Source organism: Ovis aries, chromosome 17 (genome assembly GCF_016772045.2).
Source record: "Ovis aries strain OAR_USU_Benz2616 breed Rambouillet chromosome 17, ARS-UI_Ramb_v3.0, whole genome shotgun sequence".
Taxonomy (NCBI): domain Eukaryota; kingdom Metazoa; phylum Chordata; class Mammalia; order Artiodactyla; family Bovidae; genus Ovis; species Ovis aries.
This window is the reverse complement of record NC_056070.1, coordinates 49,374,032-49,518,210: the sequence shown is the minus strand read 5'-3', so window position 1 is coordinate 49,518,210 and position 144,179 is coordinate 49,374,032. Positions and strand designations below refer to the sequence as shown.

At 44.0% G+C, this 144,179-nt stretch overlaps 1 long non-coding RNA gene and 1 other non-coding gene across 6 annotated transcripts; one reads left to right on the top strand and one right to left on the bottom strand.

The window, feature by feature from the left end:
* The first annotated feature begins 59,962 nt into the window (after positions 1 to 59,962).
* LOC105602850 (uncharacterized) lies at positions 59,963 to 118,613 on the top strand. 5 transcript variants are annotated; one of them, XR_009596858.1, is made up of 5 exons: positions 59,963 to 60,182; positions 86,417 to 86,629; positions 88,075 to 88,424; positions 106,386 to 115,800; positions 116,004 to 118,613. It is a non-coding gene; the product is annotated as an uncharacterized LOC105602850 (long non-coding RNA). The 5 variants fall into 5 exon arrangements; XR_009596859.1 differs by having other exon boundaries at positions 106,386 to 106,860; positions 115,699 to 116,633; XR_009596856.1 differs by having other exon boundaries at positions 106,386 to 106,860; positions 113,067 to 116,633.
* Positions 114,436 to 114,508, bottom strand: TRNAG-CCC (transfer RNA glycine (anticodon CCC)). The gene has a single exon. It is a non-coding gene; the product is annotated as a tRNA-Gly (tRNA).
* Positions 118,614 to 144,179: the final 25,566 nt, after the last annotated feature.

The following is a 144,179-nucleotide window of genomic DNA, read 5'->3' as shown; positions in this document are numbered from 1 at the left end:
GCATCCCTGGGTCAGAGCCACGGAGCTGCGGTTTCATGTCCTGTGGCTGGAACTCTGGTCCACTCTGAAGAAGCTCCATACAGAGCTGGGGTGATTAGGATGTGCCAATGTATGTCCATCAACAGTACAAAGGCACCAAAATAGAAAGAAAGAAGCTTCACAGAGTTGATGAGTGTGTGCATGTGTGTGCACTCACTCACTCATTCCCGACTCTTTGCAACTGCCTGCACTGCAGCCCAGGCTCCTCCGTCCAAGGGATTCCCCAGGCAAGAATACTGGAGTGGGTTGTCATTTCTTTCTCCCCAGGATCTTCCCTACCCAGGGATCAAACCCATGTCTCCTGCATTGGCAGGCGGATTCTTTACCTCTGACCCACGAGGGAAGCCAGAGAGTTAAGGACGACGCCATAAACCTAGTTTTCCATCATGGGCCGTCTAACAGCACATTTGTTTTTATACGTGGCCCCCAGCTCTGCTCTGTGCTGCTGTGTCTTCCAGAAACAAACTACAAAATCCCCAGGGTTGTGCGGTTGATAACTCTGACTTCGGAGGCTGGAGGGGTCAGGGCAGATGGTGGAGGAGGAGTGAGCAGGGTAAGGACTTGGAAAGTGCAGGTAAATCTCCCTGAATGAAGAGGACTGGGACACTGGAGCTGGGGGCTGTGTCCTGAGTCATGGCTGGGTCTGCAGGCTGCAGAACACAACAGAGGCTGGCATTGCCCAGGTAGGAGAGCCCAGTGCGTGACCCTGACCAATAGGAAGGAAGTATCTGTGGCTGATTCTGTGGAGCCAACTGATCCCTCCCAGCAGCATCATGGGGATGAACGGAGATACTGAATCTGATGCTAGCAGCTCAGAGCTCAGCAGGGAAGAGGTGCAGAGCTCAGAACAGGGAGAGTCCCTCCCGGTGGGGCTCAAGACCCAGCATTTAGGGGGGAATCTTTGCAGAGTACAGGGCAGGCTGGTCCCCTCCTGGGACCTGACCTCTCCTGGACTCCTAATGAATCACCAGTTCCCTGCGATTTTTATCAGCCTTGAACTGAGAGGAAAATGCAGCTAAAGGGAAAGACATCAGCCAATAGGAGCGTGGACTAAGTTCCTGCAACTTACATTGTCTGGCTCACTGTCTCTATATCCACTTTAATGCATAATTTATGGGTAAATTAATAGAAACCAATCAAGCAAGGCTATGCACACAGTGCCGTGTTCAACAACAGATGAATCCAATAGCGATTATTTTAGAATAATAACACTTTGAAAACGCCTGGTCATCAGTACTACATTGGGAGTGCTAACAAGACTAATGGTCTCAGCAACCACGCAGCCAGTGAGGGAACCTGTGGCTGATGCTGCTGATCTCTGCCTGCCGTGGAGTCAGCCAACCCCACACCTCAGTTTTAGTTTATTCCCAGGACCCTGCATTCTGAGGCTATTGTTCTGGGGGAAAGTGAGGGGAGGGCACATTTTTTTCAGGCCAATGTAATAGACAGTGGGGCTTCCCTGGTGGCTATGAAAAATCCACCTGCCGATGCAAGAGACGCAGATTTGATCTCTAGGTTGGGAAGATCCCCTGGGGAGGGAAATGGCAACCCACTCCTGCCTGGAAAATCCACTGGACGGAGGAGCCTGGTGGGCTACTAGTCCATGGAGTCACAGAGAGTTGGACACAGCTTAGGGACTAAACAACAACAACAGTGTGATAGCCAGCGGTTTCTTTTGGCTTACACCTGTCCACCCCTAAGATGCGGAACTGCCCCCTTCCCAACTCCTGGAGCTCAGACTGAAGCCCAGTGAGGCGCTGTGTTTCCCTCTCCCCTCCTCCTGAAAACGCATGGGGTGACCTTGGGTAAGAGATAGGCAGTCGGAATCCTCAGCACCCACGGCCCCTACAATGCGAGGTGGGGCACTTTTCTGTATCTCTTGCCCCTTGGTTTCCTCGTCAATAATAATATGCCCTGTTGTGAAGGTTACAGGGCATCACACAGTGGCTGTGCTCAAGAGCTCCCCTGACTCACAGCGGAGGCTCCCCAAGGTCAGCTGAGGTCACTCATAGTTTCTAAGGAAAGTCCCATACGCCCCTGCTGGGTCCCCACTGGCAACAAGAGGCAAGACCCTGACTCTTCCATCCATCCAACGACTACATCATCAGCTGGAGACATCAAGAAGTTTGGGTTCTCACTTCACGTTCATGAAAGACCTCAGAATTATACTTTTGAAGCTATCTCTAAGGGAGCCTGCAAACCCAGGGATAGAATTACACAGAGTGGATTTTTCCAAAACCTCTTCATCATGCGACTTAAAACCCCAACTAGTGACAAGACCCACTTTCCCCTTAAAATCAGGACAGCTGACTCTTGAATAATTGGGGGATTAGAGGCATTGTTCCTCCAGGCAGTTGAAAATCTGCATATAATTTATAGCCAGCCCTGGTATAAACGGCTCCTCTTTATCCACACCCCTAGATTCCACCAAGGGAAGACCGTGTAGTATTCACTATGGAAAAGTATCCATGGATAAGTGGGCTCGCGCAGTTAAACCTGTGCTGTTCAAGGGTCAACACGTCTTTTCAGCGTAGCATTTGCATTTAAGAGCATTCACTCGTTCATCATGAGCAGTTAAACTATGTCAAAAATTTTAAACATGATTTTGTGTTTTCTCCATTTATTTATTGAAACTGGATTGGGAGGTGGAAAAGCAGTATTTTTAAACAGGCTGGTTTTTTCGTTACATCCAAGGAGCTCTGCTAAGATATTAACAGAGTGAAGACCTTTATGAATGAGATAAAGAGGTGCCTATGAAATCGTGAAACTGCAGGCTGAATTCTATAAGCTTTTGTGCATTTTCCTGGGAAAACTTCCACTGATTTAATTAGATTGTTGGAAGTGGAGGGAACGGTCAGAACAGAAAAGAAAGGGGAGAGGAAAGGGCGCATACATAGTGGGAAAAGGCAGCGCCCTGAGGTCTGAAGGGAATTCGCATTCCAAGCTGCAGCCCCAGGTGCGACCACCTGTAAGATATGCAGTCCCTCCCGCCGGCGCTAGAGGGCGCGCCCGGGCACAGCAAGCCCAGCGCGGACGCTGCAGACGCTCCGAGCTGCCAACAGGGTGCGCGGTTACAGCCACAGCAGGAGCCCTATTGGAGATGTGGAGCTCGGTCACCTTCTCGGTGGAGCGCGGTTCCACGGCCCTGGGGCTGGTGGACAGGGCCAGAGGGAGGCTTCCCTGTGCACCGGTGGAAGAGATCCCACCTTGTCCAAATCCTGAGGGCGGCCTTAGCTTTGGGGAGGCTGGAGGGAGCATTGCAATGAGCCCAGTGACCTTTGCAAAATCCTCTCAGGATGTCTCGGAGGTCGGTGTCCCTGGATTAGCATCTCAGCTCTTCCCTTCACTGTGTGACTTTGGACAAGGAGTCCACCTCTCTGAATCTCAGTTCCTTCCACCACTAAAATGGGGATAATGACCATGCCCAAATGGTATAGAATTAAACGAGACACCTGCAGGGGGCCCATAGTACGGAGCACGTGGCACGTGGTAAATCTTCAACTATCATCGTCTATTACTAACATTACTCTTGTCACCTATCGTTGTTACTATAGTATTGCGACTACACGATTACTATATTACTATATTACTGCGTTTGTCCACTGGGCTGCTGTTTGGCCACTCTAGATATTTGTCCCAAAAGAACTATTTCTTTGGTTAGAACATGCAGTGTTAAACCTTTTTGATCTTTTCCATTCTTGAAAGTTTCAAGGGCCTGAAGTCTTTCTGGTCTTGTGCAATTTACTTGCCATTGAATTTCACCCCATTTAAATCTATCTAGCTAAAATGTCTCTGTGGGCGGAGGGATCAGATGAAGACAGGATTGCTGGCTTAAAAGATTCCCGCTGGCTTTTAGCAGGAAGGAGAAGTCAGCCTCCTCACTTCAGTTCAGTTCAGTTCAATCGCTCAGTCGTGTCCGACTCTTTGCGACCCCATGAATCACAGCACGCCAGGCCTCCCTGTCCATCACCAACTCCTGGAGTTCACTCAGACTCACGTCCATCGAGTCCGTGATGCCATCCAGCCATCTCATCCTTGGTCGTCCCCTTCTCCTCCTGCCGCCAATCCCTCCCAGCATCAAAGTCTTTTCCAATGAGTCAACTCTTCGCATGAGGTGGCCAAAGTACTGGAGCTTCAGCTTTAGCATCATTCCTTCCAAAGAAATCCCAGGGCTGATCTCCTTCAGAATGGACTGGTTGGATCTCCTTGCAGTCCAAGGGACTCTCAAGAGTCTTCTCCAACACCACAGTTCAACTGCATCAATTCTTCGGCTCTCAGCCTTCTTCACAGTCCAACTCTCACATCCATACATGACCACTGGAAAAACCATAGCCTTGACTAGACGGACTTTAGTTGGCAAAGTAATGTCTCTGCTTTTGAATATGCTATCTAGGTTGGTCATAACTTTCCTTCCAAGGAGAAGTATCTTTTAATTTCATGGCTGCAATCACCATCTGCAGTGATTTTGGAGCCCCAAAAATAAAGTCTGACACTGTTTCCACTGTTTCTCCATCTATTTCCCATGAAGTGATGGGACCAGATGCCATGGTCTTCATTTTCTGAATGTTGAGCTTTAAGCCAACTTTTTCACTCTCCTCTTTCACTTTCATCAAGAGGCTTTTGAGTTCCTCTTCACTTTCTGCCATAAGGGTGGTGTCATCTGCATATCTGAGGTTATTGATATTTCTCCCAGCAATCTTGATTCCAGCTTGTGTTTCTTCCAGTCCAGCGTTTCTCATGATGTACTCTGCATATAAGTTAAATAAGCAGGGTGACAATATACAGCCTTGATGTACTCCTTTTCCTATTTGGGACCAGTCTGTTGTCCCATGTCCAGTTCTAACTGTTGCTTCCTGGCCTGCATACAGATTTCTCAAGAGGCAGGTTAGGTGGTCTGGTATTCCCATCTCTTTCAGAATTTTCCATAGTTTATTGTGATCCATACAGTCAAAGTCTTTGGCATAGTCAATAAAGCAGAAATAGATGTTTTTCTGGAACTCTCTTGCTTTTTCCATGGTCCAGCAGATGTTGGCAATTTAATCTCTGGTTCCTCTGCCTTTTCTAAAACCAGTTTGAACATCAGGAAGTTCATGGTTCAGATATTGCTGAAGCTTGGCTTGGAGAATTTTGAGCATTACTTTACTAACATGTGAGATGAGTGCAATTGTGCAGTAGTTTGAGCATCTTTGGCATTGCCTTTCTTTGGGACTGGAATGAAAACTGACCTTTTCCAGTCCTGTGGCCACTGCTGAGTTTTCCAAATTTGCTGGCATATTGAGTGCAGCACTTTCACAGCATCATCTTTCAGGATTTGAAATTGCTCTACTGGAATTCCATCACCTCCACTAGCTTTGTTTGTAATGATGCTTTCTAAGGCCCACTTGACTTCACATTCCAAGATGTCTGGCTCTAGATGAGTGATCACACCATCGTGATTATCCGGGTCATGAAGATCCTTTTTGTACAGTTCTTCTGTGTATTCTTGCCATCTCTTCTTAATATCTTCTGCTTCTGTTAGGTCCATACCATTTCTGTCCTTTATGGAGCCCATCTTTGCATAGCTCAAAAGGCCATGTGGCCCAAGAGCTCCAGACTGGGAGGACAGGCTTCAGATTCCAGTTTTGCCCTGAGCTCCCCTGTGGCCTCAAGGGGGAGCTCCATCTCTGTATGCGTGCTGAGCTGCACAGAAGGCAGGCAGTGTATTTTTATCCCTGTGGTTCCTCCAGCTGTGACTTCATGGCTCCTACATCTGTTAGAATGCATGAGTCTGAAGAAGGAGAACCCAGCCATTGCCAACCTCAAGGGGACGGTGTGGGGGTGAGACATGGATTCACAAAGTCCTCTGTTGGACCGTTCAGCCACTGCCTACACATGACCTTGGCAAGTCACTCCTTATTCCTCCCCCAGGGGTCAGCGTGTGGTGACATTCATGGTAGGACACATGACCTTTGACCTTCGCTTTCAGCTGGAGTCCCAGCCCAAAGTCCTGCAGACAAAGAGGTGTCCATCAGCTGGAGTTTAAGGTCATCAGTGGCCACCTTATAAAGGGGAGCATGCCCAGCCCTGCTTGATCTCAAATTGTGGTCAAAGGCAAGTCCATCTTCCTTTATGGAGCTCTTCTCCAACTGAGTAAGTTCACAGAGGCCCGTGCAAGAGCTCTAGATAGCCTAAGACTGGGTCCAAGTCCATCCCTCTCTAACTGCAACATTAAACCTCTGGCCTCACCTCTGAACCTGTTTCCTCCACTGGAAAATGAGGGTGTCAGGGACTTCCCTGGTGGTCCAGTGGCTAGGACACTGTCCTCCCAGTGAGGGGGCCTGGGTTCTGTCCCTGGTCAGGGAACCAGATCCCACATGTCATAGCTGAGGATCCCATATGCGGCAGCAAAGATTACACCTGCCACAGTTAAGGCCCAGTGCAGTCAAATAAATATTAGAAAAAAGAAAAAAGAAAAGAAAAATAGGGTTTTCAGTTCTCCAAACTGATGAGAGCAACATCACCCAGGGGGTACCCCTCAATCCCCGCCTTCTCACTGTGCCCCAACTCAGGTGCTTCAATCCTCATGCTGCTTTCTTCTTCTCCCTAAGCGGGAGAATGGATACATTCTACTCACCATTAAAGCTGCATGTCAGGGGATTAAACTGTGAACCGAGCTCCAAAACATCAAGGATAAACGTGCCTCTGCACCCCAGTGTTCATAGCAGCACTACTGACAACAGCCAAGACACAGAAGCAACCTAAGTGCCCATCAGCAGAGGAATGGATAAAGAAGATGAGGTTCGCGTATGCAACGGAATATGACTCAGCCACGAAAAGGAACAAAGCACTGCCATTTGCAGCAACATGGATGGACCTAGAGATTATCATGTGGAGTCTAAAAAAAATTATACAAGTGAGCTTATTTACAACACAAAAATAGACTCACAGACATAGAAAACAAACATGGTTACCAATGGGGAACAGGGGGTGAATAAATTAGGAGTTTGGGATTAACAGATGCGCACTACTGTACGTGAAATAAACAGCAAGGACCTACTCTGTCGCACAGGGAACTATATGCAATATCTTATAATAATCTATAATGAAAAAGAATTTGCAAAAGAGTATATATGTAATAACTGAACTATTTTGCTGCAGCCCTGAAACTAACACAGCATTGTAAATCAATTATACTGCAATTGAAAAAAAAAAAAAGATAAATGTGTCTTCAAGGGACACAGGCGTAGTGGCTGTACTTGACCCTGATATTGGAGATACAGTCACAGACCCAAGACCCCAGTGAACCCCCAGGACCTTGCCCTGAGCAGTGCCTGATGGAGAGGAGAGGTGAGAGGTGGCCAGCAGAGAAGGAAGCGTGCGGGCGTGTTTACTGAGGAAGAGAAACTGGTAGGCTCACAGACCTACCCTGGCTCATTCCAGGGTTTCTCCGCATGATGCCAAAACAATTCCAAAATGTTAGTTCTTCATTAGAGATGCTAAAGACAGAAAGGAACAAAAGATCTAATTAATATTGAAATCAGAGTGATGCTGATGGAACAAAAGGTTGGGGATGCAGCAATAGCTATCCTCTGGCCAACAGGAAATATATGACACATCTCCCATCAGGAGGAACAATAAAAGTCCAAATTACCAGCATAAAGAAGGACAAAATTAGGCAATAACATCCAAGCTGCCTGACGACTTATTCTTAGCTGCCTGGCTCCTGGTGATGGGTGAAGCGAAGGAAATTCATGCCCAGAAATAGAGGAACAGTGTTTTCTGGAGGAACGTTTGCCAAGCGTCACTGAAAGAGCGAGAAATGGGCTTAAACTGCTCTGGGATTTCTCTCCATCTCCTTCTCATAAAATTAGGATCCATCTGAGGGTTTCTCTGGAAGCTTGTTGGAGCCCACGGCAGACAAGGACCCTTTCAAGGTAAGTCAGTGCAGAGAGACTGTTCTGAGCCCACTTCATCAACATCGTGGGGTCCCCACAAGGTCCTCAATCTCACTCTCACCTGTGACTAGGCCCCATCTTTCATTAGTGAACCTGCTCCTACAGCGCAGGACACACAGAGAAGGGGAGAATGACAGACCCTGGGCATTTGCACATCTCTTTCAACTGGGTGATGTGCCAACATTGAAAAAAGATCAAGCATAAAAATCTGGATTTTCAGACACTTCTGTCTTTAAATCTGTCTTTAAATGAGAGAAGAAATAGGAAGGGACTGTCCGTCCACTTTTCAGTACCATGAATTTGGACACGCAGTAGACTAATGTTTGTGCACAACTCACTGAATCCAGACACTTAAACCTCTCCAACCTCAGTTTTCTGGGTGGTAAAATGGGGATAATATTGGGACCTAGTCTGTGGGGCTGCTAGGTGCACTGGAGGCTGCAATGTGTTAAAACCAGGGGAACCGAGTCTGTGGGCTGTGCTGGTTTTCACTGCTCCTTCTAACAGACCTTTTGGGGCAGGAAGAGAAAGTGAGACGTGGACCTGCCTTCCACTGCACAAGGACACACAGAGCACGAGTCCCGAATATGTACGTCTACACAGCGGATGGAAGCACAAAGGCGAGGAGCCCAGGGTGGAGCGGGTTGGAGATGCAGAACAGCAGGGATGGGGCGGCAGCACCCAGCAGGGGCACCTGAGCCAAGTCCAGAGGACAGCCAAGGTTTCTCCAGAGAATGGCGGAGGCATGCTGGGCACAGGAAGGAGTATTATGAGCCCAGGGAAAGGATGCACAAAGTCTCCAGCTGTCTGGGGACCTGGGTAGGATCCAATGTTCTTGGAATACAGAGAGATGAAAATTTCCCTGATGAATCAACCCTCCCTCACTCTCTCAGGCCTAGACTCTGTGTTTCAGGCTAAAGTGATGTCACCTCCAGCCTCACAGGTGGATATCTGACCCAGGCAAGACCAAGGTGTATATTCTCTTCTATGGCCACAGAACTGCAGGATCAAGAATGGATACCAGGCCCAATATCGTCCAAACCTGGGATCTCGCTGGAGGAGAGAAGCTTTGTTTTCTGGACTTGAATATAAAACAGTATGAACCTCTGGGTGTCAGAGGCCACCTATAGAAAGAGTCCCAGCAATGTGGATGCAGCTAGAGAGGATCTCACTGAGCGAAGCAAGTCGGACAGACAAAGACAAGTAGTACCTGGTATCACTTGTAGGTGGAGTCTCTAATATGACACAAACGAACTTATCCACAAACAGAAACCAACTCACAGACGTAGAGTACGGACTTGTGGTTGCCACGGGGGCGGGGGGTTGGAGGAGGGATAGATTGGGAATTTGGGATTAGTAGACGCCAACTAGTATATATGAGCTGGGTAAACAATGAGATCCTACTATAGAGCACAGGGAACTCTACTTAATATTTTGTGATAGGCTGTAGAATATGAAATATATATACATATGCTGCTGCTAAGGCGCTTCAGTCGTGTCTGACTCTGTGCGACCCCATAGACGGCAGCCCCCCAGGGTCCCCCGTCCCTGGGATTCTCCAGGCAAGAACACTGGAGTGGGTTGCCATTTCCTTCTCCAATGCATGAAAGTGAAAAGTGAAAGGGAAGTCGCTCAGTCATGTCCGACTCGTAGCGACCCCATGGACTGCAGCCTACCAGACTCTTCCACCCATGGGATTTTCCAGGCAAGAGTACTGGAGTGGGGTGCCATTGCCTTCTCCTATATATATATATATATAAAATATATGTTCATATATATAGGTGTGTGTGTGTGTGTGTGTGTAAAGGGAAATGGCAACCCACTCCAGTATTCCTGCCTGGAAAATTCCATGAACAGAGGAGCCTGGCAGGCTAAAGTCCATGGAGTTGCAAAGAGTTGGACATGAACGAGCAAACACACAAACACACTTATGTATATGTATACATATACATATATATGTATAGCTGAATCACTTTGCTATACAGCTGAAATTACCACAATATTGTAAGTCAACCACACTTCAATAAAAAAATTAATTTATAGAAAAAGTCCATCTGAGAATAAATACAACCTAGAAGGTATCAGAGCTAAAGGTAGAGAGAAACCGAATCCTAACAAGCTTCTGATGCAATCTTGCTTGAACTCATTACATCCACTTCTAGTTACGTGAGCCAATATGCTGGGTTGGCCAGAAAGTTCATTTGAGTTTTTCTGTAAGATGTTATGGAAATAAAGAAATGAACCTTTTGGCCAATCCAATACTTGCTCTGTTGGCTCAAGCAAGTGAGATTTGGGTTTTTGTTCCTGACCAACAAACAAAACACCCAGACATAGCTAGGGAAGAAATTCCAGTTATACCTGCCAGACCTCAGGAGTTATCACCACTGTCCAACCCCATCCAAATGGATAATGAGATCTTTCGCTCAAAGAGTGTAGTTCAGTCATGTCCCTCTAGAGTACTGAGTCCAAGAAACATATTTCCTATCATAATTCTCAAGATTCAGACCTGAGGAAGACTGAGTCCCTTTGGGGACAGCCTTTTGGCAGCTGCTAAAAATCAACCCAGGAAATTCAGCTCATTTGTCAAAGCCGATATTTTCTCCAGAGGTGAAGTGGGACTCTGTTTAGTAACCAAACAGTTTGTGTAAGCAGCAGGGAACTTTTGATTTCCCTCTGACAGCACATCCATCAGAAGAGTCTGCCTTCAGCAGTGACAGGCCAAGCCTGAACACATGATGCTTCCCTGGGGATAGGAAGGCTTTAGCATGGGAATGCCCTTAGTCTTTTTGCATCTCTTAGTTGCTAAACTGGCTTCCCAGGTGGCATAGTTGTAAAGAATCTGCCTGCCAATGCAGGAGACACAAGAGATGCAGGTTCCTTGGATCCCTGGGTCCCTGGGTCCCTCGGTCAGGAAGGTCCCCTGGAAGAGCAAACAGCTACCCATTCCAGTATTCTTACCTAGAAAATCCCATGGACAGAGGAGCCTCATGGGCTACAGTCCATGGGGTCGCAAAGAGTCAGACATGAGTGAGCAACTGAGCACGAACAGCTGATTCTTACTGAAAGGATAGACAATGAATTATTCCAAGAATGAGATGGAGAGCATCATCCTTGAGATGGTACACTCACCCACCAACACACATGGCTGCATTTTTATTTCTCTCCAAGAGTACAGAGTTCATCCCCTATCAACAGATGCATGACTGGCTCCTGGGGGCTTGGGAACTACAGTTCATTGACAAACAATACAGCTATTAATCACAGAAAAACAAGAGCCCACCAGCAGAAGCTAATGAGAAAGGCACTCAAAAATTACAATATAATATAAAATAGATAACCAACAAGCTCCCACTACATAGGCGCAAGGAACTATATTCAATATTTTGTAGTAACCTACAGGGGAAAAAATCTGAAAAAGAAAAAATATGTACGTGTATAACTGAATCACTTTACTGTACATCTGAAGCTAATATAACACTGCAAATCAGCTATATTTCAATATAAATAAGTAAATAAATAGAATACTTTGAAAATTATATGTAATTAAGCTCTAAAATTATTTTAAAGCATGATCAGGTATTTAAAATATAATCAAGCTCTAAAATAGCATTTCCACCATATGATATCACTTACATATGGAATCCAAAATACGACACAAATGAACATATCTTCAAGACAGAAACAGACTCACCAAACGAGAGAAGAGCCGAGGGGGAAGGAGGTGGGGAAGGGAAAGGCTGGGAGTTTGGGGTTAGCGGACACAGCTATTATATGTAGGGTGGGTAAACAACAAGGTCCTACTGTATAACCCAGGGAACTATATTCAGTATCATGTACTATACAGTCCCTATGCTGTGATACGCATAGAATATGGAAAAGGCTATATGTCTGAGTCACTTTGTTGTACAGTAAAAAACAACATGACGTTGTAATCACTACTGGGGGCTCAGACGGTAAAGAATCTGCCTGCAATGCAGGAGACCCAGGTTCAATCCCTGGGTCGAGAAGATCCCCTGGAGTAGGAAATGGCAACCCACTCCAGTATTCTTGCCTGAAGAATTCCACAGAAAGAGGCGCCTGGTGGGCTACAGTTGAGGGGGTTGCAAAGAGTCGGACAAGACTGAGTGACTAATGTTTTCTACTTTTCTTCTACATACTTCAATAAAATGTGTTAAAAGATTTTGAACTGTATCATATCCTACAACCCCCCATAGGGATTGTATCACACACCGTTTTAACCATTTAATGATAATTCAATTATCTTGGTGTAGATTTCCATCTGACAACACATTCAGCAGAAAATATAAAAGAGAGAAGACTGAAATAAAGAGAGGAAAATTCAATTTATCTTCAATTTCTCCCAAATCTTATGTATGACTCCACTCAACACCACCTGTAAAAGTAGATCTCACCACATATTGCCACAGGAAATTTGCCCGTGGTTTAAATAGAATAAATTGAAAACAAAAGCAAGCAAAAAACAAAGAAACAACTCTCTCTTGAACTTCTACAAGCTCAGGTGTTCTTTAAAGGATTTTGCAGGGTTACTTTGACTCCGGGTAGTTTTGCCTTACATGCTCACGTTAGAACGAATCTCTGCAGATCTTTCACAATCCTATTATCACCCCCATTGTACAGATCAGAAAACTGAGCTCAGGGAGATGCAGTCATTTACCCCAGGTCAAATAGAAAATAAGATGGAGCCAGGATTGAGCCAACGTCATTTGTCTGAAAGCTTGACCAAGGAATTCACTCCCCCTGCATTCTGTTTTCTTTTGAGCCAGAAAGAGTTCCTTTTGACATTCACTGTTGGAACCTAAAAAGCACAAATCTCCTCCGTATTCCAGAGGATGGTCCTTGAAAGACTTCAAAAGAGCTGTCACGTCCTCCTCTTCACCTCTCCCGGGGCCATTTCTTCTCATCACTGGGCTCAACACTCACGCTTCCTTCAATCATTTCTCCTGTGGTTTGATCTCAAGGACTCTCAACCCCTCAGACACTCTTTGACAGAACACAATCCAATTTTCAGCCTTCCTCTTATGCCTAGAAAGACATGGAATTCTCCATCAGAGTGACAAGTGACATCTATCATCTGTGACTTATAGAGACCAGGGGACAAAGAAATAGGTCCCTGTCCTCTGAAACCCACTATCAGAAAACCAACAGCACAAGCACGGTGAGAAATCACAGAAGTCCCTCTGCCTCTGGCAGGGAGACGAGAGGGTGGTGGGAGACTCTGGTGGTCTGGGTGCAGGGGCTTACACACAGAGGCGGCCTCTGGTCACTTCCAAGTCAAGGGTTGCAGGGAGCAGTGTGGGCCCAGGGCTACCTGACCTTGTGAATTTCATAAGAAACTGGAAATTCAGATGTCTATGTGATTTGGAGAAGGAAATGGCAACCCACTCCAGCACTTTTGCCTGGACAATCCCATGGACGGAGGAGCCTGGTAGGCTACAGTCCATGGGGTCGCAAAGAGTCGGACAGGACTGAGCGACTTCACTCACTCACTCACTCACGTGATTTGCCAGACTTCCCTGGTGGCTCAGTGAAAAAGAACCCACCTGCCACTGCAGGAGGTGAGAGTTCAATCCCTGGGTCAGGAAGATTCCCCAGGAGAAGGAAATGACAACCCACTGCAGCGTTCTTGCCTGGGAAGTCCCATGGACAGAGGAGCCTGGCTGGCTACAGTCCACGGGGTCAAGAAAGAGTCAGAGAGGACTTAGAGACTAAACAATAACAACAACAAATATGATTTGCCAGTTGTTACAGAATGGCAGCAAATTAAACAAACACACACATTTCTCTGAACCAGAAGCAGCTTGCTGTCTGCCCACCTGTGACCTCTGTTCTGGAGTCATGCACCCATTAATGTCAACAAAAGTCATATCAATCTGCGGCAACCTCTTCAAGCAGGTGACAGGTGGTTCCACAGGGAATTAGAGCCATGACCTAATAATTTTTAACAGAGTATAATCTGTAAAAATGCTGAATCACTGTGTGGTACACCTGAAACTAATATATTGTAAACCAACTATACTTCCATTAAAAATACAGTTGGTTCATCAGATCTCACTGTGAACAAAAGCGCCAAGGTTTCTTGCAAACACACATATACACACATCATTAATACGCACTTTCTACTTTTTTTTTTAACATGGAAGTAGTTGTCAGCTTACAGTGTAACATTGATCCCTTCCAATCTTGCCAAGGTTCCAGCCCTTCAAAATCTTTTATGTTCTCAGATTCAGTTCCCCCCAAAGTCCCAAGTCAAAGAAGCCAATTTGGACACCACAATTTACACCTTTCTAAATGCATTCTTTCTCCCTTACCTGCGTCACCATCCCAACACTCAGAATTTCCATCACATGACGATCTTTGGTGAAACCTGCACTACCCTCCCTGGGGAGTCACACAGAGTCTCCTGGACCGTGAAGAAGTGACACAGTGACCTCCACAGACCAAGGGTGTCTCTCCCCAGGGTGTTAAGGCGCATCCACATCTTTGGGGTGCCCCTGGTGATGCTGAGGCCAGAGGGCAGCTCTGAAGATGACACTGTACCCTCAGTGTTGTGACAAAGTGTATGACAAATGGTGGCAGGAGAGCTGTGACAAGTGCATCACGGCCGCTTAATGAACCCCCTCCACTGACCCAGGCCCCGGAATCTGCAACAGAGCCCGGGCTGCCCTAGAAACGTCTTATGGCAGCTCTGGGCTTGGTGATGTGCACCCACTGGTTTGCCAAGATCAGGCCACAGTTTGCTAGAAGAAAGCCCCATCTTCATGTGGCCACAAAAGTGACAGTTGAACCCCAAACCACTGCCTCCCAGAGCAATGCCTCTATCAGGGCGGACACAGGATGCTCCAATATATTTCCAGGAAGAGGAGAAAGCCAAGTAGAAGGCAACAATGGGATCCGTGAACTTGGCCGCGCCTCTGTAGGGTAGAGCTCTCTGGGACAGGAGAGTGAGGGTCCTGCCTCGGGGGGCTCCCCACCAGGCCCTTGGGAAAGAAGCAAGGCTGAAGGGATTACAGAGCTGAGCCATTTATTTAAGCCCATGGCAGCATAATCACACAGATACTGTCTCTCTCTAAATAATGTGATCGTAGTAACGATGTGGAAAGATAAATAACATGCATTGTCTAAGATAACCATGAGAAATGAGTCACCAACATATATTTTGTTCCTGAGCAGACAATCAACTGTGACTTGGCTGGGATCTTTCCAGACTCTGAATAGCGAAGGCTTTAGATCTGTTTAATCAAACCTTCCCAGAGTCCAGGGCCTGCCAGGAGCCCCAGGGCAAGGCAGTGTGTACTTTGAAGCCAGTCCACTTTCTGTCTCAAGGGGAAAATTAGCCTTCCAAACCCAGGAAACAGGGCTATGCCAAATTGGGGCTTCCCAAGGATTATTTTTTTTCTAGTTTTAATTAGACCTCACATCAATTCTTCCTTATCAAAATCATCTCCTACTTAAGACACAGCCTCTTGCAGTTTACCGTGAGAAGGAATCAATGCCTCCCAGATCTTGTCCACCTCAGGGAACCCCACAGGATCTTCTGTCCATCACAGAGTTCATGGGAGGGGAACAAAGTTTTATTTAACCTCTAAACAGGAGCCAACAGAATAGAAGAAAGGCAGACCTCAGCCTGATCATGTTTTTCTATAATGAATGAAGACGCAGGACCTGGGAGCTCTCTTAGCAGCTTAAAGGAGAAAAGATTGCTCTAAAGATGTAAGTCCTTTCTCTTGAGGTTCTCAGCTACAAAAGGAAATTGCCAACCAGTGAGCCAAGAAAAAATTGGCAGGAACTCTAAATTCGGTGATTCAAACAGACCCCTGTGAAGAATATGGGGAAAAAAAAATCACGGGCTGGTTCCTGGTTGAATTTGGAGTTGTAAATCCAACTCATTAAAATGGAGAACGCAGAAGAAATGTGCCATAACCAGATTCCCCCAACTGAGCTGTGTCCTGCTGGTTACCCCAGTGAAGTTAGGGGGCACATGGATAGACTTTTTAAGAAGTTAATAGTCATTCATTTCATGTATATTAAAAAAAATTAGTACATCAAGCTATTGGACTTTATTGTCTTCTAATGAGCCGTTAAAGATATTTAAGGTTGAAAAAGTGAGGCATTTAAAGAAAATATGTTGAGTAAATTACATCATTTGGCACAGGAAGTCAGCAAAAATTGAGAAGATGGCAGATAGACTGCTAAAATTCATGAAACACTGTCCTATGAGTAAAAGAAGGGGAAGGAGTTCCCTCTCCTCCATCCCAGGGGAAGGAAACAGCACATGCAGCTGCCTCTGATCCCAGGTGAGTCCCTGCCATTGCTCACCCCTCCTCAGCATCCCTATCCCTCCCTCCTCTGTCCTGGGGAGCCTGGGATGTTCAGAGCAGCTGCGTGACAGAACGGGAAGGAAAGGAGCAAATACCTGGGCATCTGGAAGTAAAACTCGTTGTACCTTGATGACGTCTTCATCCGCAGACCTGCATTCCACAGCCTCTGACAAGTCCACCACCAAACCATCCTCCTGAACCGCCACCATCTTGATGGGAACCGAAACAGCCTTTCCAGTGAGAATGACCATGTTCAGAACTTCCAAGTCCTGCTTGCAGAAGGGAAGAGACCGCATGTCAGCCACTGGCACACCCATGAGCCCCGGAAGCTTGACCATCAAGCCACCTCAAGCTCACTGGTCAGCTGGAGGTCATGTCCTCTCCATGGCCTCTTCCAACACGGCTCATTCAGTTACCTGTATGTTTCCCGTGTACATCGGAAAGCTATTCATTTTTACCACCCAGCATCCATCTACCTGCTAAGACACGCCCAGTCCGTATCTCTCTTCCTCCTGTTAAAAACGATCTTACATTTCTCCTTTGGGTACCACTCATTCCTGGCAGAAGCGCAGATCTTTTTTGGCTTATGAGAGGGGTTGTTGAGGAAAACAATCAATCAACAAGCAGTAAGAAGAAAGGAAAAGAGTTTTATTTGAGCCAAACTGAGGACTATAGCCTGGAAGCCTGCTTCCTAGATGATTATGAGAAACAGAGTTTTCAGGACAGTCTTATATTTTCTCAGAGCAAAGAACATTAAAAGTCAGGGCTACATTTTTCAAAGTTTCAAAATAAAAGAATAATCCAGCACATATACAGCAGGCCTGCATGGCCTTGACACCTGGGAAGGGCGTATGGTTATCAAAGGAGGGCCCGCATTGACATTCCAGGAAGAGAGGCATTTAATCTTTAACATGGACATTCTTTGCTTCTGGCCAGTGTGTCCTTTTCTTTAATAATTAAAGCAGATGTACAATGTCTGTTTGATATGCTACAACCAGGCTATTTTAGTTAGCATCAAACCCAAGTGAACTCATGCATAAGCCAGAATGACTTCCTCATGTCTCAATATGTGAAAATTTCTTTTATCAGGCTCATGTCCCAATAAGCCCACCACAAGCTGAAAATATCATTATGCTGAAAATGCATTTAATACATCTAACCTGCTAAACATCAGAGCTTAACCTATCCGGCCTTACATATGATCAGAACACTTACATGAGCCTACAACAGTGCAAAATTATCCAACAAAAAGCCTATTTTACAATAGACTGTTGAATAGCTTATGTATTGAACACTGTAATGTCAGTGAAAACCAGAATGGTTGTAAATGGGTCAGTGTTAACCTTCACGATCGCGGTGCTGGGGCTCACTGCCTAGCATCACATGAAAGAGAGTACCATGTATTGATAGCCTGTGAAAAGGCCAAAATTCAACGTTCAAGGGTTTCTACTGAGTGCATATCATTTGTTCACTCCTGTAAGTCAAGAAATCGTAAGACAGAGACCATCTGCTCGTGTACCTTGGTCGTAGCGATGCTTTTGGCCCCAGTGAACATGTGACTCAACCTGGCCAGTTCACTGTAGTATATATATAGGATGGATAAACAACAAGGTCCTACGTAGAGGAAAGGGAACTAATTCAGTATTCTGTGACAAATCATAACAGAAAAGAATATGGAAAGTCATATGTATACATATATGCATCACTTTGCTGTACAGCAGAAATTAACACAGCGTTGTAAATCAACTATACTTTATCCACTCTATATATACTAGTTGGTGTCTATTAATCCCAAACTTCCAATCCTTCCCTCACCCACCTCTCCTCCCCTTTGGTAACCACCAGTCTGTTCTCTGTGTATAAATGATTTTATCAGCACTTCTGTTGACTTTTCAAAGACCACTGAAACTCAGAAGGCTAGAAAGACGATTATGTTAGTTTCAAACAGATACCTTCAAGAAGGGAAGATCACAGTGACTCCTTCTTCCGTGTATAGAATCTGAAGCCTTCGTGGGTTCACTGAAGTACCCCCCAGCCAACACAAAGGCAATGGGGAAAACTAGATCCTGGACATCAGGGCCATGATGCTGCATGCCGTCACTAGGCACTCAGAAGGGAAGAAATGTCAGCTGAGATATAAGTGAGCCTCTGTTGTGGGCCAGGAATTATTACAAGGCTATGTCATCCCATATAATCACTATTAACAGAGATACAGCAGTGGTTCTGTTTGCATCTTCAGGATATGTGGATGAACTCAGGACATGTGGAGGCCCTAAATAGAAAAGAGTGTGAGCTGCACTTCAGCTTCTGGGAATTGGAGGGGGAAAAATGGTCAGAGGGGAAACCTGTTTAAGGTTGTTCATGGAAGCTCAGTTCTAACAGGAAGATGTCAGAAACAGACTCTAAACGTCCATCGGTGAGGGAGCTGCCTGATGAACTGTGTGTGTGTGTGTGTGTGTGTGTGTGTGTGTATAAGGACACGAGGCAGACAGAAGATGCTGTTGGATCCATATATTGATGAACAGCAGGTTGAAGTTGGGCTCCTGGGGTCTAAAGACAGGATCTGCTTCTCAGTTCTGTGACCCTAGGGTGGATGCTCACTTCATCTCTTGTACCCCAGGCCTCTTACCTGTAAACTGCGTATGTCAGAGGTGGGGATCCTTCTGGTAAACGAGATGGGCGTGTCCAACTATTCCTTTGAGTGTGTGGTCTGATTGCGTTACCTGCCCCCTTTGAATTGTGATGCTTTGCCCACAAACAGGGCAGAACCACACGCTCATTTCTTGATACTCTGAGAGCACAGGACCCCTCTCTGGCTCTCTGTGTGGTTTTAAAGATTTATTCACTATTTTTGGCTGCCGTGGGTCTTCTTTGCTGGGTGGGCTTTGTTTGGTTGTGGCAGGTGCTAGCTGCCCTCTGGCTGTGGTGCTCAGGCTCCTCATTGCAGTGACTTCTCTTGTTGGGGCGCACAGGCTCTACGTGGGCTTCAGTGTTTCTGGCTGCCAGGCCCAGTGGTTGCAGTGTATGGGCTCAGTTCCTCCTGGACATGTGGGATCTTCCCAGACCAGGGATCAAACCCATGTCTCCCCGGCACTGACAGGAGGATTTTTAACCACTGGATCACCAGGGACGTCCCTCACTGGCTGTTTCTCGGCCACAGTGACGGTGACCGCTGGATCAGCCTGGGTCCTGGAGTGAGGATAACACTTCACAAGGACGCAGCTGGCCCGGGCTAGCCAGGGAGTGGGAGGAAGAAGCAGCCTCTGCTGTTTTATGGATTAAAACTTTGGGATCATAAGTAACATTTGAACACATGACTTTTGACTCTGTCATCTCAGTTTAGAGACACAAAACAAAACAAAAACTTGGGAACAAACTTTTTTTTTTTTTTCACAGAAATGTGAAGTGGCAATTCCAAAATCATTTACTATCTCATAGGATTGGACAAATCAATACACGTATTGTGATTCACGAGAACCCAGCTTTTCCACGATGGAGGAAGCAATCACAGGATGGCCAGCAAAACAGGCAGAGCAAAATAGGCTGTCGCATTGGGAACAGGCAGAGCAAAACAGGCTGTCGCATTGGGAACAGACAGAGAAAGACAGAACACACTGACTTAGGGCAGGAGATGACAAACGGGGAGAGAGAGCCCAAGAAAACGTAAAAAATACACACTTAAAAAGAGAAAGTGTAGGTTAACAGTTCACAAAAAAGACATACTGGCTGAATATAGTCTCGGCGGTCATTTACATAAAGGTGATTTTTGAAATGGAAGGGTAAATAGAAAAGATTATCAAGGAAGGGCTTGCTAAGAAAAGATGACAGGGCCTTGGGGAGCACCTTATTTTGATGTGTTGGAAGAAAAAGCTATGAATGGAATGAAAAGAAGACAGTGCTTAGAAGAGAAAAAACGGTACTGCGGTGTCCCAAAACCAGGGAGCAGAGTTTCAAGAAGGAAAGACTATCAAAAAGAAATGTCAAGAAAAATGAGGGCTCAAAAAAATGTCCTGATTTTGTGAGTGAAGAGTGAGTGAAGTCGCTCAGTCATGTCTGACTCTTTGTGACCCCATGGACTGTAACCTACCAGGCTCCTCCGTCCATGGGATTGTCCCAGGGGATCTTCCCGACCCAGGGATTGAACCCGGGTCTCCCGCCTTGCAGGCAAATGCTTTAACCTCTGAGCCACCAGGGAAGCACCCCCTCCACCCCGATCAGCAATGATTTGTGAACTATAAGAGTGCCATTTCAATAGTGAATTGAAGGCAAAAGCCAGATAGCAAAATAACAAGATAGAATCCATGACTGAATTATTTGAAATTTGGGCATGAGAAAAGGAAGGTAGACAGAAGGTGGTGGCTTGAACCTATAATGAGATCAAGGAAAGATTTTTGTGAGTTTTGAAGAAGGAGAACCAAGAATAGTAGGCATACTAAAAATCTGAGAGTCAGCTTCTAGATGGAGAAAGAAGAGGAAGGAAGGGTTGGGTTTATGAACACTGAGGGCACAAACAGGCTGGAGGAGAAAAGGAAGGTTTTTCCTTCTGCGTTAGAAAAAGAAAAAAAAATATGAACACGTCTGAAGGAGATTCGAGGGAAATTTAATTTAAAACTTAAAGGTCGACAAATTGGTTCTTCTTGGCACCATGGAAGTCAATGTGATATAACATATTTGCATTTATTTGACCAAATTTATCTTAGAATTATGCATATATGACATACTATGATTCTTTGTCTTAGTAGTTGGTATTTAAATGAAACACTGTATTAGCAATATGCGGGACTTCCTTGGTGGCCCACTGGTTAAGACTTTGTCTTCCAGCGCAAAGGGTGAAGGTTCAATCCCTGGTCAGGGAGCTGAGATCCCACATGGCATGTGGCCAAAAAAACAGAACACAAACAACAGAAGCAATATGTCAACAAATTCAATAAAGACTGTAAAAATGGTTCACATCAAAAAAATCTTTAAAAAAAAGATTGTAAGATGTTAAAACACCCTTTTTTTTTTGCATTTTAAAAAGTTTTCTTTTTCATCACCTTTGTGAAGGTGTAATTTTATTTGTGTGTCTAAACAGTTCAGTTCAGTTCAGTCGCTCAGTCATGTGCGACTCTTTGTGACCCCATGAATTGCAGCACGCCAGGCCTCCCTGTCCATCACCAACTCTCAGAGTTCACTCAGACTCACGTCCATTGAGTCAGCGATGCCATCCAGCCATCTCATTCTCTGTCATCCCCTTCTCCTCCTGCCCCCAATCCCTCCCAGCATCAGCGTCTTTTCCAATGAGTCAACTCTTTTAACGAGGTGGCCAAAGTACTGGAGTTTCAGCTTTAGCATCATTCCTTCCAAAGAAACCCCAGGGCTGATCTCCTTCAGAATGGACTGGTTGGATCTCCTTGCAGTCCAAGGGACTCTCAAGAGTCAAACAAGTTAGACCCTAAAGCATGTCAGAGAGGCAAACAGAAAGGACAATGATGCATAGAGACATAGGAAGATAGAAAGAGACAGTTCCTAGAGACAAAGAAAGGAAAGTCGGAGAGACAGTATATATGAGATGAAATTCTGGCCTCTGTTCTCTGCACTTCTGTGTCCTCCGCTTCTGTCCATCCAGTGAGTTGTCTGTTCCTTTACACAACTCAGCTCTGACAAGTAACAATTACATAAGTATTTTCTCAAATTCCTTTCTGGTACCTCACTATCCCCACTTCTGCAAAGTTCTGCTTCATTGCAATGGTTCCTCTGTTGCCTGAAATACATTTCCTTGTACATGCGTGCCTGCTAAGTTGCTTCAGTCATGACAGACTCTTTTCGACCCTCTGGACTGTAGCCTGCCAGGCAATTCTGTCCATGGGATTCTCCAGGCGAGAATACTGGAGTGGGTTGCCATGTTTTCCTCCAGGGTATCTTCCTGACCCAGGGATCAAACTCACATCTCAATTTTCCTGCATTGGCAGGTGGGTTCTTTACAACTAGCACCATCTGGGAAGCCCTTTCCTTGTACATCTTGGGCTAAATTAAAACTGAATGAAGCTTCCGGTTGCCACGGAACCAGCATGCCAATGACAGCTGCTCAGTGAAAACCTAAACCTGATTAGATGGCTCCATGGAGAGAAATACTCCAGAGGAAAAACAAAGGACTATGGAAACTCAAGTCCATGGTCAGGGTTTTATTTGAATATGAACAAACCCTTCTGTGCGTTTCTTACTGTGAGCTGGCTGGTGCCTTGGTGACTTCACTGAGCAGTGGGGACCTTGGCTGGAGGCTTGGGCTGATTCCCAATCTTTCAATCAAAGTTTATCCATGGGTGGATGGAGACACGAGGGGAGGGCAGAGCAGAAATGTGAGGAAGACAAGGACAAGAGAAATACAGGGAGAGGGAAGGAGATGGGGAGAGAGAGGGAAAGAGACAGTGAGAAGAGAGAAAAAAAGGAACCAGTTTAAAGCAAGAGAACACGTAAGTTTCAATAAAGTCAGGAAGAGTCAGAGACAGGCAGAGAGAGAGAACAATCATGTGACAAACTGCGGAAAAGCATGAGGATGAAGATGATGAGAAGCAAGCAGAAAGTCCTAGAACTGGAGAGACAGGGATGGGAAGACAGCCGAAGAAAAGTTATCAAGAAGCCCCAGGTAGAAATTCAAGGAGTAAAAAATACAGTGTTTGAATTAGAAAATGCACTAGATGGGACTAGCAGCAGATCACACACTTCAAGAGAAAATAGAAGACATCACAATATATCGAAAACTCTTCAAAATGAAGAACAAAGAGAAAAGAGACCAAAAGAAAGCAACAAAAATCAGGGACCTGAGAGTCAACATCAGGCTATCTAATATACATATAACTGGGGTCTAAGAAGGAAAAGATTTCATATATATATATATAATACATATTATATATGTAAGCTTATATACATATATAAGATTATATACATGTTATGGGTTTCTCTGGTGGCTCAGTGGTAAACAACTCTCCCTCCAGTACAGGAGACTCAGGTCCAATTCCTGGGTCAGGAATATCTCCCAGAGTAGGAAATGGCAACCCACTCCAATATTCTTGTCTGAAAAACCCCATGGACAGAGGAGCCTGGTGGGCTACAGTTCATAGGGCTACAAAAGAGCCAGGCATGACTTAGCAACTAAACAACAAGAAAAACATATATGTATATATATATATATATATATATATATAAAATGATATGTAAAGTCATATTATGTATATATAAAATAAAGCAATTTCAAAGAAATAATTGTCAAACATTATCCAAATTTAATAAAACCCAAAGCCCCACAGTTCCAAGAAGCTCAAAAATCGCAAAGTAGTCTAAAGATTTTAAACAATCATGTGAGGTACATGAAAACCAAAAATCAGTGGTACAGAGGAAAGTTAAAGGATGTCACAGAAAAAAGAAATATTAGGTGTAAAGAAACAAAGATATAAATGTCAGCAGAGTGCTCAACAAATAATAGAAAGGCTCCTTGATATATATCCAGGGGGTATATATTTCTACATGAATGTTTACAAACCTTTTATACTTCATATCCAATGTTGAAAACAATAAATACATGAATTGACTCTCATTGACTAAACTGGGTTATACTAAGTGCGAGTGAGTTAAATCCTGATGTCACATCATTACAGAGACAAGTCTGAAGGTATACCTGATCCTGCCTTATTCCCCACTGCCATCCCCCCAAACTAAAGCTCTTCTTAGAATAACTTGTTGAGTTCAGACATTTTTATTAAAAAAGGTATCAAGTGAAGAAGGTTGCATGTCACTTGGGGCAAATCTGACAGAGACCTGCAAATTTTTTTCAAAGTGTTCGAAATTTCTATCACTGAAAAAAGTCTGAAAGAAAAAGAACGAGAAGTAGAACTCAGCAAAAAGTCATCCCATCCTCCATGTCTCTCATATTCACTTGCCCAGAGGAACATTGTGATGTTAAGATCTAATCCAACATTCCATGATTAAAGAAAATATAAGTAACAGGATATATTATAACGTGTACAATTTTCTGCCTGATAAATTATTCACCACTTTTTTCCTTCGCAGACATAAGTCTATTAAGATTAACGTATAAAGTGAATGCTTTGGGAAAGTATTATAAACTAATTCTAAAGTGCAGCACCAGCACTTATGAATAGGATTTCCAAGAATCAAATACATATGAAACAAACTGCTGGATATAAATTCATTTCTGTCTTCACAGCTGTATATTAGATCCAACTTCATCATTTCTTTGTCTGAATCTTTAAAGCATTGCTGCTGTTCAGTTGCTCAGTCGTGTCCTACTCTTTGCAACCCCATGGACTGCGGCATGCCAGGCTTCCCTGTCCTTCACTATCTCCCAGACTTTGCTCAAGCTCAGGTCCATTGCTCAAACTCGTGTCCATTGATGTCATCCGACCATCTCATCCTCTGTTGCCCCCTTCTTCTTTTGCCTTCAATCTTTCCCAGCATCAGGGTCTTTCCTCGCATCTAAATGGGCTTATTTCTCAGGACTGATATTTATCTGGCTAGACAAAGAAAACTCTTTGAACCTTCCATCAATTTTAAATAAGTTTTAACTTTTTCATCATCTATCAATTCACTGTGTTGAAGAAACTAAGTTTTTCCGTTTGTACAGCAAACTCAAATTGCAAAATAACGGATCACCTGTTCTCTTAATTCCTTCCTGAATCATATTCATTAGCATCTAAGGAGATTTTATCATATGAGAACTCTGTTTTGTCTAGACTATAGCTCCACATTGTGCTGCCACTGGGAAGTGATTAAAAAGTAGATCCAGGCTAAGAGCTCCTTCCCCTGTATCTTTGCCAGAACCTCAAACCAGAGTTCCCTTTCTCCACCTCAGCTGAGAAAATAATCCAGTGACCCCTAGGACACCAGTAAACCTCCAGGAACCCAGAAAAATGCATTAATTCAGGAGGCAAACACAAACTGAGCCATTATTTTAATCTACATTATCACCAGGAGTTCAGAGCTGCTACAAATATAATTGTGCCAGTATCTAATATTGCTATTATTATTTTTTTTCTCATTTCACCTGAGAAGAAAATTATTATTTTATTAGATGAGTTTTCAATAAGCTTGGATATTGATGTAGAATACAAAGTGACAGGAAACATTACTGCAAGGAATTGAAGGGAAAATGGGAAGTTTCTTTTTCTCACAGAGGAACCGGGTGGTGGGGGGGGGGGGAGTGATAAGACAAAAAGGATCCATTGTTCTTTTGTTGAAATCATTCTCGCAGCTCAAGATGTACCTCCTACAGTTAAAACCAGACTCTGGTCACCTATTTAAAAAGTCATAACTTAAAAAAAAATCATATATAGACACGTGAGATTTGAATGTGAATTTTGTCTAGAAAATGTCTTAGGCTTTCAAAATGCCAGCCTCACATTTATTCTAAGTGTTTTATTCTGAGCAACGGGGAGGTACCATTTACTGAGATGGGAAGACTGGTGGGGAAGTACTGCCTGTTGGCACAAAGAATGGGACTTGAGGAGCCTCATGAACCCTGGAATGACTAAAAGCTTAGCAAACCCTTTACAAATTAGATTTCCAAAGCCCAATGCTACAGAAAGAGTTGATTAACAGGAATTTCACTCTATTAGAGGCTTGTTCTCCGAGTTACAAATGAAGCCCTTTGAACTGGAACTCACATCAACATCACTGAGTAATCATTCACAGGCCGTGAATAAAACACATAATCAATTGGCAATGCAAAGAGAATGAGCTTTGGGGAAACACAAATCGCCTGTGACCAAACGACAATCTGACAGCGCTTGTCTTGGGAGACACTGGCTGGTCTCATGCTGATGAAGATCTGTGTGTCTTGCTGGGACGGTGACATTCTAGAGTTGCACCACTGGAAGGAGCGATGACCACCCAACTGGGTAATGGTTCTCTCCACCTGCAACTCCACATCGCTATTGCTCATCCCAGGAAAGATCTGGGACTTGGGAGACAGGAATTTGGGGGTCAGTTCAGTTTCCGCCTGGCTGAGTATCTTAAATTCACTCTGAATCTGGAAAAGAACAAATAAATGACCAGGAAAAGTTATCCCCATGTCTCAGTTTCCCTTGTTTGAGCTTGATTAGATAATCTCTAGGGCACTCTCCTGGTGGTCCAGTTGCTAGGACACCATACTGTCAATGCAGGGGGCCCGGGTTGGATCCCTGGTTGGGACTAGATCCCACATGCCACAACTAAAGATCCTGCATGCCACAACTAAGACCCAGCACAGCCAAATAAATAATAAAACTTTTAAAAGATGATATCTAATGATGCCATCCAAATCAAATACCATCTATCAACCTTCAGCTATTGAAATACATCTGATTGAGACAGAGATATAAATCCCAATGTCGAGTAGGCCTTAGGAAGCATTGCTAAGAACCAAACTAGTGGAGGTCATTGAGTTCCAACTGAGCTATATCAAATCCTAACAGATGATGCTGTTAAAGTGCTGCACTCAAAATGCCAGCAAAATTGGAAACCTCAACAGTGGCCACAGGACTGGAAAAGATCAGTTTTCATTCCAGTCCCAAATGAAGCAGTGCGAATGAAAGTTCAAACTACCGCACAACTGCACTCATTTCACACACTAGCAAAGTAATGCTCAAAATTCTCCAAGCTAGGCTTCAACAGTACATGAACTAAACAATTCCAGATACCCAAGCTGGATATAGAGAAGGCAAAGGAACCAGAGATCAAATTGCCAACATCTGTTGGATCATAGGAAAAGCAAGAGAATTCGAAAAAAAACATCTACTTCTGCTTCACTGACTAGGCTAAAGCCTTTGACTATGTGGATCACAACAAACTTTGGAAAATTCTCAAAGAGATGTGAATACCAGACCACTTTATCTGCCTCCTGAGAAATCTGTATGGAGGTCAAGAAGCAACAGTTAGAACCAGACATGGAACAACAGACTGGTTCCAAATTGGGGAAGGAGTATGTCAAGGCTGTATACGCAGAGCACATCATATGAAATGCTGGGCTGGACGAAGCACAAGCTAGAATCAAGATAGCCAGGAGAAATATCAACAACTTTAGATATGCAGATGATACCATCCTTATGGCAGAAAGCAAAAAGGAATTAAAGAGCCTCTTGATGAAAGTGAAAGAGGAGAGTGAAAAAGCTGGCTTAAAACTCAACATTCAAAAACAAAGATCATGGCATCCAGTCCCTTCACTTCATGCAAATAGATGGGGAAACAATGGAAACAGTGACAGACTTTATTTTCTTGGGCTCCAAAATCACTGCAGATGGTGACTGCAGCCATGAAATTAAGGTGTTGATCCTTGGAAGAAAAGCTATGACAAACCTAGACAGCACATTTAAAAGCAGAGACAATACTTAGCTGACAAATGTCCACATAGTCAAGGCTATGGTTTTTCCAGTACTCATATCTGGATGTGAGAGTTGAATCATAAAGAAGGCTGATTGCCAAAGAATTGATGCTTTTGAACTGTGATGTTCGAGAAAACTCTTGAGAGGTCCTTGGACTGCAAGGAGATCAAACCAGTCAATCCTAAAGGAAATCAGCCCTGAATGTTCCTTGGAGGGATTGATGCTGAAGCTGAGGCTCCAATACTTTGGCCACCTGACGCAAAGAGCTGACCCATGAGAAAAGAACCTGCTGCTGGGAAAGGCTGAAGGCGGGAGAAGCGGACGACAGAGGATGAGATGGTTGGGTGGCATCACCGACTCAATGGACATGAGTTTGAATAAGCTTTGGGAGATGGTGAAGGGCAGGGAAGCCTGGCATGCTGCAGTCTATGGGGTTGCAAAGAGTGGGAGGTGACTAAGCGACTGACAAATGGTAGCTTTTAGTTTTTGCAGGAACTTCCATACTATCCAATACTCTTAATCAGTATAATCTAGTGCTTTGCCATCTGCTGTCTCTCTGACAGACCACCACGTCTTTCACCTCCTCTACTCAAACTGGCCAAGAAACAACTTGACCAGGCATCCCACATCTGCCTGTGTTACGTGGAAACAGCCAAGGATGAAATCAATCAATCTCTGTCTATCTCTCTCCTTCCATTCCCAATGAAGGAAAAGGAAGGATACAGAATGAAAAATTGGACAATCCCTGCCCTCAATGAGGGCATCATCCATTTTGGGCCGCCTGCCTGAATGTGTTGCCAGTAAGCCACACCTGGACTTTATTTCCTTTTAAAAGTTTTAGATGACAATTTAAAATTGCAAACAATTTTCATCTTCAAGTTTCTGGTCTGTCATGGACATCAGGAAGGTGGGAGCTGAGTGGTGGAGCCCCCTCTTCGGTGGGAGTGAGCGTTGTTCTCCCGTCTCCATCCACTGTGTTTGTTCTCAGGCCCACAGCTCACCCATCCAAACAGGAACCCGGTCCTGCAGGATCTGATGTCAAGCCCCGGGATCTACAGTATTGGTGGTAGCACCGTGGCAGGGCTCCCGGAGTTTTTATAAACGGGTGCGCCTGTCCTCAGGAGGTTTATGATTCCAAAGACAAGAACTCCATGGAGCCTGGTTTGGGGGTACCTGGCAGCCTGTCCGCCGTGCCTCCTGCTGTTTCCCTGGGGGTTTTTCTCCTGGGAGATGCAGAGTGAGGATTCCTCCCTGGGACCGAAGATGCCTCTGCATTACCAGCAACTTCACTCTGGCTTTGACGTGTAACCCCCCCGGGGGACAGCTCATCATCACACCAAGGAGGATGGGGCAGGGTCAGCCCCACCCTCGAGGATTCGTGCTCCCCCTCTTTTGGGGTCAGAAGAACAGCAGATGAGGGCCAACCTGCCATCGTGCAGACAGAAGCAGGGTCGCTCACCCTGTGCCGACACGGCCCTGCCCATGAGCCTGGTTGTGCGCGCTGCTTTCCCAGACGAACTCTGAGCCGCGCTGTGGTACCACGTGGAGCTCGGAGGTGGACGGGCATCCTGCGCAGACCTCAGCCCCTACCCAAACTAGATCGCGTCCAGTCCCAGCCAGTTTCCCCTGGCAGGAAAACCCCTGCCGGCTGATTTATTCCTCCATCCATGAGTTCCCCTCCTGCGGAGACAGTAGAGCCTCATAACTTTCACAAACAGAGGGTGGGCCTCTCTCAGGCCAAGGGTGCTTCTGGGAAAAAGAGAGACAGGTCAGGTGGGCCCAAGGTCCACGGTGCCCTGTCCTCTGGTCTTCTCTCAACGCCCTGCTCCTTTTCTCAGAAAAGAACCAGCAGCTTCTCCTGCTGAGTCTAAATCAACAAAGGCACAATTGCTCCACCCAAGGATGTCAGTGTTTCAACTTGGTCTTTAATCGTGGGATAGAATGCTTTGTTAAAGCAATTTCACACACACATTTCTGTTCCTGGGCAGAAAGCCCGTGCTGGCATACAGGCCTCCTCCAGCAGGTGCATGAAGAGATGACCAGCAACTTACCCTCCAGTGTGAACCGCGCTCTACAGTTTCTAAAGGATGTTGGGGTTATGGTGGTCAAACAACTAGACTAACCTCATTTATCCTCTAGATCACATTAAAATGGGAATAAGGGAATAAAAGCACTGTAATCCACAACAACAGAAAAGAGCCATCGGCAGATAAAAGACATGCACCATCTCTGAGGATGGAAAGAGACAGATGGCTGGGGTAACAGATGAAGCAAACAAGACTGGCTTCCCATTGTCAGGGAGTTAACAATGAAGACAGATAGTAACCAGGCTCCACAGAAGTTATCAACGTTACAGACTTTAACAATGTCAAACTCACAAAACCGATAAATATCTAGATGGGGAAAGTGGCAAGAAATCTAAGAGTCATTCCTTTTACTTTCAAATAAAAGCGTCAAAAAAGCGTCAGTCTCACTGGCTAAAACTGTGTCCTGGAAGAAACAGACACGGTGTGGTGATGAAGGTGGAGGCGACAGTAGCAGCCATAGTAATAATAATACTTCCAAACCTTGGCAAGATTTTTTTTCTACAAACTTTCCTTTCTCGAATTTACCAAGGTATTTAAAAATCGAAATCTCTCCTTGTCGGCTTCCTCCCCCTGCCACGCCCTTGAAATATGAAATATGACATCTCCACTCCGGATTCTTTGTCTTCTTGTATCTATAAATAAAAAGGAATTTAACACTTTCACAAATAAAATACAGCCTGAAGTAGGGTTTCGTTGTTATAAATTATGGTGTCCAACCACTCTCTGTCTATCCACCAGCCAATCCTGTAGCTGTGGATTCGTGGATGTGACCCGCCCAGAATGATTGCTCTCTATCACTGATGTCAAGGGCGGCGGGGGGGTGGGGGGGGGGGGAGGCGTGGTTTTTGGATTTGCGCTTTTTTCTTTTAACATTTTGATTGAATATATATTATTTAAAATTAAAATGATAAAGTATTTTAGAAAAAGAAGCGGCACGCTGGTTCCATTCAGCGCAGGACCGGCAGTAGTGTGGGTGGAGAGTAAGCGCCTTTCCAAGGGGCCCGGATGCCGCAGGCCAGGTGAGTCTCAGGCGCTGTGCTAAGGGCTGAATGGGGCTGCGGGAGAGGCCTTTATTTCTCACTCCCGGGTGAGCAAAGGGCTGGATGGGGGAAACACTGGGCCAGCGGGGCAGGAGTTCAGAGAGCCTGGGGGAGGGGAGCGCAGGGCCTGTGCGGTCACGAGCTGGCCGGTCTGTGAGCGCCACCTAGTGGGAACCCCGGGGACTGCCGCGCGTGATCCCCTCTCTTCGGAAAAAAAGGAGTTCAAGCCAATCAAAAACGCCATCTTAGCGATTTGCAAAGTTAAAGCGATTTAGGAAAAGATGTGCTGGATTCTGCAGTAAGCTATGCAAAAAGAAAAAAAGTGCATCGCAACATTTATTTGCAGTTTCTCTCAAGCGGGGCCGAAGTACAGTTGGCATGCCCTGGGAGCGGGGGAGGAGGTGGGGAGAGGAAGGGCTGCAACAATTACCTACAAGCTCTACCTAGTCCCGTGGGTCAGTGACCGTGCTGCCCTGCTAGGAAATATACTTTTAAAATTTTATATATTAAAATTATATTCTATTTAATTTCATAAATAAAATAAAACATTTTTATTTTATGTAATTTCACCACTCGTCTGAAGTGTCTCTCGTTTAAGCATGTTGGCATCCTAATTAAAAAAAACTAGTTGATGACATCTATCATACTCTTACTTGGTAAGGAGAACTGTGCATATAATGTTGTCTCATTCCATCCTCAAAGTCACCTGTTGAGGTAGTCCTATTATACCCTTGATGGAGAAGGAAACCCCGGTTCCAGAAGGCTGAGGAGGTGTCTTAGATCCTATGGCTTAAGGAAATGTCCTCACCTCACCACAGGCGGCCTCATTTTCGCAGCTGTTGGGGAGGAGGAAGCATTATTCCTCTATTGATGAGCACAGAGGCAGAGAAATACTTTGTAGGCAGGACCCAGGTTCAGCATTTCTAAGCAGAAGCTCTAAATGAAAGGAGACTGCGGTGAATTTGGGAGAGAGTTGATGTCTCTAGGTGCTCATAAACATTTGCATATTTATGACTCCACCTTGTGATAAATAACTCAGTTCCTCCCTCAACAGTCAGGGTGATTTTCTTTTTTCAAAAAGAAAATTATTTTCTCAGAATACAGCCTTCTGATGATTTTACCACCTTGAAGGGTGAGTCATACAGAAGCACAACCCCTTCACATAATCGCTCTCAATTTTGTCATTCAGGGCTCATCACCCAACAGAACAGAATAATTCCTGAGCAGGAGGCTCTGATGGATGTGCCGCCGGATGGACTTTTTTCGGTGAGATAGGTCATAAATATTAATGGTATTGACAGAGCCTTAGAAATTTGTCAGGTCACATTCCTGCAACAGAAACACCCAGAATCCTGTCACTTTGTTCCTCCCATTGACAGCCACCAGTTTCTTTCCCGAACTTGTGTGGCTGGACCTATCTTTTCAGAAACTCTCCATCAGCAAAGGTTTTCCAGAGCCATCACAGGTTGACTGAATCCAACATCTCTGTGGGTTCTTCCTTTTTCTTTTCTACTTAACTAACTTTTGCCTGCATTCTGCTCTCCAGCCTTTTCTGTTTCCACCCTCAATTTTTTATTCCGTGCGTGTCTGACTCTTTGCAACCCCATGGACTATAGCCCGCCAGGCTCCTCTGCCCATGGGATTTCCCAGGCAAGAATATTGGAGCGGGTTGCCATTTCCTACTCTACGGGATCTTCCTGACCCAGGGATCAAACCCGAGTCTCTTGCGTTAGCAGGTGGATTATTCACCATTGAGCCACCAGGGAAACTCTAAAAAATAAAACAGTAGAGGTTTAGATTCTATACTGGAGTGGGTAGCTATTCCTTCTTCAGGGGATCTTCCCAACCCAGGGACCGAACCCACGTCTCCTGCATTGCAGGCAGGTTCCTTATCGTCTGAACCACTAGTAAATGGCATAACCTCACCCACCTCTATACCCTGTAAAGTGAACACTCTACTGACAGGTTTCCTGAATGTGTTCACATGTGACACCAGTGGATAATTAGCTGTGGGTAGCTTAACTGCCCTGCTCATTTACTTTGCATCCTCACCAGCATTTAGTGGGTCAGTATCCTCTAGTTTCAGTCAGTCAGTCAGTTCAGGCACTCAGTCATGTCCGACTCTTTGCACCCCGTGAATCGCAGCATGCCAGGCCTCCCTGTCCATCACCATCTCCTGGAGTTCATTCAGATTCATGTTCATCGAGTCAGTGATGCCATCCAGCCATCTCATCCTCTGTTGTCCCCTTCTCCTCCTGCCCCCAATCCCTCCCAGCATCAGAGTCTTTTCCAATGAGTCAACTCTTCGCATGAGGTGGCCAAAGTACTGGAGCTTCAGCTTTAGCATCATTCCTTCCAAAGAAATCCCAGGGCTGATCTCCTTCAGAATGGACTAGTTGGATCTCCCCGCAGTCCAAGGGACTCTCAAGAGTCTTCTCCAACACCACAGTTCAAACACATCAATTCTTCGGCGCTCAGCCTTCTTCACAGTCCAACTCTCACATCCATACATGACCACAGGGAAAACCATAGCCTTGACTAGATGGACTTTAGTTGGCAAAGTAATGTCTCTGCTTTTGAATATACTATCTAGGTTGGTCATAACTTTTCTTCCAAGGAGTAAGCGTCTTTTAATTTCATGGCTGCAGTCACCATCTGCAGTGATTTTGGAGCCCCCCAAAATAAAGTCTGACACTGTTTCTACTGTTTCCCCATCTATTTCCTCATTCTAATAGATGTGTGGGGCTTCCCTTGCAGCTCAGCTGGTAAACAATCTGCCTGCCAAGCAGGATATGCAGGTTTGATCCCTAGGTCAGGAAGATGAAAATGGGGAAGGAAATGGCAAGCCACTCCAGTATTCTTGCTTGGGAAATCCCATGTATGGAGAAGCTTGGAGGGCTACAGTGCATGGGGTTGTAAAAAGTCGGACACAACTTAGTAACTAAACAGCAACAGCAGTAGGCGTGTAGGGGTATTTCACTGTGGTTTTAATTTGCGTTTTTCTTATGGCAAATGATGTTGAACATCTTTTCACGAGTTTATTTCTCAGCCATATCTCCTCTTTGGGGACGTAGCTATGCCTTTCACCCATTCTCTAATAGGATTTGTTCTGCTGGTTGTTTTTCTGCTGAGTTTTATGAGTTCTTTATATAGAGAAGGGTCCACTGACCCAGAAAGCTCTGCTCAGCTGATTTTTTGGTCTCTTTTCACCTTAAAGGCCAAATTTTAGAGAGGCCTCTCCTGACCACCTGGATAAACTATTTCTTTCCTTCCTCATTCACTTGCAATTGCCTCTTGTAGATCACATCAGTGTCTATAATTCATGCTTATCTGTTTGCTTCCATATTGGATCACAAGCACTTTGTTTATATGCTCACCAGCTGTTTCTCCAGCACTTAGCATGGTGTCTCGTATACAGTTGGTGCTTAATGAATACTCTGTCTACAGGCAGAACCTTTGCTGCCTGGCTGGATGAGACTCACTTGCCTGGGGCAGGGTCCCAACTCTCCCACATGACCTTCTTCAGGCTATTTAGTCCTACAAGCCCTTCCCCTAAACGCCTGCTCCTCTGTCGCCTCCCCAGGGCATCACCTGCACCAACTCACAGCTCAGTGCCTCTTCAGGCTGTTGCCAGAGATGCTCTTTGGACTTTGATGTCATCCCCAGCTGCTCACCACCTCTGAGAGTTCCAGGCTCCTGTCCCCACCACTCTCCTGTCCTCAGAAAGCACCATGTCTGCACTCTGCTCTTCCAGTAGACTCCACAGCAGAGCTGCTGGGCTGAAGGAGCTGGCCCTTAAGGAAACAGAAAGACAGGAGCCCCCTAGCCCTAACCCTAGGTTGGTATTTGTTTTTCACTAGCGTGTGTGAAAAACAGAACTAGCTTAGTCCTGTCCAACTCTTTGTGACTCCGTGGACTGTAGCCCACCAGACTCCTTTGTCCATGGGGTTTTCCAGGCAAGGATACTGGAGTGAGTTGCCATTTCCTTCTCCAGGGGATCTTCCTGACCCAGGGATTGAACCCCAGTCTCTTGCATTGCAGGTAGAATTCTTTTACCACCTGAGCTATAGGGAAGTCCCTATAGTTTTTCACTAAGCAAGAAAACAGGCAGAGATGACCAGCATCTTGATTTTGTCCTTCTTTCTATTCAGCCTGGATCCTGGGCTCTTTGTTCTCCTAATCACTCCCCAGACCCTTCTCCCTCCAGCCCTGACCTCGCTCGTCTACATAATGTTCTTTTGTCCCTAATGTCCTGATCAGCCCCTGCCTCGGCTCCCAAGGATTCTCTGAGCCAGAGCCCAGTATTCTGTGCTAGTCCTTCAAATGAGATCACAAGACGGGCCCTCTGGCCACAGAGAGTGTGACTGTGGCAGAGGTGCAGAATGGTGCCCCATTCACCAGGATCTATTACCCTTGGGACTTCACAGGGGCCCTGGATGCTGATCTTGTGAATGTAGAATCACATATTTCTGAAAGAGATTCTACACCATGAGCAACATTCATAAGGAAAGCCCTTGAAAACAAGTTGCATGACTCACTTCATGTTAAGGTAAAAAATGAATGGAAATTGGAAGTTAAAGGGAAGATTGGTGAAAAGGATGGCCTTGGAGGAAGAAGGTGAGGAGGGGGACAGGGGTAGGAGTAGGGGATTGTAGTTCAGCCAAGGTGCTGAGGGAAAGTCCCTCTAACAGTTCATTTGATCCTGAATTGTGAGCATGCATGCCATGCTCAGTTGCTTCAGTCTTGCACACACACACCTAGACTTCTCAGGACACAGTTTAGTAACTTCCACAAAAGAAAAGGAATTTACACAGCAGACCCCGAATAGTTTCTAAGCAGGCATTATGGAAAGTAGGTAAATAAAACGCAGGTTAAGTGTATTCCCCTTGTTCAAGCAGCTTCATCAGGTGCACAGGAAGCAGCAGACTGTAAAAATGCTTGTGTTTCTCTGCATATTGAAAGTCCTCAAAGAAAACATCTTTGTGAAATTGATTCTGAAGCCCAGCATCTCACCAATGGGAGCAGGATGATGCCCACAAAGGAGGTCTGGCTGACGAAGATCTTGGAGACGACCAGCTCCCTCGGGGCATCCTCCACGGGGTACTCCACCTGCCAGGTGAGCTGCTGGGCACCAGCCAGGCCACTGCTGTTGTCCACTCTGAAGTCCACTTGCAAGATCTCTTTTGAAGGAGCCATTTGTTCTGGAAAACAAACACACACTGTAAAGTGCAATTTGAAACTGCGATTCAGCAGAATGTCAAGCACGAGATGAATTGCCACATTCCTCTTTGTCAAACTGAAGAAGGATCGCCAAGTTCAACAAGTCACACGGCAGTGTCGATAGAGCCTGATTCACAGGCTGCCACAGATGACCCACACCTCAGAGTGGACGGACCATCCGTCTTCAGGGCTCTGTGGGAAGCAGACCATCCTTCCCCGAGTGAGCAGCTCAGACCACACCGCATCTCTGGGCACTGTGACAGCCGTGTCCTCCCCAGCCCCGCATCTGCTACATCACGATCCAAGCGCCACACACAGGACATGGCCAAACCCTTCACCTAGGGCCATCATCACTCCAGTCCTGAGGCGTAGCCTGGATTCTGGCTGTTTCTACTGCTACTTAAGTGTGTCTGTGGACCCGTGGTTCAAACTGTGGGCTTTAGAATTTGGGGAGAATATCAGTGGCCACCTAGCCTTGTGGAAGCATCATGAGACCAATCTTGGGAAAAGACCCCAAAAGGTACATGGTTCATGACATCAAGTATGATATGCATAATAAGGGACTATAGTGGATTCACCTGAAATGGGATGAAATGTAAGGAAAACCCCACCTGGAATGTAAGTTACAGGGATGTAAGTTGGTGCATCCATAGTGGAAAACAGTATGGAGGTTCCTCAGGAAACTAAAACTAGAACCACCATATGATTCGGCAACTCCACTCCTGGGCATATGTCTGGGAAAAAAAAAAAAACAAAACAAACAACGATAATTCAAAAAGATACATGCACCCCTATGTTCAAAGCAGCACCATTCACAGCAGCCAAGACATGGAAGTGTCCATTGATAGATGAGTGGATAGGGACGGTGTGGTACATTTATGCAATGGAATACTACTCAGCCATAGAAAAGAACAAAACAATGCCATTTGCAGTTACGTGGATGCAATTAGAGATTATCATACTAAGTGAGATAAGTCAGAAAGAGAAAGACACATGTGATGATATCCCTTATATGTGGAATCTAAAATGTGGCACAATTGAACCCATCTATGAACCAGAAGTAGGGTCATGGATGTACAGAACAGACTTGTGGTCGCCAAGGGTGAGGGATTTGGGGGAGGGATAGAGTGGGAGGTTGGGATTAGCAGATGCAAGCTATCCTATATAAAATGAGTAAGCAACAAGGTCCTATGTAAGCAACAAGGTCCCAGGGAACTACATTCAATATCCTATAGTAAACCCATAATGGAAAAGAATAAAAAAGAATGTGTGTGTGTGTGTGCGTGTGTGTGCATGACTGAATCACTCTGCTCTACAGCAGTAATTAGCACAACATTGTAGATGAACCACTTTTCAATAATAAATAAATAAACAAAAAGAAATCCCCAGCTGCCTTCATTCATGGAGTAGCAGCATGGTACATGTATTTGGAGGAGGGGGAAGAAAGCAGATGGGGCACATGTAAGTGAAAAGGACAAGTGTCATTCTCAGCATCTTTTGGTATAGGGAAAGCCTCTCATCACTGACTTGAACTTGTACATTGTAGGCTGACTCTTGCATTAAATAGAGTGTTCAAACAAAAAGCCACCCAGCATGGGATTTGTGAATGACTTCTGTTGTTTAAGTCTGTGTCCATCACCCTGTTTCGAACTTTACCCAGATCCAGGGAATAAGACAGCAAGAGTATTCTAGTTTCCCTGGGAAGAAAGCGTCCAGGCAGAGCAGGCAGACTTAGGATCTACTAAGTCAACCGATTTCACTGGGCTTGGGACAAAGAAACTGTCCCAGTTGTCTGGCACCTGGCCCTGGGGTGATGAGAGCACGTGGATAGTGGTCCTGAGTGTGAGAGCTGCAAAAGAGAGGTGGCTGGGGTGGGGACTCTAGATGGATAGTTTTTTATTTGCAAAGCACACTTGAGGGCTTCCTGCTGTCTTAGGAATTGCTGATCCTGGGAAGAGCAGTGTCTTCCATGACAGCAAGTGCCCAGATGTCAAAGCACCAAGGTACACACACACACAAAAGATGTGGGTAACACAGCCTAACCCAGAAGCTTGTCTTCAGGGACCACTTCCAGACATTGCTTGTCAGCTTATCTCTCACAGTGACAGTAAAGGTCATTTTAAAAAGGGAGAGAGGAACTTTCCTTGTTCTCTAATGATCGTGTCCTCTCATAGATTATTTTACTCTGATTAATTTCAGGATTTTCCAAGGATGAGACGACAAAGCTTCTCTTACTTTTCACAATCCTGGAAATGAAACAAGAGAGGTTGCTTCCAGTATTTAAGACTTTTTTCCTTTTTGTCTTTTTTTTTTTTTAATGTTTTTCCCCTGAGCCTTAACCTTAATAGCTGACCAAAAAGCAAGGTACGTTCTGAATGGTGACTACACTGAACAAACCCAAAGCATCCTTGACTTCACGTCCCAAGTGATCCTCATCCTCAAGGCAACTTGTCCCACCTCTGACTTCCTCTGCAGAGAGTAACTTTACGAGAACAAAAAGTGTGTCTGTGTCATTCCCAGCTCCATCTGGCATGGTGCTGGCGATTGTTCTAATTCACTCAGTGTTTGTTTAATAATTAAATATCCTCAAAATTCTGACAGGGGAGCCTGTAAAATTCTGGGGATGTAGTTTATATTGTGGGAGACAAAGAACTACCAGTCAACTTAGTTTTGAGCTGAATTCTTGGGCTTGCCTGGTAAGCATATTAAGATACACTTTCCTTCCTAGTGGAGACATCTATCTCTCCTATTGGAACATTAGTTCTCAAGTCGGGGGAAGGGATAGTTAGGAATGGGCAGATATACACTGCTATATTTGAAATAGATAACCAATAAGTTCCCTGTATAGCATAGGAGGCTCTGCTCAATATTATGGTGACAACCCAAATGGGAAAAGGACTTGAAAAGGAGTGGCTACATGTGTATGTATAACTGACTGCCTTTGCTATACATCTGAAACTATCACAACATTGTTAATCCACTCTAATATAAAAAATTTTAAAAGATAAAAGCACTACAAAAATTATAATAAAGACGGAAAAGAGCATTAGTTCTCAAAACTGGGGGCAGTTTTTGAAAGTTCTGGCAATATGTAGAGATGAGTTTAGGTGTCACAATTTGGGAAACACTCCCAGTGGGGTAGAGACTGGAGATGCTGCTTGATATCTTATGAATAACTTGGTCCAGTGGTTAGGAATCTGCCTGCCAATGCACGGGACATGGGTTCGATCCCTGGTCTGAGAAGATCCCATATGCCATGGGGTAACTAAGACCCTCAGCCACAACTACTAAAGCCCAAGAGCATAGAGCCCACGCTCTGAAATAAAGAAGTCACCGCAAGTCCACACACTGCAACTAGAGAAAGCCCATGCAAAGCAATGAAGACCCAGTGCAGCCAAAAATAAATAAATATCTTATTAAACATAGAACAGCTGCTTCAATGCCCCTCCTTGATAATTTTCTGGCTCAAAATGTTCATGGCACCAGAGCTAAGAAAATCTACACTTGAACTTTAAGGTTCTCAAAAGGCAGAGCCTGTCTTTAACACCTTAGAAACTCCAGGGTTTAACTTAGTAACTAGTATATTTTTATTCAGCAGCAGTAAGTGCCAGAAAATGGAAATACAGAGGTAAACAAAAGTGATGTAGCCTCTGTGTTAGTAATAAAGTAAATTAATCCTAAGTAGCATTAACTGTTATCAAAATCAAATAGAGGAGTTTAATATGTATCCAAAAACTAAACAGCAAATTAAAACCACAGGGAGATACCACCACACACTTATCAGAATGGTTCAAATTATATATATAAATGCCAGCAAGGGCTCAAAGAAAATGAATCAATTATAAACCTATATGTAAGGGTTTATAGCAGCTTTATTTGAAAGAGCCCCAGTCTAGAATAGGGCTTCCCTGATAGCTCAGTTGGTAAAGAATCTGCCTGCAATGCGTGAGACCTGGGTTTGATCCCAGGGTTGGGAAGATCCCTGGAAGAAAGAAAAGGCTACCTACTCCAGTATTCTGGCCTGGAGAATTCCATGGACTATATAGTCCATGGGTGTGGCAAAGAGTCGTACACGACTGAGCAACTTTCACTTTCACTCTCAGTCTAGAATGTTGCTCAAATATAATGGTTATACAAACTGCAGTGTGCACATTCATACCAGGGAGCACTAGGAAACAGAAAAGAACACCGTTGATTTAAGCAACAGCTTGGATGGATCTCAAGGCAATTACCAATAGGATGAATGAAAGAGGCCCTCGTGAATAGCATTTAGTGCCCTTATGAAAACAAAAAACCCAGACAGCTCCGTCACCCCTTCTGCCATATGAAGTTAGCATCACCAAACTTGCATCACCAAATCTCCCTTGTTGGTGGATTCTGCTGTTATTATTTTAATCTCAAATATATTTCTCCAGCGTGTGTACTCTATGAAATTTCCCATCTGGCTCTTTAATGATCTAACAGGTAATCCAGTGACTTCCCTGGTGGTCCAGTGGCTAAGACTCCATGCTCCCAATGCAAGGGGACAGATTTGATCACTGGTCAGAGAACTGTATCCCACATACTGCAACTAAGAGTTCACATGCCACCACTAAGTCCTGGCACAGCCAAATAAATTAAATATAAAAAAACAAAAACAGAAAATAAGCAGGTAATCCAGTCCCTTGCCCTACTTTCCATTCACAGGAAAATATTTTTTTTTTCCTTTCTCTCTCTCTTTTTAAAGTGAAATTTACCTTGCAGACTGGTATGAGTGACCTTATTTTTGCTTTGCCAACACTTCCCAGAGCTGAAAGCAATAAATCTTGATAATGAACAAACACTTTGCTTTCTTCTGCTTTCTCAGCTGCCAGATCCACAGCTATTTCTCACGTTAACAGCTCACACTCACTTCCAGCTTAGTTGATTTTATCAGCATCGTCATGACCAAGTTCAGACACAGCTAAGACAACGGCTATAATTATTCTTTTCTTTGCCTCTCTCTTGCTGACAATATCCCAAACCTTCCTAGAAAAATGATGGTTCAAAATCATTTAAAACAAACTCCTCAAAGACGATTTTTTAGAAATTGTCCTTCCTTTTGTTTCCTCTTGTGATTGCTCTTGATAAAAAATACTTATTACAGGGTTAGGACACTGCGCTTCCACTGCAGGGGACAGTGCTTCAGTCCTTGGTCTGGTCAGGAAACTAAGTTCCTGCATGTTGTGCGATGTGGCCAAAAAATTGGAAAAAAAATACATGCAGAAGACTTACAGAATCAATAGCTAAATGAATCTCCCTGAGTTAGAAAGAAATCCTAAGACATGAGGTAATATAAGCTGGCTACATGCACAGAAGAGCTTTCAGTTCTTGTTCGCTCTCCTTAAAGATTTTGGAGTAAATATTCATGGCTCTGGGGGCTTGTCTTAAAGCAGCACTGGGGAATTCGTATTTTTTTAAAATTTAAATTTATTTATTTTAATTGGAGGCTAATTACTTTACAATATTGTATTGGTTTTGCCATACATCAACGTGAATCCACCACGGGTGTACACGTGTTCCCCATCCTGAGCCCCCCTCCCAGCGGAATTTGTATTTTTAATTGTATACTTAATAGCAGTTTTCAAATAAAAAGAATACACTCTCAGGATTCAAAATTCAAAATCTTAAGGAAAATAGCTGAACAAAATTTTCCACTGCTGCCCCCCCTCACCCCTGAGTCTTCAGCCAAACAAAGCTTTTATTCATTTTCTCATTGGCCCTCTAGATAGTCTGGGCATCTATGAGCCTGGATATGAGTGCCTCTTTGCCTCATTTTCATGCAAAAATAGTACTCTGTGCCCTCTGTTGACTTTTTTAAAAAAAAATGCACAACGTGAGGGTTGTGAGTTAAGTTTCATTTGGGGCAAAACGAGGACTGCAGCCTGGGATACGGCATCTCAGATAGCTCTGAAAACCTGCTACTAAGACCTAGGGGGGAGGACAATATATATGTGATTTGGGTGAAGGGGGAATACCTGCAATCAAGTGCGTATTTTCCAGAAGATTTCTGCTAGTCTCATGAAGTTTTTGCTAGTCATGAAGGATTTTAGTGCTTTTATAGATATGAGGAGATACAAAAATTGGGCCCTTAAAATCAGCTCCTGAACAATCTGAAGACCTGCCCTGCCAGTTTTCCCTAAGCACATGCATGCATGCTAAGTCACCTCAGTATTGTCTGACTTTCTTTGTGACCCCATGGACTTTAGCCTGCCAGGCTCCTCTGTCTATGGGATTTCCCAGGCAAGAATACCGGAGTGGGTTACCATGCTTTCCTCCAAGGAATCTTCCTGACCCAGGAATGGAACCAGTGTCTCTTATGTCTCCTGCATTGCAAGCAGGTTCTTTACCACTAGTGCCATGTGGGAAACCCTTCTCTGAGCACAGAGTGCCTCATTTCTGCTTTCCACCCTAAACTCCTTTCAGGGGTTGTTGAAAATCAGCAGCTGCAGCAGCAGATGATTTAATCCCTATAGAGGTGGATGGTAAGTGCCAATTCGTAGTAGACATGTCCATTCAGCCTCTCGAACACTTGATCTCTGACCCACAGGAAGAGGAGGGCTCTGGTCATTCTCTCTCTGACAATGAAGTGCTCTGGTTGGGAAGTGAGGACAGAACCAGTCCCAAGGCCCTTTCTGACCATGGGTACTGGCAAGGACCATCCTCCCATGAATCCAAAGGAGAAGGAGTGAATCACCCTTAGGACTCTGAAGCAAGGCAGCCTTGGCTGAGGCAAGAATTGCTGGGGAGGAAAAATTTCCCTCTATACTGTAAGTTCTCTAGCTGGTCTAAGAATTAAATTGACATGAGACAAATGAACAGGAGAAAGCAAAACTCTAATCACCTGTAGACATGAGTGAAGAGAAGTGAAGTGAAAGTTGTTCAGTTGTGTTCAACTCTTTGCAACCCCATGGAATATACAGTCCATGGAATTCTCCAGGCCAGAATATTGGAGTGGGTAGCCTTTTCCTTCTCTTGGGTATCTTCTCAATCCAGTGATTGAACCCAGGTCTCCTGCATTGCAGGCAGATTCTTTACCAGCTGAGCCACAAGGGAAGGCCAAGAATACTGGGGTGGGTAGGCTGTCCCTTTTCCAGCAGATCTTCCTGACCCAGGAATTGAACTGGGGTATCCTGCATTGCAGGTGGGTTCTTTACCAACTGAACTATAAGGGACTGAGCAATTTGCCAAAATGGATAAAACCCTAAACTTAAATACCATCTTCAGCTAAAGATAATAGAAGATATTACAGGTAGGGGGTTAGAACTTTGAAGAGGAGGAAGGCAATTCACATGGAGATGAGCAAATGTTTGGTAAACAAATGTTTGCTGGGCCAGGCAGAGATCATGGGATAGCATAGACTCTAATCTCTAAGGATTCCCCCAACACCACACCTAGTCCAGATTCCTTACAGACATCTCTGGTGTTAGCTCTGAGAAATGGAGTATTTCCTGCTATATCAGTAAACAAGATGTCACAGTCATCATCGATTCCAGCCCTCTAGTATGAGCTGGTGAGTCTTAAGGCCACTCAGGAAGGAGAAGAATATCTGTGAATTGGCAGTAATCAGGACTGCAGCTACTCCCTGTGGTGAGCCCCACAGGAACTCAGGATGTGAATAAACACAGGATACCAGCCTAGGATAGCTTAAGTGTATATGAAAGGAATGATTTCAGTGAGCCCAGGCTCTTGTCTCTTCCCATATACAGAAAAGTGCTAATTTTTTAAACTTGAGATATCTGGTTTTCATTAATTAACAATTATTTTGTGTCCCCTCACCTCCTTGGAGCAGTTCTTTCAGGGTTACTTGAGATGCTGTCTCTTGGCCTTGAAGTCCTAAAATTTCCCACCAAATAAAACACAACTCTCAACTTTTAGGTTATGACAATTTTTTAAATCAACAGCTCTGTTCTGGAACTAGACTCTATATCTTAGGCAGTTAGAAGGAAAATCAGAATCTCTCCCTGAGTCTTGTGGGCCTTGCTTGTTTTTATCTCAAAGTAGTTTGCATGCAAAGAGACATTTTGGGGTGGCAATTTTTGCTTCCCTCTAGAACTATTATGCACTATTGGTGAGAATGTAAAATGATACAATTGCTATAGAAACTGTTATAGTGATTCCTCAAAAAATTAGAATTATCACCTGATCCAGCGATTCCACTTCTGGTTACATACCCAAAATAATTGAAAGCAAGGCCTCAAAGAGATTCATGTGCATTCATATTCATTGCAAAATTATTCATGAGAGCTAAAATGTGGGTGCAACCCAAGTGTCCTCTGAGACAGATGAATGGATTAGCAAAATGTGGTCTATCCATACCATGGAATATTATTAGCTATAAAGAGGAACGGAGTTCTAGGACTTCCCTGATGGTCCAGGGCTTAAAACTTCATGATTCCATTGCAGGGGTGAGGGTTCAATCCCTGGTCAAGGAATTAAGATCTCACATGCTGTGCTGCCAGAAAGAAGGAATTCTGGCATCCACTACAAGATGTATGAACCTTGAGGACATAATGCAGAATGAAATAAGTCAGACAAAAAGACAAATACTATATGATTCCACTTATATGAGATATTTAGAATGGTGATTGTCAGAGGCTAGAGTGGCTGAGTGGAGATGGTGACATTGTTTAATATGTAAAGAGTTTCAGTTTTACAAAATGAAAAGAGTTATCAAGATGGATGGTGATGAAGGTTGCACAAAATTATAAATGTATCTAATACCACCAAATACTTAAAATGTACACTTAAAATGATTAAGAGTTTGCCATACTTTTATTTTTACCACAATGAGAAAAATTCAGAGAGAGAGAGAAGCTTAGGAGCATATTTGCACGCCAAATATCATAACTAAGAAATCAGAAGTTATTTTTGTAACTTTTAATTCATCTGCTGGTTTTCAATACTTCTCAGTTGTGCAGAAATTCGGTGGAAGAAATTTTTATAGGCTCCTGAGATCCTCAACTTTATAAATCTTCATTGGTGAAGAGCTCTCCTTCAGGAAATATAAGTTCCCCAGTATCCAATTAATTAAAACCCAATGATTCCACCACAACCCCTACTTGGCCCATTGTATTCATTGCAACAGCTTCCAAAGCTTTCTTATAGGCCAATTACTCCAAAGTGATTAGGCTTTAAGTCAACCATACTTAAAAGGATTGTGTGCATGTGATTTCTGTAAATTATTCCTTGCTAATTATAGCTATGCGAGTAATCCTGACATTCTTTTGATGGAAACATGCTCTTATCTAGAATGTGTTAATTAACAATATTATTTTGTCTGCCTAGTCAAGTATCAGCTAGAATCACACAGGAGGAAATGGTAAACCATATTAAAGAAAAGTGTGTTTCTCTCTTGTCTTGCAAAACTTGCTCAGGTTCAAAGAGAGAAAGCCAGAATGAGATGGCTCCAGATAGAAAGCGGCCACGACAGTTTTCAGAGGAGTTACTTTTCTAGGCTCCAGGAAAGGAAAGTTGGGTCCAGAGAAGATTCGAACACCAGTTCTTTTGCACCAGTTGATGTTCCTCTCACGTCAACAGAACTGAAAACCTCGTTTTGGGGAAACAGACTCATTAGTGCATTACAAAGGAATGCGAACTGAAGTTTGGGTAATGATGAAATCTGGGTGTGAGTAAGTACCTGGTCAGCCCTGTAGGGGAAGCAAAAGTTGCCCACCAAATTTTGTCTCTTGTGAGACAGAAAGGAGTCAGGCACAACCTGGCATAGCTGTTGAGGACATGACATAAATTGGTTAGAACAAACTAGATTCAAAATGGCAGACAAGTGCTTTACCAGTTGACCTTGAGCATGTACACGTGCATTATAACACATCAGCAGGTTAAGTAGCACTCCCACAGGCGCCATGACAGTTCTGCAGCCAACCATAAAAGTCCAAAAGGTGGACAGTAGCCCAGTTCCTGGAAATCCCTGCCCCTCCTCCAAAATAGTTGGAATAATCCTCCCACTCATTAGCCTATGAAATTACCCAGCCTATAAAAACTAATCACACCATAGTTCTTTACCTGAGGATGGTATTTAAGGTGAGGATTTCAGCCATTTTGGCAATTTCCTCAGTTTTCCTGAGTCTCTTCTGCGTGTGTGTGTGCTAAGGGGCTTTAGTCATGTCTGACTCTCTGTGATCCTATGGACTGTGGACCGCCAGGTTCCTCTGCCCATGGGATTCTCCAAGTGAAAATGCTGGAGTGGGTTGTCATGCCCTCCTCTAGGGGATCTTCCTGACCCAGGGATTGAACTCTGGTCTCCCGTATCTTTTGCACTGCAAACAGATTCTTTATTGCTGAGCCTCCTATATATACATGTTTTTAAACTTTGATGTCCTCCTCTTAATCTGCCTTATGTTGACTTAATTCTTTGTCCAGCCAGAAGAACCCAGAAGGGTAGAAGAAAATCTGTTCCTCCCTGTTGGGATCACATAGTGATATTGTGCAGGGCCCTGTGGGTTCCGGGCCACAAAGCCTGTGTCCTCCATTTCTTTGATGATAGGAAACAGCCTTCCTTGACCCACTCAGCCTCCTTGACCCACTGTAAGTTCCAATGGGCAGATTCGAGCAGCTCTTAATTAGGGAAGGGAGGGGATGCCAGACCAGGCAGAAACAGCCAAGAGCAGCCTTGGGATAGGGTCCTGGTTCCCCCAGAATGGATACACACAACAATATCTTTGATTTTCTTTACAGATATTGAAACCTTCTCAATGTAGGAGCAGTTAGCAATTAACAATTGTATGCTGCCCACAAGCATGTAAACCGCAGGCCAGTTGGACCTGAAGGTTGATGATGCTGACTCCCACTTATTTCACCATCAACCCATCAGAAGAGTGCCCACCAGCTGATCACAACCTCCTCTTTGAATAATTACTGTAAAACTTCTCATTATCTCTCTCAAGTGAGGACACATGGTTTGGGGGGCATTAGCCCACTATGTCTCCCTTTGCCTGGCAAAGCAATAAAGTTATTCTTTTCTACTTCACCAAAAACTCTGTCTCTGAGATTTGATTTGGCACTGGTATACAGGGAAGCTTAAATTTTGCCATAAATGGGAACTGGCCAGTGTCTAAGAATAGCCAAATGATGACCAGAGGCCAACTCTGACCCTGATCTTCTTCATTTAGCCTACTTACCATTTGTCAACACCGAAATGATAGATAAAAAAATACACATTTCTATTAGTCGGAAGATTCACTTATTATAGGACAGACTATGATCTTATCATAATGATCAAAAGCTGCCTCAGAGAAACACCCTCCCAGGGTCACGTCTCAAGAGGAGTGAAGTCCCTCATCAGATACTGTCCCTGCTCTTAATAAAACTACTTTTACCTTTACAAAGCCATTTTTACCGAGGTCTGACTGTACTGTGGTCTGGGCCCTGACAAAGCAATTCTTTTATTTGTTGTTGACTTTGAAGTAGGTAAAATGAAAACCCAAAGGGGTTTCTGGGAAGAAAAGCAAAATATAGCATGCAATTATCTTCAAGGATCTATTTTCATTTACCTAATTGTATGTTTTCATTACAAAATCAGTTTTGCCTTCATGGTTGAGAAAGAAATTAAAAAAAACAAAAAACAAAAACCACACTTCATTTGGAATCAATTCTTTTGGGTAGATTTCTACTGAGAGAAGATACCTCTAAGAACAATGTTTCCAAGCCTAGACTGCTCTTTTTTATTTTAATTCATTTAATCCCCACAGTGAAGCTGCAAGGAAACTCTTACTTGATAGAAGGGATACAGAGAAGTTTGTCTTCTGACTCAATGCACACAGTTGATCAGAGGCAGAGGCGCCACCAAAGAACCCCACTCTTAACCTCCAAAATCTAGGCTACACTACACCTGCTTACGTGCTCGGTTGTGATGCCAGGTTCCTGTCTATGGGATTCTCCAGGCAAGAATACTGGAGTGGGTTGCCTGCTGGGAGCCAGCATGAGGAACTCCGCCCTTGGCAAAGGTCATGAGGAAGGAGGCTCAGCATTACGCAAAGGCAGATCTAGCCTCAGGAGACCCCCTGTTCCTGAGCATCTACCCCCAAAACCAGAGTCTGTTTTATGCTCTCACCTACACCTCTGACTTTATGGGGGCTCTCCCCCATTACCATTTCTCTTGGAGGAGTTAACTTGCAGCTCCAGTTAATAAAAATTCCTGGGCGTGACAAGAGTGTTTCAACTTACAAACTCCTCTGAAGGTTCTCTAGCCTGCCTGAGCGGGTTCATCCAGCCACACGTGATTGTTTAAAGCCTCCCAACCGTGAGAGGCACGAGATGCTTTAAACTTCCTATATACAGACTCTTTTGAAAAGTTAGAAAATTATTAGTATAGTATAGTGGGTTGATTAGGAATTATATTGGTGAAGGGTTTTTCATTTATTGTGCCAATAAAGGAAAGGAAAGGAAAGTGAAGTCACTCAGTCGTGTCCGACTCTTTGCGACCCCGTGGACTGTAGCCTACCAGGCTTCTCTGTCCATGGGATTCTCTAGGCAAGAATGCTGGAGTGGGTTACCATTTCCTTCTCCAGGGGATCTTCCCGATCCAGGGATCAAACCTGGGTCTCCCGCATCAGAGGCAGATGCTTTAACCTCTGAGCTACCAGGGAAGCTAATTACTGCTAATTCCCTGCCCTGGGTGTGACAAGGGTGTCTCAGGTCAAACCTCTCTGCTGGCAAACTAGTTTGTGTGACAGGATTATCCATAGGAACGGAACAGGAACAGGAACATTGCTCAGTCGTGTCTGACTCTTTGCGACCCCATGGACTGTAGCCAATTAGGCTCCTCTGTCCATGGGATTTTCCAGGCAATAGTACTGGAGTGGATTGCCATTTCCTTCTCCAGCGGATCTTCCTGACCCAGGGATCGAACCCGGGTCTCCCGCATTGTAGACAGATTGCTTTACCGTCTGAGCCACCAGGGAAGTCCTAAGGATTATCCATATGTCTGCCAAACACATGATTGTTTACCATCTCTCAACCATAAATAGCACAGAGAGTTTGGAGTATTTTGAAAGTCTTAATTAGCATAGGGCTTTTCTCATTGTTGAGTCAATGATTGCCGCCAGGCCTTCCATATCCTTAGGCACCTGGGAATATATTAATCAATGTATTTGGAATATAGAAAAGAAAATATAGCAGTTTTGATGTAGCAATACTAGACTTTTTGAGTTAATGAATTTTCTCTTTTGTTATAGATCACTGTACTTTGTTATAAATAACTGTGTCCTTGCTATGTAAAAATGTAACTTTATCACTATCTTAAGACTAAATAGATCTTAAGGGGAATACTGGTGAAGGGTTTTCATTTTTTGAGCCAATATTTGCTGCTAAATCTCCATATTCCCTGCCCTTATAATGAATATAACTAGCACATAGGAAAAATAAGTATTAATCTTTAAGATTAATCATGTTAAACCTTAGACTAAGTAAATTCCTTTCTTGAGTGTAACCCACTACATCCTCACCCTATAGGAATGCAACTTTATTTGGAGGGTGGTGCTTGGTTTAAGAAAAAATCACCCCTGGAAAAATAAGTTTCTGGTTGACTGACCATTATCAGAAAGGATCATAAAATGTCAGCAGGCCTTATGGCCAGATGATGATGTAAAACCCCATAAGACCTTTGTATAATTTTATATGAAGCACTTGATTTTGACAAGGGTCAGGTCTGCTGACCCCCGCGTGACTCTGTATTCATCCCTATGTATAACAAAGATATATAAGCAAACCTGAAAATAAAGAAAAACGGATCAGTTTCTGGAAGACTGATGCCCCCATGTCTTTCTTTACCCTTCGGGCTGAATTCCCATCTGGTACGTGGGTACTCACCAACCCTGCTAATTTTGCCTGGGCTTCTAAGATCAGACTGGGGAGGCCTCAGTGTCTCCTCTCCTTCGGGAGAATGGAAAGACACCTGTGGCCTACGTAGGTGGTGATTGGTATTCCACATAAACCAAGTCATTCAGCCTCCTTTTCTCCACTAATTTTCCCACTACACTATCCGTTTCTAATCTCTCTATATATCTGTAATTAAATACGTTTTTTCCTAGGATGCCTATTCCGTCTCCCCTTCGAATTACCCCGGATCCACCAGGGCTGGACCCCGGCAGTTGCCATTTTCTTCTCCAGGGGATCTTCCCAATGCAGGATCCAACCCATGTTTCTTGCATCTTCTGCAATGGCAAGCGGGTTTTTACCACTAGCCCCAGCTGGGAAGCCCCACACTTATCTCTAAAAAGCTCCCTTTTCCCCTGGATCTGAATAATTCCTTCCATATCACACTGAGAACAGCTCTGCCACAGCTAGATGGTGGGTGGTATGCAGTGGTCTCAGACCCAGAAGGGTCAGCAGATGGCTTCAGTGGGTAAAACACACAAGTGTGGTTCTTGAAAGCAAAGCTCAGCTTATTTGCATTTAGAAAATAGCCAAGTTGAAACCTCAGCCTTTTTACTGGTTCATTATATTTTTCATCATCTATCTTTTCTGTGTATTTATTACAGTGGTACAAAGGCTTATTTCTAATGGGTGTTTTAAATGGATTCTTTCAACATTTTATGCTTCCATTTGCATATTAATCATATAGAAATATTCTTCTGTGTGATTAAGAAATGTGCTTTCTCATTTATCTTGAAGCACACTGCTCTCTTGTCTAGCCTTTCCTGACTTTTTAGACAATGTGGATAATAAAAATATTAATTTGGGGAATTCCCTGGCCATCCAATGGTTAGGCTCTGTGCTTCCACTGTAGGGTGCTTGAGTTCAATCCCTAGTTGGGGAACTAAGATCCCCCTTGCTGCACAGCATGGCCACATAAAATAAAGATATTAATTTAGTCAACACATATAGGTCCCTCACTCAGTTGAAGACACTGTTGCAAGCAATTTAAGTGAAAATAGTTTTTCAATTTACTAAAAATAGTTTAATACCCAAAGCACATCTATTGGGTGATGCAATGGCTGATAGTATCTCCCAATGTCACGTCCATTTCCTAATCCCAAGATGTGACCTTTGGAAATAGGTTCTTTGCAGATGCAATGTCAAATCAAGGCTCTCAAATGATGAGATCACTGTGGATTAAACAGGTGGGTCCTGTAAAAGAGAGGTCCCCAACCTCTAGGATTGAACGCCTGATGATCTGAGGTGGAACTGATGTAATAATGTGCTGTGTTTAGTTGCTCAGTCATGTCTGACTCTTTTCAACCCCATGGATTGTAGCCTGCCAGACTCCTCTCTCCATGGGGATTCTCCAGGCAAGAATACCAGCGTGGGTTGCCATGCCCTCCTCCAAGGGATCTTCCCAACCCAGGGATCAAACCCAGGTCTTTTGCACTGCAGGTGGATTCTTTACTGTCTGAGCCATCAGGGAAGCCCATGAATATTGGAGTGGGTAGCCTATCTTTTCTCCAGGGGATATTCCTGACCCAGGAATCGAACTGGGGTCTCCTGTATTGCAGGTAGATTCTTTACCAGCTGAGCTACCAGGGAAGCCTGATGTAATAATAATAGAAATAAAATACATAATAAATGTAACATGCTTGAATCATACCCAAAACATCCCCTTACCCTACCTCAGTCCATGGAAAAAATTTCTTCCATGAAACAGGTCCCTGGTGCCAAAAAGTTCAGGCACTGCTGCTGTAGTGGACTGAATGGTCTTTGTAAAAGATAAGACAACTTGGCGCCTATGAATGTAGCCATATTGGAAAAAAAGATCCTTTGCAGATGTGACTAAGATCTTATGGTGCTATCATCCTGAATTAACTGGGTGGGCCCTCAATCCAATACCAAACATCCTTGTAGGAAGAGGAGAAAACACAGAGAAGAAAGCAGGATCACGCGGAGATAGAGGCAGAGACTGGAGTGATGCTGCCAGACCCTTGGAATGCCAGGAGCCACCAGAAACTGGAAAAGGCAAGGAGAGATTCCTGTGGGCAAGACTTTCTCCTGTTGACTTCTCCCTGTGTCTTCACGCGGTCCTCCCTCTGTGTGTATCTGTGTCCTAATTTTCCTCCTCTTTTAAAGATATCAGGGACTTGCCTGGTGGTCCAGTAACTAAGGCTTCACGCTTCTAATGCAGGGGATCTGGATTCCATCTCTGATCAGGGAACCAGATCTCACATGCTGCCGCCATGAGTTTGAAACTAAAGATCCAGCATGCCAAAATGAAGAGCAGAGATCCCATGTGCTGCAATTTAGAGCTGGTACACCCAAATAAATTAAAAATTCATCAGTCAGATCGGTTCAGGGCCCATTCACATGGCCTCATTTCACTTTAATTACCTCTTTGAAGCCCCATATCTCAAAAAATAGACCTATTCTGAGGTCCTGGAAGTTAGGATTTCAACATGTAAATGTGGGGAGAACACAAGTCCAACCAGAACAGTTAATTTTGCAAAAGTTCATGTGCTTCAGCCATGCAGGAGACTCAGTGTGCTCTTTAGAACTGGTTCAGTGGTAAGGAATCTGCCTGCCAAACAGGAGATTCAGGTTCAATCTCCAGATCAGGAAGATCCCTTAGAGGAGGAAATGGCAACCCAGTCTGTTATTCTTGTTTGGGAAATCCCATGAACAGAGGAGCCTGGTGGGTTACAGTCTATGGGGTGGCGGAGAGTCGGACATGAAAGTGACTGAGTATGCATGCCTACATTCCCTCTATTAACTGGAAAATAACAATTTGCCTCCATGAGTCACTCAGAGTCAAAGGACTCCAAATCCATCACCACTGTTTTTGTTTTTTTGCAAATGATTAAATATTACTTTCTTTCCGTTTATAGCATCCTCTAAGTGACAGCTGATCCATCAGCTTATCTGTTGATGTTTAACTACAGCATTTTGCATTCATTATTCCCTACTTAGATCATTCTTTTAAAAGAGGAATAACTTCATTCTGCCTCTTGACAGCAGGGAAATTAAATGGTGAGCCATAAAGATGAGTGCTACTCTGGAAAATAAAACACCAACTGCAGAACTATAAAACCCAGCCAGATGTGCATCACCCCAAAATAAGATACACAAGCCCTGGCTTCAGGAAAATTCTTTCATTTCAGAGAATGAAGAAACCTTCTCACTTCAAGTATAGCATGCTAATTGGCACAACCATTTTGGGGAGAAATCTGACAACATTGAAAGTTAAAGATATGTGTACCCAAGGATGTAGGGGACTTTATGGCTATGTAAAGGCACTAAAGGCATGGCATAACCTTTTTTAAAAATCATAGCACAATTATTAAATAGATTTTACATGACAACTCAGAACGCACACAAAGGCACACAGGCACACACACATATATCTTTAGATTCACGTGGATAGACAAGACTATGAAATGACAGTGTGGTTTCAGGACTAGATTAACACTCCTTCTTGCTGTCAAAATACAGTCTATAGCATTCGGGACTCCCTTGGACATCACAATATCAATGAAAATAATCAATAAATAATCTATAATAAAAATAGAAGAACTTCCCTGATGGTCCAGTGGCTCAGACTCCAAGCTCCCAATGCAGGAGGCCTGGGTTCGATCCTTGGTTAGGGAACTAGATCCCACATGCCACGACTGAATTTGCATGCCACAACTAAAAGATCTTGCATGCTGCAACAAAGATTGAAGATCCTACAGCCTCAAGTAAAACCCAGCACAGCCAAATAATTTTTGTTTAAAGGCAAGAAACAAAAAAGAATAGAAAATAATTTTATCTGAGCCAAACTGAGGACTATAGCCTAGGGACTATCTTCCCAGATGACTCTGAGGAAACTGCTCTAGAGAAGCATGGGTTCCAACACAGTTTTATATCTTGTCAGAAGAAAGAACATTAAACAAGTCAGGGATATATTTCAAGGAAATACACACACAGATCAACATGTACACAGCAAGTCAGCATGGCTTTGGCACGTGGGAAGGGAGTGTTATCATCAAAGGAAAACCAGCATTGGCATCCCAGGAAGAGAGGCATTTGATCTTTATTTTTAACTTGGGCATTTTTACTTTTGGTCAATGTGTCCTTTTCTCTAATAATGAAAGCAGATGAAGAATGTCTGTTTCATAGACCACAAATAGGCTGTTTTCAGTTCAGTTCAGTTCAATCCAGTCGCTCAGTCATGTCCGACTCTGCGATCCCAGGAATTGCAGCACGCCAGGCACCCAGTAAAGTAATGCTCAAAATTCTCCAAGCCAGGCTTCATCAATACGTGAACCGTGAACTTCCAGATGTTCAAGCTGGTTTTAGAAAAGGCAGAGAAACCAGAGATCAAATTGCCAACGTCTGCTGGATCATGGAAAAAGCAAGAGAGTTAGTTCCAGAAAAACATCTATTTCTGTTTTATTGACTATGCCAAAGCCTTTGACTGTGTGGATCACAATAAACTGTGGAAAATTCTGAAAGAGATGGGAATACAGACCACCTGACCTGCCTCTTGAGAAACCTATATGCAGGTCAGGAAGCAACAGTTAGAACTGGACATGGAACAACAGACTGGTTCCAAATAGGAAAAGGAGTACGTCAAGGCTGTATATTGTCACACTGCTTATTTAACTTCTATGCAGAGTACATCATGAGAAACGCTGCACTGGAAGAAACACAAGCTGGAATCAAGATTGCCGGGAGAAATATCAATAACCTCAGATATGCAGATGACACTACCCTTATGGCAAAAAGTGAAGAGGAACTAAAGAGCCTCTTGATGAAAGTGAAAGTGGAGAGTGAAAAAGTTGGCTTAAAGCTCAACATTCAGAAAAGTAAGATCATGGCATCTAGTCCCATCACTTCATGGGAAATGGATGGAGAATCAGAGGAAACAGTGTCAGACTATTTTTTTGGGCTCCAAAATCACTGCAGATGGTGATTACAGCCATGAAATTGAAAGATGCTTACTCTTTGGAAGGAAAGTTATGACCAACCTAGATAGCATATTGAAAAGCAGAGACATCACTTTGCCAACAAAGGTCCGTCTAGTCAAGGCTATGGTTTTCCCAGTGGTCATGTATGGATGTGAGAGTTGGACTGTGAAGAAAGCTGAGCACCGAAGAATTGATGCTTTTGAACTGTGGTTTTGGAGAAGACTCTTGAGAGTCCCTTGGACTGCAAGGAGATCCAACAAGTCCATTCTAAAGGAGATCAGTCCTGGGTGTTCTTTGGAAGGACTGATGCTAAAGCTGAAACTCCAATACTTTGGCCACTTCATGCGAAGAGCTGACTCATTGGAAAAGACTCTGATGCTGGGAGGGATTGGGGGCAGGAGGAGAAGGGGACGACAGAGGATGAGATGGCTGGATGGCATCACCGACTCGATGGACAAGAGTTTGGGTGAACTCCCGTAGTTGGTGATGGACAGGGAGGCCTGGTGTGCTGCAATTCATGGGGTCCCAAAGAGTCGGACACGACTGAGCGACTGAACTGACTGAGGCCTCTCTATCCATCACCTCCTGAAGTTCACTCAAATTCATGTCCATTGAATTGGTGATGCCATCCAGCCATCTCATTCTCTGTCATCCCCTTCTCTAGTTAGCATCAAATTCAAGTTAACTTGAAATTTCCTTGCTAGTCCAGTGGTTAAGAATCCATCTACCAATGCAGGAGACGGGTTTGATCCCTAGTTGGGGAAGATCCCACATGCTCAGGACAGCTAAGCTCAGGAGCCACAACTACTGAGCCCATTCACCCTAGGGTCAGTGCTCTGCCATCAGAGAAGCCACTGCAATGAGAAGGCCATGCACTGCAAGGAAGGGTAGACCCCACTCACTGAAACTACAGAAAGTCGTTACACAGTAACGAAGACCCAGTGCTGCTGCTGCTAAGTCACTTCAGTCATGTCCGACTCTGTGCGACCCCATAGATGGCAGCCCACCAGGCTCCCCCATCCCTGGGATTCTCCAGACAAGAACACTGGAGTGGGTTGCCATTGCCTTCTCCAATGCATGAAAGTGAAAAGTGAAAGTGAAGTCGCTCAGTCGTGTCTGACTCTTCGCGACCCCTTGGACTGCAGCCTACAAGGCTCCTCTGTCCATGGGATTTTCCAGGCAAGAGTACTGGAGTGGGGGTGCCATTGCCTTCTCCAAGACCCAGTGCAGTCAAACATAAACAATTTCAAGTTAACTCATGAATAAGCCAGAATGACTTCCCTTTACCTCAAAATGTGAGCATTTCTTTTATCACCACTGAAGATCGTGTTGGTTCATGTCAAAAACATGGTGCTGATTGGACAGAATGAGTAAAACGTGGCTAGTGCCTTTTACTGGAGGCCTTGGAAAGACACATGTGCTCCAGAGGACAGGAAGATCTGGGGATCCACATTGCAGGGACGCTGAACCACATCTAGGGGTCACAGGCAGGCAGACATCCTCTCTGAAGAAAAAGGCAAAGGGCAGTATCTAATAAAACAGTGACAAAAGCACAAGGTCTAGTGGGTCTCTCTTTGGGTTCCAGGCGAAACACCACCATCTATCAAGTGATGTGCAAGGCTGCCAGGTTTGAGTAGAGCCAACAACACGAAGAGGCATTGCAGTCAGTCCAGGGTTTGATGCAATCAGTTCTAATGTTTGGAGTGAAGCATCAGATGGATGGATCCACAGTGCCTGAGGTACCTATGGGGAGAAAGATGCAGTATGAAGCTTATGGAACTCCCAATGGGAGAATCATAACACAGGCTCTTGGGGTTCTAAAGCAAGACCACACCACCCAAAACAGCATATTGTATACACTTTATTTTTTAAATTTTGGCTGAGATGGGTCTTCACTGTAGCGAGTGGGCTTTCTCTAGTTATGACCCAAGGGCTTAGTTGCCCTGCAATCTGTGAGATCTTATTTCCCTGACCAGGGATGGAACCTATGTCCTCTGCATTGGAAGGCAGACTCTTTTCTTTTTAAAAAACATTAAAAAAAAAATCTTATTTTAAAAATAAGCTTCCCTGGTGGCTCAGATGGTAAAGAATCTGCCTGCAGTGTGGGAGACTCAAATTCAATCCCTGGGTCGGGAAGATTCACTGGAGAAGGGAATGGCAACCTACTCCAGTATTTTTCCCTGGAGAATCGCATGGACAGAGGAGCCTGGTGGGCTACAGTCCATAGGGTCTCAATGAGTTGGACACTACTGAGCGACTAATACTTTCACTTTATTTATTTAATAGCTGCAGGGCTTCTCATTTCGGTGGCTTCCCTTGCTGTGGAATATAATCTCCAGGCGTACAGGCTTTAGTAGCTACAGCACGTGGCTCTGTTGCTCTGCATCATGTGGGATCCTCCCAGACCAGGGATTGAACCTGTGTCCCTTGCACTGGAAGGCAAATTCTTAACTACTGGACCACCAGGGAAGTCCCCCATACTGTATACTTTTTAAGAGGCAGCTCTCTGCATAGCACAGGGAACTCTACTCAGTATTCTGTAATTACCATGAGGTTGAGCAAGGGAATTCCACGTGAAACATCATCCTAAGATAGGCCAGCACAGGGAAAACCAGAGAGAAAAGACACCAGGGCGGGCGTTGGAGGTGGGGTGGGGAGGGGAGCCTAACTGCACAGACATCACTACTACGAGGTCAGGGCAGCAGCGACTTATGCTTTTTGTTTGCTTTATACCACTTTTTTTTTTTGAATAGACAATACCAGCATATTAAGAAAATAAATCAAACAGTACAGAAAGAGCATGAATTAACCAACTAAGTTTTCCCCTGTCCTTACATCCCTGTTCTCTTCCTGAGGAACCACTATTCAAGGTTTTTGCTGTGACATATGTATACGGATGTGACATGGAGTCCTTATTTTTTGCATCTTGTTTTTCCTCTTTAAAAATGCAACTGTAGAGAATTCCTTGGCAGTCTGGTGGTTAGGGCTCCAAGTTCTCACTGCTCAGGGCTTGGGTTCGATGCCTGGATGGAGAGCTAAAATACTGCGAGTCACGGGGCAAGGCCAAAAAATAAAATAAAATATAAAATACAAATGCAACTCTAAGAGAGTAAGTCTTGAAAGTTCTTATCACACAACACAATTGAAACTCTGCATGGTGACTTATGTCAACTAGACACAGCAGTGATCATTATGCATTACATACAAAATACCAAATTATTGTGTTGTACACTTGCAACTAATAATAATGCTCTATAAATTTTGCCTCAATAATGATAATAATAATAATAAAGCAAAATCAGAAAAAAACCTGCAACTATAAAATTTTCTATATTAAACCGCATAAGGCTTTTAATCTTACCACTTTCCTGCTCCCAGGGTGTCACCTAAAAGTTAAGGGCTAGGGCATGCTGACCACCCAATATGCAGGGCCACGGGAAGGTGGAAGGGTCAGCTCCAGGTCTGAGTCTCTGCGTAGTCCCTGAGTCCCTGCGTGGGCAGGGTGAGGGCAGAGCCTGGGTGGGCAGAAAGCCTGTGATGCAGAAAGCTCAGCTTCTCTGTACATAGGTATGGGATTAAATCTTGGAGACAGAGTTTTGGATGAAGTAGAAAAGGACAGTTTTATTGTTTTGCCAGGCGAAGGGGGACATAGAGGGATAATGCCCTCAAATCCATGCCTCCCAACTTGGGGAAGATAGTGACAAGTTTTATAGTAATTATTCAAAGAGGGCGTGATCAGCTCATGGACCCTCTTCTGATGAGTTGGTGATGAAGTAAGTGGGAGTCAGCATCATCAACCTTCAGGGCCAACTGTCACACGCTTGTGGGTAGCACAACATCATTAACACTTAGCTTCTCCCACCTGAAAGGGGTTTTGGCTGCTGCTGCTGCTGCTGCTAAGTCACTTCAGTCGTGTCCGACTCTGTGCGACCCCATAGATGGCAGCCCACCAGTCTCTTCTGTCCCTGGGATTCTCCAGGCAAGAATACTGGAGTGGGTTGCCATTTCGTCCTCCAATGCATGCATGAATGCTAAGTCACTTCAGTCATGTCAGACTCTGTGTGACCCCATAGACAGCATCCCACCAGGCTCCTCTGTCCACAGGATTCTCTAGGCAAGAATACTGGAGTGGGTTGCCATTTCTTTCTCCAGGAAGGGGTTTTAGTGTCTGTAAAATAAAGTCGAAGATATTGCTGTGTGTATCCATTCACAGGGAAACAGGACTTTGCCCTAAGGCTGCTCTTGACTCTTTTCTCCTGGTCTTGCATCCCCTCCCTTCCCTAATTAACAATTGCTTAAATCTGCCCACTGGCACTCAGGCAAGGTCATGTAGGCTAAATAAAGGCTATTTCTTATAATCAAAGAAATTTGGGTCACAGAAAGGCTCCAGTACCCAGGAGCCCCAAAGGGCTCTGTACCTTATCATGTGGGCAGAGCTCTCTAGGGCTGCGACCCAGAGCTTGAAAGAAGGGCGTGGCCACATGAAATTTATCAGTCGGAGGAGTGCATCCTCCCAGACGCCTCCAGGGCATGGTTATCTTCTCCTGGAAGGATCTGGGTGTTGTCACACTGCGCTTTGGTACTCACCTCCCTTCCAGGGAGGGCCTGGGCAGCGGGGCCGGGCGGAGGTTACGGACAGGGACAGGGGTGGCGAATAGGCATTTCCGGAGATGGAACTGGGACGGGAGGTGGGGAGTGTGGGTGGGAGGTCGGGAGTGGGGTAGGGTCCGAAAGTGGTGAGGATGCGGAGTCGCTGGTGGAATGAACTAGAGACAGGACCGACCAGGACCGACCAGAGAGGCAAGCGAAGTAGGGGCGGAGCCTGGGTGGGCAGGGTGGGGGCGGAGCCTGGGTGGGCAGGGTGGGGGCGGAGCCTGGGTGGGCAGGGTGGGGGCGGAGCCTGGGTGGGCAGGGTGGGGGCGGAGCCTGGGTGGGCAGGGTGGGGGCGGAGCCTGGGTGGGCAGGGTGGGGGCGGAGCCTGGGTGGGCAGGGTGGGGGCGGAGCCTGGGTGGGCAGGGTGGGGGCGGAGCCTGGGTGGGCAGGGTGGGGGCGGAGCCTGGGTGGGCAGGGTGGGGGCGGAGCCTGGGCGTGTCTGGGCGTGTCGGGGGCGGTCTGGTCCAGAGCGCGCGAAGTCTGGCGGCTCCTGGGAGCTGGGGGTCACCCGCAACCGCTCTAGGGGTCTGGGTGTACGGGAATTGGTCTTCCGACGGGAGGAGGCCTGGACCGGGCGCGGACATCGCAGAAGCAGCACGGCCGGTGACTCGACTGCTAGTGACGCCCTGGTGTTCCGGGAGGCGGCGGGAGACGCAGGAGCAGAAGTAAGGCGAGGGCGGGCGGCTGTGGCGCTGATACTGGCGGCTCGGGAAGCATCCGGCCTCCAGGTGCTTCTGGGAGGAGGGAACCTGAACCTGGAGTTTGTGCGGGGGATCTGGCGAGCTGGCTGTTCGCCCAGGGGCGCCAGTGCAGGGGCGTGTCCTCCTCCCTGAATGGATGGCTCCTTTCTGGAGCCCTGGGGCTTTGGGGGCCAGTTTGCCTGCTCTTGCATCTCAAGGTGGTGCCCCAGTGTCGATAAAAGGACGTGGCCAAGGAGAGAGTTCTGTGGATGGTCTCTCAACTTCCTGCTCCCCGGTCAGTCAAACTGCGGTCCTGGGGTAGGCGTGGCCTGACTTCTTGCTTTACTACCTCACACGAGGGGTCCCTGCCCTGCTCCTAGTTCAGTCAACCTGTCATCACGGAAGTTGAAGAGAACTCTCATCACCTCCATCCCTACAACTGTGGGGTCTTACTCCACCGCTCCTAGATAATCCAGGTTTTTGGGCCCCCTTCTCCACAACTCTGGGGTCCCAAGAGCCGATGTTGGCCTACGGAGGAAGGCAAGATTACAGCGCTAGTTTCTTGCCAGGAATATGGGACCACCCGGAGGCACCTGAGATTGAGATAAAAGCAGTTTGGGGGGTTCGGGTAGAGAGACTGGGGGTGGGGGGGCTTCACCTTCAAGACTCTAATAAGGCCTGTGTATCCTGAAGAATTATTTGTTGGTGTTTCCCATAAGGAAAATTGCATTTCAAACCAAGTGGAGTTCAGAATCTGTAGTGCTCATAAACTATTGCTGATCTGACTCAGTTTCCAAGACTCTCATTTTAATTCTGTGTTTTACTTCCTCCTTTCCACTTTGGGGACAAAGGACACGGTTCACCATCTGTATACAGATTTTATTCATCACCATCTTTTCTGTTCAGGAGTCTTTATGTAAGAAGTACAAAAACCTCCTTTTTCTTAGATCAGGAATCAGAAAACTACAGCCAGGGGCCAAATCCAGTCCATCATCTGTTTTGTAGATCAAGTGTTAGAATACAGTGGCACATATTCATTGATTCATCATCTCTGGCTGCTTTCCTGCTCCAACAACCAAGCTGTGTAGTTGTGACAGTCTTGAAATTTTCTTTTTCTTCTTCAGTCCTTAAAATATTTGAGCTGTATGATGTAAAGCACAAAGAAATGCTGGCGAATACTTGCCTAATGAATGGATTTGTGAGTGGCAAGTGAATGGTGGCATGTGAGATTGGCTGGAGCTTCCTTTTCTGGTGTAATTATTCAGTAGGGCTGCATCTTTGCGGACCCCACCGAATCTTGTCTTCTCTTGTCTTGTCTGTCTGCTTTAGAAGATCTTTTTTAAGGAGTAAGATCGTCGTCATCGTCGTTGTTGTTCAGTTGCTAATTTCAGTCACTAAGTTGTGTCCAGCTATTTGCGACACGATATAGACCTCCAGGATCCTCTGTCCATGGGATTTCCCAGGCACGAATGCCGGAATGGGTTGCCATTTCCTTCTCCAGGGGATCTTCCCAACCCAGGGATCAAATCCTTGTCCTAGGTGGATTCTTTACTGATGAGTCACCAGGGAATCCTTAGAAATTAGCAGAGGGGTTCTAGTTGGCAAGGTACTGGGGACCAACCAAGATACTTGCAAGAGGTTGCCAGGTGGCCACCGTGGCCTTACTGATCCAGATATTGGGCCTGAGAAGTCCAAATGTGATTTTCCAACTCTACACCCTCAGAAAATTATGTCTGGATACAAAACTGTGTTATCTGTGGATATCTGGATCATAGGGCATATATTTTCTTACACTATTTCATCAAGTAGTAATGTTTTCAAACTCAGATAACAACTCAGATGGTGTTTATTACTTCTGTGAGAATGAATTTTGCATTCCTTTTAGAAGAAATAAGAAAGATTGCATGAGAAAAAGTAAATATATAACCAGAGTTACATAATTAGGAGACGGGCTCACATTTTTTTAAACTGTATATATTTAAAATTTTTATTTACTTATCTATTTTTGATCGCCCTGGGTCTTTGTTGCTGCAAGAGGGCTTTCTCTAGTTGCGGCGAGTGGCGGCTACTCTCTAGTCCTGGTGCATGGGCTTTTTATTGCCGTGGCCTCTCTTGTTGCAGAGCACAAGCCCTAGCGTGTGCAGGCTTCAGAAGTTGTGCTGTGTGGGCTCAGTAGTTGTGGCTCCCAGGCTCCAGAGTGCGGGCCCAGTAGTTGGGGAGCACTGGCTTAGTTGTGCAGTGGTATGTGAGATCTTCCTAGACCAGGAATCAAAACTGGTCTTCTGCACTGGCAGGTGGATTCTTAACCACTGGACCACCCAGCAAGTCCAGGTTTTCGCATTTTATGCCTCTTCCCCTCAACACTCTTCCTCCCCTTTTCCTCATTGGCCTTGCTTGTGCTGCTAGAAACACAGGCATGTTTGCTTTGGGATGCCAATGTGTGCCTATCTAATATTCCCATAATATCTATTGCATAATATTAATAAATATTGCTTATTTTATCCTTTCTGTTGAATTATGCTATCAGATGAGATGTTAAATGTAGACTCATGGGATGTGTCTGACAAAGTGAGTATATGAATATATTCCTAACAAAACATCCTGCAGAAGCTGTAATCTCTGAATTGTGACAACCTTAGGTAGAATCGTTTTAATAGAATATAACTTACAAACTGCCTGCAATACTGTGATAAGAATTTTAAAAGCTTTTCAGTGCAAAAACCCAGTGCTTTGGGTTAGAAAAGCAGAAAAAGTCTTGATTTTAAATAGTATTGTAATGAATGCTCATTGTGAGGCCGTGTGAGTAAATGAATTTGAAAATCACGTGATTATAAAGGAGGACAGAAGAGATTAGTAAAAGGAGCACATTTGAAAGTGTTCTAACAGCTAATGTCAAGCCAAAGGAAATGAGAGTCACACTAACAGGCTCCTTGTTTGGGGACTAGATACATTCAGAGAGCTTGGCAGTGGGGTTATTCTTTATAGAAATATTGTTGTCCCTGTTTCCTTGGATATACCTGAATATTTCTAAAAGTGAAAAACCAGGTCAACGTATATGTGCTTCTTTAGCTGACCCAAAGATGCACAGATCTGTAGTCCGAAGAGCTGCTATAGCTAATATGAAGACCAGGGAGCATGATCATAGATGCTTATTTATGTCAAATTGTTGGAGTTACTTGTTATTTAGCCACAGCTAACTGATACACCCACATTGATCTCTACCTTCTCTTCAATACTTTATCCTTTACTCCACATACAACATGTTTTAGAAACAATTTATGCATTACCTCACATTATTCTCTAGCTTTATTAATATATTATTTAAGACTGCAAATGAGAGAAACTCAATTGAAACTGGCTTAATGCACGGGGCAATTTGTTAGCTCACATAATAAATTCACATGGATCAAAGCGTTGAGATAATATTATTAGGATCTTCTTTTGTTCGGCGTTCTGAGGGTTTTCTTGTATTTCCTTGTAGGGGGAAGGTGAGACCCTAGAAGCTCTAAGTTTTCATTCAACCAGGTTAGTACATACTCAGAATAAATCAAAACTTTTCTTTTTCAGTAACTACAGATAGGGCACACAAAGGGCAAGCATGCCTTGAATATTGGAGTGAAATTCTTTTCAGCCCTCAAATAGCCTATTTTGTGATATTGGTGCATCTTTAAGTTGATTTGAAGGTTCTGATAGCTTACACATCGAGTGAACAGTGCTGGTAATCATGGTCTCTGAAGGAGAAAATTTAACTCTAAGACCAAAGATGGATCTGTTACTCAGATCGTGTAGCAAAGTTTTCTTAAAGTATAAAGGGACAGAGAAAGCTTCTGACATAGACATCAGAAAGGGGCAGAAAGATTACCCATCCTCACTAGATTAAGCAGGTCATTGTATACTTCTGAACTGGCTGCTGAGAAAAGGTTAAAACAATACCTCAAGGTTGTAAGAGTTTCACCTAACCCTTTCCCAAGGCATACTTCCTGAGGTAACTTCAGCACAAGATTAGCCAGGGAGAATGGGTTCCAGGCAATGTCTCTACAATGTCTCTGGGCAAGATATACTGTTGTTGTGTAATCAGGGGTACAACTCTTGAGAAATGGGTTCCCAGACAAGATTTGTTACACTTTTAATCAGTAACATATAGCCCAAGAAAAGAATTTCCATGAGCAAGACACTGGCTGTGTAATTACCAGCTCTGGACCTAAAGAAAAGCCAGTTCTCCGGTAATTGTTGTACAAGGCTTAAGGAAAGCATGAGCTAGAATGTTCACCTCCTCCTTAAAGTGCTCTAGACTCCCTGCCTAAGTTAACTCTCTCGGCTCAGTTCAGTTCAGTTCAGTCGCTCAGTGGTGTCCAACTCTTTGCGGCCCCGTGAATTGCAGTACGCCAGGCCTCCCTGTCCATCACCAACTCCCGGAGTTCACTCAGACTCACGTCCATCGAGTCGGCGATACCATCCAGCCATCTCATCCTTTGTCGTCCCCTTCTCCTCCTGTCCCCAATCCCTCCCAGCATCAGAGTCTTTTCCAATGAGTCAACTCTTCTCATGAGGTAGCCAAAGTACTGGAGTTTCAGCTTTAGCATCATTCCTTCCAAAGAACACTCAGGACTGATCTTCTTTAGAATGGATTGGTTGGATCTCCTTGCAGTCCAAGGGACTCTCAAGAGTCTTCTCCAACACCACAGTTCAAAACCATCAATTCTTCAGTGCTCAGCTTTCTTCACAGTCCAACTCTCACATCCCTACATGACCACTGGAAAAACCATAGCCTTGACTAGATGGACTTTTGTTGACAAAGTAATGTCTCTGCTTTCCAATATGCTGTCTAGGTTGGTCATAACTTTACTTCCAAGGAGTAAGCATCTTAATTTCATGGCTGCAGTCACCATCTGCAGTGATTTTGGAGCCTAGAAACATAAAGTATGACACTGTTTCCACTGTTTCCCCATCCATTTCCCATGAAATGATGGGACCAGATACCATGATCTTAGTTTTCTGAATGTTGAGCTTTAAGCCAACTTTTTCACTCTCCTCTTTCACTTTCATCAAGAGGCTTTTTAGTTCCTGTTCACTTTCTGCCATAAGGGTGTTGTCATCTGCATAACTCTCTCAGTTCTTTATAGTTCCGTTATGTAGCAAGCTCCACAGTGTGGCCCATTTTTTCTCACAGGCCTGGAATGTCCTCAGTCACTGTCTGCTGAATGAATATCCTTGTGTGTTTCATAATCAAAGACACCGTGAGTCTGTGCCAGCAGTCAGCTTGCTGTGTGACCTGCGGTTGATCAGGCAGGGTTGCTGAGGCACTAACAAAGCTTTTGTATGAGGCAGTCCATTGCCCTGAGCTGGGTCCTTGATATCAGATGATCAGATTTCGTTGCAGGCAACACTGCAGAAGTATAAGCTCAGTGAAACCCGATTAGCAGTAGCTCTCAAGGATGCAGAGTGTAATTGCTTATTTTCCTAAATAACAGAAACACACTGTGACTTAATTACAATAGTTTCCTTGTGTAATAGAATTGGGATGATTTCCAAGTAAGTATATCTTATATTAATGAGATTTGTTCAATCTTATTGGCGTTACTGTGAAATGCCTTCATGCTGCAGATTATTTTCTAAATTGCTCATGTCATCGGTGGAAGAAAAACATCTGATTTCCTTCTGGAGGTGAAATGTGTGTGTTTCAGAAAAGTTTCCATGCTCAGCTTTCCTGGGTGACAAGACATGATTGTGCAAACAAAAGAAAGCAAAAAAAAAAAAAAAAAAAAATCATGTGTCTCCAAAGCATCAGTGTTCGTTTTAATATCCACCATGAAACATCCATGTATTAGGAATTTTTTCACCAGGAGTCTGGAAAGCTGAATCCACCAATAGTCAAGGGTCTTAACATTTGAGACTGAACTCTGCCTCTGGGTATCAATAGTGTTACCAAATACTACCAAAACATTGGAGTTTGGAACAGAGAAATATTATTGTATTGCCATGCAAAGAGACACGTGGTAGTTCTATGCCCCCCAAACCCCAAATTCCCTGAAAGGTTTTAGCAGAGCATTTTAAAGGCAGGATAAAGGAGGGGCGTGGTTGGTTGCTGCAAACTGCTTGGTGTAGGGATCTTTTGTTCTTGCAGTTGTCTATGTAGGTCAGGTGATGATGCTCCTGTAAACCTCCAACAGTAATATTATTCTCCATTCTGCAACTTTTTATCTCTGTATGAAAGGAAAAGTGCTATACCTTTAAGGTCAGAGCCTTGAGGATCCGATGTATTTCAGGCTCTAGGCAACATTCTTAACTTATAACAAAAGCAATAAAATACAAAGGTGAAAGTAAAAGAAATAGATCTACTATGGAGTCAAATTTGTTCTTCCCTATTATAACATGGAGTTTCCCAAGGGTGCAGTGGTAAAAAATCTGCCTGCAATGCAGGCGATGCAGGTTTGATCCCTGGGTTGGGAAGATCCCCCGGAGAAGGGAATGGCAAAGCACTCTACTATTCTTGCCTGAAAAATCCCGTGGACAGGGCCGCCTCGGGGGCTATAGTCCATGGGGTCATAAAGAGTCAGACATGACTTAACAACTAAACAAACAACTAAACAACAACAATTACAACACGACCTTAGACAGATATTTAACATTCCTTTTCTCCAACTTGTTCACTTATAAAGTAAGTGAGACATTCCGTTATTGGGTAACTCCTAGAACAAGTGGTTTTCTAGGCATTAGGAAAAGAGCAGCCCATGTGGGTAGACTAGATTCTTAATTTCTTGGAGCTTACATTCTAGCAGCAAAGACAAAAAACACATAGCTGAATGAATAAATGAATAATTAAGCAAAGGTTAATTTGATGCAAATACAATCAGAAGATATAATTGAGGTGGGGGTTGTGACTTTGGGAGGAGGATCAAGAAAGTTCCTCTGAGAGTGGTAACATTTGAGTGGCAATTTGAATTATAAATCATTGTTGTTTAGTCGCTCAAGTTGTGTCTGACTCTTTTGCGACCCCATGGACCCCCCTTCTCTGTCTATGGGATTTCCCAGGCAAGAATACTGGCGTGGGTTGCCATTTCCTTCTCCAGGGGATCTTTCCAACCCAGGGATCGAATCCAAGTCTCCTACATTGCGCATGGATTATTTACCATTGAGCCACCAGGGAAGTGAGGAATGGAAAGTTTGGAGTGGGAACATTCCAGGCAGACAGAATGGCCCAGGGAGCCTTGAGATGGAAACTTATTGATGTCTTAAAATATCTTCAATTATATATTTCAGCCATTTCTCCTCTTGCAGAAATTTCAAAACTGTGTTCCATCTTTGGCATCATGTTTTCTCCATTGTCGTGGGTTGGATTTAATTGTCCTTACCTAGACTAAGCTTTCATTCAGACAATTTCCTAATGAATTGAATGTGTCTAATTAATTAAATTGCTTATGACTCCTTCCTAGATTTTTGCAATTTGTTTTCACCATTCCCAATCTAGCACATACCTCCTTCCTGGCCAGTTTTCTAATGTGATTAGCCAGCAGACACTAAAGCATAGAGGTAAAGAATCTGCCTACAATGCAGGAGACACGGGAGACAGGTGTTCCATCCCTGGTTGGAAATATCCCCTGGAGGAGGAAATACTCCAATATTTGTGCCCCCAAAATTCCATGGACAGAGGAGCCTGGTAGGCTACAATTCAAATGGTCGCAAAGAGTAGAATAGGACTGAGCGACTAAGCAAGCAGTCTCTATAGCATAGAGGAAGAAGAAAACGCTGCTGCTCAAACCTCACACATCCATGTATCCTGATTCCTTCCCAGTTACCAGCAATTGCCCAGGAAGTATGTCAAATTTAAAATGGTCATTCATCTAGTATTTATAGCAAGGGGTTGTGATAGGCTGGGACCTGGGACCTTTTGCTTGTAGCTGGACACTCCTTTCCTCCAGCAACAAAATACAAAGAAACAGCATGAGACTAAAAATAACTGTGTGGATGTGCAGTTGGGGGAAATTCTGAATGAAATATACAAAGAGACAAAAAAAAAAATCCCCCCCAAACCCCCAAAACCATAAACACAACTGCCATTTTGAAGAGCCTGGAGCAAAAGCAAGATTTGTACAGAGCATGCCCCCTGCGCTCAACACCACCTAAGGGGAGGGCAAACCACCTAAGCCATCCCTCTGGCCAGACCCATGGACACACCCCTGTGCTCTTCTGTGCTTAGTTGCTCGTCGTGTCTGACTCTTTGCGACCCCATGGACTGCAGCCTGCCAGGCTCCTCTGTCCATGGGGATTTTCCAGATAAGAATACTGGAATGGGTTGCCATGCTCTCCTCTGGACATACCCCTACCCTCACCCAGTGTAAGGAACAAGCTAGTCCACCCTCAGGAAGTGAGCAAGCAAGGGAACCTGTTACTTGTTCTGGCTCCCCGCTGTATAGCAGGGACCCCCAGTAAAGCCTTGGCTGAATTTCTTGTCTGGCCTCTAGTCAATTCCTATTGATTGGGGAAGGCCAAGAACCCTGGTCAGTAACAGTATGATGGTGTAATGTCCCAGCACTTCTAGGCAGTATTGATAAAATCGACATTGATAAAGATGCTTAGAGTAAGGCAGCTAATACATATTCCACATGTTGATCAGATAAGTCATTGCCTCTATGAAGGAATGCATGATTCTATGATGGGTCCACCTGCTATCTAGAAATACATCAATCAGTGATGATGGCCAGTTCAACTCAGCCCACTCCAGAACAATCAACAAGAAAGTCAGAGTAAGGTTGCCAGCAGTTCATATCCTAGAGCCCAGTAAATGTGCTGCTCCTTTTAATTCATGATTCAAAAATAAAATGCTTTGGCAACACGACAACCAGTTACTAATGGGGGTGACCTTGTGCAAAAGACAATGTAACTTTTGCATTTGCCTTAAAACAGGAGGTAATAACAGAATCTGCTTTGCAGGATTATAAGTTTGTTGATACATGCCACATGGTGAATATAACACCAACAAAGGACCCCTACAGTTATTATCAATTCTCATCGTACTCATCCTTGGTTGTCACCTTTGCAGTTAAAGCTCTCCTTGAATACCCAATTGAAAATAACAACTCTTAGTCATAAAAAACAATGGAATCATGTCATTTGCAGCAACATGGATGGACCTTGAGATTATCATACTAAGTGAAGTAAGTCAGAGAAAGACAAATACCGTATAATATCACTTATATGTGGAATCTAAAATGCAACACAAATGACCTTGTCTACGAAACAGAAACAAACTCACAGATAGAGAACAGACTTATGGTTGCTGAGGTTGTGGGAGGGTTGAGGGAGGGGAGGACTGGGATTTTAGGGTTAGCAGATGCAAACAGTTATACAGAGAATGGATTAACAGTAAGATCCTACTGTATCGTACAGTGAACTATACTCAATATCTTGTGATAAACCATAATGGAAAAGAATATGAAGAAGAATGTATAACCTGATAGCTTTGCTGTATAGCAGAAATTAACACAACACTGTAAATCAATTACACTTCAATAAAATAAATTTAAGAAAAAACAACTTGTTTTCACTCTCTATTCTCTTATCCTGCTTTATTTTGCTTCTTTTTTGTTTGGCATTAATTACCATCGACCTGCTGTATATTTATTTGATTGTTTATCTGTTTCACTGTAAAAAAACAATCAAAAAAACTTCCTGATCACTGAAGTCATCCTCCCTGAAGGATCATCCATGTCTAGGTAAGTGTGTTGCGTATAGTTGGTGCTCAGTACATACTTGTGGATTAAACAAATCAAAAGTATCACAATCAACCAGGCCTCGTGGCCGAGGTTGAGCTGTAGGGACTGGCCAGTGGCTGAGTCAGGTGGATAATGCAAAGGCAATTTTTATCTCTTCTTGCTCTATTCGCAGTTGGAGAATGAGCTGGAAAACAGTTGGATCACTGTTTTAGGCTGTCATCTCAGTGGCACAGTGGTGAACAATCTGTCTGCCAACAAAGGGGATGCAGGAGATGTGGGTTCAGTCCCTGGATTGGGAGAATCCCCTGGAAGAGGAAATGGCAACCCACTCCAGTATCTTTTCCATGGATAGAGGAGTTTTGTGGGCTACTGTCCATGGGGTCACAAAGAGTCTGACATGACTGAGCACACACACACTCATGGACAAAGACCTGCTTGAGCTTTGTAAAAATAAAGTCCTTCTGATATGCTAAGCATTATAGGTAGACTTTATTACATTATTACATGCCATAATGTGACATCAGGGAGTTTTACTGTCATCTTGATCTCTGCTGAGCTGAGATTAAACAACAGCCTAGTAGACACTGGCAGAAGGCATCTAGGTTTCATGGGATTATGAACCTCCTCTCTTTCATGAGAAGAAGGGCATTAAGAAACACCTTGAATAGTTTTTCCTACCCAAAGGCTGATAAATCATGATTGAAAGTGGAAAAGGAGGAATAGGCAGTGGTGACTTAAAGCATCATTTCATGGCTTTGGAAGATATGACCTGTGAATCACTAATCTGGATCCTACTTTGGCTATCTGATGTGAACAGCCAACTCTGGAAAAGACCCTGATGCTGGGAAAGATTGAGGGCAAAAGGAGAAGCAGGCAGCAGAGGATAAAATGGTTAGATAGCATCACTGACTCAATGGACATGAGTTTGAGTGAACTCTGGGAGACAGTGAAGAACAGGGAAGCCTGGTGTGCTGCAGTCCATGGGGTTGCAAAGAGTTGGACACAACAACTGAACAACAGTCCTTGGAATCAGTTGAAATACCAGGCACTTTAAAAATAAAAAGATGCTGAATTTAAACAGAATTTTCTGAGTGTTATCTGTGGATTCTAATTTGGAACCCTTTTGTTTTTCTTATTTTGATCCAGGAAATATACACTGTCCTCTTAAGTTTATTTTCTTATAAATGAACTCATTAAAATGCAGCAAAAATTAAACAAGCTTAATTAACTTAAGCAAATGTAATATTTTCATGGATTAACTGAAGGGAATAGGACCTAACACATTTATTTGTTATGTGAATCAAACGTATTAAATGACTAGCCTAATGATCCCTCTACAAACTAATACTTTTGTTTTAATGGAAAAGAGAGTTAATCATAAAACAACTCCCTCTAGCAACATAGAATGAATAAGTCATAGCAGACTGTCTTTCTAGATAATTAAAATTCAGATTTAGCCTTTTCTTTCAGAAATGTCTTATTTGATCATTTTATTTATTTAATTTTTAAATATTCATTTATTTATTTGGTTTTGGGCTCCAAAATCACTGCAAATGGTGATTGCAGCCATGAAATTAAAAGACATTTACTCCTTGGAAGAGAAGTTATGACCAACCTAGATAGAATATTGAAAAGCAGAGACAGTACTTTGCCACCAAAGTCCATCTAGTCAAGGTTATGGTTTTCCAGTGGTCATGTATGGATGTGAGAATTGGACTGTGAAGAAAGCTGAGCGCCGGAGAATTGATGGTTTTGAACTGTGGTGTTGGAGAAGACTCTTGAGAGTCCCTTGGACTGCAAGGAGATCCAACCAGTCCGTTCTGAAGGAGATCAGCCCTGGGATTTCTTTGGAGGGAATGATGCTGAAGCTGAAACTCCAGTACTTCGGCCACCTCATGTGAAGAGTTGACTCATTGGAAAAGACTCTGATGCTGGGAGGGATTGGGGGCAGGAGGAGAAGGGGACGACAGAGGATGAGATGGCTGGATGGCATCACTGACTTGATGGACATGAGTTTAAATAAACTCCAGGAGTTGGTGATGGACAGGGAGGCCTGGGATGCTGCGATTTATGGGGTTGCAAAGAGTTGGACATGACTGAGCGACTGCACTGAACTGGACTGAACTGAACTGAGGTCTTAGTTGCGGCACATGGTATCTTGGATCTTCATTGAAGCGTGTGGATCTTACGTCGCATAATGTGGTATCTTCACTCTTTCTTGTAGCATGCAGGTTCATTTTAGTTGCTGCACATGGGATCTTGGTTCCCTGACCAGGGATCGAACCTGGGCCCCCTGCACTGGGTGTGTGGAGTCTTAGCCACTGGATCACCAGGGAACTCCCAGATATGGAGACTGAGGATAAGGATGCAGTCCATCACAGTGTTGTAAGCAAAAGGATAGAGGCGTATAAGGAAGCTTAGAGATGTCTTCCCTACCTATCTAATATGTACGGAGGAAAGGTTCATTAAATAAGTATATAGAATACCCAGCACAGTATTTGATCCATAGCTTGCAATTCATAAATGTGAATTCTTTGTTTATAAATATAGTTGACTTACAATGTTAGTTTCAGATGTACAGCAAAGTGATTCTGCCATACACGTGTATATAGCTATTGTTTTCCAGATTATTTTCCATTATAGTTATTACAAGCTATTGAGTATAGCTCCATGTGCTATACGTCAGGTCTTTTTAAAAAAATCTATTTTATATGTAGTAGTGTGTATCTGTTAATCTCAAACTCCCAATCTATCCCTCTCCCCCCTTTCCCCTTTGTTAACTGTAAGTTTGTTTTCTATGTCTGTTAAACATTAGTTCTTTTAATTAGTTCCAACTGCCAGAAGTCCATAGTTTTTAAATAGATGTTGGACCAAGAAGAAAGACTGAAGAAATAATCTTAATTCTCCCAGGACCTTCCTTTGTGATGATGAAAAGAAAAGAAATTGATTTTTTTTTCCTTTTGGTGCCAAGCAGATTGTTGGAGTTAAAGGTCTACAAAGCATTGTAATGTCATTTGCATTTATTAATTTAATAGTTAATCATTAATTAAACTTTATCCAATACTGCTTTCATAAAACTTGAGTATAAAATTGCTGCAAATGGATGGAACTATGGTTTTTAGACTGATAATGTAAAAATTTCATTTATCTGCCTGTCTTATATGTCAACGGCAATCCATTTGGGTTAAGATTTGGAGAGAGTGGTAATAAAAATGGAGTTTTAAAATATGATAATATGAGCCTATTTAGCTTTCTAACAACAAGTAAAAGGAAATAAAAGGAATAATGTTGGAAAATAGTTATAAAAATTGAGAGCTTAATGGACAGGTCCGGATGCCAGTTGAAACCTACTTCTTAGCATCTCCTGCTGTTTAAAGCTTGATTTTTCTCACAAATATCCCCAAGTTGATTAGAAAATATCTGAGAATTCAATCTAATTACATGCACTGTTTTAGGACTTGGAAAGGATTCATCTGGAACGTAATAAAGTTTAATCTTCCTCTTCACCCAAATTAATACTTGTTGATGGAGGGGAACTTACCATATGTGGAGAGATGAGTATATTTCAGAAGAGGCTTCTGCTTACAATGAGACTCAAGAAGCCACTATTCTAATTCAGATTTACTATCTTCTTCACCAGAACTGATCTTTCTTCATCCACACACAAATGATAATTTATGTCCTAATGGTCTGAATTGCTGACTGCCCAATGAGCTTAGAATTCAACCTGAGTTGCTATCCTTCTTTATAGAATGATATATATTTTACTATGATTTAGAAGTGGCTGAGTGTATTATAAAATGTTTTAAATGTGAAAAAGCATCTCCTCTTAATTTAAACATCTTGTCAGGAGAAAACTGAGCCAACAAGGTAGTAAAATAATGTAATTATTCTGATTTATGGTACATATTCTTTCCTATTTAATCTGTTCTCTTGCCTTCTGAGAAGAATTCTGGAAAAGTATTTAGCTAAAATAAGTAACTCTTAACTCCACTCGATTTATCTTTCTATGTAAAATCCATATATATTTTTTCTACTAGGATCTGAATTTATTTTTTTCCTTTTTGGGGCAAGATTTATTGGGGGGCGTGTCTTAAATTTCCTTAGTTTGAGTTAATATTGATCAGCTAATAAGCACTGAGTGGAAATTCAAACATAATCACATGGGCATTCTGGACTTTTGATTCCTTTTAAAGTGAATATAGCAGTAATTTGCTCTCATTGATTGATGGGGACTGAAAAGTTTGGATAAATAACTCTTTACTCCAGTGTAGATGGGGGCTGGATCCTTGAAAATTTGAAAATACTCCACAATGGCCCAAAAGTGGAGGGATGATTTTGTTTCTGAGCTCACCTTGGATGAAGTAACACAGTACTTTAAGCAGATCACATTGAAGGGGTAGGAATGAAAAGAGAAACATCTTTTTCTGCGAAATAGGGTCAGCCTAAAAAGAGAACGCCAAAGACAGCTGTCAAGATGGAAATCAATCCAAGTTTTTTTTTTTTTTTTTTTTAAATAGAGTGGCAGAAAGTTACAGGAAAAGGAGGCCAGTAACCAAGGAGGAGCAATCATCTTTCTGACTGAAAGTGGTCCGTTGTCGAGAGAATCTTGGGATCCATAGTTAATGAAGTCACCCTCCCCACCGCCCCCCCCCACCCCCCCCCGCCACAGGACCAGTGCACTGAATGGTTATCTTCAGCACATTTGTCAGAACTGTGATCTGCCAATTAAGACCAGCGATGACAGCTCAGTCTTTTATCTGTCTCCAGACATCCCCTCCAAAGGCTTCTGTTTAAATGTGTGTTAGCTTGCTCCCTGCAGCATCCTCCAAATATCACTTTCTAGCTCTTAGGCAGCTAATTAGACAGATCTGATGTCTGGCTGCACGTGTGTGAGTTCTTCCCCGACCTGCCTCCCACGTTGTGACATGGGCCAGGGCTTGCAACGAAAGGAGAGAGATTGGCACCTGCTTGTTTGTCTTCAGACTTGGATGAGTCTCCTTGTGTGTGTTGTGTGTGCTGTTTGTATTGGTTTGTGTACTGCAGGATATCTTGGCCGACTTTCCGAGTCAGTGGAGTAGTGCTTCCTCATATGTTTAAAACTGTTGAATAATACTCCAGATTGGATATTTAGCCACATTTCTGATTTGAGGATGAAAAACAGGTTTTTGTTTCATAGGCTAATTGGTTGCACTCAGGAGCATTGTGGTGAGAAGAATTCTGAAGACAAATCTGGCCCCTGATGGAAAGAGTGCCATCCTGTGCTGGGGTTGATTAGCAGTGTCTGCCTTGAGTGCGGGTGTGGAGTGGATACTGGGTGCTGTGATTGATTAGCAGTGTCTGCACTGAGTGGAGGAGTGGAGTGGATACCAGATATGTCATACCCTGGCTTTCTTGATAGGGATGGACACCTTCACCTTCCAAATTCCCACTGAGCCTGCAGATACAGATCTTCACAATGATCATGAACAATAAAGTGTCACATTCGGTAATGTGGTTAATTTCTATTTATTAGGACAACAAATAGGTTCTTATCTTTGAAAATTGCCTTTGATGAACTCTCAATACACAAGATCTTGCAGGTCTGTTTCCCAACATTCCTTTGGCCATTTTTGTTTGAGACTGTCACCCCATGAGAGTCCGCTGCTCTATGGCTGTTGGTTTCCAGTATAAACTTGGGGAACTTTGATCCTTTATGCTTTTGCATAAATTAAAATGAGCAGCACACATTGGTTTACACTGTCTGGATACTGCGGACTAATCAGCCCCACTTCTAAGATGCTCAAAACAAGACAACCACATCCAGGTGTTACCTCAGCATAGGACTACCGGCAAGCATCTTCAGTAAACTTGCTACTGTGATGGCCACATAACAGGACTTATATGCTATGTCATTTCCTAGCACACACTCAAAAATATAGAAATACAAAATAATTCATCCCAGAGGGCAGATGGAAGACAGCAAAATGCAAAAGAAGGGGAAAACCAACTCTAAAATGTTCAATTCAGAGGGTTTTGGGAACCCCTTTGAGGATGGGTGGTTTCTTAAGGTGGATTGGAAAAATAGACCCAGCTAAGCAAATCCAGAGAGAAACTGCTGTTTGTCAGCCAGTAATAGAATCCTGGCTGTTGCTGTGGCAAGAATGGGGCATGACAAATTTTTGAAGGTTCTGCCAACACCTCTAATATTTTTGACCCTTTATCGTATTTTATCATCAGATATTAAATATTGTCCCCTGTGCTCTACAGTATGATCTTGTTGTTTCTCCATTCTGTAGATAATAGTTTGTATCTGCTGACCCCAAACTCCTAATCCTTTCCTCCTTTCCCACCCTCCCCCTCCCCCTGTCCCTGCGCTGGCAGCCACAAATCTCTTCTCTATGTCTGTGAGTCCATTTGGGGAATTAATTTTTATTCAAATTTATTAGGAGATCAAGAATCCAGATAACACTGTTGAACTTTTGCTCCTTTGAAAGATGAAGTGGGTCATTTATGGTGAAGCCTCAACAGTCACTCAGTGTAACTTCTATTGAGGCTGCAGTTCTGGTCTAAGGGAGGGACTGTGGGCCTCACCTTGGGATAGTGAGACTGTTAGTGTCACGTTAAGGTAACGTGAATGAGACATAGACCCTAGACTGCCTGTGTGCCCAGTCATTTCCGATGTGTGACTCTGCGACCCCGTGGACTGTAGTGTGCCAGGCTCCTCGGTCCCTGGGGTTTCCCAGGCAAGACTACTGGAGTGGGTTGCCATGCCCTTCTCCCGGGGATCTTCCTGACCCAGGGGTCGTACCTGCATCTCTTATGTCTCCTATGTTGCAGGCAGATTCTTTATCGCTGAGCCACCAGGGAATCGCAGTAGTGATTGCTAAGAGGGAGGGGAGGTGAGGAAGGGATGTATTGGGATTTGAGGGTTAGCAGATGAAAACTCGGAGAAGGCAGTGGCACCCCACTCCAGTACTCTTGCCTGGAAAATCCCATGGACAGAGGAGCCTTGTAGGCTGCAGTCCATGAGGTCACTAGGAGTCAGACACGACTGAGCGACTTCACTTTCACTTTTCACTTTCATGCATTGGAGAAGGCAATGGCAACCCACTCCAGTGTTCTTGCCTGGAGAATCCCAGGGACTGTGGAGCCTGGTGGGCTGCCGTCTATAGGGTCACACAGGGTCGGACATGACTGAAGCGACTTAGCAGCAGCAGGAACAGCAGATGCAAACTATCATATATAGTGTATAAACAACAAGGTCCTACTGTAGAGCACAGAGAACTATATTCAATATCCTGTGACAAATAATAATGGAAAAATACAAATATATATATATATGTATAGCTAATTACTTTGCTGTACAGCAGAAATTAGTGCAACATTGTAAATCAACTACACTTCAATAAAATTAAAAAAAAAACACATAAAGCAGATAATGTGAATGTATCTTTGCAGACACGTTTGGTCAGTCAGTCTGCTGTAGGTTTTACCCCTCAGGTAAAGATCATGTGTAAAAACTCTGATACCCTTTAGGGAAGTGCCCTAGTCAAGATTAGATGAAGGAACCACTAGACTTTTTAAAAAATCCATTCTGAAAATCTCTGCTTTTTAAATTTTATTTATTTATTGGCCATGCTGTGCAGGCATATGGGATCTCAGTTTCCCAACCAGGAATCAAACCCATGACCCTGCATAGGGAGTCTAGTCAGTCTTCCCTGAACCACCAGGGAAGTCCCTGTAGGCTTTTATCTTCCTTTATAATTCAAATGACTTTTTAAAAAGTTTCTTTTTAACTTATTTATTTTTTTAAATTGGAGAATAATTACTTCACAATATTGTGATCGCTTTTCCCATACATCAGCGTGAATCGGCCATAGGTGCGTGTCCCCTCCACCTTGAACCCCCTCCTATCTCCCTCCCCACCCCATCCCTCTAAGTTGTCACAGAGCACCAGCTTTGGGTGCCCTGCATCATGCATCAAACTCACACTGGTTATCTGTTTTACATATGGTAATGTGTATGTTTCAATGCCCTTCTCACAAATCAACCCACCCTCTCCTTCCCCCACTGAGCCCAAAAGTCTGTTCTTTTAACATCTGTGTCTCCTTTGCTGTTTTTAATTGAGAGCAGAGAAAAGGGACAGGAAAGCTTGGAAAAGACTCAGAAAAAGGCTGTGGAGGACCTCTGGGCGGACTTGACTGCCTTTCCGGATCTCTCTAGAATCATCTTGCTTCTGGAAAATATTTACCTTTGGCTGATGAGGCAGCGCATTCACGGATGGTGACTGCAAGGCCCGATCTCTCTCCAGGGGTGGGCAGCTTGCAGATGGAGCCACTTACTCAGTGCAATGAGCCGCCCAAGCCGTAGGAAACCTAATGGGACGGAACATGGTCTAATTTTCCAGGAGAGCCAGGCAGCCACCCTGTGATTTGACATCCAATCAGAGTTCCCATCTGGGGCTCCCTGGTGGGCCGTTCAAGATTCCCGATGAAGAGGCAGCTTTGTAAAACCAAGTAAAACCAAGCTTGCTTCGGCAGGGAGCTGCCTCTGGGTGTGTAAGACTGCCCCTGTGATCTGCCTGTTAGATGTTCGTTTGCCTGACTCTGCTCCCCCTCTGACCTGCCAAGGAATGAAGGTGCTAGGAGCCCTGAAACAGATTCCCACAGATTTGTAAATATTTCCGCTGCAAGTCTTCCCTGGTGGCTCAGACAGTGAAGAATCTGCCTGCCAATGCCAAGAACTAGGTTCAGTCCCTGGGTTGGGAAGATCCCTTGGAGAAGGGGATGTCTACCCTCTCCACTATTCTTTCCTGGAGAATCTCGTGGACAAAAGAGCCTGGAAGACTGCAGTCTATAACATCACAAAGAGCTGGGCAGGACTGAAGGGGCTTTGCACACATACACAAACGCTGGGACTAAGCAACTGAAGCCTGGGAGCTGCAGCTTCCTGCACACAGGACTGTGCCCTCCAGTGGTCATGGGGATAATGACACCTCATGAGCATTGTGCTGGGTTGCTCATTTTACAGGTCCTGCCACTGAGGCAGAGTTTAAGGAACTTGCCAAGGTCAGACATGGGATGAGCAGAATCTGCATCAGCGACTACATTTCCATCATCATACCACATCAACACAGCCTACCCAGGCCAGCTTCACTTGCTCACCCACCTGCTTCATCTTGAAGGCAGAATGTTTATTTCGGCCTCCAGCACTGGGCATTCAAAGGCAGAGAGTTCACAGACTATCTTATTTAGATGAAGACCTTGGAGGTCCTTAATCAATTTTATTTAAAAAATAATCTATTTATTTATGTCTTTGCTGGGTCTTTGTTGCTGCATGCAGGCTTTCTCTAGTTGAAGAGAGTGGGGGCTACTCTCTAGCTGCGGTGTGCCGGCTTCTCGTTGCCGTGGCTTTTCCTTGTAGAGCATGGGCTCTAGCACACACAGGCTTCAGTAGTTGCAGCTTGCAGGTTCAGTAGTTGGGATGCAAGGGCTTAGTTGCTTAGTTGCCCTGTGGCATGTGGGATCTTAGGTCCTGGACCAGAGATCAAATCTGTATCCTCTGCAGGTGGATTCTTAACCACTGGACCACCAAAGGAAGTCCCTTAATTTTAACCTCTGATTTCCAGGTCCTTATCCTACTTTTCCCAAGTTTCATAGAGAATGTACTAGTCCTCACTCACCCAGTCAAGAACTGAACAACCAGGTAACTTGCATCTCCAGAGGCCTGGCTCTTTCCTGGCTAACATTTGCCTTCCAGTGTGGAAAAGAAAGACCTCTAGGATGAGAGCTTTACTATTTATAGTCTCCTGGGTCATCACAATGTCATCATTTTGGACAGGACATGCACCCTGTCATCAGGGCGGCCCATTCATTTCAGATGACCCACAATTACGAGTCATTTGGCAGAAACCACTTGCATTTCTCACTTAACTCTCAATTCACTGCCTGTCTACTCAGCTTTCTCCCACAGGGAGTGGCTGGTCTGATCCCTCAGTCATTGCCACGTGATATCCACTTCAAAGGGCTGCATTTGTGAAGCTAATAACAAGCATCTAATATAGTGGAATGGGTGGTCGGCCAGTGGATGCGTGAACGAAAAAAAGATGCTGGACATCATTAGCCATTAAGAGAATGCATGTTAACGCCATAGTGAGACACCACTCCACAGCCTTCAGAATGGCTACAATTTAAGAAAAGATACCATTCCAAGTTGGTGAGGAGGGGGAGGGATGGGAACTTTCTGCTGGGGTAAGGGTAGAATGATACAGCCATTTGTGTGTTTTTAAGTGTTATTGAAGTCTAATTGAGTTACAGTGTTGTATTTAATTTCTGCTGTAAATAAATGATTCAGTTATGCATATATATATATATATATATATTTCATATTCTTTTCCATTATGGTTTATCACAGGATATTGAATATAGTTCCCTGTGCTACACAGTAAGACCTTGTTTTTTATCCATCCTATATATATACACTGGCTTACATCTGCTAACACCAACCTCCCAGTTATTCCCTTCCCTACCCCCACCTTGGCAATGAGTCTGTTCTCTACATCTATGAGTCTGGTTTTGTTTCATAGATATGTTTATTTGTGTTATATTTTGGAATACACATATCAATTATGTATAGTATTTGTCTTTTTCTATACTTACTTACTATAATAATCTCTAGGTCCATCATGTGGCTGCAAATGGCATTATTTCCATTTTTTTTTGGCTGAATAATATTCCATTGTATATACGTACCATATGCTCTTTATCCATTCATCTGTTGTTGGACATTTTGGTTATTTCTATGTCTTGGTTATTGTAAATAGTGCACCACTTTTTTTAAGTTAAATATACACCTACTCTATGATCTAGTCTTTCTATTTCTAGGTATTTACCTAAGAGAAATGAAATGGGCTATCCATACGAAAACTTAGTCATGAATATTGATAGCAGCCTGTTTGCACTTGCCCAAACCTGGAAAAAACACAAACGCCCATCAGCAGGTGAATAGATAAACAAGCAGTGGTGTATTCATACAGGGAAATGCAACCAAACAATGAAAGAACATTTGCTGATACATACTGTAACATGGATGGATCTGAAAATAATTGTGCTGAATGAAACAGGTCATGCAGAGACTTCCCTGGCAGTCCAGTGGCTAAGAATCCGCCCTCCATTGCAGGGCACCTGAGTTCAATCTCTGGTCCGGGAGCTGAGATCCCACATGCTGCAGGGCAACTAAGCCTGCGGGCCACAACTAGAGAAGCCCTTGAGCCACAATGAAGACCCAGCACAGTCAACATTTTTTTAAAGAAGTCATGCAGAAGATGATTCCGCTTTTATGAAATTATAGATGATGCAGATAAATCCATAGCTTCAGAACTCAGATCAGCAGTTGTGTACAAATGGGGGTGAGGGTCCCAGAGAGGGATGGGGTGGAGGGATGACAGAGTGGCACAAGTAAGTAAGCAAGCTTCTTTATCCTTATCTCAATTTCAGTCCTAAACTCCCAGGCTTATATATAGGTCAAAACTTATGAAACAGAATATATTTTAAATACATGCATTCTATCTTATATCATGCATACCTCCCTAAAAGTTTTTAAAATCGCATTTTTACTGCTGTAGCTTAGAGGCTAAGTTGTGGCTGACTCTTTGTGACCCCATGAACTGTAGCCTCCTAGCCTCCTCTATTCATGGGATTTCGCAGGGAAAAATACAGGAATTGGTTGCCATTTCTTTCTCCAGGGGACCTTCCTGACCCAGGGAATCCAACCTGCATCTCCTGCATTGGCAGGTGGATTCTTTACCACTGAGCCACCTGGGAAGCTGATAATACCATTTGACACATGGTAAATATTTGATAAGCACATTTGGTGAAGGCATTTCACTGCATTTGTGGCAGGGAGAACATCCCTTTCCTTTGTTGCCCGTCCTTTCTTCTGCTTTTGCTTCCAAAGAACTAAATACATGGGGGAGGATGTGGCCCCCGGGGACCTAGTTACCAGGTGGCCGTGGGCTCTAGGTGCCTTGCCCCTAAGAAGGGAGTGAGGTTTTGGGGCCATTCACTGCAGTTCTGCTCTGCAAAGTTCTTGCTTCTTGAGATCCCTGCATGGATGAAAAGGAAATGCTGGCGTTCATTTCAATAGACAGTTTGAAACAATCCACTTTAATGGGAACATGGCTTTAAGCTGCATCCTACAAGTTGATTACAAGGTAGTGTGGGAGAAGAGCTCACTGCTGTGGGAACTGAATGGGCCAGGGCTCGGAGACAGGAGGGAGCCTGTTATTTCAGGAAGTAGGACAAGACCGTGGGTCTTGTAGGCGGTGAAATGAACAGAATGAGATTAGGGATGCAAGCAGATACCCAATGGTGTGGGACTTCCTAGGACCATAGAAAAGTTTGCTTTTTTTCCCCTAAAAGTACCCCCTCCCCAAGAACAGTAGGAAGTGACTGGAGGTTTTTGAGCAGAAGAGTGACTTTGTCTTTGGTTTACTTGAAACAGTTCAGTCTGGAGGTCAGGTTGCTGTGTGGGGAGGAGATTCAAGGACCAGAAGAGTGCAAAGTGGGGTTCTACTTTGGAGGATGCTGTTTTCATCCAGGTGGGAGGTGATGCTGTCAGGGAAAAGGCTGAAACCTCTTGAAGGGCAGCCCTGGGGACTTTCCCGGTGGTCCAGGGGTTGAGACTCTGCCTTCCAGTGCAGGGGGCTCCAGTTTGATTCCTGATCGGGGAGCTAAGATCCCACGTGCAGTACAGCCAAATTTTTTTAAAGGAGAGGGGCAGCCCTGAGATAGTTTTTCCATGTAGGCTGAGTTGATCTGAGTGAAGCATCTGGAGGATTCTGGACTGGAACAGAGATTCTATGTCAGTTACGTTCATTGTGACTGGTGATCCTTTTAAAGCTGCTTTTGGAACACTCTGTCATGACCTATATGGGAAAAGAATCTTAAAAAAGTTAATATATATGTATGTATAAGTGATTCATTTTGCTCTACACCTGAAGCTAACACATCGTAAATCAACTATACCCCAATAAAAAAATTTTTTTAAGTTGCTTTTGGCAGACAGAAAAGTTACCCCTAGGAAGTTTCCAAGAATAAATCATTTTCTAGGAACTATAAATAGAGGTGCTGTTGCAGAAGATACACTTGGCAGCCTGTTGTGACACGTTGCTATCAAAACGGAGATAAACAATGTGAGCTGGGATGGCAAGCAGCAGGTTTGGCTGCCCGGTTGTTTTGAAGTCGACCTCTTTGATTATTGCCTAAGAGGCTCTGTGCCTCTCCAGTTGAGGGACCCCAGAGTCCCACCCACCCCTTATTGTCCCTCTCACATTCTGCAGTGTAACGAAAGGGTGGCATGGTGATGTTTTTTTCCCCTGCATCACTAACAGGTAGAACTTGTGTTTATTCCTTTTCTATTGTGAAGAGCAAGGAGATCAAACCAGTCAATCCTTAAGGAGATCAACCCTCAACATTCATTGGAAGGACTGATGCTGAAACTGAAGCTGAAGCTCCAATACTTTGGCCACCTGATGCAAAGAGCCAACTCATTGGAAAAGCCCCTGATGCTGGGAAAGATTGAGGGCAGGGAGAGAAGGGGCGGGCAGAGGATTAGATGGTTGGATGGTGTCATTGACTCAATGGACAGAAGTTTGAACAGACTCCAGGAGATAGTGAAGGACACTAAAGCCTGGTGTGCTGCAGTCCATGAGGGCTGCAAAGAGTCAGACACACCTGAGCAACAGACCAAAAGTTGTGAAGAAAAGCTGGGAAAAATGCAAGCCATCCTTTCCTTGGAACTGGATTTCAGCTCTCTCTACCGCGTGAGATGCAGCCTTTTAGAATCTTCCAGACATGCTGGATCATTCAGTAATCTTAACCTAGAAGACCGAGAGGAGACACTGACCGGATAGGAGGTCTTATGTGCTGATTTGAGAGACAGATTTTGTGTATCTTTCCTTTGCTCACTTGCTGTGTTGTGGCTAGTACCCTACTAAGCTTTTAGTTTTATTTTACCTACATATGATGAAAATTTAGATTCAACTGGAGTTAAGTAATGATGACTTTTCAGCTTGAAGCAGTGGTTTGGGAATTCCCTGGTGATGCATGGTTAGGATTCCACGCTTTCATTGCTGAGGCTCGGGTTCAATGAGTAGTCAGGGAACTAAGATCCTGCAACCCATGCCACGTGGCCAAAAAATAAAAATAAAGAACACACACACACAAAGTAAAAAAATAAGCTAAATAGTGCACAGGGAGGGTGTATATGTGTTTGTGTGTGAAAGTGTATCGATACGTGTGTGTCTATCACATATGTGTATATTCCTATCATGTAAATACATTAGAAAAAAAACAAAATGAAGCTAACCCATCAGACTTAGAAATCTGACTTAGACTTTCAATTCTTAGAAACTTACAATAGGTTTAGTTCGTCTGGGAAGTTAGGCTTGAGTTGGCTTATAGAAAAGTATCAAGGAAGTCATTTTTTAAAAATAACTTTATTTCTTTACTGGTTTGTTGGGTCTTCGTTGCTGCGGGGCTTTTCTCTAGTTGCTGGGAGCGGGGACTACTCTCTAGTTGAGGTGTGTGGGCTTCGCATTGCGGTGGCTTCTCTTGTGATGGAGCACGGGCTCTAGAGTGTGGACCTCAGTAGTCGCAGTTCCCAGGCTCAAGAGCACAGGCTTCTGGGCTTAGCATGTGGCATCTTCCTGGACCAGGGATTGAACCTGTGTCTCCTGCATTGGTTGCCAGATTCTTTACCACTGCGCCACCAGGGAAGCCCATGCAAGTCATGCTTTGAAGACATGTCTAGAGTAAACTGTGTACCTGAGGATAACAGCGTCTGGACAACGGTGGTGAGGACTCTGTGTCTTCAGGTCTGAGCTCAGGCTTACCTGTTACCGCAGTATCTGTCCATCGTGAGTGAGTGTCCATCAGCCGTCCTCAAACGCTCAGAGACAGATCCCTGGGTGACACTGGGCAGGGATCCCCAAAGCCTCAGAGAAGTGCACGCTCTTTGTAAAGGAAGGAGACTGGATGAGATAAAGTCACTGTTCTTTCTTCCCCAGAATTTCCAGTTCTGATCAGGGAGCCGAGCTTTTCTGCATCATCACTTAGAAGTGGAAGTGTTAGTTGCTTAGTTGCATCCAACTCTGTGACTCCATGGACTGTAGCCCTCCAGGCTCTGTCCATGGAATTCTCCTGGCAAGAATACCGGAGTGGTTGCCGTTCCCTTCTCCAGGATCTTTCCAACCCAGGGATCGAACCTGGGTCTTCTGCATTGGAGGCAAATTCTTTACCCTCTGAGCCACCAGACCCACATCCTTTTTGTTGTTGTTGTTATTAATGTCACTGACCTTCAACTACCCTGGACATCTGCACGTGTGACTTTATAAAGCCAGTGCAGCAGCACTGCCATGAAGATGAGAAGACCGTCAAAATCTGACCCAAGTCCCATCTACCTGCGGGTTCTCGGGACGCTTGCTGTTAGAAATCAGGAAGAAAGTGCACCTGTATTGTGGAGACTGTTTCTTTTCAATTTTAGAGAAAAGGAGAGGAAAAAAGCAATTAGCACAGTCCTTTGAAGAATTACGCAGCATGGGTGATAGCAGCTGAGATAAAGAGTGAGGAATCATTTTATGAGTTATAATTCATGCTGAGAAATTGATCAAGGGTGAATAAAGTGGTAACTTTTAAAGTAGAAAGATGATTCTCTTTGCCTGTTTCTTTCAACTTAGGGATGCCTGGAGAAGTTCAGAGGGGAGGGATGAAAGAGATGAGGACTCAGACATGAGATAAAGTGCCATGCAATTCAAAACATTAGGAAGATTTAGAGGGATCCGTCAAACAAAGGCACCCAGCGGCTGTGATTCTCGGCTCTCAAGAGTGTACCTGGATTTGTGGAGAAAGATTTAGAAGCTTAATTTACATACATGAAAGTCCATTTTTAACTTCCAATGAAGAGGCTGTACCACCCAGTGTGGTATTACATCAGGTATTCCCTGTATCTCACAGTAAATTTATTCTAGCCCTATCCTTCCTAACAGAATTGCAGAATGAGCTTTTCAGGTCAACTAATGTTTCTTCCACCTTCTCTCTTCCCTATCTCTCCTCTAACCCTCTTTTGCAGAGTGCTAATATCCCATTGGTCCTTCTTGTTTATTTTTGCTGACCTGGGCTTTACTAAGTCATTGGGAGGGATGGCTCATAGTATTTTTTATCCTTGTCTTTAGCCAGCCTGTGCTGATTAGGAATGCTTTTGTCTATAAGTTCCCAGGTGGCTCAGTGAGTAAAGAATTCACCTGTAATACAGGAGACATGGGTTCAATCCGTGGGTCGGGAAGATCCCCTGGAAGAGGAAATGGCAACCCTCTCCAGTATTCTGGCCTTGGAGAAATCCATGGACAGGAGCCTGGTGGGCTACAATCCATGGGGTTGCAAGAGTCAGACAAGACTGAGCGAATAACACTTTCACTTTCAGTACACAGTGATCACTATTATTATCACTATTATTATTTTCTTTCAGGAAGGCAGAGGCGTTCCATAAGACTTCTGATCGTATCTCATTGGCCAGAGCTGAGCCTGACTTCCAGCAGATCATTGTCCTGGAGAACCGAGGTTACCCTTGCTGGCTGACACTGATTATGACTGATGTTTTGAGCTACAGAAGGGAGTAATTTTTCTGAGATCAAGGACATTCACAAGCTATCGGATCAAATGGAGCTGTGCTGCGAAGAAGGTGGGTAGATAAGGTACCAGGAAGGCAGAAGGCAGGGTCAGCCCTATACTATTTATGCCATTAAGTGTTGAAAGGGTCACTATTTTAAAGACGCCAATCAGGTGATCTGCCTGAGGAGGTATCTGCAGAGGTGGAAATAACAGTTTGCTCTGTATTAACTCAGACTTGCTTACTTCTTCAATTAGTATTAACTGAGCACCTACTGAGTCAAGGCTCTGTACGGGGCCTTCTGGACACAGTACTAAGCTAGGAGAGCCAAGACTCACGCTCGTGGAGTTCCCAGTGTAGAATGGGAGACCCACCCTGACAAGCCAGTGAATAGATGACCTCAGAGACTGAGAAGGGCTGCCGGAAGCAGCCAAGGGTGGAGAGACTCACTGTTATGGAGGCGAATGTCTGGTTCCCACTGAGCGGGAAAGTGGGGGAGGAGAGGCACGGAAAGGGTCTGATGTATTTGAACAGAGACCACAGTGATGACTAGAGATTGTATTAAATCAGTGACCACCATTGAATTATGAGGGAATGAGCAGGTTTTCCTGTTTATTAGGCATAATGTGTATGGTATAATGTACAGTTTCCCTGTCTACAGAAGTGGATCCAAATGATGGGTTACCATCACAGAGGGTCACCTCACACCAGTCTCCACTTGGTTGACTTCACTCCTCTGTACAAGCATCAGCCATGTTTCTATAAGATCCAGGCAAGGTATGAGCTAGGGGTGGGGGTGTGTGGAAAGGATGAGGCCACTAATATTAATAAAAGGCCCTCATCAGAATAGTCTGCAGGGCACAGGGGACCTGTGGGTACTGGGTCCTAGGATGCCCTGAGTCTGCAGGTGACTGGTTCCAGCTGTGACCTGGTCAGTCCAACCATCCCCTTTCCTCTTCAGGGTGTGTCTTACTAACCCGTCTTCCAGGTCTGTCTCCTCTCTAGACATAGCATCAAGGGCTGACACAGGATGTGGGGACCCACTAGGTGACCTTGAGGGTCAGCTCTGATCATTCCTTTTAGTCTGCTCTGCCATCTCTAATAGGAGTTGGCCCTGTTCCCGCCTCTGCTCAAGAGAGGTGACAAGTGAATGAAGAGGTGGAACATATGTCTGGAATCTGTGAAGCTGACAGACAGAACCAGAAACTATGCTGAGGTGAAACTGACATTCAGACAAAGAACACGGTTTATGCTTCTCCAGAGGGATGAAATCAGCTGGGTGAAGACTGGCATGGGGTGGCCTTCTGTGACCAGATTTCATTGGCGGGGAAGATAATCCATTATTTTGGATTTGCTTTTATAGACAGAAAGACTGGGATATATACATTATACCTAAGAAACAGGAAAGCCTGCTCATTCTCCCATAATTCAGATGGCAGCCATTGATTTAATACAATCTCTAGGGAACTGACTGGCATGTTTAGGTTTTGTGTTTTTTTTTTTTTTTTTTCAAACAGAGATTAGTAGTTAGAAGGACTGTATGCCCTTTCATGAGAGCCATTTCAAGGATGCGCCTCAAAAGAGCAGGCGTAATGACCTGGGATGCTGAGGGTGACTAAACCCCAGGAAGGCCTCTCTATAAACTCTCAGATGCCACAGGCTGGCAGAGAGAAGGTGAAGACCTGGTCCCTGTACACTGAAGACCAGCCCTGGAGGAAGTTACCTGCTAGTTAAACCGCCACCTGTCCATCTGGAGTGGCTACCTCTTCTATCAGTCTCTCCCTGCCTTCTGGGTATGGATGGATTCCATCTGGAAAGCTCCTGAACCCACAGTCAGTGACAGATGTCAAAAAGAAAACAATACCAGGTAATGGGATCAGAGGCTGGAGTGGGTGGGGCTACTGTAGAGAAAAGGGCTACTCAGGGAGACCCTGCCAGGAGGGGTGTCCAAATCCCACAGCGGAGAAGGGGCCAAGTTGGCAAAGATTGGATGGGGGCCCAGAGCGGGGGCAGTTCCAGGCAGGGGAACAGCAAACGCAACAGCTCAGAGGAGGGCCGTGTTTTGTGTATTTAAATGATTTCTATAGATTTTTATATTTAATCATCACAGTAACAGAAGAGTTGGAATTAGTCCCCATAGCCAAATCAATAACAACTTTAAGGAAATCATTTAGTGAAAGATCGAGGCCAGGGGTGTGGATCTCAAAATCTGTTCCCTGCTGAGTACTGAACTGCAGGTGGAGGTGTGCCGGTGAGGCTCATATAATTTCCTGTTTATAGAAAGAGAGACACTCCCAGAAGAAAGAAGAGATTAAGGACTCAGATTCCCCTTCTGGCAGAACTATGTTAAACTTCAGGCATGACCTTGGTCGAGCCAGCTGACCTCCCTGTCTCAGTTCCAGGTCTCTTTATGTGCAGTAATCTCTTCCCTTCTCACTTCCCAGGGTGGTTGTGAGAACTGCAGGTGCAAAGGGTCTCAGAGTCAGGACACGGTGTGGAAAGGAAGGTACAGTGACTGTCACAGACACATGCCAGACTTCCTTGGGTCAAAAAACTAATCGTGGGACGTCCCTGGTAGTCCAGTGGTTAAGAATCCACCTGCCAAGGCAGGAGACATAGCTTTGATCTCTGGTCTCGAAAATCCCACAGTGCCTTGGGGCAACTAAGCCCCTGGGCCCCAACAGTTGAGCCTGTGCTCAACAAGAGAAGCCCCCACTAGAGAAAGTCGGCATGCAGCAATGAAGACGCAGGGCAGCCAAATATATATAAATAATTAATTAATCACAGCTGTTGTGTGTGATGGACTGGGTCTACCATCCTGCATAAGCTATTAGGTTATTTGTCTAAGTAAAGAGTCCATTTCAAAATGAAGCAGCACGGGAGGAAGGAGGGGTGGGATGAACTGGGAGACTGGAACTGACATATATACTACTATATATAAAATAGATACCTAATGAGAACTTAGGGAACTCTACTCAATGCCCTGTGGTGACCTAAATGGGAAGGAAATCCAAGAAAGAAGGGATATATATATATATATCCGTTCGATGCTTGGGTCAGGAAGATCCCCTAGAGGAGGAAATGGCAACCCATTCCAGTATTCTTGCCCAGAAAATCCCAAGGACAGAAGAGTCTGGTGGGCTACAGTCCATGAGACTGCAAAGAGCTGGACACAATGAGCGATTGAACATACGCACACACACAGCTGATTCACTTTGCTGTATAGTGGGAGCTAGCACAACACGGTAAAGCAGCTATTCAGGGTCAGTTTCCGTTCAGTCGCTCAGTCGTGTCCGACTCTTTGTGACCCCATGAACCGCAGCATGCCAGGCCTCCCTGTCCATCACCAATTCCTGGAGCTTACCCAAACTCATGACCATTGAGTCGGTGATGCCATCCAACCATCTCACCCTCTGTCATCCCCTTTTCCTCCCGCCCTTAATCTTTCCCAGCATCCAGTGAAATTTTTTTAAAAAATGAAGCAGCAACTGATCAGGGATTCTGAATACCATTTCCCAGGTCTCTTGGGAAACTGCACAGAAATCTGAGATATTCAGTGGCTGAGTTAGTGAGGAACCGTTGAAGGAAATTCGGGGCCAGGTAGTGAGTCCAAGTTCTCCCCGCTTCTAGCTGAGGATCTTTGAGGGACACAGCTTCTTGGAGCTTCTGTCAAGTGAGAACAGTCATCCAACTCAGTGGTTTCGAAGTATAGCCAGCATCTCATCTCCTGACATCACATGCCTTTTGCTTTCTGGGATGGGCATGGGAGTTTCAGCATTTATAGCATCACTGATGAAAATCATTTCCAGTTTCCATCACAGCATGCCAGTGTGGAAATTAGAGGAATTCCCTGGCAGTCCAGTGGTTAGGATTCCACATTTCCACTGCAGGGCGCAGGTTCGATCCCTGGTCTGGGAACTAAGATCTTGCAAGTAGCCTGTGCATGTATGCATGCACAGTCGTGTCCAACTCTTCACGACCCCATGGACCACAGCCCACCAGCTCCTCTGTTCATGGGATTCTCCAGGCAGGAATACCGGAGTGGGTTGCCATTTCCTCTTCCAGGGGATCTTCTCAACCCAGGCATTGAACGGTGTCTTTTGCGTTTCCTGCATTGGCAGGCAGATTCTTAACCACTGTGCCACTTGAGGTGGGGTCAAAAAAAAAAAATTTAGATCAACTCTGGCATTAGCAAGCCCCTTGAACACTGAGCAATATAAATTCCCTGGTTCAGGAACTGTCTCTATCCCCCCACCATTCTCTATCCGCTTTCCTGATAAAGAAAACTGCTTCTTAAATTGATCTATTAAGTAGAAGCATGGATTTTTTTCCTGTCTCATAATAGGATCAGCTCAAATCAAACATCCAAATCTGGTACCCCAGAGGCCTGTCTTCCAAATTGGATTTAGAGGAGTTCATTTCCAGGATCAGAAACTGGAGGAAATGGCTAAGCTGCTTGCGGTTTCCTGCTCCCATGCAACCATAAATATTCTCACTTTCCATCTTGGGAGGAGGCAGGCAGGGGCACTGTCCCCCCATCAACTCTGATAATAGACGATCCCTGAGTGGCCTGGGCAGGATGTCATAAAAGCCCAGTCTCATATCTGCGACCCCTTTAGACCCAGGGGCTCATTTTTGAGAACAGTATGTTGACAGCTTTGGAGAGGAGAGAGGAATATGGCTTTCCCAATGGCTCAGTGGGTAACGAATCCATCTGTAATGCGGAAGACACAGGAGACTCAGGTTCAATCCCTGGGTCAGGAATATTCCCTGGAGGAGGAAATAGCAACCTGCTCCAGTATTCTTGCCTGGAGAATCCCATGAACAGAAGAGCCTGGAGGGCTACAGTCCATGGGGTCGAAAAAAAGTCAGACACCACTGACTGAACATGCATGCGTGTATATATACTTTCAGATTCTTTCCCATTGGAGGTTTTTACAAGATATTGAGTATAGTTCCCTGTGATACATACTAGGTCCTTGTTGATTATCCATCTTATATACATGAGTGTGTATTTGTTAGTCCCAAATTCCTCATTTAAGTTTAGAGTTTGTGATTGTTTCTCAGTTTAAGAGATCTTGAGACAAATGGGATGCCAGATAGCTTCCCCAAACTCCTGAAGTATTTGTCAGAGGACAAAAAAGATTTTCTCTGCATGAAGGTGAAGGCAGTCCGATTTTGTGTTTTTCTAACAAGGTAAATGCCAGGGACGATTCGTTTCTGTCTCATTTCACGCAGCCTTGAGAAACGAGCCCACTTGCACGCTCTGAGACGTTGGCAAAGAAATGATAGAGCTGGCTTTGCTCTAACACTAGAAATCAGAAATAGCGTTATCGCCAGCGGGTCCATCCATATGTATTTGTGCCCTGAAGTATGACTCGGAAGAGCTGGAGCAGCATTCCAGAATTGCTTTGGATGATCATAATGTAGCAAATCATCTAATTTATAGATTAAGCTGGCTCAGTCAACATATCTCCTTGCCCTTTCATCTAAAGAAAATAAAAGGATTGAATGATTGTCACCTAGGGACAGAGTCACATGGTCCAGTGTCTAAATGTCCAGAGCATAAAATAGAAAGTTGACTGGACCAGGCACCCTTCTGAGAGCATCTGCTTCCAGTGGGTGGCAGTCAGTAAAACAGGAGATAGAATTTTCCTAGAATCTGACTTATTGCTACCTTCTTTTAGCCTTATCTGAAAGATAACAATTCTAAGGGCTTTGGGGGAAAAAATAACTTTCCATAAGGTTTGCCCATAATAACACAACCTTCTTTCCATTATGCAGAGATATTTAAAAAAATATCTTAGCCAGACCAACTCTCTTGAGATGTGTCTGCTTCTAGGTGGGACATGGGGAGAGGGAAGGGGGCTTTGGCAGGCTCAGAGTTAAAGGGGAGGCAGGTAAACATTCAGACCTTCTCTCGCCAAGAATTTGCTACCATCTTCCTCCAGCGACCCATGTCACCTGCATATGATCAGCCCTACCCACCTCACCCTCCCAGAGTTCATGTTTTTTAATTTATTTTTTATTTTATATCAGGATCTACTTGGTTTACAGTGTTGTTTTAGTCTCAGGTGTACAGCAAGGTGGTTCAGCTATCCATCTACATCTACCCATTCTTTCTCAGGTTCTTTTCCCATATAGGTTATTACAGAACACTGAGAGGAGTTCCCTGTGCTACACAGTAGGTCCTTGTTGTAGAATTCTCTTTTATCATTGTGCTTTTGTTCAGTCACCCAGTCGTGTCTGACTCCTAGCAACCTCATGGACTGCAGCCCGCCAGGCTTCCTTGTCCTTCACCATCTCCCGGAGCTTGCTCAGACTCATGTCCGTTGAGTCAGTGATGCCATCTGACTATCTCATCCTCTGTTATCCCCTTCTCCTCTTGCCCTCAATCTTCCCCACATCAGGGTCTTTTCTGATGAGTCCGCTCTTCACATCAGGTGGCCAAATATGGGAGCTTCAGCTTTGACATCAGTCCTTCCAATGAATATTCAGAATTGGTTTCCTTTAGAATTGAGTGGTTTGATCTCCTTGCAGTCCAAGAAACTTTCTTTGGCGCTCAACCTTTTTTATGGTCCAACTCTCACATCCATATGTGGCTACTGGAAGAAGCATTGTATACAGTTACTCAAGTACCATCTGTGCTTTGGGCCCTCTCCTTGATTTTAGGTATAAGGCATACAAAAGGTACCCATCACTTACCTTCAAGATTTTTACAGTGAAGCTGAGAGATATTAGCTGACCATGTTCCTGTATGCTAAGAGGAAGTATTTTACAAGTGATATGGTTATATATTTAGACAAAGAGCTAATTCTCCCAAGAGGAAAATGTTTCATCAGGGAAGGCTTTCAAGTAAAGATAACATTGAAATGGGGTTTTGAAGGCTGGGAAGGAGTTTGCTAGGGAGAACAAAGACCTGTGAGTAATAAAGCAATAGTTACTCTTAATTGAGCACCAACTATGTGCCACATGTACCTTGACATGTTCAAAATGTCTTATTACTATTAATCAAGGCCACAGTATGAGTTATAGAAAGCCTTATACCCATTTTACAGACTAGGAAAATTGACTCTCCCTGGGTAGCTTTTGAAACAGGCAGACTGTTCCTAAAACCTGGGTTCTGGGTTATCATATCACACTGCTGTTCTGGAAAGAGAGAAATCTGATGACCAGGAATGATTGAAGAAAATGTGTGTATCTCACCTGCCCAAGGATTGGGATGTGTGTGACTCACCAGCCCTGTGACTTTCTGAACCTCAGCTTTTTCACAAAGCCAGATGGGCAAGTGTCCTCTCTCCCAGGGGCTTATGAGAATCCCTTTCCTTTGTGTTCCTCTCTTTCCTTCTCCTCCTCCTTTCTTCCCAACAGGTGTCTGAGTATCTATTACCTGCCAGATACCTGATAAGCCCTGGAAATGCAGCTTAAAGGGGGTCGGGTGAAGAGGGGTTCTCAGTGCTGGATCCAAATGACTCAGCCACGGCAAATGGTCACAGGGCACTAAGCTCCAGGCGTGGATGGAGCAGTGGTCCTCTGGGGAGCCCAGGGCACTGCCGGGCATTGACCACGGCATCCCTGGGTCAGAGGTCCGTGTGCCTCTCCTTGTCTGTATCTTTTTGACTCTTTTTCTGTATCCCTTAATTAAAAAAAATTTTTTGGTTTACTTTTGGCTGCACTGGGTCTTAGCTGAGACATGAAGGCTTTTCTCTACTTGCAGCACACGGAGTTAATTGCCGAGACATGTGGGATCTTAGTTCAGGAATTAGACCAGGAATCAAACCTGCATCCTCCTGCATTGGAAAACAAATTTTTAACCACCAGAGCACCCAGGAAATCCCTCTCTGCATCTCATGATCTGTCTTGCCATCACGTTGTTCTGCTGGTTTTTATTTCTCTCTGTGTCCTTAACTCTCTTCTCTCCTAGATTAGCTCTCTTTAGGAAGCAGTCTGGCTTCCTCAGTCTTCCCCTCTGTTGACTCTGTCTTCTGCTGTATGTTCTGTCTTACTTCTTGATGTCTTCCTGTCTGCCTTCCTGCTTTTCTGTCTTTGACTTGATTTAAGCATTTGGTTCTCAGTCTATGTTTCTCTCCCATCCTGTGTCTGTTTCTTTTTCGAGGGAGGCTGTGCTGGGTCCTTGTTACAGTGCGTGGCCTTCTCTAGTTGCAGCGTGTGAGCTTCATTGCCCTGTCGCATGTGGGATCTTAGTTCTCCAACCAGGGATCAAATCTGCAGCCGTTGCATTGAAAGGTGAATTCTTAACCACTGGCCCACCAGGGAAGTCCCCCTCTATGTCTGTTTCTAGCACCAGCTCCCTCTTTCTTCCCATCTCCTGTTCAGACACCCAGAAACAGGACTTGTCCAGGGGATGGGAACCAGCCACAGACCCAACTACATCTCCCTATGACTGAATCCACCAGGGACCAGATGCTAGACCCTTACAACAGTGCTCACTCACCTTCAGTGAGGTCATTGTTGTGAACCTGCGTCATCTGCTTGTCCTATGGAATATTTCTCTCAGCAGCTCTGTCTAATCAGGTTTGGGTGTTAATTAAATGACTGATATTTGCATGCTAGTTTGGTGGCAACTTGGTGTCGTATTAAATTTTAATTTGGCCTAAGCTCGATAAGAAGATTCCTTCAGTCAACAAAGACGCTTGTATTAACAGGTTACAGATGTAATTAGGCACAGCTTGACTGAACTGCTAATAGATTCAGGTACTGGAGAGGAATTAGAAATAAACACTTACACACTTATTATTCATTGTTGGTGCTGGGGTATGTGAGTTGGCAGGACCACCTGAATTATGGAAGCTGGGAGCATAAAAATGCAGAATCCATCCACATTTCAACTTAGATGTGGTCAACATTTTCTCCCAGTCTCTTTTTGCTCTTGTTTCTTTATTTGTGGATCTTTCCCTCTTACCAGTCTCTCTCAGCTTGTGTGTTTGCTGTCTTCTCGATCTCTGTCTGGGTGGTGTAGCCACAGTAACAAATCACCATACCATGGATGGGGCTTCCAAGGTGGCGCTATCAGTAAAGAACCCACCTGCTAATGCAGGAGACAGGAGACATGGTTCAGTCCCTGGGTTAGGGAAGATCCCCTGGGGGGAGGGCATGGCAACCCACTCCGGTATTCTTGCCTGGACAGAGGAGCCTGGTGCCTACTGTCCATAGGGCTGCAAAGAGTCAGACACGACTGAAGTAGCACACACACATACAATGGATGACTCAAAACTGCAGAATGTATCCTTGCAAAGTTACCAAGGTAGAAGGTCCAAAGTCAGCTTGAACTTGGCCGCAATCAAGGTCAGCAGCGTGATGCTCCCTCCAGAGGCTCCAGGGGAGAATCTGATCCTCACCTCTTCCAGCCCCTTGGCTTGTGGCCTCAATCACACCAGTCTCCACTCCCAGTGTCCCCTAAGTGTCAGCGTGGATGGATTCTCCTGCCTATTCATGTCCTGTGCCTCCATAATGCAGGTGGGTCCTGCCGATTTTTGAATGAGCCTGTTGGACTTCTGAAGGATGGAGAGTGATTTGACCATGATGAGAAGTTGTGTGTGTTTGGGGGGGGTGGGGGGTGGTGGTGCAAGAGGGAGAAAGAAAGAGGGAGGGAGAAAGAAAGAGGAAGGAAGAGGAGGGGAAGGGATGGGAGTGGAGTGGGGAGAGAAAAGAGAATCACTATGTTGACAGGTAGTGAACAAGACAATTTTGAACTCTGAAAGGAGAAGGAATCACCAACAAAAATGTCCCCCCAAAGACCAAGCAGGTGATGGATATAAGCAGAACAGCTCAGGTGAACACTGAAGCGGAGATGGGGGTAATGTGGCCACAAGCCAAGGGGACCAGAGGCCCGGATTCTCCCCTGGAGCCTCTGGAGGGGGCAGTGCCCTGCTGACCTTGACTTTGGCCAAGCCACACTGATTTGGGACCTTCACCCTCCAGCATCGTGAGAGGGTGTGCTTCTGTGAGCATTGCCTGGTGGTTTGTTTCAGCAGCCTCTGGAAACTAGCTGGCTTCTTCTCTCTGTGTCACGTTGTCCTCTGCCTCCCTCCAATAAGGATCTCCAGTTGTATTCAGGATTCACCTGGATATTCCAGGATAATCTTATCCCCGTCTCAAGATGCTAAGCTGAATCACATCTGTAAGACTCCGCACCTTTTTTTTTTGTCATTAAGGCGACATTTGCAAATTCCAGGGAGTAGGGTGTGGATGCTGATATTCAGTCCATCAGTCTGAATGCTGTTCTGTCTCTCCTGTTTTTCCTCCTTCTCACCACTCAGAGGAGGGGCCTCTCTTTTTATTTATTCTTGGTTGCACTGGGTCTTTGCTGCTGTGCGTGGGCTTTTGCTGTGGTGAGCAGGGAGTGCTCTCTAGTTGGGGTGTGCAGCCTTCTCATTGCTGTGGATTCTTGTGGTGCACAGCACAGGCTCCAGAGCAGGGGCTCAGTATTAGTAGTTGTGGTGCACAGGCTTAAGTTGCTCTGAGGCATGTGAAATCTTCCTGGACCAGGGATCAAACCTGTGTCCCCTGCGTTGGCATGCAGATTCTTAACCACAGCACCACCAGGGAAGTCTGAGTAGTGGCTTTTCTAAGGATTCCTCAGCTGTTCCATTTTGACCCAGAACCAGAAATTAACTGACTTTTTTAATGGGAACATCTGTCTTGAGCTGCATCTCCTATTTGGAGCCAGGTGGATGGAGACCAGAACAGGTGTGCACAAGAGAACCCATCACTTTTCTTGACCTTGACTAAGAGCAAGGCTTTAACCAATGTGAACAAAGTGATCACTTTTGACCTGCCCTGCCACCTCTGGGATGGTAGAAACCACTTCCTTTCGGAAGATAATTGCCATCAAGCTATTTGAGGCATTAGCCAAGAGCTGGTTCTTTGAAGTTGGGCACTTGACCATCTCTGCTGCTTATCAGATGTTGGCCTTGGGCACACCTCAGCCTCGGTTTTCTAGCCTGTAAAACGGGCACCTCCATTTTACAGGAGGAGGTGTAATGGCACCTCCTTTGGGAGCTGCTGTGCGTTTCTGGGCTCCCTGTATCTTCCTCTCCCTCTCTTTCTCTGCCTTGTTTCTGTGGCTCTGTCTTTATCTTTTCTTGTCTCTCAGCTTCCATGTTCTCTGCTTTGCAACCTGTGTGTCACTGTCTCTACCTGTCTCTCTAGTTGTGTTTATTTTTGATAGGTTTTTTTGGTACAAACTTTATTAATTTAATTAATTAATTAATTAATTTTGCTGCACGGGGTCTTTGTTGCTGTGCACGGGCTTTCTCTAGTTGCCGTGTGTGGTCTCACTGAGGCAGCTTCTCTTATTGAAAAGCATGGACTCCGTGGCGTGTGGGCTCAGTAGTTGTGGCATACAGGTTTGGTTGCTCTGGGGCATGTGGGATTTTCCTGGAGCAGGAATCAAACCATGTCTGCTGCATTGACAGGTGGGTTCGTAACCACTGGACCACCAGGGAAGTCCTCCAGTTATGTTTAAAGTCCTCCAGTTAAGTCCTCTCCTCCCCCTGCCTGCTGTCACTTTACTCCTTTATTTGAGGAGATGGACTCTCTTTCTGTCTTAGTTGCGTTGTCCCTCTCTGTCTGTCTTTCTCTCTCTCACTCACCCTGATGGGGCTTCTGCTCACAGGGCCCTCTGCTGGTCCTCCACAGTACAGAAATAGGAGATTCCTCATCCCTTCGTTTGTTGTTTTAGTTGTTAAGTCTGTCTGACTCTTTTGTGACTATGGATTGTAGCTCGCCAGGCTCCTCTGTCCATGAGGTTTCCCAGGCCAGAACACTGGAGTGGATTGCCATTTCCTTCTCCAGGTAATCTTCCTGCCCCAGGGATTGAACCTGAATCTCTTGCTTTGGCAGGTAGGTTCCTTACCACTGAGTCACTAGGGAAGCCCAATCCCTTTACCCACCCACAGAAGCCTGAAAGATGCCTGTCTTCCAGTTCCTGGTCTATAGATGGAGGTTTGCACTGACTGATAGCAGGCTTCACTTTTTCTGGCCTTTATTATTTATCCAGTAGAGAGAGAGAGACTCAGCCATGCATGGAATTGACCCAAGCCTCTTGTATTTTTTATTCACTGGGACGTGGGTATCATCCAACTCAGGAACCAACACAGCAAAGATAAGTCACACTTGGCCTCCAGTGTTGATTACTGTGGCTCAGGGGGCATCAGTTAAGAGCATGTGCTTTGGAGTTTGGCAAATCCTGGCTCAGCACCTAACCTGGTGTGACCTTAGTTGAGTCACTTCCGTCTCAGCCTTGGTTTCCTCTTTTGTAAAATTGTGTAATAATCATACCTCCCTTTAAGGGTGCTCTTGTTTTTTCTGTGTTCACCTGAGCTGTTCTGCTCATTTATCACCTGCTTGATCTTTGTAAGGACATTTTTCCCTGTTGCTCAGCTGGTAAAGAATCTGCCTGCAATGTGGGAGACCTGGGTTTGGTCCCTTGTTGGGAAGATCACCTGGAGAAGGGAAAGGCTTCCCACCCCAGTATTCTGGCCTGGAGAATTCCATGGACTGTATAGTCCATGGGGTCACAAAGAGTTGGATAAACTGAGTGACTTTCACTCGCTTTTGTTGGTGACTGTTGCTGCTTTCAGGGGCTTCCCAGGTGGCACCGTGGAATCCACCTGTTAATGTAGGAGACGCAAGAGACACAGATTCTATCCCCAGGTTGGGTAGACCCCTGGAATAGGAAGTGGCAACTTATGCTAGTATTTTTGCCTGGAAGATTACATGGACAGAGGAGCCTGACAGGCTACAGTCCATGGGGTTGCAAAGAGTGGGACACAACTGAATGACTAAGAATGCAGGCACACTCCTTTCAGAGCTTGAAACTATCTTTTTCTCTGCTAGTCAATATATTGAGTCCTTCTTCTCTCCCTCACCCTCTCCACTCTCTTCCCACCTCCTCCTCTTTCAACCCTTCTCCCTCCCTCTTGTACCCACCCACCACCTCTCATCATGGTCAAATCATTCTCCATCCTTTGCAAGTCCAGCTGGCTCCAGTATGATGCCCAGTTTTACAGATGAGGGACTGGAGACCTGTGAAATACTTCCTTTCTTGGGATGACCCAGAAATCTTGCTTCATAAGTGGGAGATGAACCCACATTCTGTGACTCTTATTTCAGTGCCTCTTATAAAGACTCTGCTGACCTTCCTAGCAGCGAGGTCAAGGATGTGAGTTGGATGTGTAGGATCTGGACCTTGTCTTTGACTGATAAGTGAATAATGTCTTAAATACTTCAAGATTATAAAATTCAACCAGAGCGATTGTAAACTTCAGCCAGAGAGAAACTAGGGTTTTGACTCTAACTTAAATCTTGATTTTTAATTTAGTGCAGAGCTTCAGGCATCTCTAAAGTCTGCTCTGCCTAGCCTTAAACCATCATCCCTGTGGACTCAAGATGAAAGAGCACTGATCTTTGTTATTATGATGGAAGACTTATGGACATCAAGGGCAGGAAATTAAGCACCCCTTACTCAAGGGTAACCTGGAAGTAGCGTTGGAACACTTATTTCATTATTAGTCTTCCTACAGAATGATGTTCCCTGCTTTTCAGTCCATGGGGCCACCAACTGCTCCTAAATTGATGTCTCTACCTTTCAGAAAAAGAGCTAAGACAGACTTCATCCCTAATTCCACTCCTGTTGTCTCATTGGCTCAGTTTGGGTCACATGTTCACCAGTTATCCAATCGAAGGTGGCCAGAGTCGGGGGTAGGGGTGGGGTGGTTCATACTTCTTAACATGGCGGCCAGTGTCCATCTTGCTGGTATCTGGGGGATGGATATCAAGAAATGACAAATTCCTGATGAGTGTCTAGAACGACACTGATGGCATCACATCCGTTGGACATTCATGACATTACCTCCTACCACATGCCAGACATGAAAGTTGGTCTCTACCTTCGTGGACTTTCCAATCGCTTAGATTTTTCTTGGTTCAGTTCCTTTCACTTTCTAGGAGGAACCCTTGTGTTTAATGTTCTTTCCCCAGCTTGAAGTTTTCCATGCAGGGATTACAGACACATCTATTTTATATTCTGTTGTACAAATTATGAAGAAAGAATGGATCAAAAAAACCTTTCTGAACAGCACCTAAAGCCCACTAGTCCCCCAATCCTGATTTTTTTTGCAGTGACCCCTTTGAGGGGTCCCATAGGTGGATGCTTCAGTTCAGTTCAGTCACTCAGTTGCATTGAACTGTTTGTTACCCCATGAACTGCAGCAGGCCAGGCCTTCCTGTCCATCACCAACTGCCAGAGTTTACTTAAACTCATGTCCGTAGAGTCTGTGTTACCATCCAACCAGCTCATCCTCTGTCATCCCCTTCTCCTTCCACCTTCAATCTTTCCCAGCATCAGGGTCTTTTCAAATAAGTAAGCTCTTTGCATCAGGTGGCCAAAGTATTGAAGTTTCAGCTTCAGCATCAGTCCTTCCAATGAATATTCAGGACTGATTTTCTTTAGGATGGACTGGTTAGATTTCCTTGCAGTCTAGTTAATCTTTGCTACTGATGGATATTCTCTGTCCACAGGTAGAGTGATAATGGAAGTTTCTTCCTGTTTTTTCTCTTTCCCCTATTAGCTATTACCTCCTTGACACAAGAACTGTGCTTTGAGCCCAGCTGAATTTTTATTGAAGTTTCTTTTAAGTATTGTCTTTTTTGAAACCTCTCTCTTCATTTTCTTCAGGGATCAGCAGGTAGCTGGATTTTGAAAGTATCTACTGCCAGGATAGCATGTTATCACAGGCCACAGAAATACCATATAAATGGTGGGCTAGGCAGACTTCAGAGATATCTGAGGCTCAGCAGTAAAATTAAAAATCATGATTTAGGTTATAACCAATACCTAGCTTCTCTCTGGCTGAAGTTTACAGTTGTCTTGAAATTTTATCAATCATAAATCGATTATAACATCTGAGGTGAAGGGAGAAAAATGAAATAAAGTTATCACTAGAGTCCCCTTCAGAGGGTGGCATGGGAAAGCCAGTAGACAGAAGATGAGCAAACTTGTATCTCAGAGTTAGTTACTACTCCTGGGGCTTTCTAGAAGAAAGAGAATCCAGTGTATAAAGCACCACAAGCCTTGTGGTCAGTGTTTATGAGCTTTGGATCTCTTTGTGCATTTCTCCTACCAACAGAACTTCACATTGTGCAAAACACTTCACATTGTGCAAAACACACTTAATCAGGCTTTTTTTTTTTAAATTTAAAAATACCTAATTTTTTTTTTTTTTTAAATTTTGGCTGCACTGAGTCTTTGTTGCAGTGTGAGCAACAAAGGGGCTTCTCTTTGCTGAGGCACCAGGGCTCTGGAGCACAGTCTCTCTAATTGCAGTGTGGGTTTAACTTAGTCATTATACCCCTTTGTATAAGGGCTTCTCTTGTTGAGGCACCAGGGCTCTGGAGCACAGACTCTCTAATTGCAGTGTGGGTTTAATTGCCCTGAATTATGTGGGATCTTGGAGAAGGAAATGGCAGCCTACTCCAGTACTCTTGCCTAGAGAATCCTGTGGATGGAGGAGCCTGGTGGGCTGCTGTTCGTAGGGTCACACAGAGTTGGACGTGACTGAAGCGACTTAGCATGCATGCATGCATTGGAGAAAGAAATGGCAACCCACTCCAGTATTCTTGCCTGGAGAATCCTAGGGACAGAGTAGCCTGATGGGCTGTCATCTATGGGGTCGCACAGAGTCAGACACAACTGAAGCGACTTAGCAGCAGCAGCAGCATGTAGGATCTTAGTTCCCAGACCAGCGGCCAAACCTGCATCCCCTCCGTTGGAAGGTGATTCTTAACCACTAGACCACAAGGGAAGTCCCCATTTAATCATTTTTGTTGGGCATTTTTGCTTGTTTTGCTTGTCTGTTTGAGTTGAGGTTTTAGGGATGTGATTTTTTATATGCAAAAGTTCCTTTGGTGTTAGTTAGGGTAAAGTTTTAACTTCATTTATAGGAAGAGGTTGGAGAAGGAACTGGCAACCCACTCCAGTATTCTTGCCTGGAAAATCCCATGGACAGAGAAGACTGGTGGGCTACAGTCCATAAGGTCTCAAATGAGTCAGAAACGACTGAATTTGACTCAACAATGACATAGGAAGGGCTGGCTGCTGCTGCTGCTGCTAAGTCGCTTCAGTCATGTCCGACTCTGTGCAACCCCATAGATGGCAGCCCACCAGGCTCTGCTGCAGCAAAACCATGGCAGCTACAACAGTGGGTGTTGACTTGCAAGTTGACAGTCATCTTGGCTGTGCCCCTGGGCAGTCAGTGTTTCAACTCTGCTCACTCAGCCGTAAGAACAGAAGCAGCAGTAGTATATACATGTCTTAAGAAGAGACTTGCCAGGAATTAATCTGTGTGATGGTTGGAGCTAGTAGGACAAACTGGAAACCCACAGGGCAGGCCACCAGGACAATGGGAAACTGCAAATTCAGACAAGAGGTGACCTTGCAATTCACAGGCTGAAGTTCTTTTTTTTTTTTTTTTTCAAGGAAACCTCAGTTCAGCTCCTATGATCTTATCTCCATATCTATACTTTTGTCTCTGCTTTAATGAGTTTTTTTTTTTTTTTCATCCCCAGTCCCTCAGGACCTCCCTTTCTTAATGGATATCTGAAATATCTATTTGTGTTTGTTTAATTTCCCTGGTGGGAATGGTTTCTTTCAAGCTTGATCTCGGTGCCATTTGATTACTTATTATCTTCACTCCCAGAATAAAAATTTGATAAGAGTTTTGGGTTGGCCAAAAAGCTTGTACAGGTTTTTCTGTAGATGGTACAAAAACCCGAACAGACTTTTTGGCTAATAAGAAATGTGGGTTCAGTCCCTGGGTTGGGAAGATCCCCTGGAGGCAGGCATGGCAACCCACTCCAGTATTCTCGCCTAGAGAATCCCATGGACAGAGGAACCTGGAGAGCTAAAGTCCCCGGGGCTGCAGAGAGTTGAACACGACTGAATGACTAAGCACACAAACATAGGATATGTTCAGGTAATACTCGGTACAAAATGAATGAGTGACTGTAGTTTATCTAGAAGGGAAAAAATACATGACAATGCTTCATCTTCTCTAGCTCAATTATCATGTTTTCAGACTTTCATTCTAAATGTTCTGTTCTGTTGACAAGTAGCTATTAGTTCCCCAATTTAATATCAATGTAAAGCAAATCATCTGTATTTAAAAGGGAAGAAAAATAGTACTTATCACATAGATTGTTGAGAAGGTTAAGGTAGCACTATAATTACACGTGTCATCTCCTGTTATTCTTATTCTGCTTGTTTCCTAAAACTATAGCTCAGAGGAATGTGAACTCTGCATCCTGGTCTCTGTCAAAAGTGAACCGTAAAAAGATAAAATGGGTAAGAACAGAATTTCAGGAAAGATCTGAGTCGCTGGGAAAATTTGGAGTATCCCTGAATAACTCATTTGGAAAATAAACATTTGCTGTATCAAAAAATATACATTTTAGTGACTTCCCTGGTGATCCAGTGTTAAGACTCCATGCTCCCAATGCAGGAGGCATGAATTTGACTGCTGCTTGGAGAACTAAGATCCCGCATGTCACAACTGAGGGTTCACATGCTATAACTAAAAAGATTCAGTGTCAAAAAAATTTTTAAGTAAACAAATTGGATATATATGTACACACACACACACACACTCTAAGACTCATTGGATTTGACTGTATGAACCCTCAGCACTTTCACTTTGGCCATTCTGGGAGGCAAGCTTCATGTCCCTTGTCCCTTTTTGCTTGCTCTGTCATTCTAGGTCACATGATGAACTCTGGTGCATTGCACTGTATTCTTGAAGAGGTGTTCATATAGTCCTTGGGGTTGCAGAAGAGTCTGACATGACTTAGTGACCAAATACCAGCGGGGTGGTGGTGCCAAGTGCCCCAGAGATGAAACCATAGGAGAAACAATCAAAGAAATTATCAGCGTTTATCTGGTGAGAAAAGAAAAAGACTCATGGCTGGGAGGAAGGAGAAGGGATGGGAACTCTTTCTTAAGGATTGGAAGGGTCAACATGTCAATGGAGTCTTCTCTTTTTTTTTTTTTTTTTTAATGAATTCCAAAGTAGAAGTTAAAAGGCTATCAATTTGAGCTCAGGTTTGTTATTGTTGTTGCTGTTGTTTAGCCACTAAATTGTATTTAACTCTTCTGTGACCCCATGGACAGTAGCCCACCAGGCTTCTCTGTCCATGGAATTTCCCAGACAGGAATACTGAAGTAGGTTGCTACTTCCTCTGCTAGGGGAATCTTGCTGACCCAGGGATGAAACCCATGTCTCCTGCATTGCAGGCTGAATCTTTACCACTGGACCACTTGGGAAGCCCCTTAGCTCAGGATAAAGAATCAAAAAGTGTGGCCCAGTGCATAGTGCAGGGATTAAACTTTCAAGCACCAACGTGTTGATCTGATCCTGGCCTCACAACTTGCTAGTTCCTTGAACTTGGGCATGCTAGGTGCTAGGCACACCTATAAACATGTTTTATGTATTGACTCATTTAAGCCACACAACTTTTTGAGATAGATGTTACACACTCACACACGCAAATGCTATTTATTGTGTGACTTTACAGATATGGAGACATTAGGTAACTCATCTGAAGTCACCCAGCTCATAGGTGGTAGGTCTGCAGTTACCCATAGGTGCTTGCTGGCACCAGAGCTACCCATTGCCAGCTCTGTGAATGCATAACTGAATCTTTAGTGTGTTGTGTAGATACAGGGCTGCCGACTTTTAAAGAAATGCAAATGTGACAGTTGGGAGTTAAGTTTCACTGGGGGCAAAATGAAGCCTGCAGTCCAGGAAACAGTACCTCAAATAGCTCTGAGAAACTGCTCCAGAGAGGGGAGGAAGAGGGTGGAGGTCAATATATATGTGATTTTGATGAAGAGGGAATTCACGCAATCAAGCATTTATCTTTGCCAAAGATTTCTGCTAGTCACGAGAAGCTGATGTCACCATGAAGGGATTAAGTGCTTTATTAGATATGTGCTCAGTCACTTCGGTCGTGTCCGACTCTTTGCGATCCCATGAACTGTAGCCCACCAGGCTCCTCTATCCATGAGATACTCCAGGCAGGAACACTGGAGCGGGTTGTCGTGCCCTCCTCTATGGGATCTTCCCCACCCAGGGATCAAACCTGTGTCTCCTGTGTCACCTGCATTGCAGGTGGATTCTTTACCACTGAGCCACCAGGGAAGCCCTTTCTAGATACAAGGAGATGAAAAGATTGGGTTCATAACATCAGTTTCTGAAAGTATCTAACTGTCTGAAGATCTTCCCTGCCAGTTCCCCCTCACCCCCAGCACAGAGTCCCTCATTCCTGGTCTCCACCCTGAACTTTCAGGGGGTGTTGAAGGTCAGCAGCTGCAGTAGCACATGATTTAATCCTTGTAGAAGTAGATGACAAATGTCCATGATGCTGCTGCTGCAGAGTCGTGTCCGACTCTGTGAGACCCCATAGAAAGCAGCCCGCCAGGCTCCACCATCCCTGGGATTCTCCAGGCAAGAACATAGCAAGTGCCAATTTGTAGTGGACAGGACATTCTTAAAACTGTTAGAAAAAGTACCGCTGGCTACTGGTTTTCTAGTAAAGGGATTGGTTTATTGGGAGAAAGCTTTTTTGAATTTTCAAAACATGTGTGTTTCCAACCACACCCCCATAAGGGTTCTTTTCTTCTATTTACTAAGTTTCTTTGAAAGTCTTTGGAGGAGAAAGAAAAATGTGATTTCCAGGGTGTGATTGTATTGTAACCTTTGAGAATCTGTCTTTCAGGCTAAAGAATGGTCTCATGTCTTTGTGTTATTAGGAAGTGTATACTTTGCCAATGAACCTTGGCTTCCGTTAACACCAGAAACCAGTCAAGCATTGTCAGCTTGGGACCGGAGTTTTTCATTCTTGGAGAGAAATAAATAAAACACGATTACTTGCCCTGCAAGACAGCGCCTGCCAACTTCCTCTGCAATAATTAAGTTTTCAGGCTTCCCTATCAACCTGACCAGACACTAATGAGATGCTAACGTGTTCAAAGAAGTTTCATTAACATTTTAAAGCTTTCTCTGCCCTAGGGAAGCATCTTGTTTTCAAATATGGTCTCTGATGGGTAAAGTAAGGCAGAGTATCTTCTGATGGGTGGGCTGTCAGAGGAAATCTAATGTGACCAGCTGCTTGCTCAGAAATGGAAAGGAAATTGATCAATAAGGAGGACTTGACATCACCTCTAGGGAGTGTCAGCAGCATCCATCCAGTAGCTGCAACTCCTGGATGCAATGACTACACAAGAGGTAAGTGGTGGGGCTGGAACTTGAACTCAAGCACAGGGTATCCGACTCTTTGTGCTCATAACTACTCTCTTGTTATTGCTGTTCAGTCGCTCAGTCATATCCGATGCTTTGGGACCCCATGGACTGCAGCATGCCAGGCTTCCCTGTCCTTCATCTCCCAGAGCTTGCTCAAACTCATGTCAGTTGAATCAGTGATGCCATCCAACCATCTCATCCTCTGTTGCCCCTTCTCCTCCTGCCCTCAATCTTTCCCTGCATCAGGGTCTTTTCCAATGAGTCAACTCTTGGCATCAGGTCATTTTGCCTCTAATACAGAAAGGTAGATTCCTCTCTTGGCCACTGACTCCAGGACCGTCAGCAAGTCAATTCAACTCTAAAGAATCTTAGCTTTTCCTCTTAACAGAAAAAGTAAGCTCATGCTACCTCGCATGCTCTATTGTTCTATGAATATGATACAGTATCATTATTTATCACACGGTCAATCAACAAGAGTCCATGCTTTCACGTGCTCCTTGAGGCAAAATGGGCAACAGCAGTGAGTAAGGCATTTTGTGTAATTGACACTTTGTCAAATGCAAATAATGAAGCAGGTGTAAACACTATTATTACTGTCATTGCTGCTCCCGGAATTAATTCAGGGGTTCACTGGTCGTGTCTCTCAGTTCAGTTCAGTCACGTGTCTGACTCTTTGTGACACCATGGACTGCAGCATGCCAGGCTTCCCTGTCCATCACTGATTCCTGGAACTTGTTCAAACTCATGTCCATCGAGTTGGTGGTGCCATCAACTGTCTCATCCTCTGTCGTCCCCTTCTCCTGCCTTCAATCTTCCCCAGCATCAGGGTCTTTTCAAATGAGTCAATTCTTTGCATCAAATGGCCAGAGTATTGGAGTTTCAGCTTCAGCATCAGTCCTTCCAATGAATATTTAGTTCTGATTTCCTTTAGGGTTGACTAGTTTGATATCCTTGCAGTCCAAGGGACTCTCAAGAGTCTTGTCTAACACCACAGTTCAAAAGCATCAATTCTTCAGCACTCAGCTCTCTTTATAGTCCAACTCTCACATCCATACATGACTACTGGAAAAACCATAGCTTTGACTAGATGGACCTTTGTCGGCAAAGTTATGTCTCTGCTTTTTAATATACTATCTAGATTGGTCATAGTTTTTCTTCCAAGAAGCAAGCGTCTTTTAATTTCATGGCTACAGTCACCCTCTGCAGTGATTTTGGAGCCCTAGAGAATAAAGTCTGTCACTGTTTCCGTTGTTTCCCCATCTATTTGCCGTGAAGTGATGGGACCAGATGCCATGGTCTTAGTTTTTTGAATGTTGAGTTTTATGCTAGCTTTTTCACTCTCCTCTTTCACTTTCGTCAAGAGGCTGTTCAGTTCCTCTTCACTTTTTTTCATAAGGGTGTTGTCATATGTGCATCTGAGGTTATTAATATTTCTCCTGGAAATCTTGATTCCAGCTTGTGCTTTATCCAGCCCAGCATTTCGCATGATGTACTCTTTATATAAGTTAAAGGAATAGGGTGATAGTATACAGCCTTGACATACTTCTTTCCCAATTTGGAACCAGTCTGTTGTTCCATGTCTGGTTCCAACTGTTGCTTCTTGACCTGCATACAGATTTCTCAGGAGGGAGGTAAGGATGTCTGATATTCCCATCTCTTTAAGAATTTTCCACAGTTTGTTGTGATCTACACAGTCAAAGGCTTTGGCGTAATCAATAAAGCAAAAGTAGATGTTTTTCTGGAACTCTCTTGCCTTTTCAATGATCCAACGGATGTTGGCAATTTGATCTCTGATTCTTCTGCCTTTTCTAAATCCAGCACGAACATCCGGAAGTTCATGGTTCATGTACTGTTGAAGCCTGGCTTGGAGAATTTTGAACATTGCTTTGCTAGCATGTGAGATTAGTGCAATTGTGTGGTAGTTTGAACATTCTTTGAAACTGCCCTTCTTTGGGATTGGAATGAAAACACCTTTTCCAGTCCTGTGGCCACTGCTGAGTTTTCCCATTTTGCTGGCATATTGAGTGCAGCACTTTAACAGCAGCATCTTTTAGGATTTGAAACAGCTCAACTGACATTTTATCACCTTCACTAGTTTTGTTCGTAGTGGTGCTTCTTAAGGCCCAGTTGACTTCGCATTCCAGGATGTCTGGCTCTGGATGAGTGATCACACCATCGTGGTTATCTGGGCCATGAAGACCTTTTTTGTATAGTTCTTCTGTGTATTCTTGCCACCTCTTCTTAATGTCTTCGGCTCCTGTCTGTGGGATGCTAACAAGTTAAACTAGAGGGAATTCCGTGGTGATCAGAGGACTCAGCACTTTCACTGCTGTGGCCTGGATTTGCTCTGGGGGCAGGGAACTAAGATCCTACAAGCCGAGTGCATGTGTGCGTGCTGAGTCATTTCTGTCATGTGCAACTCTTTGTGACCCTATGGACTGTAGCCCGTCAGACTTCTCTGTCCATGGGTTTCTCCAGGCAAGTGTACTGGGGTGGGTTGCCATACCCTCCTCCAGGGGATCTTCCCGACCCAGGGATTGAACCCGTGTCTCTCATGTCTCCTGCACTGGCAGGAGTGTTCTTTACCACTAGGGCCACGTGGGAAGCCCTCAAGTCATGTAGTGCAGCCAAAAACAAATGAACAAATAAACACCTGAACTAGAGAGCATTGTCCAGATGTGTTGAGGACCAAAGGGGCCATACCTTAGCTACATTTAGCCCTTATTAGGCTCCTTTTAACTTGAAAAGATGCTAACAGTCACAGCATTAAGGCTGTCAAATTCTCCCTTTGTCACCATTGTTCTAACACAAAGTGACACTTGGAATTCTGTGGCCAGACTGTCCTGCAGTCGCTTGGTTCCAACCTCTCAGCCTCGTCTTAACCATGGCACTTAAAGCTGGTCAGCCCTTGGGGGCCCCTTCTGCGCGGAGCTTGGCTTTACCTCTTGGCTCTTTCTCAGAAAGCTGATCTTTCCACAAAAGAACTCACCAGTGGATTGCCTGCTTTTGCAAAGGAGAGAGTGAGGTACATCTAAAGATGCGTGCAGGAAACTTGAGTTTTCCCAACGCAGGGATCCCCCCTAGTGGACAGTAAACACAGCAGTGGCCTGGCCCTTTGCCTGGTGAGGCCAAGATGGGTAGGCAGCTCCTGGGCCGGTGGCCTGAGGACCAGGGAGGACATTTGTGCTCTTTTCCAGTTCCAGGAGGGACCTGATCCCTCCTTCTCTCTGCTTGCCTCCAGGAGTCCGGGAGGTTTTTATGTTTACTCCTTTCTGCCCTTGGATCCTCTTTTTTTGAACATTAGTACTTTAAAAATAATTGTTCGTTATCTACTTTATTTTTGGCTGTGCTGAGTCTTCATTGCTGCTTGGGATTTCCTCTAGTTGTGGCAAGTGGGAGCTACTCTCTAGTTGCGGTGCACGGGCTTCTCACTGAAGTGATTTCTCTTGTTGCAGGGCTCTGGGGTGTGCAGGCTTACGTAGCTGCGGTTCCCAGGATCTGGAACACAGGCCCCGTAGCTGTGGTGCATGGGCTTAGCTGCTCCACAGCATGTGTTATCTTCCCGAGTCAGGGGTCAAACCCGTGTCTCCTACATTGGCAGGTAGTTTCTCTATCACTGAGCCACCAGGGAAGACCTGGAACCCATTTTTGTTTTTAAAGTCAGGTTGTGTAAACATTCAAAATATATCCCCCATCATCCATCCACTACCCGACTCCCTGGCCTTTTTGCTTCTTCTTTAGTCCAGTGCCCTTATTTTAATCTCACCATCAAATACTCCATTCCTTTCTATCTTATGTTGCTAGTGATGCATTTTGAGCAGTCTTGGAACTGTGGTTATGCGTCCGTAGATACCCTGCACAGACAGCCATATAGCAGAGAACAGAATCTGAAGTCAGATGACATAGATTCACATCCAGGTTCTACTACACTTTCTATGGCCTTGGGCTAGTTGTCTCATCTGTTCAAGGCTTGGTTTCTTTCTTATAGTTAATTTGGATGTTATATTGGAGTGTAGTTGATTTACAATACTGTGTTAGTTTCAGGCGTTCAGCTAAGTAATTCAGAAACACATATACATCTATCCGTTCTTTTTCAGGCTCTTTTCCCATATAGGTTATTACAGAACATTGAGTAGAGTTTCCTGTGCTACAGAGTAAGCTCCTAGCTACTAACCTTCAAGTTGCAAGCTTTCAAAGATGTGAACGTGCGTTCACATATTAGGTCATGTAAGTTAGTTCATGTGTCTGATGTGTATCGTCACGTGTGCGTCCTCTACAATGGCCGTGCTGTTGTGTGCTTTACTATACTAATACTGCATAGAACACAGTCTACAGTTTCTTCATCTCAGGCCCAGAATGTCATCTACGATAAGGAAAAAAAAAAAGAGCCACTACCCCCCATCACTAGATTGTTTTTTCAAGAGGGTACTGTGCTCAGTCGTGTCTGACTTTTTGTGACCCCATGGACTGTGGCCCACCAGACTCCTCTGTCCATGAGGATTCTCCAAGAAAAATACTGTAGTGAGTTGCCATGCCCTCCTCTAGGGGATCTTCCCAGCCTAGGGATCGAACCTAGGCCTCTTGCATTGCAGGCGGATTCTTTACCATCTGAGCCAAGAGGGTAGACAGAATGGAATCCAGCAAGGATCCAGAAACTGCGCCATCCACATCAGGCATAAGTGACATTGCAGTTGCCCTGCATCTCCTATTGCTGACAGTCCTTCAGCTCTGCCATCTCTCACCTCCTCTCCCTCTCTCAGTCAGTCACTCTTCTTGCCTGTTCACAGAATGCCAGCCCCTGTTCACCAGCTATTGTACTGTACTACTGTACAGTACCACACTCTGGCCCTCTACTGTAAGATTAGAAATGCTTTCTTTATTTTTTATGTTTGCTTTTTATGTATTATTTACATGAAAAGTATTATAAACCTATTATAGTATAGTACTATATAGCCAACTGTGTTAGTGGGGTACCTAGTCTAACTTTGTTGGACTTATGGACAAATTGGACTTATAAACATGCTCTCATAGCATAACTTATTCAAATATAGAGGGGACTTACTGTACAATTTGTCCTTGCCTTGTTTTCTTAATCTTTTCAAAATACTCATTCTATGCAATGAAAGTTTCATTTGGTTTGCTCTAGGGCCAATAAGAGATTTTCCAATGTTTCCAAGTTTTTTCAGATCATCTTTTAACCAGAAAGGTGAGAGTGGACAACTGAATTTACTGAATGATTCCCAGGCACCCAGTTCTTTAAAGTGATGGATATAGCAATCGTTTAGGATATAAGTGATTTTATCTCCATTTCACTTAGAAGAAAAGCTATGACAAACCTAGAAAGTGTTAAAAAGCAGAAGCATTACTTAAAGGTCTGTATAGTCAAAGCTATGGTTTTTCCAGTAGTTATGTATGGATGTGAGAGTTGGACCATAAAGAAGGCTGAGCACCGAAGTATTGATGCTTTCAAACTGTGGTGTTGGAGAAGACTCTTGAAAGTTCCTTGAACAACAAGAAGATCAAAGCAGTCAATCCTAAAGGAAATCAGTCCTGAATATGCATTGGAAGGACTGATGCCAAAGCTCCAATATTTTGGCCACTTGATACAAAGAGCCGACTCATTGGAAAAGACTCTGATGCTGGGAAAGAGATTGAAAGCAAAAGGAGAAGGGGGCAGCAGAGAATGAGATAGTTAGACAGCATCACCGGCTCAACAGATGTGAGTTTGAGCAAGCTCCAGGAGATGGTGAAGGACAGGGAAGCCTGGTGTGCTGCAGTCCATGGGGTCACAAAGAGTTGGACATGATAAACAAAAGTCTCCATTTCACAGTAAGACTGAAGCTCTGAAAGTTTCCGTGCCAAGATCATTCATGTAATAAACAAGTAAAGTGAGGTTTGAGTCCTATTCGTCCCACTCCAGTGTCTGTGCCTTGTCACCTATGATGACAATGAAATTCTTAGTTTTTTAATTGATTTATTCATTTATTTTTGACCATTCTGGGTCTTAGTTGCTGCACGAGGGCTTCTCATTGCAGTGGTGTCTCTCGTTGTGGAGCAAGGGCTCTAGGCGTGTAGGGCTTCAGTAGTTTTGGTGCGTAGGCTCAGTAGTTGTGGCCCACGGGCTTGGTTGGTCTGAGGCATGCAGGATCTTTCTGGACCAGGGATCAAACCTGTGTCCTCTGCATTGGCAGGTGGATTCTTTAGCACTGGACTACCAGGCAGGCCCACCACCCATGATGATGACCATTAAGGAAATACCTAATGAACTTCATGGATGTTTTAATTGGCTGCTGTGTTGGTGGGAGAGCCCCCTGAATCATGACTGAACCTCCTTTTCTTAAAGGATGCTGAAGGGTTAAAGTGAGCATACTAAGATCAGTCAGAGGCTTTGACTCTCTGGGGAAGTGTCTGGAAGCAAACACTTCAGCATGAAGCCAGACGGATGTTAAACATCTCATTTCACCGTGTGCTGAAGATAAAGTGAACAGCAAAACAAAAAATACAAAGCAAAATGAAATGGGAACCATTTAGAGGGGGGATTTCTCTGTAAAGAAGGCATCCCTTGAGGGTGAATCAATACAGGCTACTCATCTCCTGCATTGTACATGGGTTCATTAAAAAATCAGTGGCCTCACCAATCAATAAAGCTTTGGGGACCCAGGCCTGTCTGACAACCCAGAGGGTGCAAATTGCACAAAAGTAGATGGCTACTCTCCAGGAAGAAGGAGTTTTCTCAAGTCAAATCAATAGACCCACATCTCCAGGCTGCATAAGCCAGGGAACATTAATGGAGTTGTTTCCAAAAACCAAGGCTAATAAGCTCTGCTGTTATTCGATTTAACTTCAAAGATCCTGGTGTAGCCTTACCTGAGGAGAGCAAAATTAAGTAGGGAAGAAAAGCGTTTTTCACCTGCATCCCAGGGAAGGCCATGTACCAACAGAAATCAATGACTTTCACATAGACACACCACTTTTGTAGAATGCGTGTTTCAGGGATCGACTTGCAGATGTAAACTGAAAGCTTTGCCTCAGGGTGGAGTGTAGCCTGCAGCTTCCAGACATGGTCTTCCTAAGCCCTAGGTGTAAATACACCAGCTAGAATCCTTGTTATAAGTCTTGCTGCTGCTGCTGCTGCTGCTGCTGCTACTAAGTTGCTTCAGTCATGTCCATCTATTTGCAACCCTATGGACCATAGCCCACCAGGCTTCTCTGTCCATGGGGATTCTCCAGACAATAATACAGGAGGGGGTTGCCATGCCCTCCTCCTGGGGATCTTCCCAACCCAGGGACTGAACCCACATCTCTTGCGTCTCCTGCATTGGCAGGCAGGTTGTTTACCACTGGTGCCACTTGAGAAGTCCTCTAAGCCTTGAGATCTTAATTCAGGATTTCTCAGCCCTGCCATTTGCAGTCTGACAATCCTTTATTGTAAGGGTTTATCCTATCCATTGTACAGTGGGGTTTTTTTTTGTTTTGTTTTGTTTTGTTTTGTTTTGTTTTGGCTGCACTGGGTATTAGTTGTGGCACACACGATCTTTAGTTGCAGCATTTAGGATCTAGTTCCCTGACCAGGGATCGAACCTGAGTCCCCTGCATTGGGAGCACAGAGTCTTAGCCACTGGACCACCAAGGAAGTCCCTGTGCAGTGTGTCTCAGCATCTTTAGCCTCTTCCTCACTAGATGCCAATGGCAACCCCTTGCCTGAGTTGTAATGAGCAAACATGCCTCCAGATCTTGCTAAATGTCCCCTGGAAAGTCCTTCACCCTCAGGTGAAATTGTTCCTGGGTAAGAACTGAATTTTACTTGTAGAAAAAAATTGTGGAAAAAAAGATAATATCTTGAACCTTATAAACTAATATTTAAGAGGTTAGGGCCTTTGGGATGATAGGAACCAGAGAAGAAACTCTGATCAGACACTTTCTTTTTTAAAATAATTATTTATTTGGCCATGCCAGATCTTGGTTGCAGCACTCAGGATCTTCAAACTTCATTGCAGCATGCAGGATCTTTATTTAGTTTCGGCATGTGGGATCTAGTTCCTGAGCAGGAATTGAACCCAGGCCTTCTGCACTGAGAGTGTGGAGTCTTAGATGCTGGGCCACCAGGAAAGTCCCTGGATACTTTATTTTGTTTCTTGTTTCTATGTACCAGTTTTATTTCTCCAGATAAGTTTCTTCACAAAATAGAGACCATGACCATGAGTAGACTGAAGCTCGTATCTGTGCAACTCTGTAATAAGGAAGGAAAAGAATCTTTTGCAACCAAGTTCAATCCAAAAGCACCAGGAAGGATTCTATTCCAGCTTAAGTAACAAATCTGCAAGTCACTCTGGAGCTGTCTGTGTTCGGGGGGAGTTGACAGACTCCAGTTGGCTCATCTCTTCTCCTGTTGGGCAAGGGTTTCCTGCTAAGGAGAAGAAAAGAAACTTATTCATTCATCCATCCACCCATCCATCAATCATGTACTTTGTACTATTCACTGTCTTGAGTGTTGAGGATATAAAGATAAATAGCTCACCTGTGTCCTGCCTCAGAAAGGTTTTCAGTGCAGTTTATTAGATTTGCAGCTAAACTGGGATAATATCCTACGTCATTTCAGCAGATGATGATAAGAAACTCTATTTTAGTGATTTGGGAAATGATTGAAAAGGGTCTGGAAGTAGATATGGGACTTATGAGGGAGCAGACAGAATTTGATTAGGAAGACAATGAGAAATAAGGCATTCTCACAGTTGAAAAAGCCTTGGCCATTTTCTTCCCCACAATTTTAAACTTTATTTTGTATTGGGGTATAGCTGATTAACAATGTTGTGATAATTTCAGGTGAACAATGAAGCCATTTGTATGCATGGATCCATTCTCCCTCAAACCCCTCTTCTCTCCAGTGTGCCACATAACATTGAGCAGAGTTCCCTGTGCTATACAGTAGGTCCTTTTTGGTTATTGCTTTGGCCAGTTTTTAAATAAAATTCCCCAAATGCTTGGGAAAATAGAAGAGGTAACAATTGTCTCAAAGCTCACCTTGTAGGGGAAGTGTCAGTGATGATACTGGTGGATAAGTGTCACCCCGGAATCCTGCTTATGCCCCTCCCTCGGATAAATACTGATAACTGTTATCTCAATGTCAGGAGGAAGCTGCAAAGAGGAAACGACAAAAACTTCAAGAACCACCGAGATCCAAGCTGGCAGAGTATTTGACATCCAGTGAACCTTGAGCCTCATTATAGTCTTGGTATGGTACACCAGGGCTTTCCTGGTGGCTCAGATTTAAGGATCTACCTGCAATGTGGGTTCGACCTGGGTTTGATCCCTGGGTCGGGAAGATCCCCTGGAAAAGGGAATGGCAACCTACTCCAATATTCTTGCCTGGAGAATTCCAAGGACAGAAGAGCCTGGAAGGCTACACTCCATGGGGTCGCAAAGAGCTGGACAGGACTGAGCAACTAACACTTTCACAGTACATTAGCTGAATGACATAACCAACCGGCACCGTGACAGTTGACAGTTACCATGACAACCAGAAAAGCCCAAACAAGGGCTGAAAAGGACAGTTGCATCCATTCTGGGTCCAAACCATGCCCTTGTTCTTGGATAACTCATGAATATTCCTGTCACCCTCGCAAAGCCCTCCATTTTACCTCAGCCTTCCTGTATATGTGATGTCTTCACTCAAATTGGGTTGAGAAGTTATTTGCAAGCTAGTTTCCTGCTTCTCCATTCTTTAGCCATTGAATAAATCTTGTGCTGTTCCAGTCTCAGCATTGGTTTCATTATTTCGAATCTGACTGGAAAAAGAACCTCCCTGGCTGAGACGGGGTCTTGGCTCAGGCTAGGACTCCGGCTCAAGTCTGGTCAACCAGTTCAGTAACAGAATTATGAAGATCGTGTAAGCCGAGCAAATGAGTTTGGGGTTTATTCTAGTCAGAGAAGGGTCACTGGACAATGGCCACTGGGTGAGAATTCTTTCAAATTATCTTTGAACATAATGAAATTAACAATACAAGCGGTCCATAGGATAGAGGAAAAGTTATTTCTAAAGTTCACTTCCAAAGATCCAAACAATATACTGCAATCCTTGTTTCCTTTATAGCATTAACCATGGGCTGGACTTCTTCTTTCACTTGTTATTTGCTTGGTTCTGTCTTTTGTCCACAATAGAACATGATCCCCGTGGGTTCTCACAAGTCTCCGGAGTTGGCTTCTGTATCTACATCCCACACAGCATCTGGTATCTACAGGGTGTTGAGTAAATATTCCCTGAGTTTGTCCATTCATCCATCTATTATTCATTTATTCAATCATTATTCAGTCATGCGTATACCCAGTCATCTGTTCAGTGCAGCACTTAATGAATGCCTGTTCCAGCTGGTTTATCGAAAAAGAGCATTCTTGGTTGATATGTAGGTATTTGGAAGGAAATAATGTCCAGATTGAATAAACAAAAACCTATAGATGTTTGCATTGCTGCTTCTGTGTCACTGCTTAGATTGTGCAGGTGGTACGTTATACGTAGGGCATCTTCTCTAATGGAGAATTTTTCTTTTTGATGAACAACCCAAAGCAAGATCTTTCTCAAGTGTATGCTGGTGGATGGGTAGAGAAGCCTGGAATGTAACAGTTCATAGCTTGTATGGAGAGTTTGTTCTCAAAATCATAACTGTCGAGGACAGAGGTATTGGAATACCCGTACTGGTGGGAATGTATAATGAAGCAACTGCTTTAGAAAACAGCTTGGCAGTTTCTCAAAATATTAAACATGGAGTTCTCATAGATCCAGAATTCTCACCCCTAGGTATATGCCCAAGAGAAATAAAAATACATGTCTATGTGAAAACTTGTACATGAATCTTCATAGGAACATTACCTGTAATATCAAAACACCCTCAAACATCCATTCTCTGGTAATTGGATAAACACATGTGGGCTATCCTTACAATGGAACATTATTTAGCCATTAAAAGGAATGACACGCTGGTTACCACATGGATGAGACTGGAAAGCATGCTGAGTGCAAGGAGTCAGTCATGAAAAGCCATACATTGTATAACTGTGTTCACGTGAAAGGTCTGGAACAGGAAAGTCCATGGAAACAAACTAGACTTGGGGTTGCCAGAAGCTGTTAGGCAGGGAGTAAGGGATGAGACTATGGTTTTTCCAATGGTCATGTACGGATGTGAGTTGGACTGTGAAGAAAGCTGAGCGCCGAAGAATTGATGCTTTTGAATTATGGTGTTGGAGAAGACTCTTGAGAGTCCCTTGGACTGCAAGGAGATCAAACCAGTCCATTCTGAAGGAGGTCAGCCCTGGGATTTCTTTTGGAAGGAATGATGCTGAAGCTGAAACTCCAGTACTTTGGACACCTCATGCGAAGAGCTGACTCATTGGAAAAGACTCTGATGCTGGGAGGGATTGAGGGCAGGAGGAGAAGGGGACGACAGAGGATGAGATGGCTGGATGGCATCACTGACTCAATGGACGTAAGTCTGAGTGTACTCCAGGAGTTGGTGATGGACAGGGAGGCCTGGCATGCTGCGATTCATGGGGTCACAAAGAGCTGGACACGACTGAGCGACTGAACTGAACTGAACTGAAGGGATGAGGAGTGACTGCTAATGAGAAGGAGGTTTCCTTTGGGGATGATGAAAAAATCCTGAAAGTAATAGTAGCGTTACTATTGTTAATAGTTAATGCCACATACCTGTGTATCTAAATAAAACGCTAACTTATACAGTTTAAAAGCTGAGTTTTATGATATGATCTCTGGATTTTTATCTTAAAAAAAAAAATTAGGGCTTCCCTGGTGGCTCGGTGGTAAAGGATCTGCCTGCCAACGCAGGGAACATGGGTTCCATCCCTGATCCAGGAAGATCCCACGTGCCTCGGAGCAACTGATCCTGTGTGCCACAACCATTGAGCCTGTGCGTAAGACCCTGGGAGCTGTAACGACTGAACCCACCTGCTGCAACTCCTGAAGCCCTGTGTGTTCTAGAGCCCACCTCTGCAACAGAAGCCACCTCAATGAGAAGCCTGCTCACCACATCTGGAGAGCAGACCCGGCTCCCCAGGACTGAGGAGCCTCAGGGAATTCAGAATGGAGACCAGCAGGATACTGGCCCCAGACAGCTGAGGAGAATATCAAAGGAATGAATTCAGTGAGCCTAGACTCTTGCATCTTCCCAGAGCTAACTTCCTTAACTTGGGATATCTGATTTTCCTTTAATTAGCAACAATCTTTTGATGTTCAGACTACCTGCCCTTTGTGGCAAAAGTTCTATATAACTTGGCTCCTCCCCTCACCTCCTCGGAGTAGTTCTCTCAGGGTTATTTGAGATGCTTCCCGGGCTTAAAGTCCTAAAAACATTCCTGCCGAATAAAACATAACTCTCCCCTTTTCAGTTGAGAATATTTTTAAAGTCCAGACACGTCATGAAATACCATTCTTGTCCAGGAACACTGAGAATTTATGGGTAAATTAGCTTTTTGTAATTTGAATTATATTATGGCCATACAAGATGAAATGGTGATAAGTTTGTTCTGTTTTACTACTGTAAGCTGAGGTTTTTCATGAAGCAATAAATTGGTATCATTTCACCAAGGCAGTAGGGGTGGAGGGTGGGGTAGGGGTTAAGAGTTATTTCTATTGGTGCGCTCACTGCTTGCACACAGAATTTCTCGGACAGCTCAGAAAAGGTCCTTAGAGGCAAGGATTTGATTTCTTTGTATACATGGTGGGAAGAACACAGACTCCATCTATGGTAAGATTATAATGCTGAAGGCATTGCGTGTGCATCGAGAACTTCCCTTTGAAAATACTAGGGCTTGGCTGGACTCTGAATTTCTGAGTCTTCTGAGAAATACCCCCAAGATTTGGAGTTTGTCAGCGGGCACCCCATCTGTGTCTGCCGGGTCCTGCCAGCTTGGGTCTTTCCTAGTCCCTCTTTTCGACTCTCCGTTTGTGGAATAGGTGGTTGAGAGGTCACATTTTTTAAAATTAATTTATTTACATGTGTATTCACTTATTTCCCTTTCCCTGGAATCATAGGAGCAAACTGTCCACTACTGATGAAAAAAATAAGCATCCTAAAAGCTGAGAATACTGTTTTATTCAGTGGACTTTCTGAGGACTTCAAGGCTTTGTGGCTGCTTCTGAAGTAGCTCTGAGGGACTGCTGTTAAGAAGCAAGAGAGGAGCCAGGATGTACAGTAAGATCCGCTACATGCAAAGTTCGAGTTGTGAACTTTCAAAGACAAGGACGGGCTCTTTCACGTCCAATCATGTCAGCTAGTTCGTGTCTGGCGTGCATCGCCCCGTGCGTGCATCCTGTCCATGTGCCTGTGCTTCCGTGTGCTTTACTGAGCAGCTCTGTATCGGATACAGCAGTGCATATCTTTATTTCAGGCCCAGCATGTCCAGAAGCAAGCATAAATGCAGCTGATTCATGCTGATGGCAAAAACCATCACAGTATTGCAAAGCAATTATCTTCCAATTAAAATAAATACATTAAAAAAACCCAACAGTGCGGTAGCTGGTACTGTATTTTCAAGATCCTGTACTGCAAGATTAAAAATGCTTTCTTTATTGTTTTCCATTTGCTTGTTTTTCATGTATTATTTATGCAAAAAATATTATAAACCTATTACAGTGCAGTACTCTCTAGCTGATCGTGTTAGTTGGGTACGTAGGCTAACTTGTTCATATGTATGGGACTTACAGTATAGGAGTTTTTGCAACAAAAATCAGGTAGATAGTCAGATTATTAAAAGATTACTGTTAATTAAAGGAAAAAACAAATAAGTTAATGAATGTAGTGCTTTTCTTTGAATGAGAAGATACGAGAAACTGGTCTCATTGAAATCATTCCTAGGATATGCACCTTAGCTATCTGGGGCAGGTATCCTGTTTTCTCCACCCTGAATCCCCTCAGGATACACAGGTCAGGGTGACCTCAGTGGCTGGTGGCTTGATGGCTGCTACATTTTTGTTTACTGGTAGGGCAGCTGACGTTCTTTGCCTATATACCTTAGATTCTCAATGCATGATACACGATTTTCTCATATTCACAAATGTTTTCTTTTTTCCTAATACGAACTTTACTAAGTAGCTTTAATAGGAGTTAGAACAATTCTATAGACATTCCTTTCTTATTTCCCACCTTGAAAATCTGTTGATCCTGCCAAAATACCTTTTAAAAAAAAAGAAAGAAAAAAATGTGACTAATTCATGTGCAAACCCTGAACCCCTAAGCTTGTGATTCCAGCCTCCGTACCAATGGAACCTCATTCAGAGTGCTTCTCTCCACCAGGTTCAGTGTCTGCCATCAGAGCTGGTACAGGAGGCTGAGCAGCACCATATGCTGGGCCCTCACCAGATAAATAGCTCTTCATCCCTCCTGGGCTGCTGTTTGAATCATATGAAGTGCTTGGATCTTTTCCTATGCTAACAAGTGTTGGTGCTACTGAACTCAGGTCCAGCTGCTTGCTACTCAAAAATCAGTACTCGAGAGAGGCGAATGTTAGCAGAAAGGAAAATTGGTTTTAATTGGTTTTAGAGTGCTGGCCATCTAGGGAGAGAGTGGACTCTATCCCCCCAAAACCATCTTCAAAGATTCTGCTCTGAAAGTTTTTAAAGGGAAATATGGAAGTAATCTCAGTTAATTACTGAAATTGGGGGGCCAGAGTCATCCCCCACTCCGTGCAGGTTTGTTGACTTTTGGTGAATTTTTTTCCCAGTGCTCTCTTGTTCATGTAGTTAGTTTGTGAGATTACTGGAGGGAAAGCTAGGGAACAGATCTGTTAATTACTTACTCTTTTTGGGGGGGGGGTGCTGGGTAAGAGGTGGATTTATTTAGACACAGACCAAATATGGGCCATTTCAGAAGGGTAGAGGCCCAGAAATACGCCACAGTTAGTTTTTCGTTGTTGTTGTTTTCTTGAAGATGGTGCTTTTGTTTTTGTCTTTTATATTTATTGATTTATTTGGTTGTGCCAAGTCTTAAGTTGCAGCATGTGGGAATCTTTAGTTGTGGCATGAGAACTTTTAGTTGTAGAATGTGGGATCTAGTCCCCCAACCAGGAATTGAACCCTAGTCATCAGCATTAGGAGTGCAGTCGTAGCCACCAGGCCACCAGGGAAGTTTCTGGTGTGGTTAGTTTTTACAGACTGGGTAATTTCATAGGCTGATGAGTGGGAGGGTTATTCCAACTATTTTGGGGAAGGAGTGGGGATTTCGAGCAATTGGGCCTCTGTCCACTTTTTTGCCTTTTATGGCTGGCCTCATGGCGCTGGTAGGTATGTCTTTTAGCTGCCAGTGTGTTACAGTGAGCACATAATGAGGCTCAAGGTCTCAGTCAGTTCAGTCTCTCAGTTGTGCCTGACTCTTTGCGACCCCATGGACTACAGCATGCCAGGCTTTCCTGTCCATCACCAACTCCTAGAGCTTGCTCAAACTCATGTCCATCGAGTTGTTGATGCCACCCAACCATCTCACCCTCTTTCGTCCCCTTCTCCTCCCACCTCCAATCTTTCCCAGCATCAGTTTCTTTTCTAATGAGTCAGTTCTGTGCATCAGGTGGCCAAAGTATTGGAGTTTAAGCTTCAGCATCAGTCTTTCCAATGAATATTCAGGACCAATCTCCTTTAGGATGGACAGGTTGGATCTCCTTGCTGTCCAAGGGTCTCTCAAGAGTCTTCTCCAACACCACAGTTCAAAAGCATCAATTCTTTGTCGCTCAGCTTTCTTTATGGTCCATTAGATTCAGTGCTTTTTAAAAGAAGGTTTTTTTTAAGCTGTGATTCTGTTTTATTTTTTAATTTTTGTCTACACCATGGAGCATGTCACATCTTAGTTCTCTGAATAGGGATTGAACCTGCACCCCTTGAATTAGAAACTCAGAGTCTAAACCACTGGACCACCAAGGATTTTGCTCAGTTGCTTTTCTATAAACAAGAGGCAGGGGACTTGGGGCAGGGGCCTTTATACTGAGGGAGTTGGGGAGGCATCTGCTAATTTCCATGGGTGGCACTTAAAAAGTTCTCCAGGTCTAGGGGTGAAATACTAAAATAAAAACATTCTACAAATAAAGTAAGTGTGTGCTAAACTTTCATGGAGTCATTGTCTGGAACCTAGGATGCTCTGAAGTGTGGATAAGAGATAATTTTTGGAAGATACGTGTTTTAGAATAAACTTTCATGGAGTCATTGTCTGGAACCTAGGATGCTCTGAAGTGTGGATAAGAGATAATTTTTGGAAGATACCTGTTTTAGACAGAGTAAAGCCTTATTGAAAGTGTTTTGGGTAGACTTTTTTCTCTAGGGGAAAACAACTAAAAAAGTCTTGGTTTTCCCCTGGGAGTAGCCCATCAAACAGAATCTAAAAACATTCCCTGCTGTCTAATGGAGGTTTTGGAGGTTGGAGAAGGGTGTCAGGGAGCCCTGCTGTGAAGACGTTCTGTCTGCCCCAAATTAAGGTGAGCAGCTGACCCTCGTTAGAGATCTGAGATGAAAGCCAGTGTCTGTGTACATCTCCCAGGCCCCCATGGGAGATTTGGGGAAATATGATGAAAAATAGTATCTCTGCCAACTCAAAAAACCTCTCCCAGAAACAGAAGAAGGGAAAATTTATTATCAAGTATTAACCCAGAATGCCTGTACATCACAGGCACATTGCTAATATCTTGCAAAGGCAGAACGCCATTTCACCCTTATATAGAGCTAAGCAGAGATCACCCCTCTTGTATATGTTCTCAAGATAAACAATAACCAGTCCAGTAAGTAAAAGGATTCAACAGCACTATTTATCAGAAGGACTTCATCCTAAACTCTCCTGTTAATTAGGGTTCTTGCTTGTACTTGCAAATTACTATTTTCTAAGGAGAAAGAAATTTCTCACAGCACGGGGAGCTCAGCTTGGTGCTCTGTGATGACCTAGAGAAGTAGGAGGGGAGGTGGGAGGGAAATTCAAGAGGGAGGAGATATATGTATACTTACAGTTGATTCACATTGTTGCACAGCAGATACTAACAACATTGTAAACAATTCTACTCCAATAAAAAAATTTTTTAAGAAAAATAAAGTTTTCATATTTTTAAGATGGAAGGTGGGTTTACAACCTGGAGGCAGGTGTCAGTGGAAGTTATAATCCCCCTCCCACAGAAATTGGGAGATAGAGGTGTGATCCTGCTATTAACATTGAAAAACAGAAGACATTCCTGAGTTGTAGACAAATGCTTATTTAGTTTTGAAAAGATTCACATACACTTCAAAGGAGGCAGAGAAAGCAATTACAAGTTTTCCGGAGTCAATTCTGTAAGAAAAAGAGACTCTTTTTGTACCAGGAAAAAGAATCAAAGTTAATTTTTCTTACTAGAAATATGTTTTCTCATAAGGAACCCCAATTAGTTTAACTAATTAGTATTTATTTTGTATACGTGTAGTTTTAGGAGAATGAGTGTGAGATCTGGGATATAGCTAGGCAGTAGGGGAGCCTAGAGGGTTCAAGCTTCCTTGGTTCAAGTCACTGCCAAAGCTGACAGTTCTGACTTCTCCTTGGGCATTTGTGCTAAGGTATTAACCTAAATTTATTAAGAACAGTGGTTTTTCATTCAGATACTATGTGTTCAAATCCTAGTTCTATCTCTATAGTTCTGTACTCTGGACCAATTGAAAGTTTTTTCTCTGCACCTCATTTGTGGCATTATAAGAATAAGAATACTTTGCAAAATTACTGTGAGGATAATGTGGCTATTGCTGATTGAAAAAAATAAAAAGCACAACCTAAAACTTGAGAATTATGTTTTATTCATCAGACTGAGGACTTAAACCTGAGACACAGCCTCTAAGATAGGTCTGAGGGACTGCTCTGAAGAGGTAATGGAGGAGCCATCATATATAGGAATTTTTGTTATTTAATTTAACTAAATTTATTTATTTTAAATTGGAGTATAATTGCTTTACAATGTTGTGTTAGTTTCTACTGTGTAATGAAATGAATCCGTTATATGTATTTATTTTTTTAATATTTTCTGGGCTCCAAAATCACTGCAGATGGTGATTGCAGCCATGAAATGAAAAGACGCTTACTCCTTGGAAGGAAAATTATGACCAACCTAGATAGCATATTCAAAAGCAGAGACATTACTTTGCCAACAAAGGTCCTTCTAGTCAAGGTTATGGTTTTTCCAATAGTCATGTATGGATGTGAGAGTTGGACTGTGAAGAAAGCGAGTCCCTTGGACTGCAAGGAGATCCAACCGGTCCATTCTAAAGGAGATCAGTCCTGGGTGTTCTTTGGAAGGAATGATGCTAAAGCTGAAACTCCAGTACTTTGGCCACCTCATGCAAAGAGTTGACTAATTGGAAAAGACTGATGCTAGGAGGGATTGGGGGCAGGAGGAGAAGGGGACGACAGAGGATGAGATGGCTGGATGGCATCACTGACTCGATGGACGTGAGTTTGAGTGAACTCCAGGAGTTGGTGATGGACAGGGAGGCCTGGCATGCTGCAATTCGTGGGGTCGCAAAGAGTCGGACATGACTGAGCGACTGAACTGAACTGAACTGATACATATATTCCTTCTCTCTTGACTCTTCCCTCATTCCACCCTTGTAGGTCATCACACAGCACCCAGCGGAGCTCTCTGTGCTATACAGCAGCTTCCCGTCACCAAAAAATCTACAAACAGTAAATGCTACATATGATGTGGAGAAAAGGGAACCCTCTTGCACTGTTGCTGGGAATGTAAATTGATAACAGGCACTATGGAGATTCCTTAAAAAAAAAAAAAAACTAAACTAAAAAAAAACCACATAGTTTTTGTAGCAAAGACCAGGTAGTTGGAATGTCAAAAGGTTGTTCTTGTTGTTGTTTAGCCACTCAATCATGTCTGACTCTTTTGTGACCCCATGTTCTGTCCCCCGCCAGGCTCTTCTGTCCAAGGGATTTCCCAGGCAAGAATAGTGGCGTGGGTTGCAATTTCCTTCTCCAAGTGATCTTCCTGACCCAGGGATTAAATCTACATCTCCTGCATTTACCATTGAGCCACCTGGGAAGCAATTCTAGACTTGTCCAAATGCTGCAAAAACACCTCAATTCCCTGACTCTATACTTTTACATAGTAAGTCCTTTAAACTTTCAGACCCCGTCTCAGGGCTAAAGAGTCTCTTCCACGAGTTTTAAAACTGGCAACGAAGGGTTGGTTTGGTGCTTACAGGTGGTGTGCAGAGGCTGGTCTAAGAAAGTTTTGAGGCATCTACTGCCAAAACATTCTCTGGGACTTTGATAAGACTGAGGAAGAGATACCTTTAGTTAAAAGTATTCATCTTTGCTTTCTTGTCTAGTACCTCTGAGCTTCTGTGTTGAAGCAAACCTCATAAGATAGCCATTAGAAAAACCTATTAATCAGCTATTAGAAAAACCTGTTATTCACTGGGGAAGCCCATCGAAAGATTAATGTTTATTAGAGAAAAGCAGATATCTTAAGTTAATAAATATAGCACTATTCTATCGATGGGAAGATATAAGACTGGGCTCATTGAAATCATTCCCTTGTTATGGACCTTAACCATCTAGGACCAGTATCCTGCTTCTCTCCATCCTGAATCCCCTCAGAGTCACTTTTGGGTGTGGCTGCATGGCTGAAGGCTTAGCAGCTGGCCACTTGTTTGTCTCCATCCTAAATTCCCTAAGGGTGCACCATCTGGGTTTACAATAGTGGCTTGATGGCTGCAATGGCCTCTGTTTACTGATGTGACTGGCAACATTTTTCCTTCACAGTATATATTAAGTTCTAGGAATCATGCCCAATTCATAATAAGCACTCCATATAGGGTAGCGATTATTACCCCTACTCTTACTACAGGGTTTACTTGAATACAAGGCAAAACAAAAAAAGATGTAGGTTCTCCCTAAGTGTCAAACTCTTAAGCATTCACTTTGCAAAACTCTGCAAAGATGTGAAATATCTCATTCTCAGGAAAATTGATTAGTAAAGGGTTTGTATGTAGTTTGCGTAGCTTCATATAGATCTATGCATTTTTTGGCACATGTGTGAGAAACATCTGACTCAGGAGCTTTTCTGCATAGCTCTCCATTTCTCATGCTGAGAGCAGGCGCATAAGGAGGGATTATAATGTAAAACCAGGTGTCCCTTAGTTGCCGAAGGTCAATACAGTAGAAGACACTGCAAAAGGAATCACACCTATTAAATTCTTGCTTCTTTTCTAAATGGAAAAGAAAGCAATGGATATTTCTTATGAGACCCATAGATGAAAGAGGCTTTCCTCTGAAGCGTTTCTTGCTGCTGCAATTTCTCTAGAGTAATACAGTCGCAAGATCTTGGAGGAAAGCATTATTCAAAGACAGCTTTTGCTAGATAATGTTTGCAGATCATCTCACATGTGTTCACAAAGTCCGATGACATAAACCATTAACTTTCCCTATCGAATTTCACATGGCCTTCAGTTCTCTCAACATTAGATGCCCTACGTTTGTTTCTCCTTGTTATGGGACTCAGAGAACCCTGCAGATGTCATTTAGCTCAATGACAGATTGCTGATTATGACATTTGTTCTTAGTGTCTAGTGCCCCCTCTTCTATTCTCCCCTATCCACCCCCCACCCCTCAGGCAATGGTTCAGTCAGTTCAGTTCAGTTGCTCAGTCGTGTCCGACTCTGCGATCCCATGAATCGCAGCACGCCAGGCCTCCCTGTCCATCACCAACTCCTGGAGTCCACCCAAACCCATGTCCATCAAGTCGGTGATGCCATCCAATCGTCTCATCCTCTGTTGTCCCCTTCTCCTCCTGCCCGCAATCTTTCCCAGCATCAGGGTCTTTTCCAATGAGTCAGCTCTTTGCATCAAGTGGCCAAAGTATTGGAGTTTCAGCTTCAACATCAGTCCCTCCAATGAAACAGGCAAAGTTTGATGTGATACAAATAGGACTCATTTCTATGTCAAAAGGTCGTATTTGCCCCTTTGGATGCAAGGTCTATCTGGTTTCTCCTGGGAGCTGTGTTTGTGAATAAAATACAGATTGTTGTTTTTCAGTAACTAAGTCATGTCCTACTTTTAGTGACCTCATGGACTTCAGCATGCCAGGTTTTCCTGTCCTTTACTGTCTCCAAGAGTTTGATCAAACTCATGTTTATCAAGTTGATGATGCCATTGAACCATCTCATCCTCTGTCACCCCATTCTCCTGCCCTCAATCTTTCCCAGTATGAGCTCTTTTCCAATGAGTCAGCTCTTTGCACCAGTTGGCCAATGTATTGGAGCTTTGGCTTCAACATCAGTCCCTCCAATGAATATTCAGGGTTGATTTCCTTTGGGATTGACTGGTTTGATCTCTTTGCTTTCCAAGAGATTATCAAGAGTCTTCTCCAGCACCACAGTTGGAAAGCATTCGGCCTTCTTTATGGTCCAACTCTTACATCTTATCAGGGCTTCCCTGATAGCTCAGTTGGTAAAGAATCTGCCTATAATGCAGGAGACCCCAGTTCAATTCCTGGGTTGGGAAGAGCCCCTGGAGAAGGGGTAGGCTCCCCATTCCAGTAATCTTGGGCTTCCACTGTGGCCCAGTTGGTAAAGAATTCCCCTGCAATGTGGGAGACCTGGGTTCTATCCATGAGTTGGGGAGATCGCCCAGAGAAGGGAAAGGCTACCCACTCCAGTATTCTGGCCTGGAGAATTCTATGCACTGTATAGTCCATGGGGTCGCAAAGAGTCAAACACGACTGAGCGACTTGCACTTTTCACTCACTTACATCCATACATGACTACTGGAAAAATCATAGCTTTGACTATGCAGATATGAAAGGACTGCTTTACAACTGCTTCTCCGTTTACTTGGAATACTTTTTCTCCAGAACTTCCCTTGACTGGGGCTGTGTCATCATTCATATCAGACACAGATATTAATGGAGACTTGTTGCATGGCTATGTTCATATGCTCCAACATACATACACACTTTCTTATTTTCTTAAAAAAAAACCCACTTATCCCAATCACATTTCTCAAACAAATTATATGCTTCCAATCATTTTACTCTCACCCTTCTTGCCAGTGATGGGTATAAGAATGGAAATACAGGAATCAGTACAATGAGAGATGGTGCTTCTGGAAAAGACTTACTGGATTTACGAAGAGACACAAAGGCACCCCTTTCTCTGTTTGGATGTATTATATCATGTATGATTCCTGGAACTGGTGCAGCACAAGGACCAAGTTGACTTGAAGAGGATGGAATGAAAGATTATCAATAAGGAGCCTGAAGGAATGGCTGTTAGGTTCAGCTTTGTCAGCATCATAGGCTTTTAAGAAAACAAAAGATGGTCATTCATTCCATTTTTAGCTCTTACTGAAAATCCTGCTAAGATTATCCTTTGTATAAATCTGGACATAATATGAGGTATTAAATCCCTCAGATCTGCTCTAAAAACAATTAATGGCTCTGTCAGTGTGACCTTTTTAATGTGGTGTAATTCACATGGCTGGTTATTTTGGAAATAGCCAAGAGCATGGATGAGGTGGGCTAGCTCAAGGGAGGTATGAACAGTTATCAGAATGCCTCTCTCTGCTCCCTTCTAACAGTCTTGTGATGCTAAATGGATGGCCCAGGATGCTTTGTTGGATGCTCCTGGATGGTGACATCCACAAAAGCAGGATGACACACAGCCCATGCTTCCCCGAACATTTTGTCTTTATTGATGTGCTTTTACTAAGAGGGAGACTGAGTTGCTTTACAGTAGCCTTTTTAAAGAATTTATATTATATATACTGACTCATTGGAAAAGACCCTAATGCTGGGAAAGATTGAAGGCAAGAGGAGAAGGGGACGACAGAAGATGAGATGGTTGGATGGCATCACCAACTCGATGGACACAAGTTTGAGTAAACTCTGGGAGTTGATGATGGATAGGAAGACCTGGCGTGCTGCATTCGATGGGGTCACAAAGAGTTGGACACAGCTGAGCAACTGAATTGAACTGATAATATATATATATATATATATAATATATCATATATTTTATCTGTATTGTAATATATATAATTAAAACAAATAGTAAATATATTCTATAGCAGCTATTAATGTTCTTAATATAATTTTCTAATTATAACATATTGCATCTATATACTATCTGTATGTGTATAATTATATCTGTATATAATATACATAGGGCTTCCCTTGTGACTCAGCTGGTAAAGAATCTGCTTGCAATCCAGGAGACCTGGGTTCGATCCCTGGGTCAGGAAGATCCCCTGGAGAAGGGAAAGGCTACCCACTCCAATATTCTGGCCTGGAGAATTCCATATAGTCCATGGAGTCGCAAAGAGTCGAACAGGACTGAGCGACTTTCACTTTCACTCACATAATAAATATAACATTAAAACAAACAAGTATATATATATTTTTTCTTTTTATTTTAAAAAGGTCTGGAGATTACTACCTAGATACCAAATACATTAAAGGATTTACTTATGGTCTGTGGAGTATTCCATTGGAAAATAAACAGTTTAACACTTTAGAAGTTGACAGGAATTCTTTTGCTTTAGGGCAATCCTGCAAATTATTATTGACAATTTAACTATCACCTCTTGTGAACCAAAATGAGCCAGTATTAGCACACCACTGCTTAGAAACCAACCTGGATTACTTAACACATTTTATAAATCTAGGAAATTGTGTGTTCAGAGTGTTTGATTGCATTTTTTTTTTCATAGACTGGCGATTTGTTTCTTACATGATAGTATACATGTTTCAATGCCATTCTCCCAAATCATCCCACCCTCTCCCTCTCCCTCAGAGTCCAAAAGTCCGCTCTACACATTTGTGTCTCTTTTGCTGTCTCGCATACAGGGTCATCATTACCATCTTTCTAAATTCCATATATATGTGTTAGTATACTGTATTGGTGTTTTTCTTTCTGGCTTACTTCACTCTGTGTAATTGGCTGATTACATTTTTAAGAAATTTTCTTGGCCTTTCTGCATAGCATGTGGGTTCTTAGTTCCCTGACCAGGGATCAAACCTGCACCCCTTGCATTGGATGGGCAGAGTCTTAACCACTGGACCACTAGGGAAGTCCTTGATTACATGTTTCTGAATAGTAGTGTTATTATGTATCTTTTAGTATAACTGCAAATGTTTTGTGTTTTCTCTTAACTAGATGTTCCTTTGCTGTTTTTATCTATAAAAATACTGTAATCTTCATATTACTTTAGTGAATCTGAATCACAAAGGAGATATTGGAGTAAATAACTGGAAAATAAAGGGAATGGAGCATCCCAGTATCTGGTCTTAGGAGAGCAAACAAAAGTGTTGGACTCACAGATGGGTTCTTTGGGGTTGCTGCTAAGTTGTTTCAGTCGTGTTTGACTCTGTGTGACCCCATAGATGGCAGCCCACCAGGCTCCCCTGTCCCTGGGATTCTCCAGGGAAGAACACTGGAGTGGGTTGCCATTTCCTGGGTTAGATGCCTTCATTAGACTGTAGCCAGGTCTTGGTCAAATAGTCACATTGAATACCTAGGAGTAGCGCTGAAATAGGAGAGGAAGATACATGAAGAAAACATTTGAAGAGACCACCTGTTCTTTGTATTTTCTCATGGGTGTTCTCGCATCTGCACTATTCCATCTTCTGACAATTATTTTCTTTTGTTGAAACTTGTGATTCAGTGAACATTTGGGAAGCGCCTCCTAGGTGCTAGGCAATGCTTGATGTACCTTGGAAACACCAGTGAGCAAAAGAGACAGAATCTCTAGTCTAGTGACTATTCTGGACCTTACTATAAGTCTGTTAAAAGTTTTGAGAGCTTTACAGATTTGGAATAATGGTTCATGACAATGGGGAGCTCTGTGAACAGCCCAAATCTGACATTGTCTCTGAAAGTATTTGGCTATCTGGATCTAGCCTTGCCATGTTGTTGGGCCTCCATTTCTGTTTTTGAAAAATGAGGTTGAGGGACCCATTTTTGCTTGTGATTCTGGGGAGAACTTTTCTTGCATCTGGCATCTTTTTCATGGGAAGTATAATTTTTCATGCGTCTCCTCCATCCACGTACCTTTGTGCTATTTCCTGAGGGCCTGAAAAGTCATAAAATGGGGTGTCTGTTCAACAGGAAGATGTGAAGTAAAACATGGCCTTACTTATTTCATCCTTAACTGCTGATTAGACAGCTTTCAGAAGGCTGAAGACAAAGGCCGTAGTGAAAATGTTATCCATCACTTTCATTCTGCAAAATTATGGTTTCAAGGAGTTAAAAATACCTACACTCATTTTTTCAAAGCCTTTGTTGAGCGCTTAGCCTAGTGGAATTTCAATCTGTCAAAAAATTCTACTGTTTCAATTTGTTAAAAGATTCTGTTTATGGTTGGCATAAAACTATTTTAGTTCCATGTGGTCAACACTTAGGAATTGTCAGAAATGGCCCAAGCATAAAATTTGAATGAATCTGAGATTTGATTTATGAAAGACTGAGTACATCTGGTAAGGAATACACATGCACACAGAAGTATACACATACATACACACACATACACACAAATACACATACACATCCGTACACATACACAGATAAACACAGAAATATACACATACATGGACACATGCATACACATATACATATAAACACAAGCAAACACATACACACAAATAAAAATATACACATAATATCCACGCCTGCATACACATATACACAAATATATACCTACATACATATACACATGCGCACATGCATGCATACACATACACACAAATACACACACACACACTTATGTGCACACATATACACACACAAAGAGGCTGAAGAGATTATGTACTTCCATTAAGTGAGGCTTACAGATTTGTGAGTTATGATTGATTAGGATAACATACTTTTTCTGTAATGTATTTATCATCATTTGTCACTAACTAGTGCATGAAAACATGTTAGCTATGCCTTCTCCAATTGTCTTGATATCTTATAAATCAGAGCCTTTGTAGTTTCATGAACCTTCCTTGTTGTGGATTTCTGCTCCTGTTTTTGTTTTTTTCTCTGCTGACACATCTCCAGACATCGCCCCCTGCATCCGGCTTCTAAAGGGTGTGATTCCATTTTTGTGAACAGGAGGGAGATGAAGAGCAGAGTGGACACAACTGTGACCTTCACCCAGCAGTTAGAGGTCACCCTCTGGGAGCCCAGACTCCTCCTGCAGGTTGAGATCTTAGACACGGAGCTGAGCCAGATCAGAGGATGGAGGGATCCAGGGTCCTTGGACAAAAGGAGAGGAACCAGAGAGAGGATGGTGGGCCCGTTCTCTGTGCCCCAGGACTTTTGGTAAAGGTGGGACCCAGGCCTCAGGGAAGCAGTATCCATAGGGGGTGACAGCCTGAGCTTGGGGTTCTGATGGCTCTGATGTGCTACCCATTTGTGGTGAGAGAAGCCAGAGGGTAGTGATGGGGGCATGTACTCAAAAGTCAGGCTTTGTTAACCACTAGCAACTTGACTTGAGAATATTATTTAACTCCTTTGGGTTCATTTCTTGGATTTCCAGGTGGCGCTAGTGGTAAAGAACCCTCCTGCCAATGCAGGAGACATGAGACATGGGTTCGATCCCTGAGTTGGGAAGATCCCCTGGAGGAGGACATGGCCACCCACTCCAGTATTCTGCCCTAGAGACTCCCATGGACAGGGGAGCCTGGAGGGCTACAGGCCATAAGTTCGCACAGAGTCAGACAGAGTTAGTGCCAGCACTAGGGACAGCTTCTTAGGTCCATTCACTCATGCTCTGTTGACCCACTGGCACTTTCTTCTATCATTTTCCTTTTACTACTTATTGAAGTCAACACACGTTTGCTGGAGGTGGTGTAACCATGAAGAGGGAGGTGCTGGAAATGACCTGCTGAGTGGTCATCCTGATTCTGCCACTTAGAGCTCAGTGGCCTGAAACAAGTACTTAACCCTCTAGTCTTCACTTTTTCATATGCTATTGGGAATGATAGTACTGCTCCATATTGCTGTTCCAATGATTCTATTAATAAATGTATATATATACACGGTATATATAGAGTGCATATCTGTGTTGCATCTGGAGGAGGGCGATGGTAACCCACTCCAGTACTCTTGCCTGGAGAATCCCATGGACAGAGGAGCCTGGTGGGCTACAGTCTGTGGAGTCACAAAGAGTCAGACATAACTGAGCATACATGCACACACTGTAAATATATTTTCTCTTGCTTCTGATCTTTTCTTTTTTTCTTTCAGCTGTGCTGCATAGAATGTGGATCTTTGTTCCCAAACCAGGGATCGAACCTACGCTCCCTGCAGTGGAAGCTCAGAGTCTTAACCCCTGGACCGCCAGGCAAATCCCCGCTATGATTTTCTTAATAAAAGTGTTTCTCAATTTTTTCCCTCTATCTTACTTAATTGGAAGAATATGGTATATAATATACAACATACATGTTCATCAACTACTATCAGTAAGACATTTGTTTCTGGAGTAGACTGTTTGGTAGTTGTGTTTTCAAGGAGTCAAGTTATACTTGGAGTTTTGATTGCTCAGGGGTCAGCGCCCCTAACCCCCTGGTAGTTAAGGTTCAGGTGCGTATGGATGTATAGTACATAACACAGTGGTCAGTGCAGGCTGATAATATAAATGCATAAGGGCTCAAATAGAGTGAGTGTATTTCTCACTGTCATATCCATTCCTAGTGGGTACCTGTGCTTGACAGTTGACTCTTGTTCATTCAGTGGTTCAGGGACCCAGAATCTATCTGTTGGCTACTGGATGGGAAAATTGAGTATGGAGAGGAACATGTACTTTCTTGAAACCTGGGAATGGCTTTGCTTTTCTCCTCAAATGCTATTAGTGAGAATAGTCACGTGGCCATGCCTGGATGGAGGGATGTCTGCGAAAGGTGACTCCCAATTGGAAAGCTTGTCTGCAGTAACCAGCGTCTGTGGATTGTTGGGAAACCTACAATCTCTGCTACCTTTTTTCTATTAATAATAGACTGCAAATTCTAAGGGGGCTTCTCCGGTGGGTCAGTGGTAAAGAGCCCACTTGCAATGTAGGAGACACCGGTTCGATCCCTGGGTCAGGAAGATCCCCTGGAGTAGAAAATGACAACCCACTGTAGTATGCCTGCCTGGGAAATCCCATGGACAGAGGAGCCTGGCAGGCTACAGTCCATGGAGTCCCAAAGAGTCAGATGTGACTGAGCAGCTGAGCAGGCATGCATTGCAAATTGTATAGTTCTATGGGCTCTGTTTCCCCAACCTGCTGGCTTGCATCGAATCAGCAGAGGGAAAAATGTCCCCTGAGGTCATGACCAAGGATATGCGGAGCCGGGAACTCCCCAAACACCTCAGAGCACTGTCGTTTGGTTTCTGTCCAGACTATGGTCTTTTAAATCAATCATTGTTTATTCCACGAACAGAAGCCAGAAGCACACTTGCACAAACACAAGGAAACACAGCAGTGTCCCTTGCAGCTGAGTACCAGGGTGGACCAGTGGGAAAGAATTTCCCGGTTTGGGGGAAGAATAATGTCTAACACAAATTCTAGGATAATGTGTCATCGCTGCCGAAAAATAGGAGGGAGGGAGAGGTCAACAGTGTTCAGGCTTGTTATCCAGGTGCTTCCTTTGGAAAGTGTTTTCATGGGTTTATTTTATCCAGAAACTATCAAGAAACAAGGTAGCCCAGGACTTCCCTGGTGGTCCGGTGGTTAAGAATCCGCTTGCCAATGCAGGAGACGTGGGTTTGATCCCTGCTCCCAGACAATTCTATGTGACGCAGAGCAGCTAAGTCTCTTAACCACAACCAGGGAAGCCACCTCGATGAGAAGCAACACACACCACAACTAGAGAGTAGCCTCCGCTCGCTGCAACTAGAGAAAGCCAGAGTGGAGCAATAAGACCCAGCACAGCCAAACTAAAACAGAAACAGGGTAGCCCGGATTAAAGCAGTGTGCTGGCAGCTGCTTGATTGTGGCGGGAAGGCAAACATTTTCGCCTTCCCTTCTGGGTTATTCTGGCTGCCCTAAGAATTAAATGGATATGAGACAGAGAAAATAAAATTTGAATTTCATGTGGATGGGAGTTCATAGAAATATGAGGCTCAAACTGAAAAAGTGAAAGTGAAAGACGCTCAGTCGTCTCCGACTATTTGCAGCCCCATGGACTATACAGACCGTGGATTTCTCCGAACCAGAATACTGGAGTGCGTAGCCTATCCCTTCTCCAGCGGATCTTCCCGACCCAGGGAACTAACTAGGGTTGCCTGCATTGCAGGCAAGATTCTTTACCAACTGAGCTATCAAGGAAGCCCAAAGAAGTAACCAAAGCAGGCAGTGTTCATACCTTTTAGGCAGAGAAACAATACATTTGTGAAAAATTGACAAGACAAATTAGAGCTTGGGCTGGTAAATTAGTGAAAATGTTGCAAGTTTTGTTTATACAGCCTTCTGGATCTTGAATTCCTCCTCTTCAGTGATAGGGATGTGTTTCTACCTCCTGGCAAAGGGAGGGTACCTTTCACACGGGAGATTTATTTTCTGCTTTCAAGCAGACAGAAGAAAGGGTAAGAGCACCTTCTTGCACCAGCTGTTTCTAAAGTAACTTTAATTCAGAATAATCAATATGCCACCTTGGCGCATTTTGGAATAGCCTGCCATGAGCCCCTTCCGTAACACTGTCACAGAACAAATTACGGTGACATAAATTTGCTTTTATCATCTCTCTTTTCCGTTATGGGTGTTGCAGAGTCTATAAAGAGACATATAGTATTAACACCCTGAGGGGGAGAAAAAGAAGAAGGAAACTTTCCCAAATACCACCACAAATAAGTGCTTTTTGTTGTCATTGCTTTGCCTTGACTTTTGAAATAGTTATCAGCTCTGAGAATCAAGCATTTCGGAGGCAATGAATTCCCCAGCATGGGAGCATCATGGGAGAGCTGATAACTGCCTGCGGCTGAGTATCTGATTTTTGAGGCAGAAGACAGGCTGAAAGGAGAAGATAAAGCACCCGTCCTGTTGCATAAACAAAAAGTGAATTAGAGTGAAGAGCGTTTATGTTCATGGAATCTAACAGCCTCTTAAGTGGACGCTGTTATTGGAGAAGACAGAGCTTCCTGCGAATGGCCGCTCTGCTCATCTCGCTGCTGCGCAGATGTACGGATTGAAAAAGATGAGAATAGAGTTCTGCTAGGTGAGGGAGAGTTGTCCAGGCTGTGGGTGCTAGTGGGGGTCCCAATGCCCTCTGGGAGACAGAGGGCAACCGGAAAAAGCCCCCGGGTAAGAAATATGGTCTATATAGGAAATAATAACAATGATGTAACCAGGAATATTCTCCCCAAGAGATGATGACATGTCACAGGCTGTTTGTGACATCATGAATTATAATAAATAGATATATACTTAAAAATTTTTAAATTTAATTTTTAAATTTTATCCATTTATTTTTGGCTGTGCTGGGCCTTTGTTGTCGTATGCAGACTTTCTCTAATTGCGGTGAGTGGGGGCTACTCTTTTTTTGCAGAGTACAGGCTCTAGGTACCGGGGCTCAGTAGTGGCATGCAGACTTAGTTGCTCCATGGCATATGGGATTTTCTTGGACCAGGGATCAAATCTGTGTCCCCTGCATTGGCAGGCAGATTCTTAACCAGTGGACCACCAGGGAAGTCCATAAATAGACATTTTCGTCATCATCTATTGTTCTGTCTCCCAGCTCTCTAAACCCTTAGAATTTAAGCTATAAAAGGCGTAGGAGCATCTTTTGTTGTAACCTTTTGTATTTTTTCACCAATTCAGAGCCATGGAGGTGACATGGGGGGTTTGTCATTATTAACAAAACCCCTTTCCTCCCCCACAAGTGGTTCCCTAAGGTCCAGAGAGTCATTCTTTCTATGTGTCCTACAGAGCCTATGCTGAACCCTGTGAAATTCCCTCCTGCTGCTGCTGCTGCTAAGTCACTTCAGTCGTGTCCGACTCTGTGCGACCCCAGAGACAGCAGCCCACCAGGCTCCCCCATCCCTGAGATTCTCCAGGCAAGAACACTGGAGTGGGTTGCCATTTCCTTCTCCAATACATGAAAGTGAAAAGTGAAAGTGAAGTCGCTCAGTCACGTCCGACTCTTAGTGACCCCATGGACTGCAGCCTAGCAGGCTCCTCCGCCCATGGGATTTGCCAGGCAAGAGTGCTGGAGTGGGGTGCCATTGCCTTCTCCATGAAGTTCCCTCCTAGCATCCTTAATAACCATCACTCTGAAATTCTGTTGAGTGCTACATGCCATCATCAGACCAAACACGTGGCACGTGTTATTTCCCTAATGCTATTAAATACAAAATCCACGTGAGAGGTACATAAGGGTTTTACCTAAGGACTGGGTGCTCAAGTACTTTGTCTGAGTCAGAGTGGACCTGGTCAAGGAACTGGGTTTGTTTCAATCTGGAGCTCAAGCTAGTGGTTCCCAAGGTTTATTTCACACTGGAATCAACAGGGACTCTTTAAAATCAATGGATTCCCAGGACTTCCCTGGTTATCCAGTGGTTAAAACTGTGCTTCCAATGCAGGGGACATGAGTTTGATCCCTGGTCATGGAACTAGATTCCACATGCCACATGGTGCAGCCAATAAATAAAATGAAGTTACTTTAAAATGTATGGATTCTTGGCTCCAACCCCGAGACATCCTAATTGAAGTGCCGTGGGCTGAAACAGCAGTGGGATATTGAGCCTTCCACCAAGGGATTCTAGTATGTAACAAAATTTGGGGACCATGTGCTCATCCTTTTCATCCTGTAATGGCCTGTCTGGGGCTATATCTTTCACTTGAGCAAAACCAAACTGAAAGCCAGAGATAGTGTCTTTGTCTTCTAGATTCTGGACAGGAAGCAGTAATTCTGGCACAAAATAGCACCATCCTAATGCCTGATGACTGAAGAGATTGGCAAAGAAATCAGTGATGGACCTCTCTGATTAGGAGAGGAGCCCTGCCCTGCCATTTTACTCTGTAGAGTCCCACCATCACTAGAAAATAGAAGATATTTATTATGCTCATTTCAATTTTGTTTGATTCCCAAGACCACCAAGAGGGTGAAGACATGGAGGAGGAGGAGAAAGGGCGGGGTACCTGTAACAGTGAGAGCCCTTGTGCAAGTCTGTAACTGACCAGCACTCTATGGGGCCTTCCTGGGACAGACCCTTCCCCCGTGTCTCAGTCTGCCTCTCGTTTGTGGAAAAGCTGCAGTATCCTGAGTCTCCATTGACTTACAAAAGCCAGGCTCAAGAATTAGTGATTGAAAGAATGTGGCCATGTAGTGACAAAAATTGGATTTGGGCTAGGAGAACTGGTAAGAACTTAAACATTAAATCAGCCATATGGCAATCACAGAATCTCTAGTTCCTCCCTGAAGTACCTAGATAACAGATGTACATTTCCTGGTTGTAATGGCACCCCACTCCAGTACTCTTGCCTGGAAAATCCCATGGACACGGGAGCCTGATAGGCTGCAGTCCATGGGGTCACTAAGAGTCGGACACGACTGAGCGACTTCACTTTCACTTTTCACTTTCATGCATTGGAGAAGGAAACGGCAACCCACTCCAGTGTTCTTGCCTGGAGAACCTCAGAGACAGGGGAGCCTGGTGGGCTGCCGTCTATGGGGTCGCACAGAGTCGGACATGACTGAAGCCACTTAGGAGCAGCAAAACCCCATCAAATGGAAGAAGTTAACTACTTGATGACCATGAGCTCATAGCCCTTGATGATAAAGGTCTCCTCTTCCATTTACTTCTGTAGGTATTTTACCTTTTTCATTCCGTTTTTCTCATTAGTGTTGTGAGGAGCAGAAACTAGGGTTTCTACAGATCCTGTCGCCTCTCTCTGACTCCATCCCAGCTGAGAAGACAGTGACCATCCTAGATGACCACATCACTATCATGGACCTGGGTGTGCAGCTGGTGGCCAGCTTGTCTCTTTCCCTGCAGTCTCACAGATGGGACAAAAGAGCCATCATCTCAACAGCAGCTGCATAGGACATTCTTTAAACCCCACAGCAGGTAAGATTCCAGAGTTCTTTTGTCTTTGCACAATTGTGACTGCTCCTCAAAGGAGATCAGTAGAGCTGGGGCTCATTCTTGAAACTTCTTCCTGCTTCTTATCCTGTCTCTGAGAGAAGTACTCAGTAAGTTGGATAAATTTCCCTCTTATAAGCTTTTACACACTGACCATGTGTCCAACTATCAGATTGTGGCAGATTTTCTGTGGGAAAGGGGCTTCCCAGATGGCTCTTGTAGTAAAGGACCTGCCTGCCAATGCAGGAGACATAAAAGATATGGGTTCAATCCTTGGGTTAGGAAGATCCCCTGGGGGAGAACCTGGTGACCCACTCCAGTATTCCTACCTGGAGAATCCCATGGGTAGAGAAGCCTGGCAGGCTACAGTTCACAGGGTCACAAAGATTCAGACATGACTGAAGCAACTTAGGATGCATGCATGCATCTGTGGGAAGAAGACTGCCTCAGACCACAACTAAAGATCACATGTCTTCCTTTTTCTAAAATAAGTAATAATTGATACTTGAAAATTCTATTTCCGCTGCTTAAGCCAGTGTGGCTAACAGGCACCAAGTATCTGTTGGCTTGTATTAATTATGGACAACTTGAAACCTCTGCTCCATCGTTAATCTTGTAGCAAATCCATTTCAGTTATGCCAAGGTCATTGAGTCTTTCAAGTATACCTATCCGCATAATACATCTTTTCTCAGCTGCTTCAGAGGAGCTTGTCTTCCTAATAAAGGATGCTTGAGGTGATATTATTTCCAGGAGAAGCCTGATGGGCTGTACCCAGAAGTGATTCAGAGGTATCCTGTGATCTTTTAAACCATTTTTGGAAGATTCCAAGTCAAATTCTGCTCTGTGACATTCAGTTAGTTCATATACATCCAACTGCATCCATCAGAGTATACACATTTGTTCCTCCCACTCATGGGGTTACACACATCATTTATACCAGGATAATTAATGGAGTTGTATGAAATGGATATACAGACACAGAGGATTCACCATGAGCGAGCAAAGCAACATCCCCCATTCCCATGACTGGGTCTGGCTGGGGAATGACATGGAGCTTCTAGAGAACCCAGTGGACGTGACCCTCCCATCGGAGGAGTGCACCACCATGATTGACAGGGGGCTGCAGTTCGAGGAGAGGAACTTCCTTCTGAACGGCGGTTCCCAGAAGACTTTCCATAGTCAGCTGCTCAGACCTTCTGACTATGTCTATGAGAAAGACATGAAAAATGACCCTCTGAGTTCCACAGGCCCCAAGAGGAAGAGGGTCAAGTTTACTTCCTACACCACCATCCTCCCAGAGGACGGCGGCCCCTACACCAACTCCATCCTGTTTGACAGTGATGACAACATCCAGTGGGTCTGCCCAGACATGGGGCTGGGAGAGTCCCAGGGCTTCAGAGACTACATGGAGAGGCTGCAGGACCAGATGTGAACTCCTTTCTCGTGTTTGTATTCACCTTTATGCCTTCTGTTTTTTGAATGGTGAAGCCATGAGTCTGATCAGTAATAGGGGATGATTTATCAGAGCCTCATTTGTGGCGGTCTGGCGGGATCCCTTTCTAAGCAGGTATCAGCTTAGAAGGTATCCCTTTCTAAGCTTTCTAAGAGAGCAAAGCAGCTGCGTTTGGAAGCCAAAATGTGCCCCTAGACCAACTCCAAGAGATCCTGGGAAGCTCATAGGATGTTTTTGCACACTTCTTAGGACCAGCTCAGTGCTAACCCAATAAACCTAGAATTCAAGGATGTTACTCATTATATCTGGGGAAATAGCCTCTTGGTTTAGAAAGGATTTGAGAGTTAACATTTCTTTTCTGAGTCCTTGGTAAAGTTCAGTGATCATCACTTGTTTGTGGCCTGAGAGTAGACATATGTAAAAGATAACAGAGGCTTTACCACTGCTGGCTCTGTGGTAAAGAATCCATCTGCCAATGCTGGGGACACAAGCTTGGTCCTTGGTCTGGGAAGATCCCGCCTGCCCCAGAGCAACTAAGCTTGTGCATCACAACTATTGAGTCTGTGCTCTAGAGCCTGGGAACTGCAACTAGTGAGGCCACATGCAGCTACTACTAAAGCCCGTGCCCTAGCGCCTGTGTGCTGTGGCAAGAGATGGCACTGTTATGAGAAGCCCACGCACCACAGCTAGAGAGTAGCCCCCACTTGCAGCAACTAGGGAAAAGCCATCGCAGCAATGAAGACCCAGCCCAGCCAAAGATAAACAAATAAATGATTTTTAAAAAGGTAAAAGAATGTAGCCACCGTTCTTATTAACAATAACCTCTGCTCTTTTTTTTAAAAAAAAGTCTTTTTACTGAAGTATAGTTGATTTATAGCATCATGTTAGTTTCACATGTACAGCAAAATGGGTCAGTTGTACATATTACATATATTATTTTTCAGATTCTTTTCCATTGTAGGTTATTACAAGATATTGGATATAGTTCTCTGTGCTAAACAGTAGGTCTTTGTTGTTTATCGATTTTATAGATAGTAGTGTGTATCTGTTAATCCCTAATTTTTAATTTATTCCCCTCTCGTTTCCCCTTTGGTAACCATGTTTGTTTTCTATGTCTGTGAGTCTGTTTTTGTTTTGTAAATAAGTCCATTCATATAATTTTTTTTAAGATTCCACACATAAGTGAGATCATATGATGTTTGTCTTTGTCTAACTTATGTCACTTCATATGATAAGCCCTAGGTCCATCCGTGTTGCTTCAAGTGGCATTATTTCATTATTGTTTATGGCTGAGTAGTATTCCACTGTGTATATGAAGCATAACTTCATCCATTCATCTGTTGATGAACATTTACATTGCTTCCATGTCCTGGCTACTCTAAATAGTGCTGCAGTGAACATTGGGATGTACTTTTCTGAATTATAGTTTTCTCAGGATATATGCCCAACAGTGGGATTGCTGGACCTTATGGTAGCTCTATTTTTAGTTTTTAAAGGAAACTGCATACTGTTCTCTATGATGGCTGCACCAGTTTACATTCCTATCAACAGTGTGGGAGGGTCCTCTTTTTTCTCCACACCCTCTCCAGCATTCATTGTTTGTAGACCTCTTGATTGATGGCCATTCTGACCGGTGTGACGTGATACTTCATTGTAGTAAGCTCTGCTCTTGCTTTGATTCGTATATGCAAAGGGCAGGGACAGAGGCCCGGGATGCCAGGGATGTACATTGTACAACACTGGTGTGTGTGTGTGTGTGCGTGCGTGCACTTGGTCGCTCAGTCATGTGCAACTCTTTGAGACTCCTTGAACTATAGCCCACCAGGCACCTCTGTCCGTGGAGTTTTTCAGGCAAGAATACTGGAGTGGGTTGCCATTTCCTTCTTCAGGGGATCTTCCCGACCCAGGGATCGAACCCATGTGTCTTGCATCCCCTACGTTGGCAGGTGCATTCTTTACCACTCACTGTGCCATCTGGGAAGCCCTACTGAGAGTGGAGCCCTCATTAAATTTTGTGCCCTTGGCTCCTCATTCAGCCCCACCAGTCTCTGCGCTGCACGTGCATCAAAAGCCACTTTCTTTGGTTTCTGGATTCTTTTAGAAACATGAATGGAGGGAATAAGTCAGCCTTTTCCTCACAGTCTGTTTGATTGGCATATAAGTTTGATTCTCTGGGATTTGTGATGTCATGTCATTTGCTGGAAATCCATGTTGGAGGCTGATATTCTCCACTTTCATCGCTCTATTTTTCAGGTATGGTACCTGAACTCTCCTCCCTGGTTTATCTTTCCTATATGTGCTAAGTCACTTCGGTCATGTCCCACTCTTTGGGACCCTATGGACTGTAGCCCTCCAGGCTCCTCTGTCCATGGGGTTTTCCAGGCAAGAACACTGGTGTGGGTTGCTATTTCCTTCTCCAGGGGATCTTCCTGACCCAGAAATTGAACCCGCATCTCCTGCATCTCCTGCATTACCACTAGTGCCACCTGGGAAGCCTTTATATTTCCTAGTTTTCCTTAATGGAATATTTTATAGCTGAATTGGACAAAAGGTTTTATTAAATAAATGAGTATCAATAAAACAGTGCTATTTAGCAAATACGTTTTACATGCAGCCTTTTACTGCTTGAATTTTTGAGGAAATGTTGAGAACCATAAACACAATTGTCTTTTTTTCCCTCCAGCAGCATGAATTTCATGGGAAACAAATGAAGTTCATTTCTGAGGGTCAAATTTCTCAAACTACTTTTAGCTCTATTTATGCAAGCATTGTGCGGGCATTTTTTTTTTTTAATATCC